Genomic DNA, 114,367 nt, shown 5'->3' on the forward strand with positions numbered 1-114,367 from the left:
GGTAATAACAGGTTTGGAAACTTCACTTCACTTCCCTCTTCAGTTATGTGGTAGAGCAAAGAATTTGCTGCTGTTCCCACTGAATTCAGCAGGAACGTGGCTGGTCCTGAAACCCTTGACTGTATGAGAGAGGAAAACAGATGAAGAGTTATAACCCACTGCTAGTGATCATGATAGGATTTCTGTTTTCATTATGTATAAGTAAGGAGGTGGTATGCAGACAGAGGTCAAGACAATACCCGAGAGCAAAAGGGATTGAATTTTAAAAAATGAAATCTGTTTTATTTTATTGAAAGGATACAGTAAGAAACAACAAGGTGCATAAATTTCAGTTGAGGACACCTATAAACAACAAAACGGAACATTTTTTTTTTTTTTGCTAGTTAAAAAGAACAGGAATAATGGGATGAAGCTGAGAAAACTTAGGCAAAACACCCTGGTGGGATTTCAGATAGGTGTCTGAATGGTCATCCCAGAGACAACAAGGCCAGGAAGAATTACCCACAGAAATGCCTCTGCACTGGTCAGAAATAGTAAGAAAGTGATCTCACAAATCCCCATCTTTCTTTATGTCTTGAGACCTGACTGTGGGACCTGCTTTCCAAGTTACTCATAGAAATGGGGATTCAATTAGTTTGTCAAGGCTTGTGAGAAAAAAACATCAGACTATAGGATTAACTTGAGGAGTTACAAGTTCTGCCTGTGGCTAAACAATAAACTCAGTGCGTGCCAAGAACCTAGAATATTACATTGTGTAGCACAAATGTCAACTACAGCAAAGCCAGATTGTAGCAGTTGGTTTGAGGGTCCCTGGGGAGTCCCCTAAGCTGTGTGTTCGCTGGTAGCAGCAGGCAGGCAAGGAGACTCCACACGGCTTCTGACCGTTCTAATTAGATGAGGGTTTATTGGGGGTCCCACCCCCGGGAGCAGCATGGTTTCTGAGGGTGAAGGGGGGAAGAGGGAGAGAGGGAGAGCCTAGGGAGAAAAGGGCCAGGAGAGCATCTGTGGTCTCTCCTGCACAGCTTAACAGGGAGATTCAAAGTGAGCACGGAATAAGACTTGGGCCAATGGGTTTACAGATACATGATACTTCAGGAGAGGATTACAGGCTTGGAATAAACCGTTCATTTTCGAGGGGTGAGACAGAGCATACCATTTAACTAAAATGTAACACCACACCCGATGGGCCAAGCAACACGTGCAGCCCAGTGGGAGACCGAGCAGGGAGGCACAAGGAAGTGGCACAGCCTGTCTCTACCACTCACGCTGCTGCTTGGGTGCACTGGTGGTTCTAGCTCAGTCTTGTGTCATAAGCCCTGGCCACAGGCCTCTCAGCAATCGTTCTCTGCTCTGGGCAGGTGTCCTCCAGCTCAAGGCTGCTGGTGGTGAAACAGTTTCATGTTTTCCAGAGTATAAGATCACCTGTGGGGCAGAAAGCACTACTGGCCAACATTTGAGAGCAGCAGAGTTTACCAGAAACAGAGAAGTGTGGGAGGCTGTGATACGGTAGAAGTCCTTTGGGAACCTGTAACTGATCTGGTGTCAGGAACATAAGGACCTTATTTTGGGGAGTTTTCATCCCACAGGAATTTTGAAGTAAGGCAGGCAAACCTCTGCTGGAGATATTTTCCTGACCTTCACTGCCAGCAACCTCAGAGTTTGGCTCATAGAAAGTTACCTGGGAGCATGTACCTCCTTCCTGTGTCTTGTCTAGTATTGGAACAAGGACTACCCTGGACAGCAGAGTCGATCTGGTTCACAAGGGACATCCCACTTCCACCTTCTTCCCCTGTTCTTCTGACCCATCCTGGAGTGTGGCTGCTTTCCTCATTCTCATCCCAGTGCTTGCCAGATCATCCATAAGGCCAATACAGGTTCCTAACTGTCAAAACACTGCTCACTTTTGATCCGTGCCAGTTTAATGAGCTGAGGGGGTTCACCCAAGCTCAGGTGAACACCAAAATCAGGACTCAGAGCAACAAGAGAAGCAGGACTTGTTGGGCCCTCAGCTCAGTTCAGCCATTTCACCCACTGCACCCTTCCTTCCCATGCAAGGGCATGTTGACATTGTATCTAAATGCCCTTCCACTCTCGGCAGCTCTCCTCTCAAAGGACACCACTTCCCTTTGCTGAGGGGAGATGTTACCCCCGCTATATAATGCCATGGCTTTGTCAGCAGCCAGGAAGCCACAGCAGCAGGGAAGATGGCAAAAACCTCCCCTGTATGTTTTTACTCACAATCTGTTTTAGAAAGCAGGAGAGGAAACAAAGAGCATTTGCTGCTCCATCTGTTTCTGTGTCCCATACTGCACAGTTGGGTTACAGCCAGCTGCTGCATTGCCAAGCAGTAACACGATAGCACTGCTGCTTACTCTGCAAAGGAGCTGAAGATGGTAAGGCAGAAAAAAATTAGGATACATTTATTTTAAAAATAAATTTTTAAAAGCCCATTGCAAAAGACCTGGCTAGTTGAATAAATTTACATCATGCCTGCTATGGGAAAAAAAAAAAACAACAAAACAAACCACCAAACCACTACAACCTGCTTAAAAACATGTATTTTTACAAATGGTCAAATATCTCCAACTATCCTTTTCCAAAGGACTGTCCTGGGCTATTCAATATCATCATCTTCACAAAACAGACAGGATTAATGAAGAACAGGGATGTTTTTTTCTTTTCCTCATACTTGCCAAGACCATTTGCCAGAGAGAACTCTCACAGCACACAATCCAAAGAACTTCAGCCAGCAACGCCTGCAACCAGGTCAGCCCGGTTCCATACAATAAGGTCTTTGAGATGTCTGTGCTGAAATACTGAAGAATTCACCACATACGGTGCAAACCTCTAGCTCCCTGATATGGAGTTACAGACGTGTTGGTTGGGAGGGACCTTTGGTGAGCATTAGCCCAAACTCTTGCTTGAAATGAGACCATCACCAATACTAGATCAGATAAACCATGGCATTGCACAGCCAAACCTTGAAAATCTCCAAGGACAGAGATCTCTGAGTGAACTGTGCCCCTCAATGAGCCCAGCACTTTATCTTTGTTGCAGCAAAGAGCTCCCCATGGTGAGCCCACATGTAAACACTCATAGGAGTATCTGGGCAGTAGTTTGACCTGTTTAACACAGGGCTTTCACAGAATGTTTTTTGGTATTATTGGTTTCCTCATCACAACAGCACACTGACTGGCTCCTGCTCCTGTCCCCCCTTACAGCTCTGGGGGCTTGGGGTGCTGGAGGCAGGAGAGGATGACAGATGAGCAGGAGACAAGGTGACAGCACGACAGCACCATACTCACCATGCAAGAGGAGCAGAGAGTTTGGTGTCAGTAACCAGGGTCAGCCAGGGTTGAGTGACTGCTGACCCAGTGAGTGGGCCTGGCACAAGCTTCAGTGGAGTACAGCTGAGGTGAGGTCAAAGCTGAGGACCTGAGCTCAAATGCAGCTCAGGAGTAGCACTGGGAGTCCCCAGTGAAGCATTTCCCAACTCATCCTCCCACCATTGCTGGTACCCTGGAAGGTGAATCCAAGGCTGCACCTGCACTGGGGCAGTGCTGGCTGTAAGCCTAGCCACACAGACCTTGCCAAGCATTTTAGGCATCTACTCCCAGTATCACCAGTCTCTCAACAAAGGTTTGTCAGACCTGACTGGAGTTGTTACTCCCTTCCTTGCTGTACATGGAAGACATTTGCTGTGTGTCTGGTGCTGGACTGGACTGGTTCCAAGCTGTGCAACCCAGTTTGTTAATAGAGGCAGAGCAAGGGCAGCACCTGCTGGCCCAAACCTCGAGGGCAATGTGCTGACTGCACTCACATCTGTAGTATATCTGCCTGGGGATTGCCAGAACTCTCAGCCTGGGACATACAAGCAGGACAGCAGCATGGCAATCCTAAGCTTTCCATAGCTTTAGCATCACTGGTTATTTCACACCCCCACATGAGAAATACCTCTCATGCCAGGACCTCCAGCTGCAATTTCCTGATATGGAGCGTATGCCCACGTATGAGCACCAGATGAGCGGTTTTATGAAAGGGCATACAACTCCAGATACAGTTATTTCCACTTGGGAGCAGTACCTGAGAAAATTCAAGCATGATCTCAGGGAGCTGCCTCATTTTGCAGTTCTGCAGTGACAGTTATACAGTATATCCTTCAGCCAAGAACAGGCAGCAACGAGATGATTTAGTCTGGAAACACTGATCTCTTACTGCACCTTACAGTGATCTGGTGTTCACAGCCTTACAATTCATGAAGGCTATTTCTTCTTTTATTAGCAAGAGAGCCAGGACCCTCTGTTCTCAGAGACACTGCAGTGTTTTTTCCATGCTCTCAAGTCACTTCACATTCACCTCCTGCTGCCACTTTTGGTGTATTGATAACAGGTCTCGTGACTGGTGGGCTTGATCTCCCAAGCATGTGTCACAGTGACCCACCTGTATCTCTGGAGGAGAACTGCCTTGTGTTATTGCACCAGGTGCCACTAGCAGTTTTCCTCAGCCCCTGTCTGAGCTGTGAAAGTATCTGAAAAAGTTCCCACAAAAGAAGCTTTTCCTTTAGCTTCTTCCCCCTCTGGGATTACTCTCCCCCTCCCCGAGTCACCAGTGTATCAATGGCACCTATATGTGCAAGGCTCAGCCTCAGGGCTGTCTGTTGTGCCAGATAATTGAACCTTCTATCACCCAGATTTCCTTCTCCAGCAGTGGGGACCTCTGCTCCCAAGAGTGTCCTTGATGTCAGCAAGTGTGTGACCCTCCTCTAGTGGGGAGGTTCTGCCTTCAAGGTGGCTTCCTTGCTCTGCATTTTGATGCCTTTCTGCTGTGCGACTTTGTGCAGGTCAGCACAGAGCTGCCAGCTCATGAGTTGGACTGACCTGAGATGTCATGTCAGTGTGTCCTCTGTGTCCTTGAGAGGCCCCAGTTTGCCCGTTTTGGCCTGAAGAGAGACAGGATCTCTTAGTGCAGAATAACATCCCAAGAGTTTGAGCTGTGGCAGCCAAGTGAGGATGTTTAGGTTCTTCAGCAAGGCTGTCAGAGGTGTAGGTGGAAAACAGCCTACACATTATCATCAAGCCCTGAAATACACAAAATAAAATGAGAATGTTGCAAAAAAATTAATATTTTGTCTGGTCCATCCTGCAGCCAACTTCCCACTCACTTACTGTGGCAGGTCACTCATTTTGGGGGGCCCTGAAGCTGGGGCCCTGAAGCTCCCATGTCCCCAGCATCTATTTTCAGCATGCCCAAAAGACCTTGCTGGCACAAAAATGATGATCAAACTGTTAAAATTCTTACACACTAAGTCTGTGTCTACAGGAGCCATTGAACAGACAGAGACTATCAGGCTGCTATAAGCATTTTCCCAGTATTGCTGCTTCCCTGAGGACAGGTATAGCCTGTATTGGCAAAGGTAAGCAATATCTGCATCTCCACAAGGAGGGATGCCAATTTAATCATAGTAGAGCTACACCAGCAAATTTTTGTTTTCAACACAGACCTGGTTCAACTCCTCCTTTTCTTTCCTGCTAGCCTGTGCCTCAGTCCCTGAGCTTTGCAGTCCCACAGAACTCAACTTCTCCTGCCTGCTTTCCCACAGCACCTCAAGCATCTCCAGCAGCTTCACAGCCCCTGTGGGGGCCCCACTCACCACTGGCCCCCGGCTGCAGAGATACACTCTTCCCCATCGCCCTCCCTCCCCCCTCCCCCCCGCATAAGCACAGTGCAGCTGTGTGACCAGCCCACAAGTGCAGCAGCCATGATGTCACTGTCTCTCTATTTGCTATTTAAAAATGCAGTGGGAATTTCATGGGAATGTCTTAAGATTAAGTTACCCTCAAGTTCTCAATAGTGCCAAAATGCCATCTGAAAATGAGTGCAGTGTTGCTCTGGGTGGGACCCTGACCATTGGCTGGCATGGGGTCATTAATAAGCTGAACAGACTAATTTCTTACCATAGCAGACATTTGCTCCCTGGTGCAACATGAGCCCCAAACCACTCTGCTAGTGGCAAAATCCACCAAGAATCTGTCAAGTCTTGTGCCCCTAGTTATAGGATCTGAGGAATCTGGGCAGCTCAACCCTCAGGATTTGCATCCACATGGGATTGTTTGTATTCTGGAATAACAGGACAGTAAAAGATTCCTTGGGAGAAGTGGCACATTGCAGCAATTACTGATATAGAGGAGCTGTTCTGTGTCACCATGCCAAATGACATACCCCAAAGCAGTGGCTGACAGAAGCTGATCTAGCAGGGCTGACCTTTAGAGCACAGCTTGTTTATTTAGAGTACTCATGCTGGCCGAGGAGCAGGGCTCTACTAGTTCTTGAGGTCTCTAAACCTATGCTGTTTGTACGCTGCTGGTGGATCTATGCATCTGCTGGAGACACACCTGATAGTCCTGCACAGCTTTGACCAGTCTACTATGTGCTCATGATAGAGAAGAAACAGAAAGTCTGCAAAATCTGCCCAGACAAAGCTGCTGGGGCAAAAAAAAAAAAAAAAAAAAAAAAAAAGAAAACATCTAGGCAAACCCAGAGCATGGCAGCCTTACAGCGCAGGCTGACCCAAAGGTCTGTACCCTCCCACCTGGAAGCAGAGACAGCTCAACATCCAGCATTGGCAAAGGAACTTTCCTTTCTTAGTGCTCCATACTGGTTCAAGTCCCTCCTGCCACTTTCCATCCACGCTCTTGCAGGATGTCGGGAGTACCAGAGGGCAGAGCAGAACCAATAAAGCCTCATGTGCCCAGGGCAGCGGGAGGCAGCGTCGGGAGAACACGGTTCACCGGCGCAGCTGTGATCCAGCGGCGCGCACAGGCCGTACCTGGGGCCTACAACTATAGCGCTGCCAAAAGACCCCGAGGCGAGAGCAGGATGTGACCTGCCTGACCACGGCTTTCCTCACAAAAGAAGTCACGACCACCGACTTTTACCATTGACCTGTAGCTCAAAAAAGGCTTCAGCGGCTCCAAAACTGATGTCCTGGCTCCGCTTCCACTCTCCTTGTTTCCACTCCTCGGGCCGGAGCTTCGCGACGCCAGGGCTCGGCGGACTAGATCAGGTTCCGTAGCGACCCGCACCCGCCGCCAGGGGCTGCCCTCGACCCGCGGCTCCTCCACTGACGCCGGCCTCGCCAGCCCCGGACAGTCCCGGCCCGCTCCGGCCCGCCCCGTCCCGTCCCGTCCCGTCCCGTCCCGTCCCGTCCCGTCCCGTCCCGCCCCGCCCCGCCCCGTCCCGTCCCGCCCCGTCCCGTCCCGTCCCGCCCCGCCCCGCCCCGCCCCGCCCCCGTCCCGTCCCGTCCCGTCCCGTCCCGCCCCGCCCCGCCCCGCCCCGCCCCGTCCGTCCCGTCCCGTCCCGTCCCCGTCCCGTCCCGTCCCGTCCCGTCCCGCCCCGCCCCGCCCCGCCCCGTCCCGCCCCGCCCCGTCCCGCCCCGTCCCAGCACAGCCGCCCCCGGCAGAGGGACCCGGGGAGTGGCTGGGGGTCCCGGGTCCGGCCGCGCCACCCCCGGGCGGGGCCGGGATCGGGTTTCACATCCTGCCCCGCTCGCGGGCGGAGCGGCCATGGCGGAGAGGTGAGTGCGGCCGCCACGCACCTGTAGAGTGGTGGGAGAGGGGAGAGACGCGTTGCCGCTCCCCGGGGCAGTGGGCCTCGGCCTGGGCTGGGGCCAGGAGCAACTCCCGGCAAGGGTGGAGGCGGGGCCGGGGAAGCCGCCGCGGCAGGTGAAATGCAACCGAGTCGAGTCGAGCCGTGCCCAGCGGTCAGACTCGCGCGGAGCGGTGGTCCCGGGCCGCCTCCCGCCGCGCTGGGCTGTCTGTGGGGGGACCTTCCTCTCGCACTGCTCTGGCTCCCGCCGGGGCCTCCGCCTGGGGCTGGGACTGGCACTGGGCTGTTTGCGGCCTCCGAGTAAGGCGGGCGGCCATGAGCTCGGCTGAGCGTAGCCGGCCCGGCCCTGACTCGGAGTCCTCCCTCCTGCCGGGCCCCGGCGCCTCCCCGGAGGCTGCGGCCGGACTCTGTCGGGTGCCCTCACACATCCAAAGACGGGTGGCTCGTCGGGAGCACACCATGGTTTTGTGCCCGTTCCAGTCCGGGCTCGCTGGCGCTGGGCTGGGTGCCCCCGTAGCTTTCTCTCTTTCGCTTAAAAAATAGGCGCTTTTACAGAATGACAGTGAAAATACTATCGGGTGTGGCTGTTGCAGGGCCAGGAGAGGGTTCTGTCCTCTCCTGGAAGTGTGTTGGGAGACAGGATCACCTGTTGGCAGTGAAAATGGAGGGCCAGGTAGTTTACCAGGCTGCATCCGGCTTCCGACAAAGGCAGGCGGATTTTACAGCTCCAGTGAATAACCCCATTGAAGGAGAACTCTTCCTGGTCCCTCCGCGCCTGGGATCGTCGGCGAGAAGTGGTTAAATTAAGTTTGGTTCTGCCAGGAGGAACGTGCAGAGGCACTATCCTTGTTGTTGCTGATGCCAGTTGCAGTTGTGCTGTTTTGCCGGTATCTTTTTTTCATTCTAGGTTAAATACTTGACCGATTTAAAATTCCTGCAGTGTGACTCTCTCTTCAGCCGGCTTCTCACGTTCCTGTTGGCTGGGGGAGAGTTGCACTGGCCTTTTGCTCAGTGCCTCATTGGTGATGCAAGGTGTTTGGAATAATTTTTTATTTCTCTTGCATTTGAAGTTGTTTTATTTCTTTTTCCTTCTGCATCTCCTGCAGCAGACCAGGGTTTGAGTTAGTCTGTAAGGAGCATCTTGGGAAGGGATAGCAAATCCCATTGAGGGTGGCCCTAAAATACCAGAATTCAGACTGAGCAAAATGATGAGCACAGCAGCATTCTCTCATCTTGCCAGGAGCAGCACCTCACAGCAGCTGCTTCTGCCTCTGTGCTTGTGACAGCCAAAGGTGCTTGGAGATTGAGGTTGTAGATGCCTCATTTTGGGGTAAACTCTAAAGGCTGACAAAATCGTGTAGATTTGATGCTATCATTCCACTAGCTGGTGCAGATGAGTACAAAGCTTCTTGTGCTGGATTTCACAGTGTTTTACCTGTGTATCCCTCGCTGTCTCTTTAGTGCTTTTGAATTTGGTTTTTGCTGGGTTGACAAGACAACTCTTCCTATCAGTTGGATGGAGGCTATTTGGAGGGATGCTGAGATCACAGTGGATTATAGAATGCAGATTTAGAAGCCACAATTTTGTTCAGATAGTTCACATGCCTTCTGTATTCACAACAGGTTTGCCTAGCTGAAACAGATATCTTGGCCTTACCTGGGCAAACATAAGCTGCAGTGAGATCTCAGTCCACACGTCTGGTGCATTTTGTAATTGAGAGAATTTTACGGTCATCCTTGTGATGCAGAAGTCTGACTTCAGCCTCACCCTGACTGGATTTGCAGCAGAAATCCTCATGGGAGACATGCAAGCATAATATGCCATGCAGAACAGGGCTTACTGAGTGCTGCCCTGATTTAGGGACCCAAAAGAAGTGCCTCCCATTCAACTGACTTACTTGATTCCTAGAAAAATATAATGTGTGGTACAGAGATGAAAAGAGAGCCTGGAATTCCTGAGCTGCCCAAGGGGTAAGAACATCTTGTGGATTTCCTTGTATTGGTGTCTGAGCTTTGAGGCATTTTTAAAATCCATTTTGCCATTCTTTTGGAGTTGCCTTCACAGGATTGGAGTAACTGCCTGATAACAAACTGGTAAAGTTTTGTAAATCAGGAACCAAGGGATTTTTTTCCTCTGAAAGCAGTGGAGGAAGAATTATTAGCATTGTTGAGGGACTGTGGGAAGAGCTTTAAGATACATAAAATCAGCTTTAAGGGAATTACTTCTGCAGTTAAAGGTAAGAGAGCATAAACAGCTATAGGAGTCTGACTTTTTGGCCAAAAAACAAGGGTGGCTTGTTTTTTAAACATTTATTGGCATTAAATGGCAGTGCCATTTCATAAATATTCACTAACCCTTTTTTGGAAGTCATATATGTCATATCTGTATTTCCTGATGAGTAAATGCTTTAGTAATGATACTACTTGGGTTGTCACTTTACTTATGGAGAAGAAAGCTTTTAAGTTTGGACTTGCTGTTTTATCAGCATATTTTTGGCTGTTTGAATTAAACAGCCTCAGGATGGGTGCAGAGGGAGATCTTCCAGCCTACCCAGAAATACTGAGGTTGCTGAAGTCATGTTAGCTGGGTGGAAGGACTGGGAATGGTACTGAGTGTGCTTGTTCAGCAGGAAACCTGCTGTTCTGGTTGGCTGTTTTAATTTGATTTATACAAAATGTAAGGGATTCATGTGTTTTGTTGTGATTACAATGAGGACTCTTCATTTTGTTATTGAATCTTGAGTCATTTTAGCCTAGTTTGTTGTTTTTAGTTAATTCAGATTAATTCAGGCTTTGAGTTTGCATGAATACCAGTTTCCATGTTTTTTAGCAACTTTCATTTAGGAGTGAATGAATACTTTGACACTTCATCACCCTGCCCTGGAGCTGCTGGTGGGCACTGTGTGTCTGAGCTCAGCTGTGACTTTGCAGCAGAGAGGTTTTCTAGTTTTGGCAGGGCATCCAAGCCTCTCACTGTTACGCCATGCAGAGCCCTCCACATCCTCTGAACTGGGTCCATGTGCCCTGTTCTGGTTTAGCCTCTTCTTAGCTGGCTTAAATAAGGCCATGAATAAATATCCTCTCTGTAGCTAACTTTGAGTGCAGGACAAGCCCATGCCCCACAGCAGGTCATCCCACTCTTGTCTGCTGAATGAGCCTTTTTTTGGATAGACTGGATTGTGGTACTTCACTTGGCAGTAAATAAACTGGGATAGCAAAAGTCTCTGTTAGCTCTGCAAAGTCAGTGGAAATAAGTGCAGGTGGGAGAAGTTATCAGCAAGCCTGACCTCTGCCATGAGCTTGCTCCTGTTGTCACTACTCCTCTAAACATGCTACTGAGCCTGGTAAGCTTACCAGGGAAATTTCCTTGGAACGAAATGTTTTAGGGGTGACTGGCTTTTAGTGAAGCCAGGAGTTTGTTTTCCTCCAGTAGCTCTTCTGGCAGAAGCAGAAGAGGGGCTGTAGAGGACAAGGTGGTTGTCCTGTCTACCATCGCTGCCAAAACCTTTTTAAGGTGCTTCCATCAGCAGGCCCAGCATGGCCCGGAGCTAGCTCCTATGGGGCAGTCAAACCTTCCCGTGTTTGCCTATGCAGATAAAGCCTGGTCTTTGGGAAACGCCTTCAGATAGATCAGAGTCTTTTGATGGAAACTAATCAGAAGTTCAAAGGAAAGCAGCATTTCCTCCTTCTTGTAGTCTCCTTTTCCAATGTTTCTGTTCCTGCTATACTCCCAAAATGGCTTTCTCAGTGGATGATGCAATTAGGAGGAGATGCTTGCAAGCTTTCAGCAAATAGATAGGTTAGAAATTGAAATGTTCCATTTAGGCTCCATCAGTCCTTCTTCCCAAGTGGAGTGCAATTACTTGTGCCTTGTGACGTGTATATGCTTGTGTTTCTATAAAAAGTCCCCCAGGCAGATTCAAGTAGTTCAGGAAGTGCCTCTTATCTGTAATAAAAAGAAATTCCAGAACAGGCGCTGGGATTTGGTTTTAGCTGGATTCATAGGAGGTTCCTGAGTTCTGCTGTCATTATTTCATATTTAATGTTTATTCCTGCCTTCGCCAAGGAAGGCTGTTCCCATGTAGGAAAGACAGCCATAATGAGCAAATAATTTCTTGTGTTTTTTAGTAGCTCATTCGTGAGTATCCATTGAAGCAAGCTGTCTGTTTGATTGGTTTTATGCTTTTCACGAGGAAGAGTAATCTGCTTTGGATAGTTTCTTAAAGCAGTCAGTTCTTGGAGTGGCAGGAAAGTATTAACTGAAGCAGCAGCCGTGAGGTCCATCTGCCTCATACATCTGGAAGAGACACTGTAGGTCAAGAGAAAATTCTTTTGTGCTTGGTCTTTGTCTCATGGGATAATGGAAGTACCATTATTTGGCATATATTCTCTCATCCTAATTACTGTTTGTGAGTTTGAGGTTACTGCTGTAAGAATTAAGTGTTTTATATTTCCAGTTGAGTGTAGCCCAGTAAATTCCGGTGTAGCTGGTGTCAACTATCTTCCAGCTACTCTCCCAGGCTTTTTTTCTTTGTGTGTTGTCAGCTGCCATTTTTTGGTTATGCAACTCACACAGCCAAAAGATATTTGGAAAACTTAAAATGAGAGTGCTGGAGATTCAGATTGTTTGGTTGCAGCGAAGCATGGGAGAGGGAAAACACTCTGTGATTCCCAGGTGAATGTTGGCATGGCAAGGAGACATGGCCTCCGCCTGTTACATGCTTCAGGCAAAAAGAAGGGGCTTGAGGTAGACAATATCAACTTTAGAAAATTCTTCCTGAAAAAACCACGCTGAAAGATTAAAGTGCTGGAGATGCTGAGTTTATTTTTTTTTCAGGCTCTTTTGTCTCTTTGTGCTTTAAGTCTTGTATGAAATTCCAGCAAGGGCTCTATGCTGCAGAGTGCTAGAACTTCTGAAAAAAAGGGTCTTATTAAAATTACTTGCTGACATCTTCATCAACCACCAGAGGAAAATAGAAGTATGGTTCTCTAAGGAGGGTGTATTTTCTTACCCCTCTCGTATTCTGCTTGTGCCCAGCTCCCTGAACCAAGCTGTTTCTACGTTTTGCCTTCCTCGGTGGCAAGTGCTTCAACACAGATGAAGAGGGAGCACCCTGTGCTCCCCAGATTTGCTGTGTGTTCCTGTCTCAGCTTGAAGCAGAGCAGTCCTGGGCCTCTCTAAACCAACCGTTTTCTTAGCTGCAGAGTTTATGATCTACCAAAACCAAACAAGCCAAGCAGGAAGGGTTCCCCACACAAACCTGTGCTGGGTTCACTTGTGTGTGTAACTTCACAGCTGTGGGACACTGCTGTAAGGCACTTTGCTGTGACAGATGGGGCTGTTTCCTACCTGGGCAAACAAGGTTGCTGCTTTTTGCCTGGAAACCTGTTACGGAGGCAGAAAAGACTCAATATAGTGGGATTTTGTGTGATCATGGACATCGTGAACTTGTGGCCCAGGGCCAGGTGCACTGTAGCAGGGATAGCCTCTTTGTTCTGTAGGTCTGGTATTTTCTGTTTGCTTTTGCTTGTGTCATTCATCTGGGAAAAAATAAACAAAGAGGCTTACTGTCTCCATTGCTAGTGATACCAAGAAAATCCCTGCACAATGCTGCCTGATGAGCTGAGACTGAGCTCAGCAAATCCCCTTTAACCACATGGAGTTCAGCTGTCTTGGGTTTTTCTGACTCTGAAGCAGTGCAATATGTTGTGTACAAGCAGCCAGGGCTCAGGTTAAAGGATGAATTGGTGTAAAATATGTTCAGTCACAAAGGAAAGTCAGAGAACAACTTACAGGAAACTTTCTAGCTGAATAATTAAATACTGGCCCAGGGAATGCAGTGCATGAACTGTGCTGTGTAGTCCTGCTTGGAAAGGTTCCTCTGCACTGGCTGGAGTGGCTGACTCACATACTGTTGGAACTCCTATCTGCCTGCTGGTCCTGGCCACCTCACCTGCTCCAGCACCTGCTTCTCACCCCCTGCTCATCTGCTGGCACAGTTGTACCCCGCCACATAGTTTTATCTGCTCTGGGCTGGTCCCCATATGCTATTGGTGCCATGTGGGAAATATCAAGTGGAGGGCTGTTTCCAGACCTGAAGTAAACTGCGGGTGGTCCCATTGTAATGTAGGCACTGAGTCTTCCATATAGGTGTTAAAATAGTAACCCAAGGATCAGCTGTTAGTTTCAACGTGGTCAGTTTGCTGTAAAGTGATAAATGCCATATTTGGTGTTCTTCTGGTCCTGTACCTATTTCTTCCTGTGTACATTGTAGTTCTTTGATAGTCCTTTGATATCTACAGTTATCCAGCTGTGCATCAACCACCTTGTTTAGCTCTTCTTGGCTCCCTAGATCTAGTAGTTATGCTTGGGATTTTTTTTATTAGACCGTCCAAGTATTTATTGCTCTAAGCTAGGGTGAGAGAAGCTCCAACTGTTTTATGTATTCTTGATCATCACTGATCAACATGAAGTGAAGCAAAGAGAGATGGTGAAATGGCTGTGAGCTGAGGTGCAGAGCCTGGAGTGGAGCCAGCATGAGGAGCGTTTAATGTAGTCCGGAGGACAGACGCTTAGCATGTCATAATGTGGAGGTGTATTATCTTGACAATTTATGCCCATGTAGTACAGTGAATGGTCTGGGTGGGATATGGCTGAGTTGTATTTAATCAGCCTGGTTAAAAGAGTGTGAAGGAAGTAGCATTGGGGCTTAGAGGGCAACTTGAGTTGGTGCTGCCCTTGGGCTCTCATCTGCAGTCCTGAGTTAGAGTACAAATGGCCCGCGAATTGCAGTTTTGGCTTGGAAGCTCCTTAGGGAGCTTGCCCCTGAAGTAATCTACTCTAATTTTCATTAAATTAATTTTTAAATCTCTGAAAAGAATGGTGAAAAGCAAATATACTCATTTTTGTATAGAGGGCTTAGAAGCTGCTGAGGAAATGCCTGGTGGTGGTATGACGATCCAGCCTGAATTCACTAAAGCTGTAGCTTGAAATTAGTCTAAAACACATGTTTAAGATTCTGGAGACTTGCAAAGTACAAGTCTGTTTTGGGATGGCAATAAGCAGAAAAAATTAAAAAAGACAGTGATAATCTGGAGGTGAATCTGTGCACTGCCACCTTACCTTTTTTTTTTTTTTTTTTCTGGTTCTGAGTCCTGTTACCAGAGTAGTTGAGTTCACTAAAGCAAGAGAAAACCATCTGCTGTTAGTTAGCTGGCTGAGTTATCTCTGTGAAGGATTTGAGGAGCTCTACAGGCCTCACGCGATGAGTGCTGGGGATGGGGAAAGAGTGGGAGGGGGTCATGGAGAACATATGACTGAATCATCCACTCTGAATTTAGTGTGCCATTGTGCCATGATGTTATCATCCTGTTCCCTCTTCATAGTCTGTTGAGCCAGCTTTGAATGTAATGCTGTTGAAGTGACTTTGGCCTTGAATTCTAAACGCTGCTACAAGAGAAGGCTGGCAGAGATACTGTGGGCATAACTTCCTTAGTGGTGACACTTCTTTGGGTTGATCTTGTTCTTGAAACCAGGAAGGCTGTATGAGTTTGGCAGTGAGAGGGGCATGTCAGTGATTTTAGCCTTTCTGGCTCCCCATAATTCTTCCCTAGGAAGGTGGCCTCTCGATGTCCAATGACACCTCCCTGTCAGCCATCCAGTGTTGTAATAGCTGAGCACTTTTATGCTTAAACTTTATTTGGTCTTGGAGGGATGAAATCACTCACCATTTTCTCTTCAAGCAAAGCTGCTGCTGAACTGTGAGAGCTGTCTGTACGTGGAGAAAAGCTTTTTTGGTACCTGGTGTTCAGTGAAGTTATACTTGCTGCAGGGGTGCAGGGAAGTTTCACCTTGGGCTGTTTTGTCTATCTCACTCTCCCTGGAGTAGGAAGCAAAGACTTCAGGTGGGAAAGAGTGAACAGCATGATGATCATCAAATGGTTTAGTGAAAGTACCCAGAGTTCAGCTGGAAATGCAAAAATTAGTATTGTCTAGTAGTTGTTGTGCTCTGGCCTGGATGGCTCGGGTGAGCTACAGAGGTGTTGATTTTGAGCTGCTGTGGAGTCTCATTGGGGAGAAGCAAAGTTTTCTATTTTAGGGTGTCCCCTGATACACGGTACATCTTGTACTCTGGATGAGAAATAAAATAGCCCCTGCAGCTGGCCCAGACAGCTTGTTACCCTGGTCTTGCCAGGGCATATGGCACCAACTGCAAAGTGGAGTTGGGCCTCCAGGACCTGCACTTGGTGGGCCCTTGGTGCAGGCAAAGGAGGGCATGCAGTTAATTCCTGTTGCTTTGCTCAAGCCTCTGCTGTTTGCAACGGTAGTTATTTTTTCAAGCAAGAGCATGCAGGTGGTTGGAGAACAGACAAATTTGTCATGGAACTGCCAGCAGTGCAGCTTTCTTGCCCTTCAAATTCCAGCTGGACCTGGCTTAAACCCAGAGGTTTTACGGACTGAAGAGGTTTGAGGGACTTTAGATGAATTAACAGTATTCCCCAGAAATTACCATTTTGGGTCTGTTTCTTATGATAGGAATCTGTACTGCTTTGCTTATGGATCTATAGCTGTAAACCCTCCTGAATAGTGTGGCTGTTTGCCCTGGGAAAGGCAAATGTTAACTGTGGCACGAAGAGCTTTAACAGTGAGATGTGTCTGTGCTAGAGCTTGGACTGCTCCGTTGGCCCTCTGGGAAGTGTGGGCTTTCATTAGGACAAGGCAGTATGTGGGCCCATGGACAGAAAGCAGTATTGAGGTGGCTGACTGTGAAAACTGGGTGCTGCTACAGGGGACGTTCAGCCAGCCCCTTCTTGAGTGTAGCTCTGTTGTAGCAGAGCTTTCTGCTGCTCAAGATGCAGGGCAATATTGAGCTTCATCTTTCAACTTCACACCTTGCTAAGCTGTGAGAGAAGATGAGAAAAGGAATGAACAGCTGAGAGATGTAATCCTCACTTTTACTGTGCTTCAGGCAATAATTGATCCACAATGCTGTTATTTTTTAGATTAAAACCTGTTGCTGACTAAACTTGTTTTGCAGTTTGTTAACCATTGGGCCTAGCTTTTTGTCTCTTGTATGTCTCCCACCAAGGTCCTGCTGGTTTCAACCTTGGTTACAGCTCTGCGCTCAGTAGTGCTGAAAATAAACAAGGGAGAGGGTCCAAGCTGTGGCAGTTCCTTGGAAGGGAAATGCTGTTGCAGGGCGCTGCTCTCCTGGAATCTTTTCTGCCTTTTGATGTCATCTTGTATTCCTCCTGGGAAGGAGAAGCCTTGACCCCTCTACCTCTCACCTGGTGGGTGCCTCAGGAGGTGCTTTGTTTGTGTAGCATGGTTTCCAGCTGGAAAAACATCTAGTTTTGGGCATCTGGAAACTGTGAATATGCAGTTACCTGTGAAAACTCAGTACCTATGTGCTGAATAGTCATAATAATGCGAAGCCTGGGGTTATGATGGGATCTTTATGACTGGCAGCATAAAAATAAAATAAATGAGACTTGTCTGCCTCGCCCCAGAGCTGGTGTTTACTCCTGAGTCTGTTAAAAAGGGGCTGTCTGCTGTCTTGGAAGCAACCTGAGATCTGTTCCTTGGCTAAAGAGGAGCTGATCGGAACAGAGGGGGTATAGAAAGCATTTAGTGGTTATATTACCAGCTCAGAAGGAATGGGTACCTCCACCAAGAACCGATCAGACTTTTTTTGTTTGGCCTTTTAAAGAAAGACACAAAAAAAGGGAAAGGTGCAGGGGAAAAAAGGACAGTAGAATGAGAAGCAGGCTTACCAAAAAGGGGAAGTTGTATCCAAGCAAGAAGACCAAAAAACCTATCTATTTCAGCAGATTACATGTAAAATCAAAATAACGTGGTCCAGATTAAGACTTTTGAGGAGTGAATTTGCCAAATATGATTAACTTTCAAATGCATTGAAGCCTTTTGGAAACTGGCAGCAGAAGAGATCAAAGCATGAGAGGCACAGAAGATAAAGCTATCACAAAAAAATCTAAACCATTTTTGGCCATCTTGACTCCTGTGGAGGAGCTTTGCAAACTTCAAGCTTGCTACAGAAGAACTGTAGGAGAAGTTGTCTCGCATTGAACATCAGTAGAAATAGCTTTAGAACAAAAGAGGAACTGATAAGAAACTAAGGAACAGATAATGTTTACTCAAGACTGCCAAAGGATCTTAATACTGAAATTGCTGAGATACTTTCATGTGTATCCTGCTGCTAAAGTGCCCTTGGTATCACATAAATTGGTGGTGGTGAATGCAATAACATTTTAAAAGGTTGAGTCTTGAGGAATTTGGAGAAGTGGCTCAGTATTTGTCCAGGTGCACTGCTAGGGAAGGGCTGTGAAGAGTATTCAGGATTCCATGGACTGTTGGGTCTGACCCCTGTGCCTAAGTCTTTGCAATGAAGAACAAGTTTGCTGAAGGCATGGCCAAGCACAGCTGCTTGGACCAGTGTTAGAAGGGGTATTGTAGAGGCAAGCCCTGTCTCAGCCTCACAGACCTGCTGGAGGTGATGAGCATGATGAGCATGCTGGGAGCAGGACCACTAGGCTTCATGTGTCTGTGTTTTCAGACAGCCTTTGGCAAGTTTCTCTGCCAAAGGCTTTGAAGAGTCGCCATGGGCACGGAGGAAGGGTCTTGTTATGGACAAAGAGCTGGTGAAAGCGTAGACTGCAAAGGGTAGGGCTTACTGGTCATTTTTCAACCTGGGGAAGTCAGCAGCAAGGCCTGAGAAACTGGTGCTGGGAGTGTTTTGCACCTTATGGGTAACCTCAGGTATAGAGGGGAGCAGTGACATTCCCAGGTTAGCAGAGGATCCTCAGTTTCTGCAGTGGGTTGAATAGCTCACTGAAGATAAGGAAATCCATAAGAACCTCAGACAACTGAGGAAGTGGACTGATACGTGACAGATAAGCTTTAGTGTAGGAAAACATGGTGAACAGGGAAAAATTACCTGTACTGGACCTGTTTGATACTCAGCCTGGAACTAGTGGTTATAGCTTGAGAAGGAGCTTGGAGTCACTGACAGTTCTCTGAAATCATCAGTTCTGTCTGTGATTTTGCCAAAGAAACCAATCAGTTTTGATCACCATCAGCAAGGGAGTTAATACTGAAGCAGAGGACATCAATTCGACCCTCTTTAATACTTTGTTCATGTCTTGAAGACTGCATGCTGTTTTGATTTCTGCATTGTGAGAAGGACAGTGGTATTAGAGAGACTGCAGTGAAGATAATTAAAATTACTAAAGGACAGAGCAGCTGCCTTATGAGGAGAGAGGATAAAATTTGTGATTCCTTGGTTTGGAAAAGTCTTGCATAGCAAGATCAAGGTATGCAAAATCATGAAGGTAATAGAATCAGAGAATGGTTTGGGTTGGAAGGGATCTTAAAGATTGCCTACTTTCAACTCCCTGCCATGTACCAGGAGATCTTTCATTAGGCCAGGTTGCTCAGAGCTCCATTCAGTCTGGCCTTGAACAACTCAGGGAATGGGCATCCATGTTTATTCTGGCAAACCCATTCCAGTGCCTCACCACCCTCACAGCAAAGAAGTATCTAATCTAAACCTACTCTCAGTATGAATCCATTCCTCTTTGTCCTGTCACTACATGCTCTTGTAAAAAGTCCCTGTCCATCTCTCTTGTAAGCCCTCCTTAGGAACTGGAAGGCTGCAATTATGTCACCTCCTAAGCCTCCTGTTTTCCAGGCTGAACAAACCCAATTCTCTCAGCCTTTCCTCCTAAGAGAGGTGCTCCATCCCCCTGATTAACCTGGTGGCCTCCTCTGGACTGGCTCCACCAGGTTCGTGTCTGTCTGGCACTGAGGACTCCAGAGCTGGATGCAGCACTGCAGGTGGGGCCTCACCTGAGGGGACTAGAGGGGCAGAATCCCCTCCCTTGACCTGCTGCCCACACTTCTTTTGATGCAGCCCAGGACATGGTTGGTTTCTGGGTGCCAGCACACACGGTCGGGCGTGTGCAGCCTCTCATCCACCAGCACCCCCAAACCCTTCTCGTCAGGGCTGCTCTTGATCTGTTCCTGCCCCGGTCTGGACCAATACTGGGACTGATACCCAGCTCAGATGCAGCACCAGCATCTGGCCTTGTTAAACCTCAGAGATTCCCGTGGGCCACTTCTCAGGCTTGTCCAGATCCCTCTGGATGGCCCTGTCCTTCAGGTGTGTCATCTGCAAACCTGCTGAGGGTACACTTGTTCCCTTCATGTACTAATGAAGATATTAACCAACACTGGTCCCAGTATGGACCCCTGAGGGACCCCACTTGTCACTAATGTCCATTGGGACTCTGAGCCATTGACCACTACTCTCTGGATGTGACTGTCCAACCACTTTCTTATCTATCTAACAGTCCACTCATCGACTTCAACTCTCTCCAATTTAGAGAGAAGGATGTTGTGGAGATCTGTGTCAAAGGCTTTACAGAAGTCCATATAAATGACATCTCTGTCCCCTCCCTTGTCTACTGAGCTATGCCATTGTGCAAGGCCACTGGGTTGGTCAGGGAGGACTTGCCCTTGGTAAAGCCGTGCTGGCTGTCCGAAATCCCCTCCATGTCCTTAGTACAGCTTCCAGGAAGGTCTGTTTCATCACCTTCCCAGGCACAGGGGTGAGGCTGACAGGCTGGTAGTTCCCAGGGTCTTCCTACTTTTTTAAAAGTTGGGGACAGTGTTTCCCCTTTCTATGGATAAGTTGAATTTTTTCTACCAAGTCTTGTGACCCTAGAACTATGAGCACTTAGTGAAACCTAAAGGAAGAAGACCATTTATTTTACACAATCTGTGATGAACTTCTGATTTCAGTGTTCTTGGGGGTCACGGATGCGAAAGGCATCATCAGGTTGAAAAAGTATTTGGGTAAACTTATAGACAGTTAATCTGAAATAGTTACTAGGAAGAACAGCCAGCCATCTGCCTCTAACATCTCTAATGCATGTGTGAGTTCTTGAGCAATGAGGGAGAAGATGGAGAAAGGGCATGACCAGGCTTACGTGTTTTGCTTAACATACTTCTCGGAGTGTCTCACCTGTAGGCAGAATGGAAGGGGCACTTGGTTTTACGAAAGGTGCATGTCTTACACTTCAAAGTTTCCAGAAACCAGTATTAAGTAGGAACATAAATGGGTGTGACATGTTGGGGAAGAGCCAATATGGCTTTTGTAGACCAAAACTGAGCTACATGACTCCACTTGGTACTTGGAAGGTGTTTCCAAGTATGTGGCAGGGGTGATCAAGTGGAGTGGTCTGGTGGACCTCACTGAAATGTTTCAGCTGAGGGTATTGAGGAAAAGTCCATCATGGGTGGATAAATGGTCAAAAGATTGGGCTGCAAAGATGAGGAGCAGGTGGTCAGACTTTACAGAGGAGGGACCTCAGATCCCAGGCTGGGATCTCTGCTGCTCACAGTGTTTGTACCTGATCTAGAAATGGGGACAAAAGTAGTGGCTGAGGAAGAGAAATGAGGGAAGAAATCATGAGCACTGCAATTCAGGAATGAGTTAAGGGTAACAGATGGTTCTGGAAAGTATTAGCACTCTGTGTGTGCTCAATGCTTGGCAGTGCTGCAGAAGGGAAGAGAGGGCTGAGAACTGCAAAGAGGAAAGCAAAAGACAGAATAGCACAGCATGGTGATCTGCTGCCATGTTGGATATTGAATGTCAGGTCAGCCCATCTTGGAAGAGGCCCTGCTTTAATGGCCTCTTCAGTTATTTGCTCTTTTTTTTTTTTTTTTTTTTTAATCGGTAGCAAATACTATGTATTGGGTACGTAGTGTTTGGCAGATGAAGACTGTCTAGATGGATATCAAATAATAAAAAGTGAAGTTGAATGTGGTCCAGTTTCTGCCCCAGTCCATCAACCATGCCATTGCAGAAGCACAGAGAGTGATGCCTGCTTCAATGTCTTTCTGAATTTGTCTCTTTTTTGCTATCTCCCTTGCCACTGTTGGAAGTGAAAAACTCAGTTTTGGACTGAACACAATCTAATAAATGTGTGGGTTTTGGTGGGAGAAAACAAAAGGAACTTGTTTTGGGCACCAAATCAAGAAGTGAATTGTTCTCACCCCACTGTTCACTGTTACCATGTATAGCAATTTCTGCCATGGCAACACATATTTTCATGAACCAGCCAAGATCTTCCAGGGCTGCAACATAGCTTCTGATACTTGCTCATTGTGATGCTATTAATAACTTTGTTTCCCCCTATCGTAGCCAGGAAGTTGCTTCTTCCTCATAGACCAAGTGCAAGGAATAAGCTCATTTTAAATCAACTGTGGGGAGAAGTGACACTGCGGATTTCCTGGGTTTTTTTTGTTCTGGAGATCCTGTCTAGTACTGCCAGCTCTGTAGCCACCCACTGCGCTGTCTCTTTTTTATAAGAAAGTCATGCCTCAATTTTCTTTTTAATTCAGTTTCTTTTTTTCTCTTTTTCCTTTCTCCTCCTTCCTTTAAACCAGGACAAACAGATGATACATAATTACTTCTCTGGCTATGCAAAGTAGCTTAAGTGTTTATCTCAGACTGACTTGGTGAAGCGGAGAACCTGGCACAAATCAAACATGATCTGGGCCAGGCTCTGGTCTACATGATTTCTTTACTTATCTCCTGCTTATTCAAACAAGATAAACTCTGAGTATTTAAAATTGCAGCTCAACTGTTCTTGGCACTAGTTGAATTTAGTGGTGTTTAAAACCCCAGAGTGCATTAGCATGTCTGCATGAATCTGCTTGGAGTTGGAACGGTGTCAAAAATAAAAATACCATCACCAGCGTGGGTTTTTGGAACCTTTTAAAGAGCTGTGGAAAAGGTGAAACCTGGGCTTTTGCTTAAGAGGGTGGTTCCACTTGAGCCTGGGCATCTGTGAAGAGCTGCAATGGGTTCGAACCAGGGTCATGAGTCTGTTCCCAGCTCTGGTTCTGGTTGTACACAAGTCACAGTTCACCAGTTTCATCCCTCCAGAGGAAGGAGTTGTTTTGCCAGATCACTCTCCTCTCATTTGGGGAGTTCACTTTTCTTCTGCTGAAGTGTAGGTATTAACTGTACAACCCTCCCTCCCTTTCTTCACCAACTTGAAAATTTTTTTGGCAGATTTGAAACTTGCAGCTTCAGTCAGTCTTTGATATTGCACTTTCCCTGATCTCCCTGACCTGCTGGATTGATAGCCTACTGTCATTAACCGAGGGAAAAAGATATAGTGAAAACAGGGAATTCTTTATCCTACCGACCTCCTTGGAGAGGCTAAAGAAGTGAGCATATGCACTGCAAAAGGTTTGTCCAAAGCAAGGAGTAATTGTGATGTCCACAGTGAGTGACTGCATCATTCTTTTATTGCTGCTCTCCCCATTTCTTGGGAGGGTCTGTTCAAGGTAGTACCTCCAGAGGTGCTGCCAAGGATTGAGTCTTCCTGGGGAGGCATCATATGCCATGCAGGACTGCCTTCTTCTGCAGCCCAGCTGGTTTTTCCTGAGCATCTCCAAGAAACAACTGAGAGCCTTCGGTGACTGATGCAGTTATTTGTCACGAGCTGCCTTCTTGTGGACTCTTGGGAATCATAGAATATGCTGAGTTGGATGGGACCCATCAGGATGACTGAGTCTGCAACCTCCTGGCCCTGCATAGGACACTCCAGTTATCCCACCCTGTGCCTGAGGATGTTGTCCAAATGCTTCTCAAGCTCAGACAGGCTTGGTGCTGTGACCAGTACCCTGGTGAGCCTGTTCAAATATTCAGCCACCTATTGGGTGAAAAACTCTTTCCTGATATCCAACCTAAACCTCCTCCAACTTCATGCTGTTTCCTCAAGTCCTGTCACTAGTCACAAGAGAGAAGAGATTAGTACCTGCCCCTCCACTTCCTCTCATAAGAGTGTTGAAGACCACAATGATGTCTCCCCTGGTTAATCCCCCCTTTGTTTCTATGACATGATGAGAGCAGAGGCTAATTTGGGGCTTTAACTAATTGTGCTTTATTTTGTGAAGTCTTACATCTGTGAGATTGAAGAGATGTTCAATTTTTAAAAAGCTGTGACTGTATTTTAAGGCAAGGTCAAACACCTCAGTCTTTGTTTCTCATTAAATCAAGCCAGAGCTTGTTAATGACAAAGCACTAGAACTATAGATAACTAGTATTCTGGTTTACTTGGAGTTCAAGGTGTTACTGTAGTCACTGCTGGTCTTGTAGATGCAAGTGTGTAGCAGACAAAACAGAGGCTGAAACACAGCTCGTGGGATGTGACTCCTACTCACACTGTAAAGTTGTAGAGACAATCAGGAAAAGAATGTCAGTTTGGGGTAACAGTTAAGCATGCCTTTCCTTTTGGAGGAAGCTTTTTTTCATGGTTTATTACATCAGAATAAAAAACAAGATGAAAGAGTCAAACATGGGCTGTGATTTTCATCCCAAACTAAGAATTCACTTAGGGATAGGTGAGCTTTCCAGAGCTGGAGCTGTGCATAGAGCAGAGACCCATGTGCTTCCCTGTGGGACAGGCATGCAGGAGGGGAGGCTCTGGGGCTGCAGGAGGGACCAATGCTGTGGGTCCAGTGCATTGGCTTTGCAACATCCTGACTCTGTTGTGTCTGATGTGCTTGTCATTCAGCAATTCCTGTAGGCAAAACAAATGGAAGGACCTCTTTTCCATTATATATTTATTTTTCTTGCTTATTGTTTTATAAAGAGCTTATGAACTTTGTGCCTGAGGTTTTCAGCTATTTACTTACTATCTCTTCTTCTTTGCCAGAGGAAATCTGTGTGCTTTGGGCTGGAGAAAATGATGACACTGATGTGGCTCCTCTGCACAGAGTCCTGTTGGGATGAGCTTCCTGATGGCATCTCACAGGACAGGAGAGATTTGTTTGTTTGCAGGCGGTTATTCCTTTGACTTGCTGCCAACACTCTCCTATTCTTTCCTTTGACTTGCAACCAAATTCCTCTGCTAGCCTGGTGTTTTAGTGGTTAACTTGAGTCACACATAACAAGCTTGGACAGCTAATACTTTCAAGAGCTTCACTGCATCTGTTCTCTCGTGATTTTTTTCAACGGAATTGGCAGAGACAGCTGCAGCTGGAGAGATTTGCTGAAGAGCGAATAACCCTAAAGAAGTTATGATGAAACACCTACATTTGTTTTGTACTTTCAGCCCCCAGTGTTTTGTGGACTCTGCTATCTGAGAAATGACTTGGTCCCTTGCTGTCCATGGCTATGTTGTGCATGAGTTTTCAAGGGACCCTGTTTTTCAGCTCATAAATGACTGGTAGCCTTTTAAATGAACAGAGACAGAGGGCCATTATTTTGCTAATGTCCCACTTCTAGGAACTTAGCTGCCTCAGATATGTAGCTTTGCTGAGTGGTGCTTGAAAGCATTATGCTCTGTGATCTGGCTGTTTGTAGGGCATCCTCTGTTGGCACCTAGGGTGACACTGTCCAGTTGTGCATGGCTTGGCAGTGCAGGTTCTCCACCCTATAATTACAGTCTCAGTCTGCTGTTCCCGACCACTGCCAACTCATGTTCTGCCTTTAGAAAAGCTATGGTTGTCATGTTTTTTTGATGGTCTGGTGGAATTATTTTAGATCAGAGGTGGGTGTCTTGAGAGGTCCTTAAGTCCCCAATGCTGCATGCTCTCACTGTGGTGGCCATTTGGTCCTGAGGACCTGGCTGATGGGTTTCCCTTTGCTGGTTCTGGAAGTATCTTTTCTGTTCCTGTCTTCCTTCCATTCACCCTCTGACACTGTTCAGAAATCAGTGTAAATGTTTTATTGCCCTTACTCAGTCTTCCTGTCTGCAGCAAAAAGCTATCCCTGTGCATGATGCAAATGAGCCTTGGGAGCTGGCTATTTACTTTGGTCTCTTCTGGCTGCTAGAAGCTGTTGGGCTCTCTCTTCCCTTCAGTGAAGATGGCACAAGAATGGTTGTTCTTTTGCCCTCCTATATGGGGAAACTATGCTGCACTGCAGTGTGTTTATGTCTGTGCAGTGCCTGCTGTTGTGTCACTGAGCCCAGGATGATTCGTGTACAGAAATGACAGAAGATCAGTCGCTGTTGAGTCCTGCTCCTTCCACAGTGTACAGGTTGTGTGTGGGTTGCTCCCAAGGTACTGGAGCAGTTGCTGGGTTTATGTGATAATGTGGCTTTTATAAAGCAACTTCTGATTGGAGAGCCTCCTATTCCCAGACTGCTTTCTTTGGCATCAACTGTCTGAGACAGCAGCTGCTGTGCTGGGCCCCTGGCTGCACGGGCTTCGTGGCAATGCTGGGAGGAATCCCTGATAGCAGTAGTGATGACATAGGAGGCGATGAAGAGTAAATCTCAGTCCTGAAGCAGCTGGACAGCAAGCTAGATAAATCAAGACCTTTGTCAGTAATTATAGGATGACAGGGCAGTGACTGCTGCTGTGTCCTTGAAATAGCAGGGATATCGCTGACATGATGTTGCTTGCTTTGGCCCAGGGAGAGCACTTGGTTTATGCTGCTTCTCCAGGGCTCTGGGCTCTTGCCCTACCTCATTTTGGCAGGTACAACTTCTTCACCTCATTCCTGCAGTTTAAGAAGAGCATGATGCTCTTCACCTAGGGTGCAGTTTTATTGGCACTGGGAAATGTCATCCTCTTCAAGTCCAGTTTACTTCTGTTCAACAGCTGCCAAGAGGTATTGGGGTCTTACAGATCCTGTGGAGCCATGTTCAGCTTTCTAGTCACTGACCAGGGTTTCAATCAGCACGTAGTGCTAAGAGGTGCTGGGGCCCATTGAGAAGGCGGGAGATTAAGGGGTTCCATCTCTGTCCTTTCATTTTGTTTGTATGCATCCTCCTTAAAAAAACACAAACAGCCCAGACCTGATTTTAGAGTTTCATTCACGCTGGGAGGCTCTTAGCTGCTTTGAGTACCATTGTGGGCAGATCCTGGATGATTTGGTGGTGCCTGCATATTCTCTCAGAATAGGGTGAAGCTCAGGTCTGCTTCAGTTGGTATCATGTGTCTTAGATTGTGTGTCCCAAGATGTGGAGAAAGTAGATCTATTACCTTGGGTACCTGCCTACGAAGATTTACACTCCTGGAAGGATGTGGCTAGTGCATCTGGTGATGACCTTGCATGAGTCCTGCTGCCCCCTTTGGTGGGATCCTGTACAGGTGGGATGACCATGGCGATGCTCATCGAGCCATGCTTGCGGTGTGCCTGCATGAATCCTCCCTGAAACTAGGGGCATCACCATGGGAGCAATGGGAAGTCATCAGGCTGCCTCCTTGGGACTGAGCCCAACATGCTGCCATGGGGGAGCACTGGTCATCATTTTTTCTGTACTGGCAGGTTGTCCTGTAATGCCTTTACCTAAGCAAATACTTCCTCTCTAGGATATTGATAAAATTGAAGTTTTCTCATTTAAATCCTGTCTGTTGGGGACAAAATCTAGTTATGAGCATGTTGAGATGGGATGCAGTCACTGTCAGGTGCTGTGGTGCTAATATTGGTCCCAGTCCAATGGCAGAACTGACCATGTGTCCTGGCATTGATGCAGCCTAAGGCTGTGCAGGTTGGAGGCCAGCACCAAGCTGTGCCATGTCTCAGCTCCCTGCCAGGGTGCCTTGTTTCCCTTGGGCAGGGACCTGCTTCCCCGCACAGCTGCCTTCCTTCCAGCAGCTGTGGTTTGGATGCAGCTGTGGATGCACACAGTACATTTTGGAAGGAGAGGAGATGAAGACTGCCAGGTCCTTTTTATCTTCTGCAACTTGTTCTTAAATGTTTAGCCCCTTAAAAGGAATAATAACTCTGCTGAAGTTTTCATTGAGCTTAGAAGGTGCTGCTTCATCTGGAGGAAATCAGAGCTTTGGGGAGGCTGTTTATGTACTGGAGTTTTGGGCTTGTGCTGTGACCTGCAGAATGAAAACTCTAGCCATGAGGCAGAAGAGACCCAAGGTATGCTATCACAGCAGCTTGAGAGCTGGACAGGGTGTCAAGGCAGGTCCCATAGCCCAAAGAAGCTAGCTCACTTCTCTGCTGTGGCCTGGGGCTCAAGCTCCACAAATGATTTTGCTCCTCAGCATGTGAAACCCAGGGGCTGGATGTGACAGATAGGCAGGAGAGGCTGCCTGCCAGGTATGTGTCCCTGGCCAGCCTGTGGATCATTGCAAAGAGTAGAGAGAAGCACCTGGAAACTTCTTGATGCTGAATGTTTTTTGACATGTCTTTTGCCTTCTGCTGAGGCTGCAGTGGCCACAGCTCGTCTCTAGACATAACACTGGCCAAGGTGCTCACCCTCAATGACAATTTGGGGACAGAGAGAAGTGAGACACCCTTGGCCTCCAGGGAAGCAGCAGGTAGCTCTCCGGTGAAGACCTGTACCTGGTCTGCATCACCAGGATTTTTTTAACAGGAGTGGATTTTACTGCTCCTCCTGCCCTCAGGTGCAGTTTCCTTTAGTGTTGGTCTGCTGGTCACCAGGCAGTCCCCTGGTGCCTATGTCTCCAGTATGGAGACACTATGGACACTATGACCACCTCCTGCTCAGAGTGTCCGTCCAGCAAGTGCTTTGTGTTTTGTCTCAAGGCCATGAAAACAGGGATGTTTTCTGTCCCTTGGTCTTCCCTCTGTTGCAAAATTGCCCATCCTGAGATGGGGGCACTGAAGGATGGAGTGGGGATGAGCAGCAGTTCAAGCCCTTCTGTCTTCCCCTCCCCTTGGGGTGCTCTCTGTGTGGCTCCAGGGTGTGATTTCAGGACCCAAATCAGTCCAAACCTAGTGGACAACACTTGGCACAGAGTGGATGATGGAGAAACATGAAGTTTGGTGTGGGAGTGCCTGTGCTGCCCTCCCTCCTCCCTGGTGACATACAGAGCTCTAAGATGCCTGTGCATCCATCCCACCCAAGGTTCAGGTACTGGTCTTGGGCCGTTGGGCCTTATGCCTTTGAGACTGGTCTGGACTTTATTTTAAGCTGATTATCATTGGGGCATGGCTTGTCATGGTGTCTGTCCTTCCTTATGCCCCTCCTCTCTCCTTTTGCAGAGACCCCAAAACATCTCACCTGTGTCCCAAAAGTCCTTTTTACTTACTTCTTTCTCTCTGAGACAGGATCTTGAGGGAATTTGCTGGTAATTTTGGTGTTGCCCCAACCTTCTCCCTTGGACTGAGCTACCCCTTTGCTGTCTGTTCTGCTCTGGATTTGGGATGAATCAAGAGGCTAACAGCAGCAAGATGGAGCCAGCAATGCTGGTACCTGGGCTGGGGGAAAGTTTGGGAAAGCCAGGAAGGAGGTAAGAACTGACAGAGTCCAAGCAACCACAAAGCCACCAAGTTTCCCATCTGACATCTTTGTCTTTGAAAATACCACCTAGCAGAAGGCTTGGGGCTTTTTTCATTGTTTTTTGTTTTGTTTTCTTTTTTAATTAAAAACAACAAAGTAATGAGATGCTTTTTGTGATAAGACCTTTTCCAGGCTCTCTTTTTCCCCTAAACCACGCAAACTATGGTGTTATTCTCTCTTCTCTATGTAATGTGTTGCCAGGCTGGGCTCTGCTTTCAGAGGCCTGCCCCTGTTCTGCTCTTGCTAGAGCTAAGCGTATGTTATGTGCTCTTTGCCAGGCTTTGAGCAATCAGCATTTGTTCTGGATTTTCACAGTGTGATCTGTCTTTGGCAAAGCAGAGGTTGGTTTGTTTGCATAGTGCTTATTTTCAGGAGCAGGAGAGTTTTGTGAGCAGCCTGACATTATATTTATTTTTGTTCCTCTATAATTTTTGTTAGAAGGAGGCATGGGTATTCAAAAGAAGTTATAGAATGTGTGTGAATAAAGCCTGAATTGTCTCACTCAGCTGAAGGAGGATTACCATAAGGAGCTGATGCTGGAGACCTTCTGGAGGCTCTCTGCAGCCGAGGGTAGAGGTTAGTTTTACAGGCTTGTCCTGGCTTTTATATGCAAATCTGAGTGAATCGGAGCCATCTGGAGGTTGCACTCGGTTTCTCAGTGTCTGTACTAAGTGAACTTTTCTGAGGCCTGTTGTGCGGAAGGTGAAGGGGCAAGCGCGATTGTCTTAAAAAAAAATCTATGGTGATATTTGAGTTCTTGAACACAACCTGTGCTGTTTTTCAGTCAGCCAGGAGCCTAGACCCACAGAGGAGCAGCAAAGTCAGCAGCAGTGGAGCCTCTGGGCTGGTACCCTCTCCCCATTCCTGAACTGGCTTGCCATGGTCTGCTTCAGGGGCCTCCTTTTAGAGGACTCAGGATGGTGAACATGGCATCATTCTCTGTATGACTGGATCTGCTCCTTTTCATTGGTTGTTTGTCCTATGTGCCATTAACAGCAAATGAAAGAGGATTTGAACTCGTCTCTGTGGGGTTTATAATTTCAGATGCCCATCCCTATCACCCCAGTTGATTGCTACAGCAAGTAGCCCTGCACACACTTCCCTGCCTTTGCCTGGTTTCACACCATGGCCAGTCTCTGGGAATTATACTTCATCTGTGATGGCCAAACTGCATTCCTCCTCCTCAAGGAGGACCTGTTAACAAGGCTCTTAGTTTTGGCATAGGCACATCCTCAGGTAGATGGTCTCTGATGATGGCAACAACTGGCATCTTTGTCTTGGGACTGGCTTTGAGTATGCTGCAGGCCTCCATTGAGGGCATTAGTCTTGAAAAATCCCACTTGGTATGGAGCCATGTTTGGCCAGGAAGGACTTAGTATTGCCCCAACTCTCTGCAGGGCTCATCGCAAAGAAGGGAAGTGGGGGAAGGAGGTGGGATCTTGGCTTGAAGCACAGAAATCCAAAAATTACAGAGCATGGAAGTGAAATGGGAGACCAAGTCATAAGAGGTGTCCTTGTAGCCATGCAGAAGGGTTTGCTGGCAGCCTGCTGTGAAGTTCCCTGAGGCAGTTGATTCTCATGGCTATCCTTGGTGCTCTCTTCCCCTTGGTGGATGTTTGCCTCCTCAAGCTGGTGCTGAGCAGCTTCCACAGGTGGGGCTGCAGATCACATCAAGCTGATCTTGAGCTGACAGCTCCAGCTAAGAAAACATCTCTACTATTCTTACCTTTTTACAGCCTTGGGAAGAACTTGTGGTGTCCCAGACTGTGCTTGACTGTCTGGGCTGTGTTGTCACTTGGGTGATGGTGGCAGGAAAACCAGCTCTTCTCTGAGGGAGTGGTTGTTTAACTTCTTGGGGTTCCTCAGCTCTTCCTTCAACTGATTCTTCACCTGTACCTGGTTGTCACAGACATGTTTTATGAAAAATCCTTTTTTTAGGATTTTTCTCTTGAGAAGCTGAGAGGCTTTAAGAACAAAATGTAAACAATTATTATCTGCTGCTGTAGAATGCAACAGGTGCATCTTTGATTGGTCTATGTTAGTTGTTTCTAATTAATAGCTAATCACAGTTAGCTAGCTCAGACTCTCTGAGAGTCAGGAGTTTTTGTTATCATTCCATTCTTCTTCCTTTGCTTGCTAGCCTTCTGATGAAATCCTTTCTTCTACTCTTTTAGTATAGTTTTAATATTATATATATATATATATAATAAATATAATATTTTTATATATATATAAAATAATAAATCAAGCCTTCTGAAACATGGACAGATCCTTGTCTCTCCCCTCTTCGTGAGACCCCTGTGAACACCGCCACACCTGGTCCTTTCCATTTCTGGTCCCGCTCAATTCTCTTTAGTCAAAAAAAAAATTATTCCTTCCTAGACCTCCTACTAAGCATTTACAGTCTTTGTGAGAAAGATCTGGTCAGGAGATGCTTGCAGATGCCCTTTCAGGATGAAACGCTGTTTCTTAAAAATTACTGCTATTATTTTTTTCCAAGGCTTTCCCAACCAGGAGTGGCAGCCAGGAGGAACTTGAGCTGGTTTTGAAGGAGCAAAGTTGGTACATGTTCATCTCCTGTGTCCTTGAGGCTGCAGGACAGAGCACAGCAGCTTGTCTCTTAGCTGTACTTTTCATTACAACACTTCATTAAAAAAACAGCTGCCTATCTGTGAGGCAAAGCCTTCAGATGGGACCAAATCTGTTTGCCTACATGAGATTATTCACAAAAAGCCCTACACTTTCTTCTGCTTTTTCCATGCCTGGTGCATCATCCTGTTCACAGCACGCTGCTGCTTGGGGGCTGACCCCTGCAATGGCCTTGCCACTCCTCCAAAACATCAGCATGCTTGAGACACAAGCCATCACAGCTGGGGGCCTTTGCCTGCTGGAGTGAGCAGCTGGAGCTGTGTCCTGTTTCCCAGCTATTTGGTCTGGAAAGTATTACTCAGGACACATAGAAAGCTCCTGGACTTTCTGACAATACAGGAGGATGCACCTTGGGAATGTGGGCTGCTTTTGGAAGCGAGTAGGGGTTTTGTTGAAATCCCTCTGCCTTGCAGGCTCTGGTGACTGCGGTAGTTCCCTGGAGCCATTGCGATGCCAACAGGCTGGTTGTCCTGTGCTCGGGTAGTAGAGGGCTTTGGTCTGGCACTGCAGATGGGGCCTGCAGGCAAGTCTTGTTTTGGGGACACTGAGTTACAGGAGCTGAGATGAAACGAAACCATTGCCATGATCCTGCTGGTGGGAGCAGGCACCGCAGTGCTTGTGAGCGTGGGCACCCACTCTGTGTTTGCTGCGTCCCTCAGCACTTGGAGCTGAGAGGACAGAGAAAAGAATTATTTAAACCATCCCCAGGAAACTTCTTTAACCTTGTAAAGTGGAATATGAATTAATTTTGGTTTTTGTGTGTTTAAGTTACAGCCTTATCTCTGCAATCCTGCGTTTATCACATCTTTCCAGAATTTTTGATGTTATGTTTGAGGCTTGTGTGGCAGCCTGGGGCTGGTCCTGCTCCAGGAATGTACTCCTTGCTTTTCCTCAATTTTGAGGACTGGCCTGCTTTTTATTGGGTGCATGCCAGACTGCTCAGCATTGATTGTTGTCAATCAAACCCACAGTTTTCCTAGCAGGGAGGTGCAGTGGGCAACTAAACCCTCACCCAGACTTGCCTGGTGATAGGAGACATGCTGACCTTCCTCAGAAAGCCAGGGCTGGGCACAGGAACCTGGGCTGCCATTTCAGGCACTGCAGTGCTGCCACCATCACTCCTGACCTTTCTGACGATCTGCAGGCTGGCAGCTGAGGGTGTGAGAGGGAGGCAGTGGGATCTCCCTTCTCCGGCTTCTGCTGTGGGAATGGCTTCTGCTGTCATACCCTTGCTGGAGGGCAGCTGGTGGTTGTGTCAGAGTGAACCCCTGGCAGAAACAGGTTTCAAGAGGGGCCTTGGACCTGTCCTCTTCATATGGCTTTTATTAATGGCAAAAGTAGCTTCAGTTAAGGCCCTCCTTCCTGCAGCCTCCACCAGCATTGGGATGGAGGCCAGGCTTTGGGATATGGGAGTAGGAGGGGCTCATGTTGTTTTTCAGCATGCTGAGCATACAACTTTGGTTCAGGATCACTTTAGGTAGCATCTCTCCTTTGTGGAGGGAAACCTTGCTGGGTTTGCACTCCCTTCCTCCATTTACCTGGGCTATCCAAAATAGTTTGGGCTACTGCATTGGGGAGGCATTGGCTTTGCTGAACTCCTCAGGCCAGCTCTTTAGGGTTGGTGTGTCAGTGATATGGTTGATACGCCATGTATGACAGCTGTGCAGCCCAACACCTCTGCGTGAAAATCACTGTGCTGATCTGCCTGAAAAGCAGTCATTCAGCACTACCTCCTTTGCTCTCACTGACTGGGCCAGTATGGGTCCTGATAAAGGACCCTGGGGCTCAAGGGGTTCTTTAGGACTGCAAAGGGTTATGCATCAGCAGCAGGGCCTGTCCTTTGGGTCACCTTACACCCTGCTGAAGGCTCTGTCCCATCAGCCAAAGGGTAGGGGGAAGAGCCTGCAATGGAGATGGTCTCATCCACCAGTCATTCCCCACATGTATCTTTTGGACATATAAGTGTGGGCTTTGAGCAGGGTCCATGGGATCCAGAGGTCCCTTCCAAGCCCCACAGCATGTGGAGCCTGCAGGCAGGCACTTGCATGGAGCAGGTTGCCCACATTGTTGGGAGCCAGGGCTTTGGTCTCCCCAGGTGGAATGTGCAGCTCTCAAAAGGAGCAGATTCTGTTCTGCAGATACTCCCTGCTCCTGAAAGTCAAGTCCCCTACCCTCTTGCATCTTGCACACTGCATCTCCCAGGCACTGGCACTCCTGTGACTGGGCCAGCCCTTGATGTGAGTCATCCCAGCATCAACAGACTGTGCTCACCAGCCCTGTGGGTTAGTCCTGGGCTAGTGAGTGGGAAGTGAGTGGGCCAGGCTGATGGGACTGACCTCCCCTTCCCTGTGCCAAAGGACTGCTCTTTTGTAGCAGCCCCATCTCAAACCCTTGTCCTGGCCTCTCCTAAAAATCATTAGATTGCTGAATAGCCCCAAGCAATGCTTTGATCTGCAAGCAGGCTGCCTGACCCAGTGGCAGCAGGTTTGTAGGACTCTTCAGACAACCTGTTTGCTTTGGGCCTCTGGTCCAGACTAATGTGGCTCTCGTGTCCCTGCAGCTCGGACTGGGTGGAGATCATCGAGCCCCGCTCCCAGGAGCGGATGTACGTGAACTTGACCACCGGGGAGTGCAGCTGGGAGCCCCCTCCCAACCTGAAGGTGCGCCAGTCAGACCAGAAGCAGTGGTGGGAGCTCTTCGACCAGAACAACAACCGCTTCTACTACTACAATGCCATCACGCGGCAGACAGTGTGGCACCGGCCTCAGGGCTGTGACATTGTGCCCTTGGCACAGCTCCAGGCCATGAAGGGCAGCTCCCAGCCTGACTGCTGTGGCCTGGAACACCGAGGCAGCACTGGCAGCGGTGGCAGAAGCACCCCCATCCAAATGGCTGTCTTGCAGGAGATGGAGAAGGGCAAGAGGAACAGTGTGGCAGAGAAGAGGAAAGATCCTACCAGGTATGGGGAGAGCTTCAACCTTCTCTGTTTATATCTATGGGGTGAATTTAGCTGCCAGACTGGCCCTGTTAGGCAGGTTGGGAACTGTGCTTCCCAGGAGGGTGCTGTGATGCCCCAGGAGGGTGCAACAGTGGGGCAAAGTACTGCCAGGCCCCCAGTCACTACCATGTGCCCTCCTCTTCTTGGGGTACAGCTGTCTGCTGCCACCACTACCTGAATGTCCCCAGCTTGGGCCAGGCCATCTTTGTGTGAGTCACCGTAAAAATACATGTCAAAAGGTAATCTTTGCTCTGGGTGCTATAACAAATGGAGAGGGGACAGGCAGGAGTGTCATGTAGTGATGAAAACGCTCTCAAAAACTTGCAACAGGGTTTGTTGGGATGGCATAGCTCCTGTGCAGGGGGTCAGGCTGCTGTGGGGTGCGGGTGAGCGCATCTGGTCTGGCTCCTTCCTTTCCTCCTTGCTCAGTTGCTGATGTCTTGCAACTTCAGCCAGGGCAGGAGGTGGGGCTGCAGGGACAGAGCTCCTGGGCACAGTTGTATGGTCTCATCAAGCCTGAAATAAAAGATCAATAACAAGATGCTATTTTTAAGTTTGACTAAGAGATTTTTTTTTTTACACTAAAACTAGTCTGACAACAATCAGGGTTTTTTTTATTGTACTGAAACCATTATTTCAGCTTCAGTTGCACAAAAGTATCCCTTCCCCAATCTCTGTTGGGTTGGCCCCTCTGCCTGGGATACTGTGTGGAGCTGCTCTGCTTCCCTTCTACTCTGTCTGGGCATCATCCTGCCCTGGAGGATGTGGTACTGGCAGCTGGGGAGGCCGTGCAGCAAGCAAAGTTGGGTCATGCTGAGAACTGACCTGAGAGCTAGAGCAGCGCTTGGGTAAGCCTGACTGTCCTGCCATATATGCTGGGATGCCTTGTTCTGGTTCTGGGCAGTGCAGCAAGTGCTAACACCTTGGTTTTTGGATCAAGGCTGCCTCTCTGTGTGCCTGGTGCAGGCAAGGATAGGAAAAAAATGCCAAGTTAATGAAAGCCACATAGGATGGCAGTTTGGGAAAGTATATGCACCTGAAGGGAGGTTACTTATCACATGTCTGCTGCTCCCTGTATTCAGTGCAGATCTTAATGGCTGCAAAACACTGGTGATGCACATAAAGTGCACCAGAAGGAACCCAACACTTTACTGGTGATTATAATGCTCCCTGTGCTTCCTGCCCTGCAGAAGCAGCAACCCCGAGCTTCATATCCATCCAGAGAATGGTCCCTGCCCTGCCAGGAGAAATCTAGTAAATGTCTCAAGCTGTACCTAAGTAGTTCCCAGTTCTCTCAGGTCAACCCCAGTGACTTAGGAGGGGGTCATACAGTTGAGCTACAGGCACATGGGATTTGACATGAGGCAGGTGACTTTTCCTTCTTTGTCCATTCACAGTCTGGCACTCCAGGGCAGCCAGGATGGGCACCATCAAAACTACATTACATGTTTCCAGATAAATGAGTGTAAGAGCCCTGATAGGGCCCTGTGAAGCTCACAAGATACTGTGAGCTTCACAGAGTCCAAAGTATTCATGACTGTGCCAGTTTAAACACCAGCTGGAATTAAACTCCAAATAAGCCACTCCACTTCCCCTCACTGTTTCCAGTAAGAGAGAGACAAAAGCAGAGATTACGGGTTGAATTAACAATTTACTGAAAGCATAAAGCAGTGGAATAAGACACACACAATAACAACAGCAATGTTAATAGCAATAAGTATACAAAAAGAGGAGGTGTTTTGCCCACAAAAAGTTTTTCACTATTGGGAACAAAACCAAGATGGCAGATGCTCCTTGTAAGCTGCATCTGCATGGTTTTTCTGGAAAAAGGCAATGTGGTGGCCATTCATGTGCTGCCTGTGTGGCCACTGGGAACAAAGGCAAGATGTTGGAGAACTTCTGTGACTAATGTTTGCTACTCCCAGCCAGAATCCACAAAAACCAGTAACATATCCCCTGAAAGCTGGATCGTCTGAGTAGGGTCCTGCAGCTGCCCCACAGTTACGCACAGGTAACTGTGCCACCATTTCAGCCACCCCACCTCACTAGAGGTCAGCCCTGCAGGTCACTGCTGCTTTTTTGTCATACTGCTCAAACGCACTCATTTAGGCTCAGTTTGGCAGGGCTCCTTTCTGCTTGGCTTGATGGGCTCAGCGGGGTTGGGGTCACTCCCACTGCTGGACTGTTCCCGTCCAGCAGCCTCCTCCTCGCCAGTGCTGTTGGTTCAGAACTGCGATCAATTTGCATTTTCACCGCTGTCCCTTTCAACGCCCTGTTCCATAGTTGTGTACTGAGAAAACAGGAGGGGAACCGGCAGGGGAGCAAAGGGACGGGGTCCTGCAGGGGTTGATGCTGACAGTCCCTCCTCTGGAGAGAGAGGCAAAATGCCACGCTTCAGCTGGTGTGCCTGGCTTTCCCTGCTGAAACTGTGGTGTGGTTCAGGAGGGAAAATGTTATTCTATACCATGATGTGCATGGTGTAGAGTAACAGCAGCACTAAGCTCTGGCCTTGTCTGCAAACAGGACATTGACTCAGTCTCTCAGGAGGGAACATGGCCTCCTCTGCCTTTGTACTGGAAGTTGCTGTGCCTCAAGGGAAAAGTGATGCCAGTTTTGACCCATCCCTCAGCCCTCTCAGTAGGAAAAACCCTTCTACAGGGTCCCCTCCTATAGAAGAAAGGGGGGCGATGCAATGTGGGCAGGAGTTTGCTGTACCTTTCCTTATCTTCCAGGGCATCATCACCATCACTGTTGATTCTCCTGCAAGGAGGGGAAGTGGGAAGGAGGTCTCCATTGTTCCATCCCTAGATCAGGTTTATGCAGCAATCTTGGGGCACCTTGAGCCTGCAATGAATTGAAGGGCAAGTGCTGAGAAAGGCATGAGTAGCAGCTTGCATGGGAGCTAACAGGCTACTTGGATATGCAAGGCTCTTTCAGATTACAAGGCTCATACCAGTAAGCTGACGTCTGCGAAATGTGCTTTCTTGGAAGCAGAAGATTGGGCACTGTTTCCTTGCACACCTATCATGTGTTTTCTCTACTGTGTGAGCAAGGATTGTGTAACTGGTTATAATGCAGAGTTTGATTTCCCTAGCTGAGCCTGACACCCAAGAAGAGATTTCTTGCCTTTTGCTAGCTTGTAAAATGGGGAGCAAAAAGGTGAGCCAGAAGCAAATGTTCTCAGGTGGGATCTAATGCCATTCCTGGGATGTCTGGTATACTAACAGCATGAGCACACTAAACTTTTCAGTTCTGTTGTCTGTGTTGTTCTTCAAAGACAACCTCAAGCATGTCCTCCTCTGCTCAGGAGAAATGCAGCTGCGTAAACAGAGGGTTAACACATTGAGTACTGTTGGTAGTATTTGACATCTTTATAGCTACTTGCGCCCAAGACAGTTTCACTTTTGTCTCTTAATGCCAGTGCAAAAAATAGTGGTTTTCTTTCCTTCATGTTTGTCGTTCTGTGATAGATGGAGAGGCCAGCAGAGACCAGTGTAGTCCCCAAGAGGAGTCTCCTGCAAGCCCATCCAACAAAGATCTGGGGGAAGGGATTTCATTCTGGTTTTAGTTATACTTTGTGGTCGAGGTTTTTTTCTTTTAGTAAACTGGTTTTTACCACCTTTCCTCTCTTGTGCCTTATATCAGCACCACTGAATTTGTTGTGCCCCCTGCCACATCTCAGTGCTGTGAAACCCTCAGCAGCCTCGAGAAGAAAGAAGCTCTCCAAACCTGTTCCCTCTGTCTCTATGCCCATGCCAGCCCCTCCCTCAGTGCCCCACAGCTTGCTGTTGCTCTTCCAGCTCTTGCAGTGGCTTGGAGTAGCCTTTTCTAGACATCAGCCTTTGGCCTCCCCAGGCAGCACAGGAGGGTAGACCTCCTAGGGAAATGGCAGCCTCTTGCAGCAGGGTAAGACACTGGTGCCATTGACCATCTCTGGAGCCTTCCAGGGAAGCTCCTCTGCCCATGCTCTTGCTCCCATGTTGTCTTTCTGCCACTCATGCCTTTCTGTGCTCTCTGGGGCTGCCCAGCCCAGTGCTGGCTCCGTTTCTCCCTTGCTGGACAAGGACAGCAAACAGCACTTGCCTCACAGCCCCAGACTCATCCTGAGCTCTTACAATCCCGTTAGGAAGCAAAATGGACTCTCTTCAGGGGAAATGGTGGCCAAATTATCCTTTCACACTCTGGAAAGCTCTGCAAAGGATGGATATGCTCCCTTGGGGACTGTGAGACCAGCCTGGGGTTGAATGCAGCATTTTGGAAGTGTATTCTGAGTCACTGCAGCCATCCTGAGCTTTGCTGGGGCTCCAAGGTAATGGGTGAAAAAGGGCTTGGTGGAGTGCCAAGGCCTGAAGAAGGCAGTCTTTCTGGGAGGCTGTGTGCTGGTCTGCAGCATTTCAGCACACTGCAGGTCAGGACTGTGAGCAGGCTCTGCTGTTCCCAGCCCTGCTATCCATGCAGAACCAGCACTTTTACTCCTCTTCTCCTATTTCTCATAAGGTCAGCACTGGGAGTTTCGGAGTGCTGTTTCTGAGGTTCTCTTTGCGATAACAGGCTATCTTAAAATCCTCTGTAAGAAAGCCACCTTCTCTAGGAACATTCTGTCCCGCAGAAGAGGAAGGTGAGGTTCCTTTCTGCATGGGCAGTAGATTGTGCTGCCTATCCCCTCCTCACCCACCTTTCCCACAGCTCAGCATCCTCGACTGGGAAGGAGCAAGGGCTTGGTGTTACAGTGCCAGGAATATGTGCTGGAAGAGTAGTGGGAATGTGTGATTAGGTGGCTGTAAGAATACCTCTGCCTCTTCCAACTCTGGTTTGTTTCATCATGGGCTCATGAATCTCAAGGCACAGTGTAAGTAATGCAACTGTTAAGTTTTCATAAGCAAGAAAGACCATCAGAATCCCTAATACAGGTTTGTTTCCTGCTTGTGCAGTTGGCCTTGGGGTAGGATATACAAACACAATGTTCTTTGCACAACTCTGTACCGTTTTTGGTTTGGGCAGGTTGTATCCCTGGCTCCAGTGGGGGAATTAGGGGCAGAAAAGCAGTGCTGCTGGAATACAAACATCTCTGTTCACTCATCTTTGTCACAGCACCAGGAAAACAACTAGAAAGGGCAGAGCTAAGGTGCAAGGTCTTTTCTCCAGGCTTCTGGGAAGGGAAAAACAAACATTGAAGATCTGGAGCCTGGGAAGTGCTACTAGATATGCTGTTGGAGCTAGGTGCAGGCTAGGAAAATCAGTGCCAAGTTGAGGCCTTTATATTGGAGCTACTTGAAAGCATTCCTCACAGGAACAGTCCCAGGGTATTCATCAGAGTCTCTGCTGCTATTGGCTGAAGAGCTCAGCTGAGAGGCTGCATTGGGACACTTCTCCACCATGGCTTTGCTTTTTGTCATGGCTTTCACTAGGACAAGACTGAATCTTCATGCTGTGAAGTCAGGAAGTCCCTGTTCTCTTCTGCTTGGTTTTCCCAGCAGCCTGGGGATGGAGTTGAAGGAAGCTGTATCCAGACATGGTCCAAAGAAATCATTCATGGCTGTGGAAATGGCCTTTTCAAGACAACTTTGTCTTTTCTGTGATGGTGCTTCTTTCCTCTCATCTCTGGCAGCCAGGGAGGCTGGAAATGGCATGATGTGTCCATGATGAGAAATGGGCAAGGTGGGGTACTGTACACATTTAGAAGTTTCCCTTCACCATCACATTCCTGGGTGGGGGAGCATGGTGGCACTCGATGACATGGGAGTAGCACAGCTTCCCAGTTTCCCCTGACCTCTGCAGGGCATCTAGGTGCTTTGCCTCTTACCAGTGTCCATGGTAGCCTAGCTGTGGCAATCCCACATGTTTCTGCTTTTCCTCAAAAAGAAGCAGTGTCAGTGGGTGGGCTCTGCCAGCTCCAGGGAGGTGCGGTGGTCCGGAGCAGGCTGGCTCCCAGTGTGTGCCTTGACCTAGGCCTGAAGGAGGGAGCGTGGAGTGCATGTTGGGGCACAGACTACAAGTGCCAAAATCCTGCTGCAGGGAGGCAGAGCCACTTCTTCATTGCCTTGCTTTGGCTGTCTGTCTAATTTGTCTTACTGTCCTGCCATCTGGGCTGAGGGTAGGTGCAGAGAGAGTCCTATACCAGTGCAGAGCTCCTGCCGCTCTCCATCGTGTCCCACCCATGTGGCCAAGTCTGTGCTAAAGGCCCAGCGTATCTTCTGTCCTGGGCAGGCCCAAGGTGAGGGATGTCCCTGATGAAGGAACTCTGGGCAGTGAGGAGCTGTTGTGCTTTGGAGTGCCTTTTGCTCTCCGGCTTACTTGGGCTCACAGGTAGGTAGTTTGCCTCTGCAGGAGGCTATGAGCACACTATCCTCTTTTCTTTTTCAGATCAAATCCCTCATCACTCATCTGAGGACTAAAATCTGGGCTGTGCTCTTTATCACAGATGGAGAGGCAGAGGTTTTTGCTAGTTGAGGTCCCACAGGGCCCTAAAAGTTATAATGCCATGCTGGAGCAGGAACCCTTCTCTCATGGGCTTGTTGGTGGTGTTCTGCAGATGCCCAGGCCCACACCTGAGCAGTGACCAACAGGGATGTTCCCAGTGCTGCTCTGTGGGTGTGAATTGGGACAGATGGGGCAGGAGGTGGTGCCAGTGCCTGCTGTATGGACAGGGAGGGGGTCCTTCCTGTGTCTCAGAGCTGAGCAAGGAGGTGGCAGAGCTTTAGGCTGAGTTCCTGGTCATGTGATTTTCTGGTGCCAGACAGTAGCAGTGTGTGATTAGCCTGGACAGGGGGCGCAAGTCTGGCCATGCTGTGTCTGGCTGAGATGGGTCTGCCAAGCCTTGGCTGAGTGGATGGTTCAGCTGTGCACAGCTAGCTGGGCTTGCAGTGCTGCACGTCAGGGAGAGGAAAAACTTCAGGAGGTGGCTTGTGCTATGTGGGCGTCCAGCACCTTTCCACAGAGCACAGGGTTATTTTCCAGGCCTGCCATAACTGGAGGTCTTGTAAGGCAGTGGGACACATCTGCAGCTTTGGGCTATCCCCCTGCAACCCAACAACTGGATAATGCTGGTCCAGATGCAATGACGGTTGCTGTAGGGTTGAGCTAAAATATGTCCCAGTCACACACTTGTGGCCTGACTGCTGTGTCAGGGGCCTGTGGATTGTTCCATCCTTTGCCAGTCTCTCTTCTGTGCCATGAAATGAGAGACTGGCAAAGTGTCTCTCACTGATACAGCCATGGAGTTGTCAGAAATCCTCATTTAAAAGCCTAGAAAGTGTTGCTGTTCTGGTTCTTCCTATTAGTGCACACACTCTTTGAGAAGGATTCTGGTCTTCAGCAAGGCTTGGGATTGAGACTGGAGCACAGGGGAGATGCCTTGATGCAAGGAGCAGGCCGTGTCCCCAGAAGGAATACCTGGTGGATTGTGGAGCTGGGTGTCCTCATGAATGCCACTCTCATGCTGCTGTTACTGCTAGTGGTTCCATGTGTGTGTCCTCACTTGGCACCGCTGGCGCTCAACCCCTGCATTAGGCATCATGCCCCAGGAAGAAGCATGTGGAGGACAAGCTACTGAGGGCTAAACAGGAATGGGAGAGCAGGGGCTATGCTGGATGGTGGCTTGGGCAGATGGAGAGAAAATCTCAAATTTGTCAGTGTTTTCCAAGCTGCTTTTGGCGTAGGGCTGAGGTCAGCACTGGGCTGCAGTGCTGTGAAGAGAATGAAGGTGGAGGCTGGGAGACAGGCCTTCCTCATGGCAGTTGCATCACCATCTTGAAGTAGTGTCAGGAGCTCCCTTAAAATAAAATCCTCGGTGCCTCTGTGGGAGGTATATAAGAAGCCCCAGAGCAAGAGGGGGCCCCAGGGTTCAAAGCAGAGGAAGACAGCCCTTTCTCAACCTTCTCTGGCCACACCTGGGTAGTTGCACAAGAGAGCTGCACGGACTCTGTTGTGGGAAAGGAGCCAGCCCTGCAAAGACGGAGGTGCAGCAAGTGTGATCAGTGTCATGAGGCCTTTGAACCCTGGCCAGGGGTCAGGCACTGTGCCCATGACAGGGCAGTGCCAGCCTCGTCTGCGCCACTCATGATGCCATTGTGTCAAGATGGGATTCACAACACATTGCCAACAGAGAGCATGTTCTGCCAAAAATATGGTAAGCAGTGGATGGGGAAGGAAAACACCACCCCTTTAGGAGGACAGTGATTGGGAACAGATGTGAGACATTAGGTGTTGGACAGAGGATGTAGGGAAGGTGACCAGAGTGCACCAGGTGAAATAGGACACCCACAGTGATGGGGGGCAGGTGTAGGGAGAGCAGGGGTGTGCAAATGCACTGGCAGGATAACCATGGGGGAAGGACAGGCAGAATACCCCAGGGAAGCTGTGCTGAAGGAGGTGGCTGGCACCTTGCCAGGTGACAGGGCTCTGGAGAGCAGGAGTGGAGCAAGAGGGCTGGTGTCCACATACCTTGGGATTTGGTAGGGAAGGCACAAGAGAGCCAGACATGGTGGGGGGCACCTCTGGACATGCAGCAGAAGTGGATGTGTCTGCCAACACAGAGGCCATAGAGGACAGGTCAGCAATGTGGAGTGGGGAGCAAGGTCAAGGTACAAACAGCAGAAGATCTATGAAGGTGTTAGGGGAGCATCTCCTGTCTCAGATGGAACACATGCAGTACACCCTCAGGTCTTACCCAGTGATGGCTGGTAGCAGATACATGGACGTTGGGCACAATTCACATGGAGGTAGGGTCAGATTCAAGGGGACCTTCCTGGGGACTGTGATGCCTTGGAAAACCTGGAAGCTGAGCTGGTTTAATATCCTTTCTGTTCCCTTTTCCTCGGAGCTCACAAACACAGACTGGCTGTGGTCACAGCCTGACAGCAGGTTGTTGTTGCTACACTGTAGAATATATGCTGGGAACTGGGGTGTTGCAGTGGGCATGTTGGGTTGTGGTGGATCCCGAGTGCCGCCACGGATCAGAGGTGATACTCCCAGCAGAGGAGGGTTTCACAGCCATGGGAGCTGAGCAGGGCCGGTTGGTGTGGTCAAGGGTACCAGATCCTAGTGCATCTGGACAAGATTGGGTGGAGACGTGGCAGGTTGCATGGGAATGTAAGCTGTGAGTGGAGAATGGCCACCCCCATATATCTCCCATAGACCTCGTAGGTTTTTCTACAAAATAAACGCATATCTGGAAACTTATATAAAAAAATAGCATGGTCTGGAAGGACTATCATCATAGTTGGATAATCTGAAGGCAGGTACTTCAGGGGACTATTCAGGCACTTTGAGACTAAGTATTTGGTATTTTGGTAGACGTAGAAGGTACTTCAGTAAATATAATTCTTAAATAATTGTGTGTATTTGTATCTTTCTTCTTTTAGGGAGACTCCTACCCACTGGCAGCCTCTGCCAGGCACGAAAGCAGCCTTGTTGGTCAAAGTGAACAGTTTGAGGCAGATGCAGAACTTTTCAAACAGTTCTCTTCAGCTGCAGGGTGCTCCAAAGCCCAACAGCCCAAAATCTCTTCCCAAACCAGCTATATATGCTCAGCCTCAATCCACATCCCAGAGCCCTGGAGCCACAAAGCAAATGCCTACTGGAGAAACAAAGCAGTCTATGCAGATCAAAAAGACGGAGAGTGGTGGGTTTTGCCTGGTGATGATGAATGGTCCTACTTCTCAAACACCTCCAAGAAGCCGGACAGGAACCCCCCAGCCTGCATCCCCCACATATGCCTCTCCTGCACCTATATATGATGAGCCATCTTTAGAGTTGCCAATTTATGACGAGCCACCAGTAGATATGGACACTGAAAGCATTTGTGTGAGTGGGATGTCTCCACCAAGGTCACCAAGCAATAGCTTAAAAAAGCAGCTGCAACCAACCAAATTATTGCAGCATCCCAGTATTCAACAACAGCAAGCTGCAAAGAAGCATGCAAGAAATCCCTCTTCCACTGAATACAGCCCAGCTGGCAGAGAATACATAAAACATATGGTCAATGTTGACCAATCTGCCAAACTCTCCCACTCTTCTGTTGCAACAACAGATACCTCCACTAAACTGGCTGGTCAGCTTGCTTCTAAGGACAGCTTCAAGGAGTCTTGGAGGATCTTGGAAGCCAATGTTCTCAAGAACATGGAACTCCACCACAGTCGGCAAAACAGCCTGCAAACTCAGGAGTACCCAACCGGCCATCAGGATTCTGGTTATTCAACTGGCCCTTCTCCAAGCTTGAGGAAAAGGAAAGGAAGGAGGCAAGGAGCAGGTCAAGCAAGACCTGGCTCTGTGGGCAGCAGCAGTGAGCTCACAGCTCTGAATGATAAAGTGATTGCTGAGATGCGTGCTGTGGTGGGTAGGTCAGCAGCTTGTAGGGGAAGCAAAGCCAGCCTGGATGCTGAGAGCCTGGAGAATGATGTTCCAGCAGAGAGCAGCAAGGTCAGGTTTCAGTCTGACCACTTGAAAAAATCCGTCAGCCAGAGCTCCAGGGATGATGTCGCAGCCAGCAATAGGTCTCTGTACAGACAGGACCTGGAGATTAGGGAATTCTTTCCCAGCAGTGTGGCTGCTCCACAGGACAAAATGAGGCAGAAGAGAACTTTTGAGAAAATAGATTCTCTAGAAAAGAATGTCACCAGCCAGACAACCTTGGCTCCATCAGTTGCTACACGCCATTCCTCGCAGGTACCTCCCCATCTGTGCCATGTTAAATTTATTTTTTTTCATTGCTAGACTTGCTAGACTCATCATAGAGAGCCTGTTTCTGGGGGGTTTAATTCCAGGCGTGTGCTGCAGGCAAGACACATCTGTTCCTGCAGAATAGCGAACAGCTAATAAAGCTTCACATCTTTGCTCGTGGAAACTCTGTTTGAGGCCAGTGGCTTGAGAGGAAGGAGAATTGTGGGATGGGGCTCATGTCCAGCAAGGCCTCAGCACTGTGGGTAGTTCTGCTCTGCTACTTGGGTAAATGTGCTTGCCTGATCATGTTACTCTCAGTCATGTCTTCCCTCATATGTACTTTCTTCACTGGAATGATTTGAGTTGGTGCGTATGGCATCAAGGTTTGCATAGCCACATGACAGCATGTGGCTCTTTCTCTCTCTCTCCTTTTTCAAATGGTTCCTCATATGCTATTCTCCTTCCCAATTCCTGAACATGGAATAGCAGTATCTAGAAAATCGGTGTCAATGGCTCTAGCATCTTGTTGGAAATAGCTATTTTAAAGCCCCATTAGTGTGCCTGCACAAGGGGAGTAGTTTTCTCTCTAACACAGCACTTCTGCAGGATTATTTTGCCATCTTTTTTCTGACTTGGATTCAAAGGAATGTCCTGCTTCCTGGTGTTAGTTCAGATTTAGGTTCTTTGTAGATAGTTTTATATCTCCTGAAGCTTTTTCCCTTTTTTGTCTTTGCTCACTCTTTGTTCCCATTTTGAACAACCAGGATCTTTACATCAATTTGATAAGGCAGAGCTGATAATTATCCTCCATGCTGAAAAGTGGCTTCTTACTTTTTTCTAGTTTTTCTTCTGTTTGCTGGTACAAAGTTTTTCATGAAGAAACTTGGGAAAGGTCCTTGACTATTCCAGATTGCTCCAGCAGACCTGTGAGGTGTAACTTTTCTTTGAAAGCCAGGCTGACACCTCTCCACTCTATCAGATTTATCTGTATGTGCTCTCTTTATTGCCATTTTGGATCAATAAGTGCCTTGCTTTCATCTGAAACCTTTTGGAAAACTGATATCATGTTCCCACTTTTCCCACTTTTCAGGCACAGAGACACATCAAGTTTACATGACTTACATGTTACTATTAATAGTTCAGCAATTTCATTTCATAGCCTCTTTAGACTTGGTAGGAAACTGCTCTCCAGTCTTCTGGCTATGTTACACCCTGTTACATTGACAGGGAGAGCTGAAACTTGATTATGCACAAGAGATGGTGGGTTGGGGATAGGCTGTGAATGTCCTTGAAAGTGAAGAAAAATAATTTATATGTGGTAATATGGAGAAGCAGAAGATTAAAAGAGACAGAAGTTGTGGTAGAGGCAAAAAGAGTCAATTAAAAAAAATATTCACAAAAATACTCAAGAGTCCAAGTAAAGAACGGAGGAAGTTGCAGAAAATTTGGCAGCAAAATCACTGCCTCACCTGAAAATAACATCCAGTGGCTTGAGTGAGCAGTGATGTCTTGTGCTGGGCTTGTTTGATAGAGAGGAAAATTGGGAGATAAGAAAACTCAGTATTGGAGGAGGGTGGGCAGAAGTTCTGGAACAGGCTAAGAAGATGTGGCTGTGAATGAGATGTGAGAGAGAAGCCTGAGAGAGGGCAGAAGAGAGAACCCAGAGCCTCCTGAACCTCAGGATAGTATGAGGAGGTGACTCCTCAGAAGGAACATGCTGAAGGAGCAGGTAGGGTGATAGAAGGAAAACCAACTCCAGGCAGGTAAAGTGGTTTGAAGGAGACTGAGGATGTTGAGATGGCAGAGAACTGCAGGTGGGGATTTTTAGTCAGTGTGTTGAGTGAATTCAGAGGGTGAGTAGATAGAGGAGTAACTCAAGGGATAAAAAGAACAATGTAAAAAAACAGGAGAGATTATTGTGCCCCAGGCTGGCAATGCGGGGTGGAATGTGATGTGTGCTAATCCCATCATCCGCATGCAGAGACATGTGGGGTGTGAGAGGGAAAGGGTTGGACTGCAGAAGCCTCTGTCCTGAATTCAGGAGTTCCTTTATACTAAGAAGGAAACACTGACTTGCTCTAAACTTCTAAGAACTAATGTGTATTTTGGGGTTTACTGTAGACCAGTGTCTCACCCTTCTCCTGGGCTCCTGGAGCTCCATTGAAACTGAGGAGTGCAGAGATACTTGTTTCCTTGATGTGTGCTTGGTGCCACAGAGCTGTGCTGCTGCTCTGGAAATTGGCTCAACTCCTGTCTATCCCCTGTAAACTCAGCAACAGCTGGGATGCTCAGCCCTGTTGCTCCATGTCCCGGCACTTCCCTTAGGGGCAGCATTAGTGTGTGGCTGTGCCACACACTACATTCTACATGTACAAAGTCATGTTTGTACAGATTCACCACTGTGCAGTTGCGGGCAGCTTCATGTCTCACTGTGGATAATTTTCCTAGCCAGGTAAGGAGTCACCTAAGCTGCTTTTAACATGTCTGTTCTTCTTTGCAGCCTGAGAACATAGAGCTGAATCCCAAGCAGGAGGGCAGCAGCCAGCGTGGTGGCTGTGTGGAATGCCATTTCCCTTACAGCACCCTACGGAAGCCCATCTCTCAGAGCAGCATGGCGGATTGGGCTTCCAAAAACCTGAACATGCACACACAAGGCATCTTCCGACGAAGGATCTCCATCTCCAACATGCTGTCCTGGAATGGTGGCTCCATTAAAAAGCCAATGCTTATCACTAGCAACCGGACCATCAAAAAAGAGGCATGTGAGATGTTCAAACTGGTGCAGAGCTACATGGGAGATCGTCAGACTCGCATGGACCGCAATCACGTGGCACTGGTCATGGTCACCAAGTGCTGGAGCATGCAGGGCTTGCGGGATGAGCTCTACATACAGCTGATCCGGCAGACAACAGATAACATGTGCTACCGAAGCCTGGCATGGGGCTGGGAACTGATGGCCATCAGTCTGGCCTTTTTTTCCCCATCACCCAAATTTCAGTCTTACCTGGAAGGTTACATTTACCGCCACCTTGACAGTGATGAAAAGAGTAAGTGCCTCATGCACCTCCTCTGTATGCAGCAGCATCTTGGTGGGTTGTGCCACATAGCCAAGGTTGTCTGGGTTTTAAAAGTACAGGTAGTCCCCAGCTAGTGCTGTGGGCTCTGTTAGTGAGAGCACAGTGTGTTGTCTGAGTTCACCTTTCATTGGTGGGATGAAGCCGCCACCAGTTCGTGTCTGGCAAAAAATTGCAAGCCCCAGACTGTGCTTACCTCACCCACCAGCACTTAAAATGAGCTGATGTCAGCCCTCCAAAGGCAGAGCTTGTCTGGGTTCTCTGATGACATAATTTACTTTTAAGATCCTTGAAGCTGGCAAAATAAAAGGATTGTTAACATCTAAGTTTTTAAGGGAGCCATTGCAGACACTGAGAACAGACCTTGGCTGTTTGGGGATCCTGAAGAACACAGGCTTTTAGTGTGAAGAGATGAAATTTATCTGTCTTTCAGAAGTTTGGGGACCAGCCCAGCTTATATTCCGTTATTACCCCAATTTTAAATTGCTATAGCATCCAATTGGAGGGGGGGGGGGGGGAGGCGGGGTGTGAAGAAAAGAAAAAAAGCAAAGTACCAGCCTGGAGAGTATTAACTCTGGTATTTATTGGCTTATTTCCACTATTTCAGCCACACTCACTGTATTTTGTCCAATCTCAGGCCAGAAACCAGACACCTATTTTCCTCTTGATCTCTGGGGACCTGCTGTGTTTGAAGCCCCCCCAGGTCTCCAGGCTGGCTACAGGAGTTCTGCCTCAGCATCCCTCTGCCCCTGCTCATGAGCATGGCAGCAGAGGTTGGACCAAGGGGCAAGTGCTACACTGGCAATATTTGCCTTCTTTTTTTATGATTTTAGCCTTAATGTGGGATTTCTTCACTGAACTGCCTGTTGTGCAGCACTAAGTTTGAGTTTTATAAAGATTTTCAGCCATTGTCACGTCTGTCCAAAAACATTCCCTCCAGCTGTGCTTTGCCTAGAATGCAGGCAACAAGGAAGAGTACTCTGAGATATTGTGAAGATTGTTCTTTTGCTGGTATTTAGGCAGCAAGTTTATTTAGGTATGAACTTTTCAACTGTTTGGCCATTTGGAGAAGCTGAATGATGTTCTGAGCCCCTCATTCAGGTTCATTGGGAGCTGGCTGTGGTGCAGAACCTTTCCTTTGACAGAGCTTCTTATTGCTGGAGTCAGGCTGGCTGCCATATCTCAGGGCAGTTCTGTATTTTGGTATTTTAGTATATACCACATTATTAATCAAGACCCTCTTCTGAATTTTCAGTTGCCCAGCACATCAAGGAGCTTGTGGATCTGAAAAACAAGAAGATCACAAAATCCAGGAAAAAGAGAAAACAAAACACAGAGGATGAAGGTAGGGAGAGGCACAGGAAGCTGAGAGAGGGGTCTGCACTGACTTTAGGCAGGTAGCAATGCTGAGCTCTGCTGAAAATCAAACCATTTCTTTAAATACAGAGACTTGGGTTTGGGAAAATTTATCTGGTGGCAGGCTGGTGTTCAAGATTAGACCAGAGCATGGATCAGCAGTGCCAGTGGCAGCTGGGCTGCATTTGGGACAGGTGGGGGCCCTTTCTGTCACAATTGTGCAAGTTGTGTGAGGGATTTTAAGTTGGATACAGATCTGGGGCTGTAATTCCTCTGATCTGTGCATGCCACATTTCCTGGAGCATATTCTGGTGCTAGAAGCCAGAAGCCATATGAGAAAATGTGTGGAAAAGAACCTGTCTCGGTTGTTTTAATGGATTTTGTAAATCACTGCCTAACCCCAGGCTCTTTCTGGAGGGTGCTGGTACTTGGTGAAGGACACTGCCTTTTTCTCGCCAGAACTGGCTTCCCTTGCCCACACTTTCTGAGCTCTGCAGCCCAGCGCTTGCCCTGGCATCTGTGCGAATGAACAAGAGCTCATGCATTCCTCCAGACTTAGTTTAATGCTGGCTGCAGGATAACACTTTATCTGGCTAAAGCCTTACTAGGCAAAGTCCATTCAATATTTTTTATATTGCTTTCAGGAAACTTCAGTTAGCCCTGCGAATTCCTCTCAGGTAGCAGTTTATATCAAGTGGCTTCAGTGTTTTTAATCTGTGAGAGCTGGAGTCCAGCTTCCTGCATTCCTGAGCACTCCCAGCAGACAGCTGCTGCCTATGATGGCTTCCCTGTGTCACTGTTGTGTCACCCTGTTTCATGAGGCAGCTGCAAGTCAAGGGGTAAGGGTGAGGACAGCCCTGGGTTGAAGCTCCTGCACTAACAGTGTTCATTGTTTCTCTGTCTCTGGTGGGATTTGGAGCAGAGACCTGCAATTGCATGGAAGGATTATATTTCTGGTAGGAATATGTGTTTTTTCTTTCCTGTTCAGGCCCAGGAGAGTTCAGGCCATTCTGAGCCTTTGAAAATTCATTTTGCATGTGCTCCGAGGGACTAAGACATCTTTTTGAGACAACTCCATGGAGATTGTTCTGTTCAGCAGGACGTGATGCCTGTGGGCTGAGCGGGCTGTTCTGTGCAATTATGTGTCTAAATTCTGTGTGCTGGAGATGTGCTTAGGAAAACAGATGTAGTTTTTACCTAAAAGCAAACGTTAAATTTAAAACAAAATACAAACAAAAACCAACAGTTAGACTCTTTGTAGGCCCCTTCCAACTCAGGATTTTCTATGTTGCCTCTGATACGTATTTTTAGATATATATATATATATATATATATATATATATATAAATGTTATGAAAAAGGCATGCTAGGATAACTTTATAGAGTTTCCAGAAGGAAGCACTTGAAAGTCAGCTGTGCCTGTGAGCCTGTGTGGCCTCAGCTGGGGCTCTGGTGACAGGTCACACACAGTTACCTTTCATAGAATCATGGAATCATTAAGGTTGGAAAAATCCTCTAAAGTAATTGAGTCCAACTGTTCCCACAGCACTCTCAAGGCCACCACCAAATCATGTCCCGAGGTGCCGCATCCATATAATTTCTTAATACTTCCAGGGATGGAGGTTCCATCCCTGCCCTGAGCAGCCTGTGTTCCAGTGCCTAATTACCTTTGCAATGAAGAAATTTTCTCTTATATCCAATCTAAATGTGCCCTGGCGCAGCTTGAGGCTGTTTACTCTTGTCTGTCTTTCTGGCCCTAGAGGCTGCTCTGGCAGGGACCAGGCTATGAGTTGTTCTGCAGGGGTTTAACAGAGGAGGCAGCAGGGCTGGCAGCTCGCTCAAAACAGCTTTTTTGCAGTGACTGAAACTATGAGGACTCTTCCTAGAGACCGACTTTAGAATTGCACCTGAAGTAAGGGGAAATCTTGCAGGAACATGCCATGTTCTCTCTGCTGCTGGCTGGAAAGGTCAGGTTTTTCCCTGGAGCACCTACTTCTGGCTGACCAGCCCTGCTTTCCAGATGTGTGAGGGCTGGGTAGGATGCATCTGAAGCTGCAAGGCTGTTGCGAGAAGTTTCTTAGTGGCTCTGAAATACTAAGATGCTTATGGATGCTGTAACATCAGTTTAGCAGAGAAATCCATAAGGAAATCAAAGGCACTGACTTCAGTCAGAACTGAGTAGAAGATAAGTAGGCATCTATGTAAGTCTTTCAGTGAAAAGTTGAGTTGAAGCAGTGATTCCCCACACATGTGCACATACTGTTTTCAGTCCAGAAGCTCATTGATGAGTAACATTTACCACCTGACATATACCCAAAGAAAGAATTCTGAAGTTTCCCACACTTAACCTCTGCAGTATTCATCTTCTAGCTTAATTCTCTGTGAATAAATGAAATACAAATGTGGTTCAAGGTCTTTTCATGCATGAATAACCTGTTGGCAGGCAGAAGAGTAATGGGTAGGAATAAATGCTGTGTTTTCAGAAGGAGGATTGTCTGCTGATCCCACAGAAATGTGAGCTGGTCTTTGGATTTGTACAAGGAGACAAATCATGAGCTGACAGCTCAGTGTTGACAGAAAATTGTTAACAGCCATAAAAATGAAGGGTGCAGAGGGATCTGGTGAGAGTGACAAACGGAGTGATCAAGCAGCAGAGAATGTTGTGTCACCAAAAGCAATGTTTTTACATGGGGGAGAGGTCCCTAACTGCAAGTGCAGGGGGAGGTCCCAGTTGAGCCTTTTTGAGGAGGGAAAGACATTTTCCAGCTTGTATATGAATTCCTATAAACACATACACATTGCTAGGAAGTGGTCAGAAACCAAAAGAGGGATCAGGAGCTTGCAGGGAAGGGACAGAGAGCAAAGCAGCACTTGGCTGTAGTCGTGCTGTGCCCACTCTGTATGTCCTACCCAGGGGCCCCTCCAAGGCTGATGAGTGAGGCAGGGAAGGTGACATGTGAGCTGGATGTGGAGGTGGGAAGAGGGGAGATGGTCTATGGGATCAAAGAAACTTAAGATTACCTGGGGAAAGCAAGAGTAAAATTTCTCACTGTGTGCCATAGCAGAGCTGAAAGCTGCCTGGTTTTGGTGTTGGGCAGCAGGCTCAGTAATGGTCTGTCCTGAAGCACAGAATGAAATCCCAAAGGGCTAGTACATTGTTCAGATTGCCATGACCTTCCCAAAGAAGCATCTTGAAGAAGACACCTCGGGGGCACAGGCACATCGGCGCTCATGCCGGGTGATTTCAGTTCTGCCGTGATCCAGGCAACGCAGAAGGAAAGACAAGGTCTTTGTGTGGGGTTCCAAGGAGGGCCTTTATTGAGCTTCTTCCTCAAAGGGATCCAGGGATGAGCAGCCACTCTGGCAGGGAAAGCAGGGGTTTATGTGGGGATTGTGAGGGGCAGGGCAGAACACCAGGGGCAATGGGATGAGGGCACAGGGGTAGAGGGCGTGGGAAGGGCCAATGGGATGCATTGAGTCTGCGCATCACAGCAAGGAATGCTGGGAAAAGCTTTTTTCCTTACCCTAACAAGGGTGGTTATGGCTTGAGGGGTTTTCTGTCCAGGGGAGTTATTGTGGGTTCTTTCCCTGTTGGCCCACTAGCCTCCACAGTTCAGAGCATAAAGAGGCTTAGAAAGAAATGGGACAAATGCAAAGATGGGAGGTCTGTCTCTTGATGGTTAATGGTCCAGGTACAACACTGCCTGAGGGTATTGCCCACCTGCTATTAGCTAGGAGTTTTTTGAAGGGGGATACTAATCTTTAAGACATCCTGTATCTGTGTCTTATCTTGGTGACAGGTGCAGGCTGCTGGCTTGTCTGGCTGATGAACATGGCATTTCCCATATAGGGAATGGTGATTGAGAAGCATTGTTGGGGTGTAGAAGGAAACACTGTAAAATGGATCCTGGGCAGATCTAAGCCAGGAGAGCAGCACTGCTGGTGCCAAGCCCAGTTTACCTGCTCAGGAGCACCTACCCTTATGCTGTAGAGTGCAGTGAGATGGGATCCTGGTCTGAGAACCTGCTCTGGCTGTGCCAGGCTGAGATCCAAAAGTCTGTGGTAAATCAGAGGAATATCTAGACAACAGCTTTCTGTAGTGCTAAAATACATATTCTATGGCCAGGTCCTAAATCCACACTGTTTGGTGAATTTTTAGGACTTTTTGTTTTTTGCAGGAAAGCATTTAAGTCAGTTCCAGAAGGTATGTTCCTGCATGTGTCTAGTCTGGATTTTAACTTTTTCTAAAAGGAGATGTTCTTTAAGATGCTGTCCACATATGTTTCTAGGCTGGAATATGGAGAAATATTTTCCTTTGAAAACTATTTTTCACTATGTGGGCTGTTAGTAGTCATCTGTTCCATAGGGAATAACAGATCATCTCGGATTTCTCAGATTCATTATGTGCTCACAGAGTTGCCTTCAGGATTAGCCCTTTCCAGGTAGTGCAGATGAAGCTGCCCAGCCCTGCAGCAAGAGGCTGGAGGGAGTACCTGGCCCACATGTCTGGAAATGTCAGCGTGCGTGATGAGCTCAGTGCCAGTAGTCAGTCTCTAGCTGAGCGTTTTGAAAGCAGCAGATGGTTGGGACAGGTTGCTGGTTTAGAAAAGCTGAGGCTAAAGCTAAATTCTACTCCTCTCCCTCATGTTCCTTCCTGCAGCTCAGCATGGGCCTCCTGGCCTCTCCATGTCTCTCTCCATTGTTGCCCATCCCACTCTGCACATGCCTTGGAGCCAGGAACACTTATGTTGGAGCAGATGGCTTCTACTCTGGAGTGGGGCATGGAAGCCATTGGTTTGTGCCCTCTGGGATGAGTGCTGCTCACCCTGTTCCTCAGGGCTTTTACCTCTTTTTTGGCCATTCAGGTCTACGGACAGTAACTCCTCCATCCTCTTGTGCACGTAGCAAGTTTATTTTTCAGTTACTTAAATTTGGTCAGCTTCACATGTGACCCCAACAGGCCCCGTTGGGTCAGAGGCTGTACATGGTTGTCATGGGAGCAGGAGGCCTCACTTCAGAAAGTGCTGGATGTAGGTTTTAGGCTTTTTCTGAGACTGGGGAGCTTCCTAGGAAAATACAAAATAGGCTTCAAGCAGATGTGTCTGATTGCTGCCATGCATCAGCCATGCAGAATCTGCAGGACACCAGTTTCTTTTGCAAACATTGTTAAGCTTTTAGGGTGATTATGTTTCATGGTCTAAATACAGTGTGAAAAAATAATTCTTATTATTAGTTGTGAATGTGCTGTCTCCTGCAAAATTGCTGGGATGCAGAGACGCAGTCCAGCTTCTTCCCCTTCCCCTCTAAGAAGGTGACACCTCTCTTCAGGGTGTGTCTCACACTGGACAGCAGAAGCTGTAACCTGGGATAATGAAGCATCACAGGGCATCTCATTTGGTTTGTTTCCTTTTAATCCTTAGATATTCCCAGTGTAAGTCATGCCTAACAGGATTTTTGCTTACAGGAATATTTTGCATTAGATATTCCCTAGAGAGAAATTCCCAAAACTGGCTTTCCTTCCCATTGCCTGTGGGAGATGGGAATGCTGTTGTACCTGCTCTGGTGTGGCTCCAGCTGTGAGGCAGATTGATGGAGACAGGAGGTGCTTGTTTCATCGAGAGGAGCCAAGGACTGTGGTTTCTCTGCTGGCTGAGAGGATAACACATCTCCCACCTCTGCTTGGGAAGAGTTTGTCCTCCCTCTGCATTAAGAGGATTTGAAGATGTCCAAGCTCCCAGCCAGCATAACTAAGCCATAGGGTGTGTGAAAGGCTGATGTGAAATGCACAGCATCTGACTAGAATGTAGACTTTCACCACCACAAGTATTTGAACTGTGCTGCAAGCTTTGGGCCTGGCAGGGAATCAAATAGGGCAGATCTATTCACTGCTTTCAGCTAACAGTTTTGGGTTTTACTTGAACAAGAACAAAAGGCCAATGGTTTTGGAAAAACTCTCTCAGCAATCAGTGCTCTGTCATTGCAAACATTTCTCTTGGTGTCATGGGAGGATTATCTCTGTGAATGGTGGCTTGCACTTGCCTTCAGAGTACGCTGAACCAAGCACAAACAGAGCAGGTGCTCTTGTGGAGGGCAGCAGCTTTTGAGGTACAGTTCCCAGGCTTTGGTGTGTCCCATTTTCCTTGTCTCACAGAGCATGCCTGAGCTGCCTGGTACAGGCTTGTGTTGGAGAATGTTGCAGGCAGGAATGTGAGGAAGCCTTCTGCAGATCTCTGGGAAGATAAGATCCCATCAGCTCCCCACTCCTCTTCTTGTGTCCTGAGGTCACTGTTGGTGCTGCCACTCTGTCCCCACACACCTTTCTCTGCTGCTCCTCTCTCACTAGCAAAGGAACCGAAGTTCTCAAATAATAAACAACCTTTGCTGTGCCCAGCAGGCCAGGGCCCAGGCATGTGTGTGTGCCCAGGCTGTGAATGCTGAATGGGTGCCACGCATGGAGTCAGGGTAGGGCAGGTGCACTCCGGGTGCGAGAGGCGGAGATCTGCAGGAGCAGGGATGGGAGGTGCAGAGCTATGCGCCTTCACTCAGGAGATTAATCTTTCTAAGCCCAAGCCCCGGCATGCACTGACACTGTTTGCCGTGGGACTGGGAGACTTCAGGGTACTCAATGCAAGTTTTGGCAGTCCTGCCCTGCTGCAGTGGGCTGTGCCTTGAGGGGACTGCTTGTGCCAGAATGAGCTTCTATGCTGAAGCTCTCTGAAGGGCTTCAGTGTGGGGGTATATGGTGCTGTGGGATGACCGCTCATTTCCTCTTTCCCACCAGGTCTACCCATTAGCACCTACGCCAAGTACTGCTACCGGAAACTCCATAAAGTAGCCGTCACTGGAGGCAAAAAGGTGAGCAGTTGCCCTGGCTGCAGGGCTTGGGGGCTGCCAGGGGGACTCTGGTGGTCACCACTGATTCAGTGATGGGAAATGGAGATAGAGTGAGCAGGGGAGGCTTGCTCAGAGTACATTTCCCCATGAATGTGTGGGAGAGGGCTGCTGTCCAGTTCCTGCCATCCTTCTGGCAGACAGCAGTGCCTGCTGTGCAGGCATCTGCATGGCTGCCTGCTTCCTGGCCTCAGGGACAAAGACAACCCCAACACTTAACTGTTTCCAGGGTAAAAGGAGCTGTCTGTGCACGGGATACTCATAATTTTGTTTCTTCAGGTGAGGGAAGAGTCTCCCTTTGCACTTAGAGCTTGGGTCTTGCAGCTGTTTTACTGCAGAGTTGTTCATTCCCAGTTCAAACAGTCATACAGCAGAGATGGGTGGTGCAGAGGGGAGTCTGTGCTCTGTGTTATCTGTAATCTTCCTTTCTTCCCTCTGCACTGTTCTGCCTGTGGCCATGAAAAGTGGTAGATGGCCTGTCAGTTCTAGGTCACTGAGCCAGATCTGGTCATCGGGGGTTTTTTTTTTGGAAATTCCTTTGGGGACTCCCTGCCATCTGAACTTTGTGTAGTGAGCAAATTAGCTGAAATACCTTGAGAGGGGTGAAGGCTCCTGGCATCCTGCCAGGGGCAGGACAGTAAGCCTCCAAACACACATTGCACACAACTGCAGCCCTGGCCACTAACCCTCAGAGGGCTCAGTGGGAGCTTCTCCCTGTCGTGTTCCTCACTTGGCTGCAGGATCACTGCTGAAGGCCACTTTGCTGGGCAGCCTGTTCCCCCTGCGACAGCTCTGTGCTTTTCCAAACTGCTGCCAGAGGACATTCAAAACCCCTTTTAAGTGTTGGTATTTGTCAGAAGCAACAGGTACCAATGCCTACTTTTCAGGTTTTAGTACCTCTGAGAGCAAAGCTTTCCCTGGAGTTGGAAATAGCTGGAATTCCTATCTCCAAAGAACTGTTTTACTCCTGTCAGTGGCTTAAGCACTCGCCTGATGCTGGGTTGGGGTATAGGTGCCCTCTGCTGACCTTACACAGCTGGGGCTGGGCTGGGCTCCACTCCATACTGCCTCCTGCAGCAGGTGGAGCTGCAGCCGGAGCAGTCCCCCTTTCTGTGCAAAACACAGCAACAGAATCTCTGCAAAACCAGCCCAAATTCTCCAAAGTGGTCTCCTCTGCTCCTCCTGGGCCTGATGAATAGACCCACCCCTGATTTTAGGCAGCAGAACAAGAACCATGCTGCCAGGAGGCTGACAAGGTGCCCACATGGAGGGTCAGTCTTCTCTGTCCTGGCCACTCACCATCCCCATCCCTGGGTCACTCTTTCTCTGTGGGCTGGCTGTGTCATGGCTGCACAAAGCTTTTCTCTGTCCTCAGGGCCTCCGTAAACCAACAGTGGAAGAGATAATGCATGCCAGGAATGCCATTCTCACGCCATCGCTCTTCGGCAGCTCCCTGGAGGAAATCATGCTGCGGCAGCAGGATATGTATCCAGGGAACAAACTCCCCTGGGTGCAGACACAGCTATCACAGCAGGTCCTGGCCCTGGGAGGGGAACAGACTGAGGGGATTTTCAGGTGAGCTTTTGCGGTACTGTGCTACTTTTGAGCAAACCACATGTCAGCATTGAGTCAAGATTGACCTCCACATGCTTCCTCTTCCCTAAGAATAGCACTTCACTGTGGACTGGACAAAACCTGACTTTCCTCAGGTTCAAGAATCACCTCTTGTAGTGTCATTAGCTAGTTTGCATGTGTTAGCACAGGGGGGACTGGTGTAGGTGTGACTTATGTGGACAACTCATCCCCAGGCAGGGCGATGAGCTTTCATCAGATTTGGCAATGGTGGTTAGCTGGTGTAGGGGAGGGAGGAGCTCCAGCATCCTGGCAGAGCCCTTCATCTAATGCAGCACATCAGCCTCAGTGCTGCACAAGACACAAGGAGTCAAGACACAGAATCTGTGTGGTGAGCATGGGGGACTTTGGGTTTGGGTTTTCTTTGTTGTTTTCTTTGTGTGTGGTTTTGTTTTGCATTTAAGATTTGAATTAGTTTTTCAGTCCCTAAACTTAAGATAGTTGTTAAAAGGCTCAACTTTACCTTGTATGGGTAAATTTTTTGATAGATAGATAACAGATAGATAGATGTGTGTATATATATAACTATATTTAGCCAGAGATGCTGCTCATCTTTGGTCTGAACACGCTGCAAAGAAGCCTGGTCACAGAAAATATTCACTCCTGAGAACAGCGATAGTTGATATCTGAGCTAGTTGGAGCCCCCACTTCAAGATGGTGTATAAAAATCAGCACTCCCTTCTCTCTGAGGAACTGCTGCTGTAGCTGCCACTGGTGCCTGAGGCCTTCTCCCTGCTCCCTTCTCCCTGAGGCCCCAGAAGCAGCTTCGGAGACATGCTTTGCTGCCTCACCAAGCACATTGCCTGGCTCACTCAAAAGGACCTTTTCTGTGTCTCTGCAGGATACCAGGTGACATAGATGAAGTCAATGCATTGAAATTGCAGGTGGATCAGTGGAGAATCCCAAACAGTCTCAGTGACCCCAACATACCAGGTATAGGACTGTTGCAGGTGTGTTGCTGCAGCCTCAGCCACGGTGCAGTGTGGAGGGGCAGGTGCAAGAGCAGCTCAATGTGTGTGCTGCTGCTTGGGAATGTGTACACAAGCTGTCTGCACTGACCTGGGATTTTGTTCTGTGTCTTTTCACTGCCTTTCCAAACACTGCCCATAGAGGAAACACTGGGTGTGGGGAGAAATCTCTGTCTCTGATGTAGTAAGGCTGTGCAAGCTGGGCAGAGTGGTGGAAGTCTTTCAGGTCTCCTTGTCCTCTTCTTTAGGCAGCCCCAGAGCTGCTTCCTAGAGGAGCAGGTAGGTAGCAGCCAGTATTTGCCACTAACTGGTCTGCTTGAGTCCCTGAGCATTTCAGAGCCAAGACTGAATTAAGGTGAAGCAGCACAAGCACAGAAATCCCTTCTCTGCCATCTCTCTCACTGCCAAGTTTGCCCCTGAAGGGGGTGGGGAAGTGACCAGAGCTGTTCTCATGCACCTGCTTTCTGCCCAGCCTCTCTCCTCAAGCTGTGGTATCGGGAGCTGGAGGAGCCTGTGATCCCCCAGCAGTTCTACCAAGAGTGTATCAGCAACTATGAGAACCCCGATGCTGCCGTGGCTGTGGTGCAGCTTTTGCCGGAGCTCAACAGACTGGTGCTGTGTTACCTCATACACTTCCTGCAGGTAGGCAGCCCCCACAGCCCTGCACTGGGGCCAGGAGCATGTGAGGCACAGTTAGTGGGACAGCTGTGGTGGGACCATCAGCACAATTTTAAGATCTCTTATCTGTACTTAAGGTGGGATTGATGGAGGGGTGTTTGCTGGCCTTGTTCCTTATGGGAGCAATAAACCCTGATCCTGATCTTGTAGAGCCTGGGGTTGGTTTCCTGTCTGCCAAGGCTGCTGCTCTGTTGGTTGTGTCAGAGCACAGTGTTCTTCCCTGTGGAGGTGTGACACTTGGGGCACTGTCCTTAAGGCAGGCTTTATGTCTGCTCTCCTTGCACCTTTTCTTGGGCTATGTGTTTGGACTTCCTTGCCCTTTCCCACTGCTCCATCTGAATGTGTTCTTGCTATCTGCAGATCTTTGCTCAGCCATCAAATGTGGGCAGAACAAAGATGGATGTGAATAACCTGGCCATGGTGATGGCCCCCAACTGCCTGCGCTGCCAGTCCGACGACCCTCGCATTATCTTTGAGAACACACGCAAAGAAATGTCCTTTCTCCGCATGCTGATAGTACACTTGGACACGAGCTTCATCAAAGGGCTGGTTTGAGCCACTGGCCCCACGCTGCAAAACATTGCTCTGAGGAGTTGCTAGATTAAATCTTCTCCTCTCCACTTAGGTTTTTTCTTCCATTGTCCTTACTGTTGTCATGCCCTGGGTTAGCCCTTCAGCATCTCCCAATGTATGATCACAAGGACTGGACATTTCTGGAAGGCTTGGTTCTGTCAGCACCAGGAAATCCTTGGGCATGCCAGGTCAGGTTTAGCAGTTCCTGGCCTTTCAGTGTACAATCCTCTTCCTGAGAGCCACAAGATTGGGTGCTCAGTGAAAGGGCTGTGACATGTGTGAGGAACTGCTACATGGGGCAGTGAGACTCTTCATTTCCCTTCTGGAGGCAGAGTTGGCTTGAGGTAGGAAAACATTACTCCTGTGCTGTGGCAAGATCTGATCCAAGGGAAGATGCTGCCTCATCAGGAATAATCCTACTACTATGGGGCCAGCCTTGTTCACCTCTGCAGACTGTTGGCTGGAGGTGTCAGAGTTGTTCTGACATCCCACAGTGCTGTTGATAGAGGACTGTGAAAGTGCAGAGGTTCAAGAACTGTAGAGCTGTGCAGCAGCATATAAGACCAGTCCTGTGCTGAGTACCCACCCACACCAAACAGGTGTGGGTGGGTACAACAGGAAGGCCACACACCTAACAACAAACAGGTAAACAACTACTTTGGCATCCTCTTAATGAGGGCCATATCTTCTGGAGCAGTGACCCCAGTGGCCCTGCAGCTCCTGTTTGCTACAGACAACATGAGCTGACACCAGCTTTGCTGAGGAGCTCCTGAGCCTATGCTCAGAGCAGCCTTCACAGCTCCAGCTCCTCGCACCCCCCTTCCTAATACCACATCGTTCCCAGAACTACTCTGCCAGGAATTAAATACCAATTTGATACACCCTTCAGGCTCAGCCCAGGTCTAAAGAAAGCCCACAACAGTCAGAAGTGCTCCTGTGCTCAGGTACACCCTTCCAGGCAGAGCAGCAGCAGTGCTGTGTGCTTGAGAAATGCTGGTACTGCCTGTAGTCAACTGTGGTATCCATGCTCTTCCTTTGAGGTGTTTTCCTTGCTGGAGGCAGGTCTGCTGCAAAAAAGTGTGTTTTGGGATTACTGTTGCCGTACAAAGTCTGCTAGTATCATGCAAGGTTGCATTTGTATTTCTGTATCCCCCTCCCTTTCCAGTGAGGACCTGGGATCATCCTCTCCAGACTGCAGTGGGGAGCTGAGCCCTGCCGACAGTGAGGTTTAGAGCTGATGCCTGAATCAGTACCAGTGTGGGCGTGAGGTGCCATGTGCAGAGTCTTTCTAAGAGGGTTCCCAGAGCCTATGTTCAGATGAGTTTAAATGAACTCCAGAGCAGGAATTCAGTTTGTGCCCAGCTGAATAAAGGTTCCTCATACCAGATGATCCTGTGGTCCAGGAAATCTTACTCCCATGTCAAGATAAGCTCTGTCAAGCATGCCCACGAAATGTGCCAGCATTTGTTTCACGTACACACCCATCTCCATGCTTTGATGCCTCTCAGCTTGTTCTGTCCTTCTGTAGTGCTGAACAGCTTGTTCTTCACATGTGAAGCTACTCCCCCAGAAGTGTAGAGACAGGCAGAGGTTACCAGCTCTGACATGCTGTCCTGAGATTTGAATTGCTGAACAAGCTCAGGCTGTCCTGTTGCCTGCCAAGGGCTGGAGCACCCACGTGGGACCTGTCCTCCTCTTCGGGCTGCAGGTGCCTGTGTCAGGCTTTGCCTGCAGCCACTGCAGTGGTGATCCATGTTACTTCTTGCACTCTGCCAGTGGCAGTCAATCAAACCATAGGCATTTGCTGCTAATAAAAGTGAATGATTCTGGCAAGGGTTGTAAAACATGCTCATAAGAGACACTGGATATTATTGTCTTTGCCAACAGATTTGTAAATACCAATCAGTAAAGTAGCTTTTCCTCTGTTCTAATAGTAATAAATACAATCTTCATGGCTGTATCTTTTATGAAGTGTCTTTTTTGTGAATTTCTGCAGCATGATTACATCTGCGTGGGGCTGCACATTTCAGCCTGAATGTCAGTGCTCTTGAGTAAGATTTGAGAATCAGCATGAAGTAAGCACTTGGCAACCATGCTTTGGGCTGGTTCTGTTGTTCTTAATTCTCAGGCAACTACCAAAGGACACTTAATGAATCTTGGAAGAGAATGGTTTGAAACAGGTACAAGACAATACTGCTTTACACATATCTTCTGGAGCCTTTCAGGGTCATAAAGGTATGGGAGAAGTTTATGGGCAGTTGGAGAGTAAGAGGGATATTCTGCTTGTGTCCCTTCTTCAGCAGCTGGGAGTGCTGCAGGTGGACTACAGGAGGTGGCCACACTGGCATCCTCTGCATGGCCTCCCGCAGGGTCTCTGCTGATGGAGATGTAATTAATTGGGCTGTTAGGCTGACCTGATGGGGACATTTTTATGTTCAGACTGGAGCATTCTCTCATCTTTCTTTGCTGGTAGTCCAAGAAACCACTGGGAGCAATCTGTTGGTGCTCGAGACTCGTGCTGGTTGCAGTGTCGAGCTGCAGGGCAGTTGCCAGCTGTGCTACTTCAGCCACACAGGAATGAGCCCAGGCTCTGGATTGTGTTGCTGGTGCTCTGGGGGGTGGTCACTGTCTTGTCAGACTAGGAAAAGCTGCTGCACTTCAGACAAAGCCAGTGAGGGCTGCTCTGTCACACCAGCAGTTTAGGTCACATATGCTGGCCATACCACTGAGTTTTCCCACCAGTCTGGCTGGCAGAAGTGTTGTAGGTGGGCAATGGAGCGCAGAAGGAAGACCATGAACATTGTAACCTCACACAGCCCTTTCCTAGGGGGATGTCTGCAGCCCAATTTCTGAGTGTTCCCAAAAGCTTTTCTGTGAAATGAGCTGATTTTTGCCAAATCAGAAAAGGCCACAAACTGAGTGCTTCAGCTCAGGCTCCAAGACTCAGGCTCACTCCTGCAGTCACCATGACCTGATACCTGGATCAGTTAAAGAAGTGATGGCCAGAGCAGTAGCTGGCCTTGGAACAAGCTTGTGGTTTGTTCTTGCCTTCTATGAGCAGTGCAGTTGGACCCGGTGCTAGAGGCCTGGGACACAGCTCCTTGAGAAGAGGCACCAGTGGCTTGTCCATTACCTGCTGCTGGTTGTGAGAGACTGATGTGTTCCAATGGGGCCAGCACTCCTACATTGCTGGGTGCTCTTGCTTGTGCTGTTGGATTTCTGGCTGGTTTGAGTCTCCTTTTCACAGACCCTTACAAGAACTTTTTGCTATGCCTGCAAACAGAAATGGTAAAAGCAATTCTGCTCATGGCAGCTGATAGACACCATGCCCTCATGTCTGTTGCCCATGTGCCACCTCAGCTCCTGAAAAGGCTGGGCAGATGTGGGTCACAGGTGGATTTTGGACCTGTGTCCTAGATTGCAAGGCAATGTGTATTCTATTTGCCATCTGTTAGAGGTCTGACAGTTATCTTTTGTTAATTGGGCAGTTCTCTTCCACAAACCAATCCTCCCTCTGGGGAGACATCAGCTGTTAATGGGCTATTGAATGTCACTGCATGACTGATAAAAATTACAGCATCCCATTGTGAGATGCCCCGCCCAGATGGAGGAGCCAATGATTCTTAACTGGATATAATCTGAGTTTTTGGGACACCAGATCAGCCTTTCCACTGGATTCTCAGAGGAACAGCTGCCTTTTCCACTGGATCTTCCGAGGAAAACTACACTCTTCTACAGGATCACTGCTCCAACAGAACCACATCTGCCACTCCAGGAAGACTGCAGCCATCATTCCAATTGGACTGCTACCAACACTCTGACCAACAGGGTGTCAGGTTGTATTCTGACTCAGTGGTTTTTCTTTTGTATTATTGCATGTTTTGTTTGTTTTTTCCCTTTTCCTAATAAATTGTATTTCTGACTTGGAGTCTCTCACTGGTTTTGCTTTCAAACCAGAACAACCTGTCTGTAGGTTCAGCTTGAGGTGGAGAAAGGGCTTAGCTTTGGCAGCTGCCTGATGTTTTACAGGACAGGGCAACCACAAGGCTACCCCTCTAGTAAAGAAGTTCCCCACTGTCTTTCCTTCCATTGAAAATGTGAAGGGTCTCCCTGCCCTTGTCCACCAGAGATGCACAGAAGTTCTGCCACTTCCTCAAAGCTCCTGGGTAATGAGAGGCCAGTTTTTAGTATAATTCTCATGTAGGTTTTTAGTCCAATCCTTACATGGAACTTTGCACTAAATCAGCCCCGTGGGAAGATAGAGACCAGAGGAACGGGCAGGTCTGCTTCGGGAGCCCTGCAGCACTGGCAGGAGGCAGAGATGGGAGGCTCCCTGTCCTTATGCTGCCCCAGTGCTGGTTTGATGTGGGTGCAGCACAGCACTGGCAGATTGAGCAGAACTGGCCCATGGAGACAGTGCCAAGCTGGGGCTGTGTGGAGCAGGGCTCTGGCTCTGCCACACCCATGGACTGTCTGCAGGACACCCAAAAAAATGAGATGGGAAAAGTTGAATTAGTTGCTGAGGTTGCTGCTTTTAGAGGTCCTGTTGTCCTATACCATTTGTCAGCCATGGTGAACAGTGGCAAGAGCTGGTTGTGAGTGCAGTGGGCTGGGGAAACCAGCTCAGGCATTCATCATCCCATGACGAGGGAACAGGAAGGAGCATGGGTGTTCTGAGTGAGGTGGACCACATAGGGACCTGACCAGAGTTGAGTGCTTACAGGTAGCCATGCAGGAAAGCTTTTGGGACGTATGGAGTCACTCATCAGTCTGACTATTCTTTGCAAAGCAGGGGACACCAGCTGAGGACTCTGTCCAGGCCACAAGGATTTGAACCTGCATCTCCTGCCCCAGCCTCTGCCTGGACCTTCCTCTGTCTCACCATGTAAACTATCCATTTTGTCTGAAGTGCTTAGTGTTTACAGGTACCATAAAGGGAGCTTGTGTCTGAGGACTGGAGGACTGTGGTCACCTCTGCTGTCAGGGCTGGATGCTGGCAGAGATCGAGGCCTGAAGTCATGAAGGTGTTAGGAAGGTCAAGGCTCTTAAAAGCTGCAGCTTCTCCCAAAGGAGAACTAGTGGGTTACATCAGTTCATCTCCACTCACAGACACATTTCTTCCATCTCGTCTGTGCCATGTCTGGTCTTTTGTTCAGATTACAAGTGAGGTGGGAGACCAGGTGGTCCGTGAGGGATGTAGAGGGTGTGGAATGGAGGAGGGAGTGGGGCCCTTCCTTTTCAGTGAGCTGCTGGATTGCCTCAGCTGCCTTGAAACAGGCTTCCCTGAAACATCATGGCCTTGGTGCCTGCTGGGGAAGACAAGGGCACTGCAAGTGCAGACAGTCCCCAAATAACTGGGCTAAGGTGTCCCCTGGTGGGTGTTACCTCCTTGCTCTTGGGACATGTCCATCAGACCCTGTAACCCCAGGGACCACAGAAAGGCCTGTAGAGCCTCATCTGCAAATGTACAGCCCTGTAAAGAATGAGGAGGTGAGGAATCTACCGCCTTCTCCCTTCTCCCACCTAAATCGGGATGTCTGGGTGCAGTGATGTAGAAATGTCTGCATGTCTGTGTGTCCCTCCCAGCCACTCCCTGGATGGGGCTGTGCTTGCTCTGGCCAAGGGCACAGGCTGAGGGTGGGCACCTGTCCCTGGAGATATGTAGCCAGTTCCCAGTCTCTGGTGCTCTGGTCAACAAAGAAGGGGTGAGAAACTGTCCCAAAGTAGAAGGTACTCAGAAGTGGAATTCTGCTATGATGATGGCACACTGACCTGGTGAGTCACTCAGCTCCCATTCTTGTGTGCACCTTGGGAGCGGTCTGGAGGTCAGCTAGACCTATGGGACCTCCAGCAGCACTCTGACAAAAGCAAGTACAAGCAGGGTGAAGCACAGTGGGGAGAGCGGGACACAAAGCTCATCCCTGGCCTGCTGCACATTGGTGTGGAGGGTGGAGACCATGTCCATATAAATCTGTAATGCTCCTGCCCCAGAGTGGGATGCTGCAGCAGCTCTGCAGACTGCAGGGCCCCCATGGGGGCTGTGTTGAGGCAGCTGAGGGCTCTGGCAGAGGTCTAGAGACAGGAAAAGACCCTGTTGGCACAGACTCCCCTCCTTCCCATTGCCATGCAGGCCCCAGAGTAGTTAAACCATGCAGATGCTGAGTGAAACCTCAAGTTTCTCTTGGGTTTGGTTCCTCGTTCTGGGCATTGAACATCCCTCGTTCCTTTCCGAGTCACTTGACATGATTCTGATCTTCAGACCAGGAGGCTTCATCTTCAGCATTCCAGACTCTTACCTTGGCATGTTGGGAGTAGCACGCTGCCATTCAGGGTGAAGCCAGAGGCTCCTGCTGACAATCTTGAGGCATTTCTGCTTCCAAGCAGACTCTCAAGAAGTGTGGGACAGGACCTAGAGCTGGTTAGAGAGCAGCAGGGAAAGCTCTCTGGAATTCTCAACAGCCTCTGGGCATTCATGCTGATTGTTGATGGGCACCCAGCTGCCAAACCTGCCAAGGTGCCTTTGCATGGTCCCTCTCACTGTGCAAGGAAGGACAAGTCCCTTGGGCTACTGCCTGCTTGTTCAGCAACACTCAAATAAAGGCAGCAAGTCTACTCCTTGACCTTGCAAGAGTTGAAACTGCAGTCTCTGCATTCAGGTAGTTGCAATTTGGACAAAAGGCTGTTCTGATTATTTACAAGTGCTGCCATGACCATGAGATTTTACTGTATCTGCAAAGTAGTTCTGAAGCCTCGTTAAATAGCGGGTGTCGGGAAGATGATGTACCTTGATGTCCATTATCAAGAGCATTAAAAAGTCAGGAGTCAGCCAGGACAAGAGTCTGTTCTGTCCCCCTGCAGAGCAGCTTGGAAGTGCTGATGAGAGAAGGGCTGTGAGCAGGGGCTGGGCTTTTGCTTGTTGCTCCAGCCTGTTTGGGCACAGGTACCCAGAGTCATAGGTCAGGAGCAGCAAGTGAAGGTTTGGCTGTTGAGGCCAAGTTGGGCTGGGCTGTCTGTGCTATGGCAGGCCATAAGGAAGGCCTGGGCAGTCCCTCAGAGGCCCTGCTCTGCTCTGGAAATGGCCCAGATGTGCCTTCTCAGGATGAGTTTCCAGCTGAGCCATTTTCCATCCTCAGGCGTGGGGATCTTGAGCCACGTTGTCCTGGAAGAACCGGCTGTGGGTGTCTGGAGCAAGCAACTCATGTCTGTCCATATTTGCAACTTGTAGGTCAGCAAAGGAGAGCCTGCAATCCAGGCTGTTTGCTGCTCAGCAGCAGATGGCTCAGCTGGAGATGACCTGGAAGCGTGTGGAGGCAGAGCTGCAAGGGGAGCTGCAGGGAGCTCGCAGAGAAGCCCAGGCAGCGCAGAGGAGGCACGAGGAAGATCTACAAGACTTCAAAGAGGAAATGAATCTCCTCCTTGAGCAGAGGGAGGCTCTAGAAAAGCAGGTGACTGAAAGAGCAGTGGCTCTGCAGTCATGCAGCGAGGGGTCTGTGGCCTTCTTGCTTTTCCATGGCAGAGCAGCAGCTGCTGGGGTGAGCCCTGGGGCTGTCTCGTGCTCTGGGGGCTCCATGGCAGCTGCTCTGGAGGCCACTCAGTGCTCTGCTGAATGTCAGCTGCTGCTCTGGACAGCTGGGCTAGTCCTCTGTGCTGCTGGCCAGCAAGCAGCAGCATGGATTCCTGCTGGCCTCTTCTTGCTAGCCTTGCTTTGGCAGGTGCTTTCTCAGGTGCCCTTGCTGGTGGGCCACTTAGAGACTGAAACAAGTTGCCCATGTCCTTTGTGCATCTGGTGCTCTCAGGACAGGGAGGAGTGGAAAGTTGTCTTTACCTTTGCTCAAAGCCTGTGCTGTGGCTGAGTGTGAGCAGCTGTGGCTGTAGCCTCTGACTGCTTTGTTCTGTTTGACTGGAGGTGGCAGAGTTGACATCTCAGCTGGCAGCCTCCCGAGAGTGCCAGGAAAGGACTGCACAGAGAGCCCAGCAAGAGGGGAGGGAGACACAGGAAGAGTCCAGGCAGAAGCTGTTGGAGATTGAGCAGATCCAGAAGATGCTGGAGGAGGCAGAACATCAGAAAAAGGAGCTGCAAGTTCATCTGGAGTACTTGGACAGGGAATGGATTCAATGTGAAGAAATGGCAGAGCAAAATTCAGAATTGCTGGCTTCCGTCAATGCCCTAGAGAGGGAAAAAGCCAGGTAAATGAAAGCCTGTGGGACTCTGCAATGTGGTGAATGGATTCCCTCTTTGCCATCTTTGCACCTGCCAGGGGCTCTGGCAGCATTCCCTAAGTGGCAGATTCTGAACTGTCCGTGCAGACACGTCTCATTTTCTGGAGGTTCTCTTTCATTTTCTTTTCTTTTAAGCCTTCAGATAGAGTTTTCTGAAGACAAAGGCTTTGGGGGCAGCCCTTTCCCTCTAGGGGTTATTGTGTTGTTAGGTGGGTGTGTTGACACTGCCCAAGATGCACTGTAAGGAGCTGCATACATCCATCAGCTCCACCTTGGGGCCTGTAACTTGAAGCCTTTGGGGTCTGGATCAGCCTGGCATCTGATGCTTTTTCTGGGCAGAACCATCTTAAGGCCCTGATTGCTGCTCTAGGCCAGCTTGGCCTTGGAGGCAGCCCAGAAACCAGAATGTCTCTGTTGCATGGTTCCTCATCAAATGTCCCCCGCTGCCTGCAGGGGGTCAAGCAGGGTCCCTGCCACCCTGCAAAGTCACAGGCATTTCTGACTGTGCAAAGAATGCAAGAAACAGGACAAAGCTATCGGGGCTCCTGCAGCCGATCAAGTTCTGCCAGGCTTCAGTGCCACAGGATTCTTCCTCCAAGAGGAAGACAAAGGACAGGCAGGGCACTCCTGCTTGCCTGGAGCCTTCTGCGCCTTCCATGAGATTGGGCTCCAAGTCTCAGTTGCCCCTTTGGCCTTTGTTTCTCCAGCTGAAAGTAGGATGGGTGCTGGTAAATCTTAGGGAACTTGCCAGAGATGCCCTGGCTCTAGGGTGCTGCTCCTCCTACCTGGATGTGTAAGATGGGGGAAGGAAATGTCTCTTCCATGCTGACCAAACCTCCCTGCTTTGGAGCCTGGTTAGTCAGAAGAAAATTGTTCCTCTCCCCTAATGTCTTCATTGCAAGACTTTGTTAGGTTTGTATTCACATTCCCATCTCCTAAAGAAGGTATGGCATGGAGGCAGGAGCTCACTGTTCTTTCTGAGACAAAAGCAGAGTAGGCACATGCTGGGCTGGGACTGCAGGGGGAACAAACAGCCAAGTTGTTGAGACAAACCTCATCAGGCAGAGCAGTTTTTCCCTGAGGTGGTGCAAGTCCTAAGAGTTGCTAAAATGTGATACCGTGTAGCAATGAGTTGCATACTTTCCTTCTAGGCTGATCCTATCTCTGGAGGAGAAGAACCAGTGCCTCAGGACGCTGCAAGAACAGAACCTGGCACTGAAAAATCGTGTGTCTGGGTTATTTTCTGCTCTTAAGCAGGCAGAGCAGCTCTGTACTCAACAGAGAAGAGAAGTGCAGGAGCTCAACACACAGGTAAGCTGTGCAGTGGCATCCTCTTCTCCAGGGACACACAACAGCACCTTTGCCTTGGAGGCCCCAGCCTCTTTCCCCTGCCAGCAGCATCCACAGCTGCCGTGTTCTGCCCAGGGCTGCTGCTGCACCCTGAGGCTGAGGCTGGATCTGGTGTCTGCTGCAGAAGTTTTCCCCCATCCTCTCCCGGGTCCCAGCAGGAAATGTGGGAGGAGAAGCAGCAGCAGACTCCTCTGGAGCTTCTCTGTCCCTCTGTTGGCAGTGTTGTCCCAGACAGAGTCGGTGCCTGTGCCAGGCACGGAGCAATGTGGGGACACAGAGGTGGCTGTGGCAGGCTGGGCAGGGCACTTCCAGCACAGCCAGTTGAGCCGCTGTTCAGGGCTGCAGCCCAAGGATGCCCATTGCCTCCCTTTCCCTGTTTTCTCTCCATTTGCCTCCATTGCAATCCTTGCTTCTGTGCCTTCTGGTTTTGGGCATGATTTTGCCTGAAATAATTTCTCCTTTTTTTCTCTCCCTCCTGCCCCCTCTGCTGCCTCAGGAGCAGCCCTGTCCCTGAGGCTGTGTGCATCCATCTTCCAGGTGCAGGCCACGCTGCTGGCAGAGATAGAGAAGAGAGATCACCAGGCAAGTCAAGAGAAGCAGCTGCTGGAAACGGAGGTGTCTGAGCTGCGTGTGAGGCTCCAGAGCTCTGAGGAAAGAGCAGAGGCCATGGCCACACAGTGTAAGGCCGTGGTGCTGGAGCTGAGGAAGACACAGGCTCAGAGGGACAATTTCAGAGCCCACAATGAGGAGCTGCAGAAACAGATGGAGGAATATGAGCAAGGTACAGCTTCTCCTCTCCCAGCCACTGCCCCATCTTGTCTCACCAGCGGGGATCTCTGATGCCATGCAGAGGAAAAGGGCACTGGCCTGAAATGGCAGAGAGGGAAAAACAGCCAGCAGGAGATTTCTCCATCTGAGTGCCAGTGAAAGCTTTCTCTTGAGAAAGATGCTGTGGCTGGCAGTGCCATCTGGCTGTGCTAGGGCTGATCCCGTGCACAGCTGGTGCCTCTCAGGTGCCGTGTCTGTGCTAAGGAGCTGTAGCTGGATGCCTCAGCTCCATTCCCCCCAAACTCCAGGCCCTGCCAGAGCCTCCAGGCTATTGGCCTCTCTGGAGCAGGGCTGCACAGGCATCCCCTGTGCTTTGTCTCTCTTGGCTTGCTCACTCTGCACAAGGCCAAGAACAAACACACTTTCCTATCCCTCTGAACCCTTGCCCCTTTCATTCCTGCCTTTTTCTCTGCCTGGAAGTTTCCTTCATTTCTGTCAGCTTTGGAGCCTTTGTGGGCTTAGGGCCTGGCAACCATAGGCAGGTAGAGAAGACAGTGCTGTTGTCTCTGCAGGATGCACATCAGTTTGCCTTTGCTTTGCTTTTCCCCTTCCCATTTTCCCTTTCCTTTCCCCTTCCCTGCTGCAGAGTGGTTGCAGGCAGAAGCCAAGCACATCTCTCACCAAATCGCCCTGGAGAAAGAGGCCACTGAAAGGCAGGAAGAGGCTGTGGCTCTTCGACAGGAGGTGGCATCTCTGAAGAGGAAATTGGAAAAGCTGGAGAAGGAAAGGAAGGATGTGCTGGTGAGATTGGCTGATGCCACAAAGGGCCATTTCCTAGCTATGTTTGGGCCTTGTGTTCATAGTTCTAAAGAGCACCTTTTCCCAGTTTAACTTTTGTAATTGCATTCATCTGAATAAGGAGGAGAAGATGTTGTAGTCATGGCAAAGCCAGTTAATGCTGAGGCTGCTGATTTTCCTCCATGCTGGGTTTCTGTGCCCTTGAACCTTTAGTTCTCAATGTCCTCAGTGTCCCTACTGACATTGCATGGTTTGGGGAATTCCTGGTGTCCAAACCCATGTTCAGATTTCTAACTATCTGGATCTGGAATGAAGGGGAGAGTCCCAAGTTTGCTGTTAATAGAAAGGTGTTTGGCCTTGGCCATGGGAGAGCAGCCAGTGGGGAGAGAGGAGAGGAAAGCCAAGGTCTGATCCCCAGCAGGACGTGTGCCTGCAAGGGGAGAACTGGTCCTGAGTGGCAGCAGAGAATGACAGACTGATCTGGCCATTGCTGCTGCCAGAGAGGGCAGTGGGGCTCTGGGGCATGGAGCCATGGGAACTCTACACAGGAGAGGTGGAAAAGCACTGCTGTCAGCCCAGCCCCAGGGAATGAAAGGCTGCGGCTGTTTGCTCTTCCCTTCCTCCCTGATGGAGAGCACATCCTCGTGGCACTGCCTGAATCCTGCTTAGCGGGCACTTGAAATCCTGGCTGCAGTTCTGGCAGCTCCTCCCCAAAGGAGGCCTGGAGTGGAGCTGCAGGAGGTCAGGCAAGGGCAGAAGGGAAGCTGGAAAGCCCCTGCAGCAGGAGTGCAGATCTGGTATGAAAAGCAAAGTGAGAGAGGGAATCAGGGAGCCTTTTTCTCCCTGTTTTGGCAGCATGAACGGGAATTGTACCAGCAGCAGATGAGAAATCTGGAAAAGGAGAATGAAATGCATGCACCTGAGATGAGAAATCATAAGGAAAATACTCAAGAATTGGAAGTGGAGAGGGCAGGCGTGCAGGAAGATTTGGAGCATGGGGCTGCTGCTTTGAAGAAATTGAGGGACAGCACTCAGGTACTGAGTGCTGCACTGAGCAAGAGTGAACTTTCCAAAGGGTCTCTGAAGAAAGACATGGACATCCTGAAGGGAACGTCTTCTATCCAGGCAGGCACTTGCCTTGACCTTCATGTCTACTCCAGTGTCTTGAATTATTCCAATGAGGATTCCCATGAAGAGGTGGGTCTCTATCCCTGTCACTCCCATTGGGTAAAACAGCCTGGGCTGCAGCAGGCAGCCTTGTGTGTCTGCCTGGCTCCAGCCAGAGGCCATTGACTGCCAGATTGTTTCCTGCACACGTGGAATGACTGATCCAGCTCTGGAGCTTGCTGTTCAAACCAGCTCCAGGCCAAAAGCTGGGAATGGGGAGCTGCTTCTCCTGTGCCCATGCAAGGGGAGGCAACATGGGTTTGGGCATGCCAAGGGCTGGAGCAGCTGAGCTGAGGAATGGACTAAAGTGAGCAGAGTTTTGTTCTGAGCGCCGAACAGCAGCTGCACTGCTGGTGCTTTGAGGATGCTTCCCAAGATGGAGATTTCTGAGGGACAGCTGCTGTGGTGTGTGAAATATGGAAACATCTCCTCTCTCAACACCCAGCAGGCTGTTGGAGCAGAAGGGAAGCAGGTGTCAGAGGACTCCAGGAAGGGCATGGAATGTGTGCAGGATCTGGTTGCAGCATCAGCAGAAGACAAGATGGAGAAACATCAATCACCCATGGTAGCCAGGAGAAGTGGTAAGCAGGTAAATTGGGCTTTGTCTGCCTCTGCAGAGCCTCAGGCTCCTCTGGAACTTGGCACCTTAGGCCAGGCAGTGCTTTGGAGACCTCTGCTTGTTGCCTTGCCTCTCCCTGTCCCTGCTGTGGCACACCCCTTTGTTTGTTCTCTCTCTTGTGGCAGCCCATGGCTTTCACAAGGGCACCTTCACTGCGCTGCCTCCCTCTCTGGCCCCGTGTCCCTGCACACACACACTGGCCTCTCTTGCACAGCCTCCAGCGAGAGCTTTTTGCCCCCAGTGTTGTCTGGTGCACTTCAGGGTCTCAGAGCAGGGATCTCCTTGCCTTGATGTCCAGAGGTCCTTTTGCTCCATGTTTGCTGAGAGGTTTCTGTGACCTTCTCTCCCATCCAATGTGCAGGTAAACCCTGAAAGGAGAAGAATCAGAACTTTTAGGAGAGTGTTCCCCCCAGACTACTTTACCTTGCCTGTCCCCATATCTGCCCATCAGTATCTGTCAACTTTTGAAATAGAAGAGTCCTCCAGTATCTCAGAGGAGCAGCAGCCCTCGTGCTGAGGCACAGCCTGTGGAGAAAGGGGTCAGTGGCCCAAATGTGTGCTTTGGAAATCAGAGCTGTGTTCCTAAATCCCGTTGCAAGTGTCTGTAATAGACCTGTGGTGGCTGAGGGATGTATGTGGGAAGGGTTTGGCAGCCTGGAAGTGGACTTGTTGGTGCTCTGAGCTCTGTTGTGTCTGGGAGCCTGTTCCTTTGCCCTTGCCCAAGGGCAGAGTGTTGGTGAGGGCTGGAGTTGGAGGCTGTGTCTGCCCCGAGAGCCGGTACCGTGGGGCTGCAGGTGCTCCTGCCAGCGTGGGCTTGTCTGAACCGGGCCTTGTGCCTCTTTCAGGTGTCCCTGCTGCAGTCACAGCTGGCCCAAGAGCGACAGCACCACCTGGAGAGCTGTGCAGGGAGCAGGCAGGAGACACAAGGTGCAGAAGGGACCTCCTTGCTTCCTGAACGTCTCAGAGAGGAGCCAGGCTGCAGCTGGACGCACTCTTAGACTTAGTCAGTAGTTTATGTTTAAAGGATAGTATAGGTGTAATTGAACCTTTATACAACTGTGTTCGTAGGGTAAAGGATATATTTATAGGAAAATAAAGAGTTTATTATGATCATGATTAAACTAAAAGATCTTTATCAGGGTTATTTACTCCCCAGTGCAGAGACTGATAACTTCCAGTATAGTGCATTATATCTGAAGTAGCATTGAAGCAATTCCAGTCCAGCCAGCAAAAACCAAGTCTTAATTAAAGATTGATGCTACTCACCCAAACCAATGATAATGGGCAAACATTTCTCTCAGCCTCAAGGCGTGACCTTGAGGAGCATCCTGACTCCAGGGAGGAATCTGCAGAAGGGAGACATGTGCCATGAACCACTTTGGTGAGGGCAGGAGAAACCTGCCATGTGTGGAGCTTTTTCATTTGTCCTCAGGAAGCTGCAGCCTGTTTGTTCTCAGAGTCACAGAATCTCAGGCTGGGGGAGGCTGGAGGCACCTCTGGAGGTCACCTGGCCCAGCCCCTGCTCCATCAGGGCCACCCAGAGCCGGCTGCCCAGGATGTGTCCAGGTGGCTTTTGAGTCTCTGCAGGGTTGGAGACTCCCCCAGCTCCCCGGGCACCTGCGGCAGTGCTCGGCCACCCTCCCAGTGCAGAAGTGTCTCCTGAGCTCGCAGGGCCCCTCCTGTGGGTCACTTTGTGCCCGAGGCCCCCGGGGCTGTCCCTGGCCCTGTCCCCTCTGCAGCCTCCCCCTGGCTTTTCATCCACAGGGATGAGATGCCCTGAGCCTGCTCTGCTCCAGGCTGGGCAGTGCCAGCTCTGTCAGCCTCTGCTCATGCCAGAGACGCTCCAGTCCCTCCATCAGCTTCATGGCCCTGTGCTGGACTCTGTCCAGTCTGTCCCTGTGTCCTGTCCTGGGCAGCCCAGCTCTGGGCCCAGCACTCCAGGGCTGGTCTCACTGGTGTGGAGCAGAGGGAAAGGATCCCCTCCCTCTGCCAGCTGTGACACAGCTCCCAGTGCAGCCCAGGACGCTGTTCTGCATTGCTGCAGGAGCACATTGCTGGCCCATGGGCATCCTGGTGTCCAGCAGAACCCGGACAAACTTCAGTTTTCCAACTGGGTGGCCCCCAGCAGTCACCGCTGCCTGTGGTTGTTCCCTGCCAAGGACAGGACTCAGCACTTGTCATTGGACTGTCCCCCTTGCTGAACTGTCCCTCTGCATGGCAGCACTTGTCTCTGGCAGATCAGCCACTGCTCCTGGTTTGTGGGAGGGCACAGCCTGGCCCCCTCCCCCAGTTTACTGACAAAGCACTCAGGAAGGACTGGGCTCAGCATTGTCCTTCCAGGGTCCACCGCTAGACTCTGTGCCACTGATCACCAGGGATCCAAGAAGGTAGAGTCTGCACAAGGCATCTTGGCTTGTATGTACTTATTCAGAAAGATTTGGCAGGATTTACAACAGAGATTTCTGCTCCATATCTTATGTGGGAAAAAATGGAATGATCCATGCTCCCTCTCACTGGTGGTGGGTAAATTGGTCCTTTTGTCGCTGGCAGTGGATGTCACCTGCACGGGAACTGTGCCAGACTGGTGTGACATACTGTGGGAAGGAGCACTCTGAGGCAGGTAAAAGCTGGGCTGTAGAGATCATTCAAAGACCATTCTTCAAGCCATGGAAGCCCCTGTTTTGTGAAGATCAGGAACAATTCCTTGGCAAGGGCTGAAGCTGCATATCTGTGAGTTCCTTTACCTCCTAAGTCAATTTCTCCATTCATGATAGCAGATTGTCCTGGTTGAAAAGACAGATGTCTTCCAAGGAAGCTGGGAATCTTTCTGGAATGGAGAGATAGCCCCCTCCCTCCAAATCATTATAACTTGAAACTGCAGGGCTTCCAGGCAAAGATATGGGAAGAGAAATATCACTTCTTCACTAGAATATACATATATATATATATATATATATAGGTGAGGAAGAGAGAAGAAGCAGCAGCGCCCCCAAAGCAATGCCAGACTCTTCCCACCCGTTGAGCAGTTCTGCCTTTGCTGTAGTTCTGACCACAGCCGGCAGAGGGCGCTGTGAGCTGAGGCCAGGCAGAGTGGCTGCAGTGACTCTGCCCTGGCTCCAGGGGGCGCTGTCGGCCCAGGCGGCTTCAGGGGCCACGGCTGCGAGCCCTGAGCCAGCCCAGGGGTTAACGGCAGCCTCGGGGACACAGGGAAGCTGGGGCTCTGCTTTTCCCAGCTTCTCACCTGGCTCTTGCAGTATCCTGGCCATGGCAGCTCTGCTCTGGTTCCAGCCAAGCAGCCCCTGGGGCTCCCTCTCTCCAGAGAGAGAGAGAATCGGTGGGGTGGTCCCGTTTCCCCTCAAGCACCCACGCAGATGGTGAGGATCTTCCTTGGTGATGGCGAGTGTGGAAAAGTCCCCATCAACCAGCAGCTGCAGCAACCAATGGGCTCACATATGGATGGCAAGGAGAATTCTGAAGCAGTGCTGGGACCAGCACAAGAGCTGCCCAAAGTCCCCTGCTCCTAGCATGGCCCGCTGGTTCTTCCCTTGGCAGGCCAGTGCCCAACACTGCCCTCCCTCCCTGGAAGTTTCCAGTGGAATGGGAGAGTCATTGGCCAGTTCTTTTGCATCTCAGTTGCCCCACAGGCAATTCATTACCCACAGGCATCAACTGCCCTCTCCTTGCCACGTCCCCCTTTTCAGGTAACAAAGGAGAGAAAATTCACCAAAAAACCACCCCAAACACACAACATTTTCCACCCTGACTTTTTCCCATACCAACATGTTACATCAAACTTTGACTTTTAAACTATATACATCCATGTATTATCCTAATTATATACATACATAGATACACAGATGCAGATATGGATACAGGCACAGTGTCTTGGGCAATTCACCCCAGAAACAAGGTCCCCTGGAGATGTCCGTTGTGTTGATCCATCTTTCTGCATCACCCACCAAGTCCAATCCAGTCCCTGAGCAAAGACAACCCTACAGGTGGGTTTGTCTTTGCTCGAGGCAGAATTAATCCCAACAGTCTTTCCTAGCACACCTCTCATGTGCACCACCAGAACTTTGTCTCCACCCGCTGTGCACAGGGCTTCGCATTGGGCATGGCCAGCTTGGTTGGTGGAATCTCTGCTATTAACTAACCATGCAGCCTTTGCTAAATGCAGCTCCCACTGCTTGAGGGTCCCATCCCCCCATTGCCTTCAATGTGTTTGTGAAGAGTTCATTGCACTGCTGACCTTTCCTGGCTGCTGGTGCACGGTAGGGAATGTGATATACCCACTCAGTGCCAGGTTCTCTAGCCCAGGTGATGATAAGGCTGTCCTTGAGATGAGTCCTTTGTTGGACTCAATTCTCTCACAGGTACCGTGCCTCCAAAGGACCTGCTTTTCAAGGCCCAGCATGGTGTTCTGGGCAGTGCCATGAGGCACAGGGTAGGTCTCCAACCATCCAGTGGTGGCTTCTACCATTGGGAGCATGTAGCACTTGCCTTGGCGGGCTTGAGGCAGCGTGATGTAGTCAATCTGCCAGGCCTCGCCATATTCTGTTTGAACCATGGCCCCCATACCAGAGGGGCTTCATCTGCTTAGCTTGCTTGATGGCAGCTCACGTCTCAAAATCGTGGATAACCTGGGAGATGCTGCCCAATGTTACATCCAGCCCTGGCTCTCGTGCCCACCTAGAGGTGGCATCTCAGCCCCGATGGCGTGAGGCACCATGGGCCCATCGAGCTGGGAACAACTGTCCCTTGTGTTGCCAATCCAAACCTATCTGTAACACCTCGATTTTTGCAGCCTCAGGCACCTCTTCATTCTTTCAGTGCTCCTCATTAGCTCAACTCTGGGGCACGTGGGCATCCACATGACAGACTTTCACAGGGAGCTTCTCTACCCGAGTGGCAATGTCTTGCCATTCGTCTGCAGCCCAGATTGCTTTTCCCCTATGCTGCCAATTGGCCTTTTTCCACCTTTCCAGCCAGGAAAGGCCTCCACAGAGCATTGTCTGGCATCCATGAGTCAGTGTAGAGAGACAGTGCTGGCCTCTTCTCTCCCTCAGCAATGTCCAGGGCCAAATGGAAGGCTTTGAGTTCAGCAAGTTGGCTCCATCCACCCTCTCCTTCAGTAGCTTCTGCAACCTATCCCATGGGGCTCCATTCAGCCGCTTTGCACTTTCAGTTTGTCCTTCCAATGTGACAGGAACTGTCAGTGAAAAGGGCACAGCGTGTTTCACCTTGTGGCAGTTGGTTCTAAGGTGGAGCTTCCTCAGCACACGACACCTGTTCCTGCCTCTCTTCTTCCAATAGATCAAACTTGTCCCCTTCAGGCCAACTCATAATTATCTCCAAGATCCCAGAGCCATTTGTGTTTCCAATACCAGTGTGCTGTGTGATGAGGGCAATCCGTCTGCTCCATGTGGTATCAGTGGCATGGTGGCTAGAGGGAACCTTTCCTTTAAACATTCACCCCAGCACTGGCAGTCGGGGTGCCAGGAAAAGTTGTACCTCTATGCCAGTCACCTCTGACACAGCTTGAACTCCTTCATAGGCAGCCAGGATCTCCTTCTTTGTGGGAGTGTAGTTTGCTTTGGACCCTCTGACTTCAGCTCCAGAATCCAAGAGGCCCACCCTGAGTCTCCCCAGGCACCTTCTGCCAAAGGCTCCAGGACAAGCCATTGTTCCTGGCTGCAGAGTACAGCACCTTCCTCACCTCTGGTCCCATCCTGACTGGACCAAAGACTACTACACAAGTGATCTCCTGCTTGCTCTGGGAAAGTCTGTTGCTGTTCAGGGCCCAGTGGAAATTGTTCTTCTTGCGGATTACCAGGTAGCGAGGGCTCACAATCTGGCTGCACTTAGGAACATGCATTCTCCAAAAGCCTATGGTGCCCAGGAAAGCTTGTGTTTTCTTCTTGTTGGTCAGTGGAGACATAGCTGTGATCTTGTTGATTACCTCAGGGGTATCTGGCATTGTCTGTCCTGCCACTTTACTCCCAGGAACTGGACCTCTTGGACAGGTCTCTTGACTTTGCTCTTTTTGATGGAGAAGCTGGCTTCCAGCAGAATCTGGATGATTTTTTCTCCTTTCTCAAATACTTCCATTTCCCAGTTCCCACACACAATGATGTCACCAATGTACTGCAGATGTTCTGGAGCTTCACCCTTTTCCAGTGCAGCCTGGATCAGTCCATGGCCAACGGTGGGGCTGTGTTTCCACCCCTGGGGCAGTTGGTTCCAGGTGTACTGCATGATTCTCCAGGAGAAGGCAAACTGAGGCCTGCATTCAGCTGCCAGAGGAATGGACAAAAATGCATTGGCAATGTCAGTAGTGGCACTCCACTTTGCTGCCTTGGACTCCAGCTCGTACTGGAGCTCCAGCATGTCCGGCCCAGCAGCGCTCAGCGGTGGAGTCACTTCATTCAAGGCACAATTGTCCACAGTCAATCTCCATTCTCCATCAGACTTGTGCACAGGCCAAATGGGGCTGTTGAAGGGTGATGGGCCTTGCTGACCACCCCTTGGCTCTCCAGCTCTTGGATCATTTTGTGGATGTGGATCATGGCATCTCAATTTGTCTGATATTGCCAGTGAAGCACCTCTGAGGTGGCAATTGGTACTTGTTGCTCTCCTGCCTTCAAGAGTCCAAGAGCAGAAGGATTTTCAGACATCCCAGGCAAGGACTTTCATTTGCCTAACGCCCTCTGCCTCCACAGCAGCTGTTCCAAAAGCCCACCTGAGTCCTTTTGCATCTTTGAAATAACCACTCCAGAGGAAATCTATGCCCAGAATACACGGGGCCTCTGGGCCAGTCACAATAGGATGTTTCTTCCACTCTTTCCCAGTCTAACTCACCTCAGCTTCCAGCAGGGTCAACTGCTGCGATCCCCCGTCACCCCAGCAATAGAAACGGGTTCTGGCCCCACATGTCCTGATGGGATTGGAGTACACTGTGCACCAATGTCAACAAAAGCCTCGGATTTCTATGGCTCTGATGTGCCAGGGATCCACAAAGCCCAAAAGACACAATTTTCCCTGGCCTCTACCTGGCTAGAGACAGGGCCTATCTAGTCCTGGCTACCATTCCCTCCCTGGGCATATATTCTGGATGTTCCTTCAAGGGGATCTGACGTATCATCCTCCCTTCTGTTATACCTGGCAGCTTGGTCACAGGAAGCTGGGGCTGCATTCATTTGGGTGGAAATCCCTCTGTTAGTAGTTTCCTCCTTTAGCTTGCATACCCATGCTGCTAGGACAGACATGGGTTTTCCATTCCACCCTCTCATGTCTTCCCCATGTTCATCCAGGAAGAGCCACAGGTCAATTTGTGGGGTGTACGCCCTCTCCCTAGCTGGGGATGTTGGGTTCTGACACTGGGGCCTCTGGTTTTGTTACAGATGGATAATGAGATGATTGGCTCTGGCAATTCAGGGATAACTATTGTGTGAATATTAAGAAAAGCTTTAATGATGTATGTCGCAGACATCTTTCATGAAAAATTCTTTCTTAGGATTTTTCCTTGTGAGAAGCTGCAGTTCAGTAACCAAAGTAAACAATGGTTATCTGCTGCTGTGGAATGCAACAGGTAGACCCGTGACTGGTCTCCTGTGGATGTTTGGATTTCTTGACCACTCATGGCAGAGCTGGCTCTTGCTCTGTTGGAGACACAGATCTTTGTTATTCATTCTTTTCTATTCTTAGATTAGCTAGCTTCTCAAGAAACCTTTTCTTTTCTATTGCTTTTTAGTATAGTCTAATGTAACATATATCATAAAATAATAAATCAAGCCTTCTGATCATGGAGTCAACATTCTCGTCTCTTCTTCATCCTGAAAACCCTTGTGACCACAGTCACAGATGTATAGTTATGTTATTGTAGTTTAGATGTCCTCTGCTCTCCCCATAGTTCCCTTTTCCCCCCCTGTATTGTTACCATCAGACAGCCGGGGTTGTCTAGGACAGGTACAAAGAAGGCTGCACATGTGCCCCTTGCATGGGGCAGTTGGGAATGGACAAGCTTGGTGCTTAGGGGTGCGGCATGGCAACACCTGATCTCCAATCCAGTTACAAGAAAGCAGTCTCCAATGATAAATGGCAAAGAAGAGCTGACTGACAGACCTTGGGAGGGGCCAGGGCTGGCTGATGCAACCCCCAGGGGTATAAAAGACTGAGCATCCATCTTGAAGATGAACCTGCCACCTGGTATGCATGAGGGGCAGTTCCCAGCACTGTGAATTTTTCTATATATAGTCCTTTTGTTGTATTTTTGTCAAGGTTTAATAAACCTTTTTTAAATTTTCAAAGCGAGCAGTTGTTTCTCACAGGTTTGCACCAGCGTCACATGGGAACTATTCTTGCTTAGCTCCTTTCTCATCTTCTCTCTGAATTTTTCCTGTTCATCCTTGAAACTCAACCACAGCAGAGACATGAGTGGGTATCAGGCCATGGACGATGGTCTCATCATTCCTGAGCTTGCTTGCTGCAGAACTCACAGTCTCTTGGTTGTCCACTAAATGCATTGTTCCCATGAAGCTGGAGTATTCCGATGGCCCATGCAGCGCAAGGCTCCACCCCATTTGCACTGTGCACCTGACCTTGTCAGGGTCATTATGCTGTCCATCCCTTGCAAAAAGTTTCTCCATTACTGCCACTTGTCTCAGTGTTGGAGGTTAGGATTTTTCCTTTTTTTTTTCTTTCTCTTAGGATATTTTTTCCCATTTGTTGCTAAGAGATTGATACTTAAGAGAACAAAAGATGTGGCTGAGAGGAGGAGGAGGCAGAAGTGGACTGTCTGACCTTAGGGGTTTTCTCTTGGGAAGGGCCGGGACACAAGATTTTGGCCGGGGGCTGAGGGGCTAGGCTCTGCTCCTCTCACTCTCTCGAGATCAGAGGAGGGACAGCCGGTCTGTGATCACTGCCTGGAGGATGTTATGAGTAAAAAAAGAGTTACTCATTCTTTTAAAAAAAAAGGTTGCAGAGTTACAAGTTGAGTTGGGAGCTGATTGCTGGCCAAGGAGAGTTCTTTGTTAGCTGCATTTTGTAACCACCTGTTAAGTGTCGGTCGTTAACCCTCTATTGTTGAGAATTCCCCTTTTTGTATCAGTACTGCCCTGTCTAAAGCCAGGTTGATGGCCCTTCTGGGACAGTGCGAGGAAGAGACATCAGAGTACATGCAGATAACCTCAGACCCAGAATTCAACAAGAGAGGATCCCCACCAAACTTACCAAAAGACCCCAAAACCAACAAGCCAACAGAGAATTAAGAGATCAAAGTGATGTCTGGACGTGAGGAACAAAGTACAGAGCCTGCAGAGACGCCGAGACCCTTTTTGCCCCTTGCCCTAGCTAAGGAAGGACCCCAGCTAGAGGCAAGACCCTGGGAGGCAAACCCAAAAGCTGTAACACGGGGTATATCCCCACTGCTCTCGTGAGGACGCGACCCCCCAGCTCTGCCCCCTAGTGGACAAAGCTGCACATTCCTCCTCCTCCGAGCCACTCTTGGGAGCAACAACGGCAAAACCGTGGACCCATCAAGCCTCCCAACCTTGAGCTGATCATTTTTAATAAAGGCATTAAAAAGGAGAAAAGATCTCCTGCCCTGTTTATTTCAGAGGATTCTTTGCCACTGTAGAGCTTTTGTCCTGCCACTGCTTCTCCTACCACAGCTTGCTGCTTCCAAGGTTCCTGCTGCAGTCCATTTCACCAGCCGGAGGTGCAGCAGGACCGGCCGTCCCTGAGGGTTCCAAAGGCAGCCCCTTCTGCATCCCTTCTGCCAGTCTGCCGCCATTGCCGTGCGCAGAGAGGCGGCCGAGCTCGCGCCACAGCGCCCCCTGCAGCCCCGGGGGAGTCATTGCCCTGCCCTGCCCGGCTGGGAGCCAGCAGCGCCCCTGCTGGCTGTGCCCGGAACTGCACCGCAGGGGAAGGTGCCTGCAGCCGGGACCAGGCCGGCCCTGGGGCTCTGTGTCTGCTCGTCGGTGCTGCCGGGCTTGGTGTTTGTTTGCCTTGTTATACACACACATGCTAGTAAGGAACTGCTATTCCTTTTCTCCTATCTTTGCCTGAAAGCCCCGTCATTTCAAAGTTAGAAGAATTTAGAGGGAAAGGGGTCATATTTTCCATTCTAAGGGAGCTTCCTGCCTTCCTTGGCAGACACCTGTCTTTCAGACTGACACACTCAGGCACTGGATCCTTTCCTTCCTGGTCTTCTGGGGCTTTTTATGATGGTGTTTCTACAGGCTGTCCCTGTAAACAAAAATCTCTCCTGCATTTGTTATAAGCCACTCCCAGAAAGAAAGGGGCCCTGCCTCCCTCACAAACACCTGCTCAATATCCACATCTTGGGCCAAGGAGCCCAGAACCCTTACTTTGGTATCTTCAAGTTGCAAGCCTGTACCCATAAGGTCCCACACTTGAATCAACCCGGTTGGAAAAGCCTCGTACCCCTGTCGTGCAATGTCTTTCCACAGACTGTGGAGACTGTCAAACAACAGGGACTCAGTGATGATCTTGGCCTCTGGCTCCTCTGCGGTTGTGAGGGCCTTCACATTACCTGACTGCATCGATTTGGTTTAGACTTCCTCCTCTGCAGAGGGGCGACTGCTGCTGGCTGTAGCTGGCCTTGTGGTTGAGCAGGAACCCAGATTGTTGTAACATCCATGGCTTCTACTGCTGCACCGTCTTTTCCGTCTGATTGCAGCTGGTGCTGCTGGACCATGTCCCTGACCTCTGTGTCAGGTTTTGGGGTAGCTACCCAAGGTAACCACACCCTATCTCGGAATGGTGAATGGACCTTGCTGAAGAAACACAGCAAAAACATAAGTAGATGATCCCTTTAGCTTCTAGGTGAAATTAAATCTCTTCAAAAGCTGTTTGGTGAGGCCCAAAGAAGTGAGTGAAGGGCTGGGAGAAAACTCCCCCCTGTGTTGCTTCATCACAACAGGTACCATGAGTAAGGAAACCCCAAAAATGTGAACTTAGCCCATGATAGTTTATGTAGCCATGTGCCCACATTCCAGAAGAAGTTTAAAAGCACTGAATTTCTCACCTTGTTGACCCCTTGTACAAAGTGGGTAACAGCCACTATGCTCTTAGTCACAAGACCCATGTATTGATAAGAAGCTGCAAATTGGAAAAATGTAGCCACAATCATGTGCCAACCACAGGACGGTAAGCCAGACCACATGGTGCCACTTAAGGAGGTTCTTTATCCTGTACACAATTGGGTTACCCAAGAGCTGTTATTCTCTTTTCACCCTTCTTCTCAATACTTTTGTGCCATACACTGGGCATCAATATTTGTCTTGGTTTAAAAGACAGATGTCTGCCAAGCAAAGAGAGAACCTTCCTGGACAGGAAAAGATGACCCCTTCCTGCCACATTATTACAACTTCAAAATTACAGGGTTTCCAGGCAAAAAGAAAGGAAAAGGAATAACAGTTCTCTGCTATATATAAAAAGAACGAACAACAAACAACAAGAGAAAACAATAACAGGAGTTTTCCACCCATCAAGCACCACTTTCCCCTTTGGTGTAGTTACAAGCACAGCCGGCAGAGGGCACTGGCAGGCCCCAGGGAGGCTGGGCAGGTGCGATGATTCCCCCCAGCCAGCAGGGGGTGCTCCAACGGGAGCGCAGCACCGTTCCCAGCTGTGATGGAGTCTCGGGTGAGGGGGAAGAGGGGAAATTGCTCCTTTGGGGAGCAATTGCTTCCACGGGCAGCGAGCAGTCTCAGCACCATCAGCAGCAGCAGGCAGAAAACAGAGAGGGCAGGCAGATCAGATCAAGCAGCAGTGGATCTCAGGATCACCCACCGGCAGCCAGCAGAAACCTTAAAGGCAGGCAGATCCGATTCTAGTGCCAAGTTAAAACGCAGCCATACCCCCGGCTAGATAAACATGAACACCCCAACACCTCCACAGCCACTCCTTCCTTTCCCCCCCAGAAGGGAAGAGGCAGCCTCGGCCCCACCCTTGGCAGGATCCCAGGTGGGGCTTACACCTGTCCTGATGTCCCCCAAGCTGTGGATGTCCCAGGGCAGGAAGCAGGGACAGTTCCTGGCACAAATGACCATGAGATTTCCCCCTCACCACAAGACACCCTTCAAGACTATGTGAAAGTAACCCTCTGAAAGGCCAGAACAAAGGGTCTGTCACATGGAAATCTACTCCAACAATGACCCTGAATCCATCCTGGTATGGATAAGGCAGGGATGTCTGTGTTTCAGAACCCCCTGGGACAACTTAACAGTAGGTAACACATCCAGCTTGCCAAGCACTCAGAAGTCAGTATTTGTAACTTTACTAACAGAACAGGATGTGATTTCAACTATTACCTACCAGAAGCTGTGTTACAGAGCCTACACGTCAACTTTTCTCCACCACCAATTGAACTGAACATTACCATGGTCAAAAAACTGTTGGAACATTGTGGCCTGCACAAACTGCTACAACAGCGGAAGAAGAAGTCAGAAGACACTGATCAGCGTGCATCACAATATAGAAAAGGCACATCATGTCCTAGAACAAATGAAGAGGCATGGAGAGAATCACTGGTGGGAAAACTCGCTTGGATGGCCCCCAACTGCCACAGGCTTTTCCAGCCTATGCTACATCCTGCAGTTGTGATACTGGCACTGACTGGGATGGGCTTTGTCTTCATCATTGCAGTGTATGTAAGAGTGTGTACCTAATCCAGCAATCAAGAAAACAAACCTGTCCACAAATACAAAGGTTGAAGGAAGGACAAGCAATGTGTTTGTTTTGGCACAACCAGATGCTGTGTTTTCGTTCATAGATACTACTTGGTTTTAACATTTTGAGAAAAGAACTGATTGGCTCCAACACTGAGCCGAGAGCCACCACAGAGACTGACTCAGTGAGGTGGGCATTTGCTTTATTTGGCACTGGCCACGTGGGGATTGCTCCTCTGTGAGAAATGGATTTGTAAAGGACTCTCAAAACCTGACTGAAAGCTCACAGGGTCTTGTACATCTGTATGCAAACTCTGAGATAAGGTGTGCTGTCTTAGGAAGGCCATGCAATAAAGATGACATTGTTGAGAGAGAGATTGAACTAGAAACAAGTTTCAAAAGACGGCCTTGCAAAAAGACCTGATATTTTGGACAACTAGAACTGTGAAAGATGCAAAGTAGCAAGACCATGTAGGGTAAAATAATAGGTGGTTGGTGTTAGAAGTATTGGCAGCATTGTGTGGCAAAAGCTAGTAGGCTGATAAACATTGATAAGGAATTGTAACCAGGAAATAGGGTGGCTTCTGGTGGAATGGTGTTAGGTTTTCCATCTCTTATGTCTCACCGTTCTGTGAGACTGGTAATGGAATAAAATCTTTTAAAATGCCTCTCAGTGGCCCCATCTCTGTAAGGCTGGGATTTTCCAGCATTCCTCCTAACAGGCACACTCAGCACTTTGCACAGCACAATATATGGTTCCATTTCAAGCATGTTCATTCCATTCCTTGGTTAGGAGAGGTTATACAAATTACTTCCCAAAAGACATTAATATCATTAGCATACGTGACAGCAAGTTCAGTGTACTCTGGTGGTGCCACTGAAGAAGGCTCCGAGTCTTACACTGGGGTCATTCCAATGAAGGCCAACAGTCTTATTCAGTCTGCACTTATCAGCTTTCTTTCTGAAGCATGCACAGTCCATCGTTGGCTGTTTCAGTGGTTTCAACACATTCTGTTCCACTTAGCTTGGTGCATTCTCTTTCTCTTATCATAAAATGGCAAAAGCACATCTTGCTTCTTAGGATTCTGCTTAATATTGCTGACCATTAATACTGAAATCATGCGTGCATGAGTTACCTCTTCATCAGCTCCTTTCACTGTGGGCTCTGCTCCAGGCTCCTGTGCCCTGAGCTGGGTGCCAATGGAGCCTGGCCCAGCTGGGCTGTGGGGAGGGCGGCATCGCGGCTCCCCGGGCAGCAGCCGCCCCGCTGCCCCCTCCAGAGCCCAGTGCCCGCGGCTGCTGACTGCCTGGCAGGGCTGTGAAGGGAGGGGAAGCCAGGGCTGACCACACGGAGCCCTTGGAAAAGGGTCTGAGCCCGCACCAAGCGCACCCTCCTGGAGCTCTCCCCAGCTAGCAGGGGACAGGAGCTGAGCAGCCGTGGGACACCTGTGCCACAACCTGCTGTGGCTGGAAAGCCCACAGGTGTCTCTGTGACAGGTGGCAATAGGTTCATTGGTGAGCCACGGGCCTTGGCTTCCCTCCACAACCTTCCCTACCCGGCCCCTTCCCACCACACCCTGCTCTGCCCTGCCCCACCCACCCCTTCCCCACCTTGCCCTGCCCTGCCTGGTGAGGGCAGGGCACATACCCTGATTTCAGGCCCACGTGGGGCAATAGTGTCCACTAGCTTCGGGCTCATCCCTTGCTCCCTGCTCCCTCCTGGCCATGGCCAGAGCTGGCTGGCATGGCCCTGCCTCGGGGGTCTCCTTGGCTCCCCAAAGATCCGGGATCTGACTGTGCCTCTGTTCCTCTCTCTCACAGCCCTTGAAGACAAGGCAGAGGACATCAGCCCTGCCACCAGAAGCCTGGCTCTCGAAACAGCCTTTGTCCTCTGGGCTGTGGAGAGAGCTCCGGGCTCCATCTTGCAGAAGCTGCAAGATCAACTTCGCAGGGCCCGCAAGAAACAGCCTTGTTTCTGGGGCCACATCTGGCTGTGCTGCTGGAGCTCTGAGGAGAGCTGATTTGAGAGGCTCTCTGTCTGCTGGGGCCTTCTGAGCTGGGGGGATTTTTCTTTTCTTTAAGATTGGTTTTTGTCCTGCTTTTTCATTCTTTTTTAGGCTATAAATATAGAATGTGTTCTAATCGCCAGACTCCCAGGAGCTCTCTTTGGTGTCCAGCATCTGCAGGGCACAGGGGAAGAGGGGAAAAGGGGTCCTTGTGCCAAGCAAGCAGCCCTGGTGTGGAGTGGGGAAGGGAAAATGGCCAGAAGCCCCTTGGCCTTGGGTGGTTCTGCTGAAGCCTTTGTGCTGGGACAGAGCGGCCGGGCAGGGGCCGGAGCTGCAGGGATCCCCTGCTGGACTGGTGCCTGGAGATGGCCACAAGCCCTCCTGCCCAGCCAGGAAGGGCCATGTGTGTCCTCCTGCCTGTGTCTTGCTGGCTGCACAGCCGGGCAATGCCTAGATGCAATGATTTCTGTTGTACATCCTGGCCAGAGCAACATCCTGGCAGTATAAATATGGAATGTTAATCCCAATATTTCCGGGTGGGATGTGCCTGGCCTCGTCTGACCCTTGCTGCTGGGCCAAAGGTGGCAGCTGTTGTGTTTCACCTCAGAGACACCTTTGGCCGGCTGGATGCTGCAGCTAGGCACTTGGAACAAATCCAGGCATAGTAGAAACTCAGTTTACCTCTGGTGGAAAAGGTTCAGGGGACGGTGAAGAGAAAAAGGAGAGGATTCTGCCATAGAGTTTTAATCCAGAGTTTTATTCCAGGATGACAGACCTCTGAATCTTGTAACAGCTCCCAACAGAATCCAGTCCGCATGGTCCTGTCTCCTTTTAAGCCTGGGGACAGGGGGAGGGGAAAGGAGAGGTTGGCGCACCTGAGGGGTTGGGATAGGTGAAACAGGAAATGGCATCACACTGCAACAAGGAACTGTCCCTGCTTCCTGCTCTGTGTCTTCCACAGCTTGGGGGACATCAGGACAGGTGTAAGCCCCACCTGGGATCCTGCCAAGGGTGGGGCCGAGGCTGCCTCTTCCCTTCTGGGGGGGAAAGGAAGGAGTGGCTGTGGAGGTGTTGGGGTGTTCATGTTTATCTAGCCGGGGGTATGGCTGCGTTTTAACTTGGCACTAGAATCGGATCTGCCTGCCTTTAAGGTTTCTGCTGGCTGCCGGTGGGTGATCCTGAGATCCACTGCTGCTTGATCTGATCTGCCTGCCCTCTCTGTTTTCTGCCTGCTGCCCCTGATGGTGCTGAGACTGCTTGCTGCCCGTGAATTTACCAAAGGAGAAATTTCCCCTTCTTCCCACAGTATGTCACAACAGGCTGGCACAGTTCCTGTGCTGGTGACATCCACTGCCACCAACAACAGGACCAATTTACCCACCACCAGTGAGAGGGAGCATGGATCATTCCATTTTTTCCCACATAAGATATGGAGCAGAAATCTCTGTTGTAAATCCTGCCAAATCTTTCTGAATAAGTACATACAAGCCAAGATGCCTTGTGCAGACTCTACCTTCTTGGATCCCTGGTGATCAGTGGCACAGAGTCTAGCGGTGGACCCTGGAAGGACAATGCTGAGCCCAGTCCTTCCTGAGTGCTTTGTCAGTAAACTGGGGGAGGGGGCCAGGCTGTGCCCTCCCACAAACCAGGAGCAGTGGCTGATCTGCCAGAGACAAGTGCTGCCATGCAGAGGGACAGTTCAGCAAGGGGGACAGTCCAATGACAAGTGCTGAGTCCTGTCCTTGGCAGGGAACAACCACAGGCAGCGGTGACTGCTGGGGGCCACCCAGTTGGAAAACTGAAGTTTGTCCGGGTTCTGCTGGACACCAGGATGCCCATGGGCCAGCAATGTGCTCCTGCAGCAATGCAGAACAGCGTCCTGGGCTGCACTGGGAGCTGTGTCACAGCTGGCAGAGGGAGGGGATCCTTTCCCTCTGCTCCACACCAGTGAGGCCAGCCCTGGAGTGCTGGGCCCAGAGCTGGGCTGCCCAGGACAGGACACAGGGACAGACTGGACAGAGTCCAGCACAGGGCCATGAAGCTGATGGAGGGACTGGAGCGTCTCTGGCATGAGCAGAGGCTGACAGAGCTGGCACTGCCCAGCCTGGAGCAGAGCAGGCTCAGGGCATCTCATCCCTGTGGATGAAAAGCCAGGGGGAGGCTGCAGAGGGGACAGGGCCAGGGACAGCCCCGGGGGCCTCGGGCACAAAGTGACCCACAGGAGGGGCCCTGCGAGCTCAGGAGACACTTCTGCACTGGGAGGGTGGCCGAGCACTGCCGCAGGTGCCCGGGGAGCTGGGGGAGTCTCCAACCCTGCAGAGACTCAAAAACCACCTGGACACATCCTGGGCAGCCGGCTCTGGGTGGCCCTGATGGAGCAGGGGCTGGGCCAGGTGACCTCCAGAGGTGCCTCCAGCCTCCCCCAGCCTGAGATTCTGTGACTCTGAGAACAAACAGGCTGCAGCTTCCTGAGGACAAATGAAAAAGCTCCACACATGGCAGGTTTCTCATGCCCTCACCAAAGTGGTTCATGACACATGTCTCCCTTCTGCAGATTCTCCCTGGAGTCAGGATGCTCCTCAAGGTCATGCCTTGAGGCTGAGAGAAATGTTTGCCCATTATCATTGGTTTGGGTGAGTAGCATCAATCTTTAATTAAGACTTGGTTTTTGCTGGCTGGACTGGAATTGCTTCAATGCTACTTCAGATATAATGCACTATACTGGAAGTTATCAGTCTCTGCACTGGGGAGTAAATAACCCTGATAAAGATCTTTTAGTTTAATCATGATCATAATAAACTCTTTATTTTCCTATAAATATATCCTTTATCCTATGGAACACAATTGTATAAAGGTTCAATTACACCTATACTATCCTTTAAACATAAACTACTGACTAAGTCTAAGAGTGCGTCCAGCTGCAGCCTGGCTCCTCTCTGAGACGTTCAGGAAGCAAGGAGGTCCCTTCTGCACCTTGTGTCTCCTGCCTGCTCCCTGCACAGCTCTCCAGGTGGTGCTGTCGCTCCTGGGCCAGCTGTGACTGCAGCAGGGACACCTGAAAGAGGCACAAGGCCCGGTTCAGACAAGCCCACGCTGGCAGGAGCACCTGCAGCCCCACGGTACCGGCTCTCGGGGCAGACACAGCCTCCAACTCCAGCCCTCACCAACACTCTGCCCTTGGGCAAGGGCAAAGGAACAGGCTCCCAGACACAACAGAGCTCAGAGCACCAACAAGTCCACTTCAAGGCTGCCAAACCCTTCCCACGTACATCCCTCAGCCACCACAGGTCTATTACAAAGACTTCCAGAGGGATTTAGGAACCCAGCTCTGATTTCCAGAGCACACATTTGGGCCACTGACCCCTTTCTCCACAGGCTGTGCCTCAGCACGAGGGCTGCTGCTCCCCTGAGCTTCTGGAGGACTCTTCTATTTCAAAAGTTGACAGATACTGATGGGCAGATATGGGGACAGGCAAGGTAAAGTAGTCTGGGGGGAACATTCTCCTAAAAGTTCTGATTCTTCTCCTTTCAGGGTTTACCTGCACATTGGATGGGAGAGAGGGTCACAGAAACCTCTCAGCAAACATGGAGCAAAAGGACCTCTGGACATCAAGGCAAGGAGATCCCTGCTCTGAGACCCTGAAGTGCACCAGACAACACTGGGGGCAAAAAGCTCTCGCTGGAGGCTGTGCAAGAGAGGCCAGTGTGTGTGTGCAGGGACACGGGGCCAGAGAGGGAGGCAGCGCAGTGAAGGTGCCCTTGTGAAAGCCATGGGCTGCCACAAGAGAGAGAACAAACAAAGGGGTGTGCCACGGCAGGGACAGGGAGAGGCAAGGCAACAAGCAGAGGTCTCCAAAGCACTGCCTGGCCTAAGGTGCCAAGTTCCAGAGGAGCCTGAGGCTCTGCAGAGGCAGCCAAAGCCCAATTTACCTGCTGGCCACTTCTGGGCATAGTGGATAATTCAGGCCTCTCTCCCTTCTCCTTCTCTGCTGATGCAAGTGGTGTCTTAGATTCCAGACTGGTCCTTGAGCCACCTAACAGCTCCTCCTCTTGTGCTCCAACAGCCTGCTGGGTGTTCAGAGAGGAAATGATGTCAATATTTCAAACACCACAGAAGCTGTCCCTCAGAAATCTCAGTCTCAGGCAGCATCCTCAAAGCACCAGCAGTGCAGCTGCTGTTCAGCCCTCTCGGTAGAAAACTCAGCAGGGTTTAGTTCATCACTCTGCTCAGCTGCTCTATTCCCTCCCATACGCAATTCCAAACCCCCATGTATTGCCTCTTCATGTGTGGCCACAGGAGAAGCAGCTCCCCATGCCCAGATTTTGGTCTGGAGCTGGTTTGAACAGCAAGCTCCAGAGCTGGATCAGTCATTCCAGCATACCAGGAAACAATCTGGCAGTCAATGGTGTCAGGCTGGAGCCAGGCAGACAGACAAGGCTGCCTGCTGCAGCCCAGGCTGCTTTACCCAACGGGACTGACAGGGATAGAGACCCACCTCTTCATGGAAAACATCTCTGGAATAATTCAGGCATGTTGCAGTGGACTGAAGATCAATGCCAGTGCATGACTGGATAGAAGTCTTTCCCTTCAGGGAGGCCAAGCGTTTTTGCAGAGCCCCTTTGGCAATTTTCAACTTGGCCAGTGCAGCACTCAGAGTGCTCCCTCTTCCTTCCTTCAAAACAGCAGCCCCATGCTCCAAATATTCCTGCATGGTTTCCTTTTCACTGTCCAAGTGTTGAAATCTTTCCTGCTGACTTTGCATGTTGAGTGCATGCAATTCATTCTTCTTCTCCAGATATCTCATCTGCTGCTGGTACAATTCCCGTTCAAGCTGCCAAAACATGGAGAAAAATGGTCACTCATTCCCTCTCTCACTTTGCTTTTCATACCAGATCTGCACTCCTGCTGCAGGGGCAGGCACAGGCTGCCCCTCTCTCTCAGCCTCTCAGGATGCTGCAGAGCTTTGCTGGGCCCCCCTCCCCTTGATGCTGCATCTTTCCCAGCTCACTCAGCCCATCCCAGCTTCCCTTCTGCCCTTGCCTGACCTCCTGCTGCTCCACTCCAGGCCTCCTTTGGGGAGGAGCTGCCAGAACTGCAGCCAGGATTTCAAGTGCCCGCTAAGCAGGATTCAGGCAGTGCCACGAGGATGTGCTCTCCATCAGGGAGGAAGGGAAGAGCAAACAGCCGCAGCCTTTCATTCCTGGGGCTGGGCTGACAGCAGTGCTTTTCCACCTCTCCTGTGTAGAGTTCCCATGGCTCCATGCCCCAGAGCCCCACTGCCCTCTCTGGCAGCAGCAATGGCCAGATCAGTCTGTCATTCTCTGCTGCCACTCAGGACCAGTTCTCCCCTTGCAGGCACACGTCCTGCTGGGGATCAGACCTTGGCTTTCCTCTCCTCTCTCCCCACTGGCTGCTCTCCCATGGCCAAGGCCAAACACCTTTCTATTAACAGCAAACTTGGGACTCTCCCCTTCATTCCAGATCCAGATAGTTAGAAATCTGAACATGGGTTTGGACACCAGGAATTCCCCAAACCATGCAATGTCAGTAGGGACACTGAGGACATTGAGAACTAAAGGTTCAAGGGCACAGAAGCCCAGCATGGAGGAAAATCAGCAGCCTCAGCATTAACTGGCTTTGCCATGACTACAACATCTTCTCCTCCTTATTCAGAAGAATGCAATTAGAAAAGTTAAACTGGGAAAAGGTGCTCTTTAGAACTATGAACACCAGGCCCAAACATAGCTAGGAAATGGCACTTCGTGGCATCTGCCAATCTCACCAGCACATCCTTCCTTTCCTTCTCCAGCTTTTCCAATTTTCTCCTCAGAGATGCTACCTCCTGTCGAAGAGCCACAGCCTCTTCCTGCCTTACAGTGGCCTCTTTCTCCAAGGCAGTTTCTCGAGAAATGTGCTGGACTTCCTCCTTCCACCAATCTGCAGCAGGAAAGAGGAAAGGAGAAGGAGAAAGAGGCAAGCAAAGCAAAGGCAAACTGATGTGCATCCTGCAGAGACAAGAGCACTGTCTTCTCTACCTGCCTATGGTTGCCAGGCCCTAAGCCCACAAAGGCTCCAAAGCTGACAGAAATGAAGGAAACTTCCAGGCAGAGAAAAAGGCAGGAATGAAAGGGGCAAGGGTTCAGAGGGATAGGAGAGTGTGTTTGTTCTTGGCCTTGTGTAGAGTGAGCAAGCCAAGAGAGACAAAGGAGAGGGGATGCCTGTGCAGCCCTGCTCCAGAGAGGCCAATAGCCTGGAGGCTCTGGCAGGGCCTGGAGTTTGGGGGAATGGAGCTGAGGCATCCAGCTACAGCTCCTCAGCTGGTGAGGCAGCATGGGGCAGTGAGTGGCAGAGGAGAAGCTGTACCTTGCTCAATTTCATCCAACTCCTTCTGCAGCTCCAGGTTGCGGGCTCTGAGGTCTGTCTCTCTGATCTTGTGTCTTCCTCAGCTCCAGCTCCACAGCCTCACACTGTATGGCCAAGGCAAGAGCTTTGTCATCAGAGCTCTGGAGCTTCACATGCAGCTCAGACACCTCAGCCTGCAGCACGTGCACAGAGTCCCTCAAAGAGCGTTCTCCTGCTCGAGACTCCTCCAGCTCCTTCAGCAGCTGCTTCTGTTGAGTTGCCTGGGAAGCCTCCATCTGCAGCACTGCGTCCTGCAGGGCCCGGATCTGGAAGATGAATGCAGAGAGCCTCAGGGACAGGGCTGCTCCTGAGGCAGCAGAGTGGGCCTCAGGGAGAGCAAGGAAGGAGAAATTACTTCAAGCAAAACCAGAAGGCACAGAAGCAAGGATTGCAATGGAGGCAAATGGAGAGAAAACAGGGAAAGGGAGGCAATGGGCATCCTTGGGCTGCAGCTCTGAACAGCGGCTGAACTGGCTGTGCTGGAAGTGCCCTGCCCAGCCTGCCACAGCCACCTCTGTGTCCCCACATTGCTCCGTGCCTGGCACAGGCACCGACTCTGTCTGGGACAACACTGCCAACAGAGGGACAGAGAAGCTCCAGAGGAGTCTGCTGCTGCTTCTCCTCCCACATTTCCTTCTGGGACCCGGGAGAGGATGGGGGAAAACTTCTGCAGCTGACACCAGATCCAGCCTCAGCCTCAGGGTGCAGCAGCAGCCCTGGGCAGAACACGGCAGCTGTGGATGCTGCTGGCAGGGGAAAGAGGCTGGGGCCTCCAAGGCAAAGGTGCTGTTGTGTGTCCCTGGAGAAGAGGATGCCACTGCACAGCTTACCTGTGTGTTGAGCTCCTGCAGTTGTCCAGCGCGGTTTGAGGAGAGCTGTTTGGCCTGCTGGAGAGCAGATTGACACTGAGACACCTGATTGTTCAGTGCCAGGTTCTGTTCTTCCAGCGTTCTCAGGCACACATTCTTTTCCTCCAGAGACAGAATCAGTCTAGAAGGGAAGCAAGAAACTCATTACTAAATGATATCACATTTTATCAACTCTTAGGACTTGCACCACCTCAGGGAAAAACTGCTCTGCCTGATGAAGTTTGTCTCAACAACTTGGCTGCTTGTTCCCCCTGCAGTCCCAGCCCAGCATGTGCCTACTCTGCTTTTGTCTCAGAAAGAACAGCGAGTTCCTGCCTCCATGCCCTACCTTCTTTAGGAGATGGGAATGTGAATACAAACCTAACAAAGTCTTGCAATGAAGACATTAGGGGAGAGGAACAATTTTCTTCTGACTAACCAGGCTCCAAAGCAGGGAGGCTTGGTCAGCATGGAAGAGACATTTCCTTTCCCCATCTTACACATCCAGGTAGGAGGAGCAGCACCCTAGAGCCAGGGCATCTCTGGCAAGTTCCCAAAGATTTACCAGCACCCATCCTACTTTCAGCTGGAGAAACAAAGGCCAAAGGGGCAACTGAGACTTGGAGCCCAATCTGATGGAAGATGCAGAAGGCTCCAGGCAAGCAGGAGTGCCCTGCCTTTGCTTTGTCTTCTTCATGGAGGAAGAATCCTGTGGCACTGAAGCCTGGCAGGATTTGATCAGCTACATGAGCCCCCCATAGCTTTGTCCTGTTTCTTGCATTCTTTGCACAGTCAGAAATGCCTGTGACTGTGCAGGGTGGCAGGGACCCTGCTTGACCCCCTGCAGGCAGCGGGGGACATTTGATGAGGAACCATGCAACAGAGACATTCTTGTTTCTGGGCTGCCTCCAAGGCCAAGCTGGCCTAGAGCAGCAATCAGGGCCTTAAGATGGTTCTGCCCAGAAAAAGCATCAGATGCCAGGCTGATCCAGACCCCAAAGGCTTCAAGTTACAGGCCCCAAGGTGGAGCTGATGGATGTATGCAGCTCCTTACAGTGCATCTTGGGCAGTGTCAACACACCCACCTAACAGCACAATGACCCCTAGAGGGAAAGGGCTACCCCAAAAGCCTTTATCTTCAGAAAAACTCTATCTGAAGGCTTAAAAGAAAAGAAAATGAAACTCAAGATCCAGACAATGAGATCTGTCTACATGGAGTGTTCAGAATCTGCCACTTAGGAACTGCTGCCAGAGCCCCTGGTGGGTGCAATAATGGCAAAGAGGGAATCCATTCACCACAATGCAGAGTCCCACAGGCTTTCATTTACCTGGCCTTTTCCTTCTCTAGGGCATTGACGGAAGCCTGAAATTCTGAATTTGGCTCTGCCACTTCTTCCCATTGACTCCTTTCCCTCTCCAAGTTCTGCAGATGCACTTGCAGCTCCTTGTTCTGATGTTTTGCCTCCTCCAGCATCTTCTGGATCTGCTCAATCTCCAACAGTTTCTGTCTGGACTCTTCCTGGGCCTCCATCCCCTCTTGCTGGGCTCTCTGTGCAGTCCTTTCCTGGCACTCTTGGGAGGCTGCCAGCTGAGATGTCAACTCGGCCACCTCCAGTCAAACAGAACAAAGCAGTCAGAGGCTACAGCCACAGCTTCTCACACTCAGCCACAGCACAGGCTTTGAGCAAAGGTAAAGGACAACTTTCCACTCCTCCCTGTCCTGAGAGCACCAGATGCACAAAGGACATGGACAACTTGTTTGAGTCTCTAAGTGGCCCACCAGCAAGGGCACCTGAGAAAGCACCTGCCAAAGCAAGGCTAGCAAGAAGAGGCCAGCAGGAATCCATGCTGCTGCTTGCTGGCCAGCAGCACAGAGGACTAGCCCAGCTGTCCAGAGCAGCAGCTGACATTCAGCAGAGCACTGAGTGTCCTTCAGAGCAGCTGCCATGGAGTCCCCAGAGCACGAGACAGCCCCAGGGCTCACCCCAGCAGCTGCTGCTCTGCCATGGAAAAGCAAGAAGGCCACAGACCCCTCGCTGCATGACTGCAGTGCCACTGCTCTTTCAGTCACCTGCTTTTCTAGAGCCTCCCTCTGCTCAAGGAGGAGATTCCTTTCCTCTTTGAGGCCTTGTAGCTCTTCCTCGTGCCTCCTCTGCGCTGCCTGGACTTCACTGTGAGCTTCCTGCAGCTCATCTTGCAGATTTGCCTTGATGGTCTGGCAACAAAATACAGAGCAACTTCCTGGGACCTGCCCTCAGGCTCAGCTTTTCCACTTGCTGCCTCGAAATCCCATTCCCTCAGCTGCTTCTTTTGGCTGCTCTAGCCAGCTCTGCTTCCACTGCAAGCCTTCCTTCCTGGGGCTGAGCTCTGGAGCTTACCAGGCTCTGTGCTCCCAGGGCCTGAAGCAGCCCTTGCTTCCTCAGTCCCAGGAGCTGCCTTTTGTGCCCTTGTCACTGCCCTGCCCTCTGTTGCCTGCCTACTCACACTTACCTGCCCCTTCTCCTGCTGCTCTGTCACCTCCTGCCTGAGCTGCTGCACCTGCTGGCGGGCTCGGCTGAGCTCTCCCTGAGTTTGGAGCAGTGCCTCTGATAAAGCACTCTTCTCCTTCTGCTCTTCCAGCAGGACCTGCACAGGAGGAAAGAGCAGAGGGCTTCACGCTCCTCCTGCAACATCTGTGTGGCAAGGGGCAAAGACTGATGGGCTCACGTGCTCTCAGAGCACTTGGCTGCTGCTCCCTTGGCCACTGCCTGCCCTGGGGGAGACACAGCATCCCAGGAAGTGACTTAAAACACAGCCCAGAAGACATCTCTGCGTTACTGTTCAGAAATACTCCAGGCAAGCCTTTTACAAGATTTTTCTCTTGCCAGCATTCCTGCTGCACCCTTCCCATGCCCACAAAAGAAAAGTCCTACAAACTCACCTTGGCCATGAACATCTACCAGTACACACCAAAAGGGGAGCAGAAGGAGAACAGTGAAGATACCCTGAGGTGCATCTTAGAACAACAGAGCACAAGAGCAGCACAAAAATCTCAGCTGACAGCTGATGTTTCTGCCTGGCTTCCTATGAGAGGGCTCATTCCTGGGGCCAAAGACAGCCCCGTTCAGCTTTCACCTCCCCTAATTCAATGCAGGAGACACGGAGGGCATGCTCCACACAGCCCCATATCCTGCCATCTCCCACAGCTCCAGCCTTGCAAAAAATCACACCAGCTCTCCTCTCACAATCATTACCTCTTGCTTGGCATTTTCAAATCTCTTTAGCTCTTCTTGTTGGGCCAGCAGGGTGGCAACTTTCTGCCTCATCTCAAACAGCACCTTCTTGTGCTCCTGCCCTCTCTCTGCCTTCTCTTTTTCCCATTGCTCCAGCGTCTCCTGCATCTCTGCACGGTGCCTTTCACGCTCACTTGCCTGAGGAGGGGAGGAAAAATTTGCAAGATGAAGCCCCAGGCAAGCTCCTGGCTGAAAGATGTGAAGCTCCATCCCTCCCACAACCCCCAACTGGAAAAGACAACAGCACTGGCTTTCTGCACTCGAGAAGCTGTGTCCTGTCAGGGAATTCAAAAGGAGGCTCAGCAGGTGCAAGAATCACAGACTTGTGGAATCTCTTCTGCTGGCAAAGACCTTCCCAAGCACTGAGTCCAAGCACTCAGAGGAGGAGGTGTCACCTTCCCCTCTCTGATGCCCCAGTCACAAGGACTGAAGGACCAGTGACAAGGGGCCTGTTCCATTTGCTTCCAGCCTAAAGCTAATCCCTCTGTCCACCATGGAAGCACAGCGAGAAAGGAAACGAGTTCCCACGCCTGCAGCCAGCAGCACTGTTGGCCTCTGCTCCACGCTGGCATCTGCTCTGTGGCAGGTGGCACTCGGGGATGATCCTGCCCTGGGCTGCCACGCTTTGGGTGGGCACTGCCCAACCTGCTCTGGAACTCCTCTTACACCCTCACTGAAGCCATGGCTGCATTTACTGTCCCAGCACCATCCTGGGGGCCGTCACGCTCCTCCAAGTCTCAGCTGCTGGCTCTGCTGCCCGGCCCAGCAGCGGGAGGCCTCTGGCAGAGGATTGCTGCCCTTTCACACCCTCAGCCTCTGCTTGTGCTGCACCAACCCACAGGGCTGGCTTGGACAATTCAGAAGCATATTGTCCCCTACCAGGTCTTGCAGGAGCTTCTTTATTTCCAGTTGCTGAGCAGTTCCCTGAAGCCTGAGGCTTTCCTGATGCTGCTGCTCTGCCTGCAAGAGCTGTTGAGCTGTGTCTTCCTGTTCTTGCCTCCTGAGAGCTCTCTCTGCTTCCAGCTCACCTTGCAGGCACTTCACTTCTCCTGCAAACATGACCAACAGCAACAGTGAGGGTCCTGACTGACTTTACTGACCACAGGCCCTTTCAGTGCCTCCAGCCCCACCACTCCTCAGAAGTTCTGTGGACAGAGACACCTTTACAGGGTGCTCAGCTTCTCTAGTCAGGTGCAGCACCACAAACAAAGCACACGAGGTTCTCACCTTCTATCACCTCCTTGGCCTGTGTGACTGTGAGCACTTGAGCCTCCAGATTGTTCCTGGTGATCTCCATCTGTGATATCTGCTGCTGAGCAGCAAACAGCCTGGATTGCAGGCCTCTCCTTTGCTGACCTACAAGTTGCAATTATGGACAGACATGAGTTGCTTGCTCCAGACACCCACAGCCGGTTCTTCCAGGACAACGTGGCTCAAGATCCCCACGCCTGAGGATGGAAAATGGCTCAGCTGGAAACTCGTCCAGAGAAGGCACATCTGGGCCATTTCCAGAGCAGAGCAGGGCCTCTGAGGGACTGCCCAGGCCTTCCTTATGGCCTGCCATAGCACAGACAGCCCAGCCCAACTTGGCCTCAACAGCCAAACCTTCACTTGCTGCTCCTGACCTATGACTCTGGGTACCTGTGCCCAAACAGGCTGGAGCAACAAGCAAAAGCCCAGCCCCTGCTCACAGCCCTTCTCTCATCAGCACTTCCAAGCTGCTCCTCAGGGAGACAGAACAGACTCTTGTCCTGGCTGACTCCTGATTTTTAATGCTCTTGATAATGGACATCAAGGTACATCATCTTCCCGACACCTGGTATTTAACAAGGCTTCAGAACTACTTTGCAGATACAGTAAAATCTCATGGTCATGGCAGCACTTGTAAATAATCAGAACAGCCTTTTGTCCAAATTGCAACTACCTGAATGCAGAGACTGCAGTTTCAACTCTTGCAAGGTCAAGGAGTAGACTTGCTGCCTTTATTTGAGTGTTGCTGAACAAGCAGGCAGTAGCCCAAGGGACTTGTCCTTCCTTGCACAGTGAGAGGGACCATGCAAAGGCACCTTGGCAGGTTTGGCAGCTGGGTGCCCACCAACAATCAGCAAGAATGCCCAGAGGCTGTTGAGAATTCCAGAGAGCTTTCCCTGCTGCTCTCTAACCAGCTCTAGGTCCTGTCCCACACTTCTCAAGGGTGTGCTTGGAAGCAGAAATGCCTCAAGATTGTCAGCAGGAGCCTCTGGCTTCACCCTGAATGGCAGCGTGCTACTCCCAACGTGCCAAGGTAAGAGCCTGGAATGCTGAAGATGAAGCCTCCTGGTCTGAAGATCAGGATCATGTCAAGCGACTCGGAAAGGAACGAGGGATGTTCAATGCCCAGAACGAGGAACCAAACCCAAGAGAAACTTGAGGTTTCACTCAGCATCTGCATGGTTTAACTACTCCTCAGTTCAGGGCTGGCTGGATTGCTTTTGACATCCCACAGGAGTGTGCTCGGTAGCACAAACAGGAGCCCAAGGCTCATGAGAGCTTTGCTGGCTTTATGTGACAGAAAAATGACCCTCACATCGTGGCTTTTTTTTTTTTTTTCTTGAGACTCTTCCATATTGTGTCCATGGAATGTAAAACCATCTGAAAAGTTTCAACTCCCTGCCTTTACCTGGTCTCCTCCAGCTGCCTGGCAAGGTCTTGTTGGAGCCCCTCGCTGGCTGCCAGTTGGCCCTCAAGGTCAGCCTTCTGGGCCAGCAGCTCCTCCTCTCGCCACGCCTGGGCCACTTCATGTCCTTGGTCAGAGGATTCCTGGCTCAGCTGCTCCAGACACCATCTCGATGACTCTTCCTCCTGGGAAACCTGCAAGTGGGACAAGGTACAGCTGGAGCCCTTCCTCGGGAGCCCTGTGCAGAGCCAGCCAGTGCCACCTCACAGGCAGCCAGAGGACAAGGAGCACCTGTGCTCTGGCCTCAAAGTTTCACAGCATCTGCCCCATGCAGCTCTGATAGCCTGGCCTGCCAAAAGCCTCTGGCACTGTTCCCTTGGAAGTGCTGTGGCAGGCCCTGCTGCCTTGCCTGGGACCAGACAGCTCCTTCCCAACAAACATCCCTACTCCAAACTCTGTGTTGCCTCTCACAACCACTGCATCTTCCACAACCGCCAATACAATTTACTCTAAGGACCAGCAGTGCTGAACATTGTCAGCTATTGATCTAAAACTCAGCTGGCATTAGTCCATCACTCTGCTCACCTGCTTCATTCCTTCCCACACCAAATCCAGTCCTCCATGCATTGCCTCCCCTTTTGTGAGCACAGGAGAAGCGGCTCCCCATGCCCAGCTTTTGGCCTGGAGCTGGTTTGAACAGCAAGCTCCAGAGCTGGATCAGTCATTCCAGCATACCAGGAAACAATCTGGCAGTCAATGGTGTCAGGCTGGAGCCAGGCAGACAGACAAGGCTGCCTGCTGCAGCCCAGGCTGCTTTACCCAATGGGACTGACAGGGATAGAGACCCACCTCTTCATGGGAAACATCTCTGGAATAATTCAGGACACTGGAGTAGACATGAAGGTCAATGCCAGTGCCTGCCTGCATACAAGTCTTTCCCTTCAGGATGTCCAAGTCCTTCTCAAGAGCGCCTTTGGCAATTTCACTTTGGTTGAGTGCAGCACTCAGTACCTAAGTGCTATCCCTCAATTTCTTCAAAGCAGCAGCCCCATGCTCCAAATCTTCCTGCATGCCTGCCCTCTCCAATTCGAATTCTTGATTATTTCCCTTATGATTTCTCATCTCAGGTGCATGCAATTCATACTCCATTTCCAGATATCTCATCTGCTGCTGGTACATTTCCCATTCATGCTGCCAAAACAGGGAGGAAAAGGCTCCCCGATTCCCTCCCTCACTTTGCTTTTCATACCAGATCTGCACTCCTGCTGCAGGGGCAGGCACAGGCTGCCCCTGTCTCTGTGCTTCTTGGGATGCTGCAGAGCTTTGCTGGGCTCCCCTTGATGCTGCATCTTTCCCAGCTCACTCAGCCCATCCCAGCTTCCCTTCTGCCCTTGCCTGACCTCCTGCTGCTCCACTCCAGGCCTCCTTTGGGGAGGAGCTGCCAGAACTGCAGCCAGGATTTCAAGTGCCCGCTAAGCAGGATTCAGGCAGTGCCACGAGGATGTGCTCTCCATCAGGGAGGAAGGGAAGAGCAAACAGCCGCAGCCTTTCATTCCCTGGGGCTGGGCTGACAGCAGTGCTTTTCCACCTCTCCTGTGTAGAGTTCCCATGGCTCCATGCCCCAGAGCCCCACTGCCCTCTCTGGCAGCAGCAATGGCCAGATCAGTCTGTCATTCTCTGCTGCCACTCAGGACCAGTTCTCCCCTAGCAGGCACACGTCCTGCTGGGGATCAGACCTTGGCTTTCCTCTCCTCTCTCCCCACTGGCTGCTCTCCCATGGCCAAGGCCAAACACCTTTCTATTAACAGCAAACTTGGGACTCTCCCCTTCATTCCAGATCCAGATAGTTAGAAATCTGAACATGGGTTTGGACACCAGGAATTCCCCAAACCATGCAATGTCAGTAGGGACACTGAGGACATTGAGAACTAAAGGTTCAAGGGCACAGAAGCCCAGCATGGAGGAAAATCAGCAGCCTCAGCATTAACTGGCTTTGCCATGACTACAACATCTTCTCCTCCTTATTCAGAAGAATGCAATTAGAAAAGTTAAACTGGGAAAAGGTGCTCTTTAGAACTATGAACACCAGGCCCAAACATAGCTAGGAAATGGCACTTTGTGGCATCAGCCAATCTCACCAGCACATCCTTCCTTTCCTTCTCCAGCTTTTCCAATTTTCTCCTCAGAGATGCCACCTCCTGCCGAGGAGCCACAGCCTCTTCCTGCCTTTCAGTGGCCTCCTTCTCCAGGGCAATTTGGAGACAGATGTGCTTGGCTTCTGCCTGCACGCAATCTGCAGCAGGGAAGAGGAAAGGAAAGGGAAAATGGGAAGGAGAAAAGCAAAGCAAAGGCAAACTGATGTACATCCTGCAGAGACAACAGCACTGTCTTCTCTACCTGCCTGTGGTTGCCAGGCGCTAAGCCCACAAAGGCTCCAAAGCTGACAGAAACGAAGGAAACTTCCAGGTACAGAAAAAGGCAGGAATGAAAGGAGCAAGATTCAGAGAGATAGGAGAGGGTGTTTGTTCTTGGCCTTGTGCAGAGTGAGCAACTCAAGAGAGACAAAGGAGAGGGGATGCCTGTGCAGCCCTGCTCCAGAGAGGCCAATAGCCTGGAGGCTCTGGCAGGGCCTGGAGTTTGGGGGAATGGAGCTGAGGCATCCAGCTACAGCTCCTCAGCTGGTGAGACAGCATGGGGCAGTGAGTGGGAGAGGAGAAGCTGTACCTTGCTCAATTTCCTCCAACTCCTTCTGCAGCTCCAGGTTGCGGGCTCTGAGGTCATCTCTCTGAGCTTGTGTCTTCCTCAGCTCCAGCTCCACAGCCTCACACTGTATGGCCAAGGCAAGAGCTTTGTCATCAGAGCTCTGGAGCTTCACACGCAGCTCAGACACCTCAGCCTGCAGCACGTGCACAGAGTCCCTCAAAGAGCGTTCTCCTGCTCGAGACTCCTCCAGCTCCTTCAGCAGCTGCTTCTGTTGAGTTGCCTGGGAAGCCTCCATCTGCAGCACTGCGTCCTGCAGGGCCCGGATCTGGAAGATGAATGCAGAGAGCCTCAGGGACAGGGCTGCTCCTGAGGCAGCAGAGTGGGCCGCAGGGAGAGCAACGAAGGAGAAATGACTTCAAGCCAAAGCCAGAAGGCACAGAAGCAAGGATTGCAATGGAGGCAAATGGAGAGAAAACAGGGAAAGAGAGGCAATGGGCATCCTTGGGCTGCAGCTCTGAACAGCGGCTGAACTGGCTGTGCTGGAAGTGCCCTGCCCAGTCTGCCACAGCCAACCCCGGTGTCCCCACATTGCTCAGTGCCTGGCACAGGCACTAACTCTGTCTGGGACAACACTGCCAACAGAGGGACAGAGAAGCTCCAGAGGAGTCTGCTGCTGCTTCTCCTCCCACATTTCCTGCTGGGACCCGGGAGAGGATGGGGGAAAACTTCTGCAGCTGACACCAGATCCAGCCTCAGCCTCAGGGTGCAGCAGCAGCCCTGGGCAGAACACGGCAGCTGTGGATGCTGCTGGCAGGGGAAAGAGGCTGGGGCCTCCAAGGCAAAGGTGCTGTTGTGTGTCCCTGGAGAAGAGGATGCCACTGCACAGCTTACCTGTGTGTTGAGCTCCCGCAGTTGTCCAGCGCGGTTTGAGGAGAGCTGTTTGGCCTGCTGAAGAGCAGATTGACACTGAGACACCTGATTGTTCAGTGCCAGGTTCTGTTCTTCCAGCGTTCTCAGGCACACATTCTTTTCCTCCAGAGACAGAATCAGTCTAGAAGGGAAGCAATCAACTCATTACTAAAGGATAGCACATTTTATCAACTCTCAGGACTTGCACCACCTCAGGGAAAAACTGCTCTGCCTGATGAGGTTTCTCTCAACAACTTGGCTGTTTGTTCCCCCTGCAGTCCCAGCCCAGCATGTGCCTACTCTGCTTTTGTCTCAGAAAGAACAGCGAGTTCCTGCCTCCATGCCCTACCTTCTTTCTGAGATGGGAATGTGAATACAAACCTAACAAAGTCTTGCAATGAAGACATTAGGGGAGAGGAACAATTTTCCTCTGACTAACCAGGCTCCAAAGCAGGGAGGTTTGGTCAGCATGGAAGAGACATTTCCTTTCCCCATCTTACACATCCAGGTAGGAGGAGCAGCACCCTAGAGCCAGGGAATCTCTGGCAAGTTCCCAAAGATTTACCAGCACCCATCCTACTTTCAGCTGGAGAAACAAAGGCCAAAGGGGCAACTGAGACTTGGAGGACAATCTGATGGAAGATGCAGAAGGCTCCAGGCAAGCAGGAGTGCCCTGCCTTTGCTTTGTCTTCTTCTTGGAGGAAGAATCCTGTGGCACTGAAGCCTGGCAGGACTTGATCGGCTGCAGGAGCCCCCCATAACTTGTCCTGTTTCTTGCATTCTTTGCACAGTCAGAAATGCCTGTGACTGTGCAGGGTGGCAGGGACCCTGCTTGACCCCCTGCAGGCAGCGGGGGACATTTGATGAGGAACCATGCAACAGAGACATTCTTGTTTCTGGGCTGCCTCCAAGGCCAAGCTGGCCTAGAGCAGCAATCAGGGCCCTAAGATGGTTCTGCCCAGAAAAAGCATCAGATGCCAGGCTGATCCAGACCCCAAAGGCTTCAAGTTACAGGCCCCAAGGTGGAGCTGATGGATGTATGCAGCTCCTTACAGTGCACCTTGAGCAGTGTCAACTTACCCACCTAACAACACAATGACCCCTAGAGGGAAAGGGCTGCCCCAAAAGCCTTTATCTTCAGAAAAACTCTCTCTGAAGGCTTAAAAGAAAAGAAAATGAAACTCAAGATCCAGACAATGAGATCTGTCTGCACGGACAGTTCAGAATCTGCCACTTAGGAACTGCTGCCAGAGCCCCTGGCAGGTGCAATAATGGCAAAGAGGGAATCCATTCACCACAATGCAGAGTCCCACAGGCTTTCATTTACCTGGCCTTTTCCCTCTCTAGGGCATTGACGGAAGCCTGCAATTCTGAATTTGGCTGAGCCATTTCGTCACGTTGAATCCATTCCCTCTCCAGATAGTCCAGATGCACTTGCAGCTCCTTGTTCTGATGTTTTGCCTCCTCCAGCATCTTCTGGATCTGCTCAATCTCCAACAGTTTCTGTCTGGACTCTTCCTGGGCCTCCATCCCCTCTTGCTGGGCTCTCTGTGCAGTCCTTTCCTGGCACTCTTGGGAGGCTGCCAGCTGAGATGTCAACTCGGCCACCTCCAGTCAAACAGAACAAAGCAGTCAGAGGCTACAGCCACAGCTTCTCACACTCAGCCACAGCACAGGCTTTGAGCAAAGGTAAAGGACAACTTTCCACTCCTCCCTGTCCTGAGAGCACCAGATGCACAAAGGACATGGACAACTTGTTTGAGTCTCTAAGTGGCCCACCAGCAAGGGCACCTGAGAAAGCACCTGCCAAAGCAAGGCTAGCAAGAAGAGGCCAGCAGGAATCCATGCTGCTGCTTGCTGGCCAGCAGCACAGAGGACTAGCCCAGCTGTCCAGAGCAGCAGCTGACATTCAGCAGAGCACTGAGTGGCCTTCAGAGCAGCTGCCATGGAGTCCCCAGAGCACGAGACAGCCCCAGGGCTCACCCCAGCAGCTGCTGCTCTGCCATGGAAAAGCAAGAAGGCCACAGACCCCTCGCTGCATGACTGCAGTGCCACTGCTCTTTCAGTCACCTGCTTTTCTAGAGCCTCCCTCTGCTCAAGGAGGAGATTCCTTTCCTCTTTGAGGCCTTGTAGCTCTTCCTCGTGCCTCCTCTGCGCTGCCTGGACTTCACTGTGAGCTTCCTGCAGCTCATCTTGCAGATTTGCCTTGATGGTCTGGCAACAAAATACAGAGCAACTTCCTGGGACCTGCCCTCAGGCTCAGCTTTTCCACTTGCTGCCTCGAAATCCCATTCCCTCAGCTGCTTCTTTTGGCTGCTCTAGCCAGCTCTGCTTCCACTGCAAGCCTTCCTTCCTGGGGCTGAGCTCTGGAGCTTACCAGGCTCTGTGCTCCCAGGGCCTGAAGCAGCCCTTGCTTCCTCAGTCCCAGGAGCTGCCTTTTGTGCCCTTGTCACTGCCCTGCCCTCTGTTGCCTGCCTACTCACACTTACCTGCCCCTTCTCCTGCTGCTCTGTCACCTCCTGCCTGAGCTGCTGCACCTGCTGGCGGGCTCGGCTGAGCTCTCCCTGAGTTTGGAGCAGTGCCTCTGATAAAGCACTCTTCTCCTTCTGCTCTTCCAGCAGGACCTGCACAGGAGGAAAGAGCAGAGGGCTTCACGCTCCTCCTGCAACATCTGTGTGGCAAGGGGCAAAGACTGATGGGCTCACGTGCTCTCAGAGCACTTGGCTGCTGCTCCCTTGGCCACTGCCTGCCCTGGGGGAGACACAGCATCCCAGGAAGTGACTTAAAACACAGCCCAGAAGACATCTCTGCGTTACTGTTCAGAAATACTCCAGGCAAGCCTTTTACAAGATTTTTCTCTTGCCAGCATTCCTGCTGCACCCTTCCCATGCCCACAAAAGAAAAGTCCTACAAACTCACCTTGGCCATGAACATCTACCAGTACACACCAAAAGGGGAGCAGAAGGAGAACAGTGAAGATACCCTGAGGTGCATCTTAGAACAACAGAGCACAAGAGCAGCACAAAAATCTCAGCTGACAGCTGATGTTTCTGCCTGGCTTCCTATGAGAGGGCTCATTCCTGGGGCCAAAGACAGCCCCGTTCAGCTTTCACCTCCCCTAATTCAATGCAGGAGACACGGAGGGCATGCTCCACACAGCCCCATATCCTGCCATCTCCCACAGCTCCAGCCTTGCAAAAAATCACACCAGCTCTCCTCTCACAATCATTACCTCTTGCTTGGCATTTTCAAATCTCTTTAGCTCTTCTTGTTGGGCCAGCAGGGTGGCAACTTTCTGCCTCATCTCAAACAGCACCTTCTTGTGCTCCTGCCCTCTCTCTGCCTTCTCTTTTTCCCATTGCTCCAGCGTCTCCTGCATCTCTGCACGGTGCCTTTCACGCTCACTTGCCTGAGGAGGGGAGGAAAAATTTGCAAGATGAAGCCCCAGGCAAGCTCCTGGCTGAAAGATGTGAAGCTCCATCCCTCCCACAACCCCCAACTGGAAAAGACAACAGCACTGGCTTTCTGCACTCGAGAAGCTGTGTCCTGTCAGGGAATTCAAAAGGAGGCTCAGCAGGTGCAAGAATCACAGACTTGTGGAATCTCTTCTGCTGGCAAAGACCTTCCCAAGCACTGAGTCCAAGCACTCAGAGGAGGAGGTGTCACCTTCCCCTCTCTGATGCCCCAGTCACAAGGACTGAAGGACCAGTGACAAGGGGCCTGTTCCATTTGCTTCCAGCCTAAAGCTAATCCCTCTGTCCACCATGGAAGCACAGCGAGAAAGGAAACGAGTTCCCACGCCTGCAGCCAGCAGCACTGTTGGCATCTGCTCCACGCTGGCATCTGCTCTGTGGCAGGTGGCACTCGGGGATGATCCTGCCCTGGGCTGCCACGCTTTGGGTGGGCACTGCCCAACCTGCTCTGGAACTCCTCTTACACCCTCACTGAAGCCATGGCTGCATTTACTGTCCCAGCACCATCCTGGGGGCCGTCACGCTCCTCCAAGTCTCAGCTGCTGGCTCTGCTGCCCGGCCCAGCAGCGGGAGGCCTCTGGCAGAGGATTGCTGCCCTTTCACACCCTCAGCCTCTGCTTGTGCTGCACCAACCCACAGGGCTGGCTTGGACAATTCAGAAGCATATTGTCCCCTACCAGGTCTTGCAGGAGCTTCTTTATTTCCAGTTGCTGAGCAGTTCCCTGAAGCCTGAGGCTTTCCTGATGCTGCTGCTCTGCCTGCAAGAGCTGTTGAGCTGTGTCTTCCTGTTCTTGCCTCCTGAGAGCTCTCTCTGCTTCCAGCTCACCTTGCAGGCACTTCACTTCTCCTGCAAACATGACCAACAGCAACAGTGAGGGTCCTGACTGACTTTACTGACCACAGGCCCTTTCAGTGCCTCCAGCCCCACCACTCCTCAGAAGTTCTGTGGACAGAGACACCTTTACAGGGTGCTCAGCTTCTCTAGTCAGGTGCAGCACCACAAACAAAGCACACGAGGTTCTCACCTTCTATCACCTCCTTGGCCTGTGTGACTGTGAGCACTTGAGCCTCCAGATTGTTCCTGGTGATCTCCATCTGTGATATCTGCTGCTGAGCAGCAAACAGCCTGGATTGCAGGCTCTCCTTTGCTGACCTACAAGTTGCAATTATGGACAGACATGAGTTGCTTGCTCCAGACACCCACAGCCGGTTCTTCCAGGACAACGTGGCTCAAGATCCCCACGCCTGAGGATGGAAAATGGCTCAGCTGGAAACTCGTCCAGAGAAGGCACATCTGGGCCATTTCCAGAGCAGAGCAGGGCCTCTGAGGGACTGCCCAGGCCTTCCTTATGGCCTGCCATAGCACAGACAGCCCAGCCCAACTTGGCCTCAACAGCCAAACCTTCACTTGCTGCTCCTGACCTATGACTCTGGGTACCTGTGCCCAAACAGGCTGGAGCAACAAGCAAAAGCCCAGCCCCTGCTCACAGCCCTTCTCTCATCAGCACTTCCAAGCTGCTCCTCAGGGAGACAGAACAGACTCTTGTCCTGGCTGACTCCTGATTTTTAATGCTCTTGATAATGGACATCAAGGTACATCATCTTCCCGACACCTGGTATTTAACAAGGCTTCAGAACTACTTTGCAGATACAGTAAAATCTCATGGTCATGGCAGCACTTGTAAATAATCAGAACAGCCTTTTGTCCAAATTGCAACTACCTGAATGCAGAGACTGCAGTTTCAACTCTTGCAAGGTCAAGGAGTAGACTTGCTGCCTTTATTTGAGTGTTGCTGAACAAGCAGGCAGTAGCCCAAGGGACTTGTCCTTCCTTGCACAGTGAGAGGGACCATGCAAAGGCACCTTGGCAGGTTTGGCAGCTGGGTGCCCACCAACAATCAGCAAGAATGCCCAGAGGCTGTTGAGAATTCCAGAGAGCTTTCCCTGCTGCTCTCTAACCAGCTCTAGGTCCTGTCCCACACTTCTCAAGGGTGTGCTTGGAAGCAGAAATGCCTCAAGATTGTCAGCAGGAGCCTCTGGCTTCACCCTGAATGGCAGCGTGCTACTCCCAACGTGCCAAGGTAAGAGCCTGGAATGCTGAAGATGAAGCCTCCTGGTCTGAAGATCAGGATCATGTCAAGCGACTCGGAAAGGAACGAGGGATGTTCAATGCCCAGAACGAGGAACCAAACCCAAGAGAAACTTGAGGTTTCACTCAGCATCTGCATGGTTTAACTACTCCTCAGTTCAGGGCTGGCTGGATTGCTTTTGACATCCCACAGGAGTGTGCTCGGTAGCACAAACAGGAGCCCAAGGCTCATGAGAGCTTTGCTGGCTTTATGTGACAGAAAAATGACCCTCACATCGTGGCTTTTTTTTTTTTTTTTCTTGAGACTCTTCCATATTGTGTCCATGGAATGTAAAACCATCTGAAAAGTTTCAACTCCCTGCCTTTACCTGGTCTCCTCCAGCTGCCTGGCAAGGTCTTGTTGGAGCCCCTCGCTGGCTGCCAGTTGGCCCTCAAGGTCAGCCTTCTGGGCCAGCAGCTCCTCCTCTCGCCACGCCTGGGCCACTTCATGTCCTTGGTCAGAGGATTCCTGGCTCAGCTGCTCCAGACACCATCTCGATGACTCTTCCTCCTGGGAAACCTGCAAGTGGGACAAGGTACAGCTGGAGCCCTTCCTCGGGAGCCCTGTGCAGAGCCAGCCAGTGCCACCTCACAGGCAGCCAGAGGACAAGGAGCACCTGTGCTCTGGCCTCAAAGTTTCACAGCATCTGCCCCATGCAGCTCTGATAGCCTGGCCTGCCAAAAGCCTCTGGCACTGTTCCCTTGGAAGTGCTGTGGCAGGCCCTGCTGCCTTGCCTGGGACCAGACAGCTCCTTCCCAACAAACATCCCTACTCCAAACTCTGTGTTGCCTCTCACAACCACTGCATCTTCCACAACCGCCAATACAATTTACTCTAAGGACCAGCAGTGCTGAACATTGTCAGCTATTGATCTAAAACTCAGCTGGCATTAGTCCATCACTCTGCTCACCTGCTTCATTCCTTCCCACACCAAATCCAGTCCTCCATGCATTGCCTCCCCTTTTGTGAGCACAGGAGAAGCGGCTCCCCATGCCCAGCTTTTGGCCTGGAGCTGGTTTGAACAGCAAGCTCCAGAGCTGGATCAGTCATTCCAGCATACCAGGAAACAATCTGGCAGTCAATGGTGTCAGGCTGGAGCCAGGCAGACAGACAAGGCTGCCTGCTGCAGCCCAGGCTGCTTTACCCAATGGGACTGACAGGGATAGAGACCCACCTCTTCATGGGAAACATCTCTGGAATAATTCAGGACACTGGAGTAGACATGAAGGTCAATGCCAGTGCCTGCCTGCATACAAGTCTTTCCCTTCAGGATGTCCAAGTCCTTCTCAAGAGCGCCTTTGGCAATTTCACTTTGGTTGAGTGCAGCACTCAGTACCTAAGTGCTATCCCTCAATTTCTTCAAAGCAGCAGCCCCATGCTCCAAATCTTCCTGCATGCCTGCCCTCTCCAATTCGAATTCTTGATTATTTCCCTTATGATTTCTCATCTCAGGTGCATGCAATTCATACTCCATTTCCAGATATCTCATCTGCTGCTGGTACATTTCCCATTCATGCTGCCAAAACAGGGAGGAAAAGGCTCCCCGATTCCCTCCCTCACTTTGCTTTTCATACCAGATCTGCACTCCTGCTGCAGGGGCAGGCACAGGCTGCCCCTGTCTCTGTGCTTCTTGGGATGCTGCAGAGCTTTGCTGGGCTCCCCTTGATGCTGCATCTTTCCCAGCTCACTCAGCCCATCCCAGCTTCCCTTCTGCCCTTGCCTGACCTCCTGCTGCTCCACTCCAGGCCTCCTTTGGGGAGGAGCTGCCAGAACTGCAGCCAGGATTTCAAGTGCCCGCTAAGCAGGATTCAGGCAGTGCCACGAGGATGTGCTCTCCATCAGGGAGGAAGGGAAGAGCAAACAGCCGCAGCCTTTCATTCCCTGGGGCTGGGCTGACAGCAGTGCTTTTCCACCTCTCCTGTGTAGAGTTCCCATGGCTCCATGCCCCAGAGCCCCACTGCCCTCTCTGGCAGCAGCAATGGCCAGATCAGTCTGTCATTCTCTGCTGCCACTCAGGACCAGTTCTCCCCTAGCAGGCACACGTCCTGCTGGGGATCAGACCTTGGCTTTCCTCTCCTCTCTCCCCACTGGCTGCTCTCCCATGGCCAAGGCCAAACACCTTTCTATTAACAGCAAACTTGGGACTCTCCCCTTCATTCCAGATCCAGATAGTTAGAAATCTGAACATGGGTTTGGACACCAGGAATTCCCCAAACCATGCAATGTCAGTAGGGACACTGAGGACATTGAGAACTAAAGGTTCAAGGGCACAGAAGCCCAGCATGGAGGAAAATCAGCAGCCTCAGCATTAACTGGCTTTGCCATGACTACAACATCTTCTCCTCCTTATTCAGAAGAATGCAATTAGAAAAGTTAAACTGGGAAAAGGTGCTCTTTAGAACTATGAACACCAGGCCCAAACATAGCTAGGAAATGGCACTTTGTGGCATCAGCCAATCTCACCAGCACATCCTTCCTTTCCTTCTCCAGCTTTTCCAATTTTCTCCTCAGAGATGCCACCTCCTGCCGAAGAGCCACAGCCTCTTCCTGCCTTTCAGTGGCCTCCTTCTCCAGGGCAATTTGGAGACAGATGTGCTTGGCTTCTGCCTGCACGCAATCTGCAGCAGGGAAGAGGAAAGGAAAGGGAAAATGGGAAGGAGAAAAGCAAAGCAAAGGCAAACTGATGTACATCCTGCAGAGACAACAGCACTGTCTTCTCTACCTGCCTGTGGTTGCCAGGCGCTAAGCCCACAAAGGCTCCAAAGCTGACAGAAACGAAGGAAACTTCCAGGTACAGAAAAAGGCAGGAATGAAAGGAGCAAGATTCAGAGAGATAGGAGAGGGTGTTTGTTCTTGGCCTTGTGCAGAGTGAGCAACTCAAGAGAGACAAAGGAGAGGGGATGCCTGTGCAGCCCTGCTCCAGAGAGGCCAATAGCCTGGAGGCTCTCAGGCAGGGCCTGGAGTTTGGGGGGAATGGAGCTGAGGCATCCAGCTACAGCTCCTCAGCTGGTGAGGCAGCATGGGGCAGTGAGTGGGAGAGGAGAAGCTGTACCTTGCTCAATTTCCTCCAACTCCTTCTGCAGCTCCAGGTTGCGGGCTCTGAGGTCATCTCTCTGAGCTTGTGTCTTCCTCAGCTCCAGCTCCACAGCCTCACACTGTATGGCCAAGGCAAGAGCTTTGTCATCAGAGCTCTGGAGCTTCACACGCAGCTCAGACACCTCAGCCTGCAGCACGTGCACAGAGTCCCTCAAAAGAGCGTTCTCCTGCTCGAGACTCCTCCAGCTCCTTCAGCAGCTGCTTCTGTTGAGTTGCCTGGGAAGCCTCCATCTGCAGCACTGCGTCCTGCAGGGCCCGGATCTGGAAGATGGATGCACAGAGCCTCAGGGACAGGGCTGCTCCTGAGGCAGCAGAGTGGGCCGCAGGGAGAGCAACGAAGGAGAAATGACTTCAAGCCAAAGCCAGAAGGCACAGAAGCAAGGATTGCAATGGAGGCAAATGGAGAGAAAACAGGGAAAGAGAGGGGCAATGGGCATCCTTGGGCTGCAGCTCTGAACAGCGGCTGAACTGGCGTGTGGGAAGTGCCCTGCCCAGTCTGCCACAGCAACCCCGGTGTCCCCACATTGCTCAGTGCCTGGCACAGGCACTAACTCTTGTCTGGGACAACACTGCCAACAGAGGGACAGAGAAGCTCCAGAGGAGTCTGCTGTGTGCTTCTCCTCCCACATTTCCTGCTGGGACCCGGGAGAGGATGGTGGGGGAAAACTTCTGCAGCTGACACCAGATCCAGCCTCAGCCTCAGGGTGCAGCAGCAGCCCTGGGCAGAACACGGCAGCTGTGGATGCTGCTGGCAGGGGAAAAAGGCTGGGGCCTCCAAGGCAAAGGTGCTGTTGTGTGTCCCTGGAGAAGAGGATGCCACTGCACAGCTTACCTGTTGTGTTGAGCTCCCGCAGTTGTCCAGCGCG

At 50.3% G+C, this 114,367-nt stretch overlaps 3 protein-coding genes and 2 long non-coding RNA genes across 5 annotated transcripts in view; 1 reads left to right on the forward strand and 4 right to left on the reverse strand.

The window, feature by feature from the left end:
• Positions 1 to 255: 255 nt before the first annotated feature.
• Positions 256 to 6,957, reverse strand: LOC118694405 (uncharacterized). Its single transcript, XR_004981426.1, has 3 exons — positions 6,936 to 6,957; positions 4,878 to 5,078; positions 256 to 1,422 (listed from the first exon to the last, which is right to left on the reverse strand). It is a non-coding gene; the product is annotated as an uncharacterized LOC118694405 (long non-coding RNA).
• A 527-nt stretch (positions 6,958 to 7,484) lies between these two features.
• On the forward strand, positions 7,485 to 64,314 carry LOC118694577 (rho GTPase-activating protein 39-like). The gene is made up of 10 exons (XM_036395720.2): positions 7,485 to 7,573; positions 34,124 to 34,522; positions 43,924 to 45,226; positions 47,721 to 48,267; positions 49,550 to 49,639; positions 56,432 to 56,505; positions 57,917 to 58,116; positions 59,015 to 59,106; positions 59,614 to 59,783; positions 60,180 to 64,314. Exons 1-10 carry the CDS (start codon positions 7,563 to 7,565, stop codon positions 60,372 to 60,374), a joined length of 3,081 nt encoding a protein of 1,026 aa, XP_036251613.1. The 5' UTR covers positions 7,485 to 7,562; the 3' UTR covers positions 60,375 to 64,314.
• Positions 64,315 to 96,805: 32,491 nt separating this feature from the next.
• On the reverse strand, positions 96,806 to 97,874 carry LOC118694638 (uncharacterized). The gene is made up of 3 exons (XR_004981462.2): positions 97,754 to 97,874; positions 97,335 to 97,478; positions 96,806 to 96,872 (listed from the first exon to the last, which is right to left on the reverse strand). It is a non-coding gene; the product is annotated as an uncharacterized LOC118694638 (long non-coding RNA).
• Positions 97,875 to 98,338: 464 nt separating this feature from the next.
• Positions 98,339 to 99,832, reverse strand: LOC118694669 (centrosome-associated protein CEP250-like). Its single transcript, XM_036395853.1, has 4 exons — positions 99,763 to 99,832; positions 99,415 to 99,584; positions 98,497 to 98,673; positions 98,339 to 98,344 (listed from the first exon to the last, which is right to left on the reverse strand). Exons 1-4 carry the CDS (start codon positions 99,830 to 99,832, stop codon positions 98,339 to 98,341), a joined length of 423 nt encoding a protein of 140 aa, XP_036251746.1.
• An 8,045-nt stretch (positions 99,833 to 107,877) lies between these two features.
• Positions 107,878 to 114,367, reverse strand: part of LOC118694670 (centrosome-associated protein CEP250-like) — a 12,773-nt gene continuing 6,283 nt past the window's right edge. Inside the window, exons 6-12 of the mRNA XM_036395854.1 lie at positions 113,458 to 113,629; positions 112,869 to 113,023; positions 110,734 to 110,924; positions 109,302 to 109,429; positions 108,954 to 109,123; positions 108,036 to 108,212; positions 107,878 to 107,883 (exon numbers count right to left, since the gene is read on the reverse strand). Of these exons, the coding sequence (XP_036251747.1) occupies positions 107,878 to 107,883; positions 108,036 to 108,212; positions 108,954 to 109,123; positions 109,302 to 109,429; positions 110,734 to 110,924; positions 112,869 to 113,023; positions 113,458 to 113,629 (999 nt within the window). The remainder of the gene's footprint in view (positions 107,884 to 108,035; positions 108,213 to 108,953; positions 109,124 to 109,301; positions 109,430 to 110,733; positions 110,925 to 112,868; positions 113,024 to 113,457; positions 113,630 to 114,367) is intronic.

This window comes from Molothrus ater, chromosome 17 (assembly GCF_012460135.2).
Source record: "Molothrus ater isolate BHLD 08-10-18 breed brown headed cowbird chromosome 17, BPBGC_Mater_1.1, whole genome shotgun sequence".
Taxonomy (NCBI): domain Eukaryota; kingdom Metazoa; phylum Chordata; class Aves; order Passeriformes; family Icteridae; genus Molothrus; species Molothrus ater.

Excerpts from the sequence above, each read along its gene's own strand:
- LOC118694577 (XM_036395720.2), top strand. Across the intron at positions 45,227-47,720 it reads CTACACGCCATTCCTCGCAG|CCTGAGAACATAGAGCTGAA; the intron begins GTACCTCCCCAT and ends TCTTCTTTGCAG. Across the intron at positions 49,640-56,431 it reads ACAAAACACAGAGGATGAAG|GTCTACCCATTAGCACCTAC; the intron begins GTAGGGAGAGGC and ends CTTTCCCACCAG.
- LOC118694669 (XM_036395853.1), bottom strand. The coding sequence starts at position 99,832 with ATGGAGATCACCAGGAACAATCTGGAGGCTCAAGTGCTCACAGTCACA. Across the intron at positions 99,585-99,762 it reads GGCCAAGGAGGTGATAGAAG|GAGAAGTGAAGTGCCTGCAA; the intron begins GTGAGAACCTCG and ends TCATGTTTGCAG. Across the intron at positions 98,674-99,414 it reads AGAAGCTCCTGCAAGACCTG|GCAAGTGAGCGTGAAAGGCA; the intron begins GTAGGGGACAAT and ends TCCCCTCCTCAG.